This window comes from Brassica napus, chromosome C5 (assembly GCF_020379485.1).
Source record: "Brassica napus cultivar Da-Ae chromosome C5, Da-Ae, whole genome shotgun sequence".
NCBI lineage: Eukaryota > Viridiplantae > Streptophyta > Magnoliopsida > Brassicales > Brassicaceae > Brassica > Brassica napus.
In genome coordinates this window covers 50,071,288-50,209,851 of record NC_063448.1, presented here as the reverse complement: position 1 = coordinate 50,209,851, position 138,564 = coordinate 50,071,288, and the positions used below count along the sequence as shown (strand labels likewise).

The window sequence follows — 138,564 nt, the reverse complement described above, 5'->3', positions numbered from 1 at the left end:
ATGGTACAGGATGTACATCGATCGATCATAATCTTCAATCGTCAAGGCTTCTCTTCTGTATCGATCGACGGCACTGGATGTGCGTCGAACGATTGCTTCTTCTTCGTATCGACCTCTAATGGTCAGCTCATATGAAATCTCTTTTAAGCTTCTAAATGCTCCATAATCATCACTTTACTCCAAGATACTCTTGAACCTGAAAACATACCTAATAGGATAGAATATATAATATATAGATAGTAAAATACTTATATACCATGGATGAAAATGGATCAAATCCATGGTATATCACCGCTTCTTTCAAAACACCTTATCCCATATTATCTGTAATCTCTTATGATCGGCTTAACCCGGTTTTCCAGTCCTCTGTTATAGCTTATTCTATGGAAATAGAACCGAAGAACTTTAAACAGGCCATGACATCAGATAAGTGGAAGGGGGCTGTGAATGTGGAACTTGTGGCTATGGAGCAAAATGGTACATGGGAAATTGTTGTGTTACCAGAAGGGAAGAATGTTGTGGGTTGTAAATGGGTTTTCACCATTAAGTACAACGCTGATGGGACGATTGAGAGGTATAAAGGGTCTTTAGTGGCTCAGGGTTTCACACAACAAGAAGGGATTGATTATATGGACATATTTTCTCCGGTGGCCAAACTCACGAGTTTGAAACTGTTGCTTGGTTTAGCGGCTATCAAGGACTGGAGTCTCACGCAGATGGACGTTTCTAATGGATTTTTGCATGGTGAGCTTGATGAGGAGATATATATGTGTCTTTCTCAAGGCTATACTCCTCCTTCAGGTGTTGAGTTGTCTCCAAATCCTGTTTGTCGTCTGAAGAAATCGATTTATGGCTTGAAGTAGGCGTCGCGTCAGTGGTATAAGCGCTTCTCTTCAGTTCTTTTAGGCGCCAACTACATTCTCCGGCTGATAACACGCTGTTTGTGAAAAAGACTGCAACTTCTTTTGTTGCGGTACTAGTGTATGTTAATGATATCCTGATTGCTAGTGATAATGAGGCAGCAGTGACAGAGTTACAAGCTCTTCTCCATTCAGAGTTCAAGATCAAAGACCTTGGTCCAGCTCGTTTCTTTCTTGGACTGGAGATAGCTCGATCATATGTTGGCATTTCAGTTTGCCAGAGAAAGTACACACTCAACTTGATAAAAGATTCTGGTCTCCTTGGATGTAAGCCTACCTCTGTTCCAATGGACCCTTCCCTTCATCTCAGGAAAGACTTGGGTTTCTCTTCTTCCTAATCCCACTCTTTATCGTGAAGACGTGAACTGATTGGGCGACTCTTATATCTCACTATAACAAGGCCAAATATCACGTTTGCTGCACATCAACTCAGTCAGTTTCTGTCTGCTCCGACTGATGTACACTTACAAGCGGCTCATAAGGTTATGTGCTATCTCAAGAATAATCCAGGCCAAGGCTTGATGTATTCAGCTTCTGCAGAATTATGTTTGAATGCTTTTGCTGATGCTGACTAGGCAACCTGTAAAGAGACTCGGCGATCAATCACATGTTTATGTGTTTATCTTGGCTCTTCTTTGATTAGCTGGAAGTCTAAGAAACAAGGAGTTGTTAGCAGAAGCAGTCCATAAGCTGAGTACCAGAGCCTTGCTATGGTCACTTGTGAGCTGATTTGGTTACAATAGATTCTCTGTGATTTGTTTGTAACTGTTACAGGTCCTGCTAAACTGTATTGTGATAACAAGTCAGCGATCCATATTGCAACTAATCCGGTCTTCCACGAACGGACAAAGCATATAGAGATAGACTGCCACACCTCATGATCAGATCAAAGCAGAGATGACCTTTATACAGAATGAAAGAAAACAAAACAGAAAGCTAAAGAATCGCATTTGAGCAGTGGAAGTGTTATCGGCTATGATCTGGAAATTGTGGGTGAACCTTTGGAATTGGATACTTCAATGTTCAATCTCTTTTCTTTGCGTGTAGGATAAACCGTTTTATGACCTATGAAGATGTGATATGTTGCTTGAGTCTAGATGCGCACTTGGCTCATCAATCAGATAGATATCTGCTGGCTTCCCGAGGCATAAAATAATGAAAACCCTCTGCCTCTCTCCACCTGAAAGTTTATTTACCGCTTGATCCAACAACGCTTCAATCTGAAGCGATCTCATTGCATCTGACACAAACTAAGGATGTTTATATGCATCATGTAACAATTGTCTTAGTGCTGTACACTCGCGCTTCCAATCATATCCTTGCGGTTTGTACGACACATTAAACTCTGGCATACACCCTCTTCACGTGGGAATGCATCTACCTGCATGAGGATACTAGTTTTATTCCTTCAAATTCTAACCAAAACAATGGAGATATAAAACAAAGATGAGAACTCTTCCAACTCCGGAAGAATTTTGTTTCCCCAATACCGTTCTCCCCCAGCATTACAATAATCTGTGAATTCCTTCCATCACATCCAGCTTGAAATCTCTCATTTTCTTACTCATGTTAATTAGGGTATTTGTATCTTCCATAGGACTTTCACTTTCTAGTCGCTCCTTTGTGGAGTATCAGACACCTTAAAAGGAAACAACAACTAACATATCAGTCACAGATTCTCTAGTGAGAGGTGCGGCTAGTATGAAATCCCGGTTTACTTAATTGTTATGTTCGGTTAAGTCTCCTTTAGCTTAACCGGATTCATATATATATGAGAACCAAATGTACATGTTGACTAACAAGAATAACAAACTTTTCTCATCTTTTTCACTCTCTCAACGCGATCTCGAAGCTCGAATCTCCATCTTCATCATCTTTGATTTTGAGTTCAATAATACAAAATATTTCTCAAGTTATGATATAAAAGACCATAATCTTGACATGTGGTTTTCATTTTGGGTTTGATTAAGCAGAGATGACATTTATATAGAATGAAAGAAAACAAAACAGAAAGCTAAAGAATCGCATTTGAGCAGTGGAAGTGTTATCGGCTATGATCTGGAAATTGTGGGTGAACCTTTGGAATTGGATACTTCAATGTTCAATCTCTTTTCTTTGCGTGTAGGATAAACCGTTTTATGACCTATGAAGATGTGATATGTTGCTTGAGTCTAGATGCGCACTTGGCTCATCAATCAGATAGATATCTGCTGGCTTCCCGAGGCATAAAGTAATGAAAACCCTCTGCCTCTCTCCACCTGAAATTTTATTTACCGCTTGATCCAACAACGCTTCAATCTGAAGCGATCTCATTGCATCTGACACAAACTAAGGATGTTTATATGCATCATGTAACAATTGTCTTAGTGCTGTACATTCACGCTTCCAATCATATCCTTGCGGTTTGTACGACACATTAAACTCTGGCATACACCCTTCACGTGGGAATGCATCTACCTGCATGAGGATACTAGTTTTATTCCTTCAAATTCTAACCAAAACAATGGAGAGATGAAACAAAGATGAGAACTCTTCCAACTCCGGAAGAATTTTGTTTCCCCAATACCGTTCTCCCCCAGCATTACAATAATCTGTGAATTCCTTCCATCACATCCAGCTTGAAATCTCCCATTTTCTTACTCATGTTAATTAGGGTATTTGTATCTTCCATAGGACTTTCACTTTCTAGTCGCTCCTTTGTGGAGTATCAGACACCTTAAAAGGAAACAACAACTAACCTATCAGTCACAGATTCTCTAGTGGGAGGTGTGTTAGAACCCATTGTCAGGGAGGTGCGCTAAATGTCATTGCCACCATTAGAAAAGCTCTATTGGGAGGTGCGTTAAATGTCATCGATGATGATTCCCTTATGATCTCTCTTTCCCATGAAACATCTTCAACCTTTGATCATAATTCTTCTTCCGTTTCAAACTAATTTTGGGTTACATTATTCTAGGCTTTCAGTAGATGAGTACTTATCTTGGGTTCAGATTATATTTCACGTTGTATTTTTTTATTAGAGAGAGCTACATTTTATTTAGTGTAAACATAGAAAAATTCACAACTCGTGACAGCAACTAAAAGTACACCAACCACTTTGATCATGACCACCAAACCATCTATCATCACCATATAACGCGTTGATTAAAAAAAGACTTGGAAGTATGAACTAGACCCGAAGACCATAAGGACAGGAAAAGGTCGATACACCGAATTAACAAAAAAAATATACATTAGTAACCAGTCGTACACTGCCACGTTGGTCATCATTATTAGTTGGTCAACAAAGATCCAAGTAAATATGACAAATTGCTCAAAATAATAACATGTTGGGAGGGAATAATTAACAAGTCTACGATCGTTGTAAGAGTTTCAACACTAACATATTATGAGCAAGATAAAACGACAATGGATACTTTCCACCTCTTCACCAAGTATTATTGTAGAAGTGCTTAACCCTAGATGAATAACTCAAATGAAATTTAATTTTACCTAATGATCTTTGGACAATCATTAGTTCAGATTTGTTTTGTTTCTAAACCTAAGAGAAAAAACTAAAATTAATCAACTCTTAACTTAACATCCTTAAAATCAATTTTTTAGATAATTAGTTCGATAGAGACAAAATAACAATATTGGCTGCTTCATACGACTTTTCTTTCTTTTCCCCCTCCAGCGAATACGAATCATGGCGCAAATCTCTATAATATTATTTGAGAAGTCAATTTTTTATGTGTCGCGCTCACGTTAATTCTCACGATGGTTAATTACACTGATATCTTTAATGAATTAAAAAAAATACATTTAAATACTATTATTGAATTTTTAATTTAGTTTCCTTTTTAATATTTTCCAAATAACATATATAATAAAAACGAAACATTTATAAGTTAAAAACGAAAATATATGTATATATATAATATAATTTCATTAAACATTTATAAAGTTAAAAAAAACAAAAATATATGTATATATATAATATGATTTCATTAAAAAAAGAAAGTTCACAAAATAAAAATATTCCATTTAAATATTATTTTTAAATAACATAAAATATACTTTTTAAGTAATAAAATATTTTTTTATATCTATATTTTCTTAGATGAAAATATTTATTTGCATATAGTGTGATTTCATAAAACAACATTCACACACATAATCTTGATATTAAAAACACACATAATCTTGATATTAGGAAAAAAAATTATTTCTTTTAAAACATAATTTTAAACAATACAAAAATATATATTTTCAAAGTAACAGAAATAGTTTTTTATATATCTATCTATTTTCTTACATGATTACATAAAACAATTAAGTAACATACACTTCATATTTTTGGTAGCTCATGTATTAGTTACTTATGTATGTAACTTCATATTGATCATCGCTTTATTTTCTGATATATTTTTTTGAAAAAAATCAACATATAATTTGATAAATATTATGAAACTACATGCACATTTAAACGATAGATAAAATTAATTTGATTTTACTTAATGATGATAAAAAATAATTGTACTTCATTTTGAAATAGAAAGAATATATGTAACTCAATATACTAACAACATGAGTGACTCGACTAATTCAATATCTAAAATCATAGATTTAACTACAATAAGAATAAATAATTTTATAATAATAAATAATTTTATACATGTAAATTAGAGGATGACTCAAAACATATTAATAAATGAAAATAAAATATTAACCAACTGTTATAATTTAGTTCTTTTGTAAAATTTATATATATGCATGAGATTGTAGAATATTATCGTTATATTAATTTATGTAATTTGGAATCAGACACTTTGGTTTATTTTATATTTCATTCTAAGCACAATATATTTTAAGTTATACATCAACTTCCTTAAATATATTTACATATATAAGACAACAACAAATATAAATCCAAATAATAAAATTAATCTTAATTTTAATATATTTAAAATAAAAATATTATAGTTGAATTCAGAGAAATAGATGCAATCTAATATACCTAAGTGATAATTAAATCGACTGTGAAAAATAACAAAACCGACTAGATATAACATATCTAAAATCATATGTCTAATGAAAGTAATATAATGTTATTAATATAAATTTTGCATACAAATTATAAGTTAATTTAAAATTAAAAATAAATAGCAATCAATTATTATAGTATATTTATTTTATAAATATTATATCCGTGCATGAGCACGGGAAAATCACCTACTAAAAATAAAATAATGATTCCGCCCATGTTTATATTAATACAATACAAAAGCCGTCGTCTTTTTATTCTTTTGGTACTGTTTAGACTGTAATCTATTCTATATATACACAACATATATCAACGAGAAATAAATCTCATACAAAAATCCTCACATATGGCAAAGCTCATCCTCATCATCGCCTTCAAACTCCTCCTTCTCGCAGCCGTTGTCTCCGCCGGAAAAGGCGATGACTTTGCGAAAGTCATTGACCGGAAACTCCTAGGCCTCCATAAAGAGAAACTCACTTTCTTCCGTGTCTACTGGCACGACATCCAAAGCGGCTCAAACCCTACCTCGGTCGTGCTGAGACCTCCTCTCTCCAACTCATCCTTCTTTGGAGCCGTCACTGTGATCGATAACCGGTTAACCACGGGGGTCCCGGTGAACTCGACTTTGGTAGGCCAGGCCCAAGGGATATACGCTGCGGTGGGACAGCACGACTCGTCTGCGCTTATGGTTATGAACTTTGCGTTCAAGACAGGGAAGTATAACGGAAGTACGATCTCGATACTTGGTCGAAACGAGGTGTTGACGAAGGTTAGGGAGATGCCAGTGATTGGAGGAAGTGGACTGTTCCGGTTCGCTAGAGGTTATGTCGAGGCTAGGACTATGTGGTTTGATCAAAAGACAGGAGATGCTACCGTTGAGTATAGCTGTTACGTCATGCACTACTAGCTAGCTTAATATAATTGTGTTTGCATTTTTGTTTATTGTGATTGTCTTTACTTCAGGAACATTTTGCTATTAACGAGTGCTGGTTGTTGTTTGGCGTTTGTTGCATGTCACGTTGTGTGGTCTGATCGTTGAGAGGGGGTAACTTAATTAATTATATGTTTTATAGTATATTGTAATGGGTTTTATTTCATTTACAAAATAAAAAGTGGGTGTTTCTACATGAAACAGACCATATTTTGGGTCAAAACAAGTGGCATGCAGGCTCTATATTTCGTATCAAATGATTTGAGAATCATTAATTAATTAGTGATTACATTATTCAGGTTTGTTATACTAAACAAACAGAATGATTAGCCTAGGCCTGGACACGGATCGGATATCCAGGTTTTTGAAGGTATTTGTGATTTGCTTCGTATGTCACGAATATCTAATTTTTTGATTTGCTTTGCTTCAGAAAAATACGGATATTCGAAAAAACGGATATCCGGAAAATAAATAGATATTTGCGGATATTTACGAATACTTACGGATATCTCATATGTTTTGGTTAATACAAATAATCTAAAAAATTTGACACAAAATTTGTTTTGTAAAATATTTTTTGCATGATATATATGATAAAAATTAGAAGAAGTAGTGAATCTACATATTTTGTAAATTTTTTTTAACTTAGTTAACAATTATAATAACACAAAACTTAAGAAAAAAATTATAATTATCATAAATATGTTCTCTTCCTTTTATGTAATACTTTTATATAAGTAATAATGTGAATATAATTTATCAAATCATATGTTAGAATAATAATTATATAATTTTATACATTAAAAACTTTAAATATAATCAAGAGATACATGTATTTATATATTGCCGGATCGGATCGGATATTCCTTCCCAAAATTTTAATATTTGTGATTTGCTTCGATTTTAACGGATATTGATTTTTAGTAATTGCTTTGATTCGAAAGTTTACGGATATCCGAAATTTTCGGATCGAATCGAAACGAATAACGAATCGAATCAAATTTAACGGATAAAATGTCCATCCCTAGATTAGCCCAATCACTTGATAATCAAAACATTAGAACATAAATATTTTGTTGTCTTTGGAGAATTCTGACGAAGAGACGTTAATATATATATATATATATATTTTAGCTATGTACTGTATATACTTTTGTTTGAAAAAATAAAATGGCAATTTTTCTAAATAGATCATTTTCAAGTTTTGATCACAAAAATAGACCACAAAGAGGAAAATGACCAAAATGTTTCATTTAAAAGGTAAAATGACCCTAATACGCTAGATATATAAAAAATAAAAAAAAAATTAAGAAAATAATTAAAAAATAATTTTTTTGGTAGTTTTAGATTATATGTTTTCAAATTCGAATTTTTTTATAAAATTTTTTCGAATTTTTTTCGAATTCTTTTTTTTCAAATTTTCTTTTTGTAATTCGAAAATACTTTTTGAAACTATTTTTAAAATTTTTATTTTCAAATTTTTAATATTTATTTTTTATTTTATAAAATTTTAAATCTCAATTTCAAATCTCCACCCCTTACCTCTTTAATGAAACATTTTGGTCATTTTGATCCTTAGAGTCTATATTTATGACAGAAACTTTTTTAGTGCTATCCGAGAGTATTTTCTAAAATAAAATTACTCAGAACAGTAAAATATCTATTCAAAATAATCACATTTTATTTCATAACAAAAAACGTGAACGGTTGTTTGCATGAACCGCCGCATGTCACGGACTCACGGACAGCAGTATTAATTTTTGTTAATTTATTTCTCATAAAAGGAAATTTAATAGTCTTTTTGACGAAAAAGGAAAGATAATTAATTCATTTCCTGTTGACAAAAAAACATCAATTCATTTCCCTTTTTTGTTTGCTTCTTTCCGAAAGAGAGACTCGTAATATCTGACGTGGCATAAATACCGCATTTTCCACATCGCCCTCTCTCCATAACATTTTCTCTTCATCGCAAACTTCCCTAATCTCGCCCAAAATCAAAAAAAAATCTCATCGGAAAATCGATCTCCGATTATACATCAAATCGCTTTCCAAATCCGAAATGAGCAAGGCCTTCGTCTTGGGAGGACTATAATGATCGGACTCTCGGTGTCCCGTCTCGATTGCATGGGGTTTGAGCTATGCCTGAGCTTCGCCGTCGAGTCCGCCGTGGCCGTGTCCCCGACGCTTTAGCTCCGAATCAACAGCCTGCGGATAAGAATCAGAGGAAGAGTAACGGAAAAGCGGTTGCCGTCGGAGTTACAGAGAGGCCGAGGACGAGATTGGCGGCGAGGAGATTGAAAGAGGAAGATAAGGTGATACTTCAGGAGAATCTGAAGGATAGCGATAAGAAGAAGGGTAAAGAGGTTGTGGTTGAAGAAGAAGAAGAAGAAGAGAAGGAAGTTATGGCGATTGGTAACGATAGTGGTGGCTCTAACAAGGCGGCGGCTCAGGAAGAAGAAGGAAACACTGCTCCTTTCCCTGAAAGGGTAAAACTTTTTCGGAGATAGTCTGTTAATGTATAGTTTTGGTGTAATGACTAACGATTCTGTCTCTTAGGTTCAAGTTGGAGGATCACCGCTTTATAAGGTTGAGAGGAAGCTGGGGAAGGGTGGTTTTGGTCAAGTGTTCGTAGGACGTCGTATTAGTGGTGGTAATGATCGTAGTGCAGGAGCTAGCATCTTGGAGGTAATGCAATGCAACTCTGTCTGTCTTTTTACTGTGGCGGTTGTCTCACATCTCTAATTTCTCTTGTAGGTTGCTCTGAAGTTTGAGCATCGAAGCAGCAAGGGTTGCAACTATGGTCCTCCACATGAGTGGCAGGTGTACAAGTGGGTGTTCGTTTCTCTTAGTCTTTCTTACTATTTTTATAAAGAGATTGGATTTTTAAGGTAATTCCTTGATTGATATGTGAAATTAACATATTTTTTGTTGTTGTGATCAGTACGTTGGGTGGCAGCCATGGAGTACCTAGAGTGCACTTCAAAGGGAGACAAGGAGACTATTATATTATGGTACTGGATCCCCCTTCTCTTCTCTTCTCTCCTTTCTGCTTTTCTCGTGCAGTATGATTGATTGTTGATGCTTTTTTTTTAACCTTAGGTAATGGACATACTCGGGCCTAGCTTGTGGGATATATGGAATACTTCAGGGCAAGCGTGAGTCTCCATTACACAACCTTAGAGATTTCTTATCACTTGGTTCATTATTTTTTCACAATATTTTCCCGTCTTAGCAGAATGTCCTCGGAAATGGTAGCTTGCATTGCAGTTGAATCACTGTCCATCCTTGAAAAGATGCATGCTAAAGGGTTTGTACTTGAACTTCTTTTTTGTTTTTCTAGTTATATTGGTTGCCCAACGTTTCTTCTTATATCTATTTTGAGCGTCGGTATCTCTAAGTTTGTATGTTTAATCTCTGTTTCGGTATCTCTAAGTTTGTATGTTTAATCTCTGCTAACAAGCTTAACAAGTTTTGATTTGCTTTGGTTTCAGTTATGTGCATGGAGATGTTAAGCCAGAAAATTTCTTACTCGGGCAGCCTTCCACGTCTCAAGAGAAAAAGCTGTTTCTTGTTGATTTGGGACTAGGTTAGTTGATTTCAATATCTCTGTGATTTTTTCCTTGTACTTATTTACCTTTCTCATCTTTTTAACTAACTTTGCAGCAACAAAGTGGAGAGAAGGAGGTGGTAACGGACAACATGTTGAATATGACCAACGTCCCGATATGTTTAGGTAATGATTTAATCTTCCAACTGTTACCTAGTTCTGATTTTTATATTCACTCTTACTCTTTTATTGAATATTTCTCTGCTTAATTTTTTTTTTGTAGGGGGACAGTTAGATACGCAAGTGCACATGCTCACTTGGGGAGAACTGCTAGCAGAAGGGATGATCTCGAATCATTGGCATATACACTGATCTTCCTTCACCGAGGTAGATTGCCATGGCAAGGATATCAGGTAGTGCAGACGTATCTTTTTGTTTTGTAAAATGATGTTCTTAGCGTGCTTCTTTCTCTGCTAATCCTTTCTCTTGCTCAATTTTCAGGGAGATAACAAGTCATTCCTCGTTTGCAAAAAGAAGATGGCAACATCGCCGGATATGCTTTGTTGTTTCTGTCCCGCTCCTTTCAAGCAATTTCTTGAGATCGTGGTAAATATGAAATTTGACGAGGAACCTAACTATGGGAAGTTAGTATCTCTGTTTCAAGAACTCTTGGGGGAAAACCCGGCAATTAGGCCTATTAACACGGAGGGTGCTCAAAAGGTGACGTTTTCATGCTGTACATCTTTACTTTTTTCCTATTATTCATATTAGAGTTGTTGTTTGATGTCTTGTATTTTTCTTGTGCTAGATCATTTTTCAAGTTGGACAGAAGCGAGGTAGGTTGAGCATTGGGGAAGAAGAAGAAGATGCCCCTAGGAAAAAAGTCCGTCTAGGAGTCCCTGCAACACAATGGATATCGATTTACAATGCCAGGCAACCAATGAAGCAGAGGTAACCAAAAAGTTTATGGTTAATTTATACAGTCAGTTAACTTGCAAGTGTCCTTGATCTATCCGCTGCCTCCAGTGAGAAGTCAAAGTCTCCAACTGAGTCTGCGTTTGCGACTTTATTCTTAGCTTCAATGTATCTGCAGTAAAAACAATTTGAGATTAATAATCTACTTGTGCAACCAGGTACCATTATAATGTAGCTGATTCAAGGCTGGCACAGCATATCGAGAGAGGTATCGCAGATGGTTTGTTAATAAGCTGTGTATCATCATGTTCGAATCTATGGGCATTAATAATGGATGCTGGAACTGGCTTCACAAACCAAGTCTACGAACTTTCTCCTGTCTTCTTGCATAAGGTTGGTCCAGTGCTTCTCTGTTGATTATTCTTAGGTCTTTGTTCTGTTCAAGATGATATTATGTGAGAGTAAACTCTGTTCTGTCTCAGGAATGGATAATGGAACAGTGGGAGAAGAATTACTACATAAGTTCTATTGCTGGTGCAACCAATGGAAGCTCCTTAGTTGTCATGTCAAAAGGTATATACTTATTTCCTGCTTTCATTAAAACTTTTATATGTTTTCTTCGTGAATGTATTTTAATTATGGATGTTTGCTAATAACTATGGCTATGTTTTGTTTTAAATTTGGGTTTTTGAAGGTACGCAGTATTCACAGCAGTCTTACAAAGTAAGTGATTCATTCCCATTCAAGTGGATAAACAAGAAGTGGAGAGAAGGCTTCCATGTAACCTCTATGGCAACAGCTGGGAGTCGATGGGGTGTTGTTATGTCCCGCAATTCTGGTTACAGTGAGCAGGTTAGATGAGATAACTTCTTAATCTTCCTTCGCTTTTTGATTTATCGTTTTGATTTCTGGTTCATAAAGTCTCCAATTTATCTCTCTTTGCAGGTTGTGGAACTGGATTTTCTGTATCCGAGTGAAGGCGTCCACAGGCGTTGGGATGGTGGATACAGAATTACATCAACCGCAGCAACAACTGATCAAGCTGCTCTAATTTTAAGCATCCCACGGCGTAGACTGGCTGATGAGACGCAAGAGACATTGCGTACCTCTCAGTTCCCTAGCACACATGTCAAGGTGAGTAGAGATTACTCAAATCTCCTAAGACTTTTTTTGGTTCTCCTTTCCCATTAACAATACCTGAGATGTTGTGTATTGTGTTTTTATCTAATGCAGGAAAAATGGGGAAAGAATCTCTACCTGGCATCTTTAAGCTATGGCCGAACTGTCTCTTGAAATTCACTGAAAAAATGTATTCGAAATTGAACGACTCTCTATTGTGTTTTTGTTCAGTTGAATTGTGAATCGAAAGATTTGGTATTGTACTGTATTTACATTTTAGCTACACTGTTCCGAGGCTGCTCAACTAAAAATGATACGGATAAAAGCTAATAAGCTATTTACCCAAAATAATAATAAAATTCTCTTCGGTGAAAATATAGTTAAATAAAAATTGTGTATTTACATACAAAACCCTCTGTTTAAAATATAGTTAAATAAAAATTGTGTTTTTATCATACTAGGTTCTAAAAATCGGTCTAGGTCTCCTCCTAGGCAGAAAAAAATCTGATTTATACTGATTTATATGATTCAAATTGGTTTAAACTGTTCTAAATCGGTTAAAATTGGTTAAAATCAATCTTAAATTGTCTATGTATGTTAGATAAATCAATAATATTATTACAAATCTACAAATTTGTCTACTTTCTTATGTTTTGTATTTCTAATTTTGATAATTCATCACAATAATTTTATAATTAAACTTAAAAACTAAAATATGTTATACAAATGTATAACATATATAAAATAAATCAACAATTTGCTAACGCCTAGGTCTCGCTTAGGCTCCGAATAATCCGTCTAGTCGTTAGTACTCTATAAAGCGCATAGTTACCACCTAGAGATTTTTAGAACATTGCTATAAACCATTTTTTTTATTTTCCTAAATTGTTTCGAATACCAGTAGTAACTAATGTGGGGGTAAAAAGAACTCATCAACTTAGGAAAACATTAATTCCCTGTTTTCTTTCTTGATAACAAGGTGGTGTCGCAGAGCCTAGTTCACTGCTTAAGGGAAAAAAAAAACAAGTTGGTGTTGCTAGAAAACATTGATTCCCTGTTTCATTGTTTGTATACACTATGTGATGGGGGTTAGTATAGAATCTGAACCTCTCTCTCGATAAGTAGAGAGTTACAAAATACTCAAAAAGAAAGTAACTGAAACCCTTGGTTGGTTGTGGAGTAAGGTAGAATGCGTTATTGACTTTTCAAGCAAACCAATCTTCTTCTCCCTCCTTTAATAGCTCTTCCATTTTCTCCAACTCCACAATCCGTTCCAATCAGCTTTACTTCCATGATTCGTTCGTTTAGCAAAATTTTCCAAGCTAGTATAATACTTGTCGATATCTTCACACTTGAGCATAAGCAGATTCTTCCCAAGGAGTCAACAAGGATCAGGCACCGGCAATTGAGCGAAATGAATATCAGACTAGTCTTTATTCATGGGTTTTACTCACTTTTATCTAGAGGCTCTCTTCTTTGTCTGTTTGTTTTACATGCATGAATCTCTCAGAGTGTTTGTTTGTTATTCTCTGCCTGGTATAATGCTTGGTCGATTTCTTCACACTTGAGCAAATAAAAGTGAATAAACCCGATGAAAAAAAAGGCTAAACTTTTTGCTCTGTTCTCGGCTCCCGGATCCTGTCCCCGGCGTGACTCCTCATGACAGTAGAAAAGAATCTGAGACAAAACAACTTCTTCCTTGATACCCCTCAACATAAGTTCCCTAGAAACAAAAAATATTACACACTGTACTAAGCCAAAATAATTCATAAACAGGAAGGATGCAAGGACAGTAATCAGATAAACCGTAGACAGATGAAACAGACACACACACACAGACTCAAGTAACCATTTGTATATTTCTCGAACGCCTAGAATCTATTGATCTTTATTGTAAAAATCTTGAATTCTCCCATTGGTAGATTTCAAGTTCGAGCTACATATTGTTATCCTTACTGGGATATTGATTGTTGCAAAAGATTGCTTACCAATTTTATATGTAGTTCTAATAATTCTTTGGTATTTAGTTAGATTTTGTTAACTAGAAATAATCCATTTCCGCATGGTCTAAAAGGATATCCAGTAATAGGTACTATGAAACTAGCGAATCGGTTGAATCATCATGGTTTGGCCGAGTTAGCCAGGCACTACAGTGGTCTCTTACACGTTCAAATGGGTAGAATCTATATTCTAGCCGCTTCAACAGCTGAGATGGCCCGATAAATTCTTCAGGTAAGTGGTTTTCTAAAGTTTATATATTGTTTGAAAATTTACATATTCTTCTAAGCATTTAGATAGGATATCAGTGAATTTCTAAATTTTTGGAACACAACTTTCATTTCAAACGTTCAGTTACGTTAGGTTCATGGATACTTAATATCATTCTCGGAGTATCATCGGGTTGTTACTTAATACTAAACCATGGGAAGATATTAATGTAGAGCATTACAATTGTGTATACAAGATTGATATATTAAGGTATAGTAATGTATAGTATTACAACTGTATTCTGTATATATAAAATTTGATTAATGTTCATTGATGATTTTACACTATAAATTTTTATAAGGTTCAAGTCATATAAAAATGTGATTTACAAGAAATTTCAATATATAAAACTGTCATGTGTCTAGATTATTATAAGATGATTTGTGGTGTAAGTATGATTTATTGTGGTGCAAATAGAGCCATCATACGTGAATTTACGCATATGACAAATAAAATTGTTAGTTCTAGAATTGTTTTTACTATAATAAACTAGGATAAAAGAGAATTTATACGAAAATTATTTAAAAAATATTATATGGAAAAATAAAATTTATATTCTTAAACGAATTAATATTTTTGGCTCTTAAACAATCTTAAGAAAAAAAATTTGTTAATTATGTAATTTGTTTACTAATGAGCTGATCTCATTTTTAAAAATATTTTAGGTCAAAAAATCACTTATCGCATAAGAACATAACGTTTAGGCCGAAGAATCACAGGCCTACTATTTGGTTACAATGAGACTATGTCAGTTCGGTTTTATATCATGATTTAGCAATTTAAAATTTAATTATGGTTATGAGAAGTTTACGTTCATGTACCAATCCTATCTATCTTCAATATTTTTCTCATTTTGTTAGTTTTTTTCATTTTAGTTATTGTTCAATATAAATATTGATTTTTGAGTTTATTCTCATTTCGTTATTTTGTTTTGGCCTCAGATTTAGAAAATATTTAAGACTTCAAATTATTAAAGAGATACATACTTAGGTTAAGATTCGCGCCTTGTGCAGAATAAATATTTTATATTTATTACTTATTTTATGTTTTTCTGCAAATTATGAAATAATAAAATAATTATTATATATTAAATAACTAAGAAATCAGTTACTATTATGTAATAAATTGGCGTGCGCATATAAATCAAACGACGTTCTTGTTTATTTGCAATAATTTTAGGGTAAATAAGTCAAAACAATCAATCTTATATATCGTATATGATATATAATTAAATTTAAATGATATTAACATAGATATATAGTATACTTTTAATATGGATATTTATTAAATGAGGTTTCTACTCATATGATTTTATGATTATTTGCATATTTGTGTAACAAAATTTTACACCAACGATTTTTTTTAATGTGGAATGTTTAGTGGTTTCAATAATTTATAATCATTTAAAAAAAAACAATGAAGATTTCAAAATTAAAATATTAACTTTTCAATATATATTCAACGCATATATCAAAATATAAGTATGTATTTTCGTATGATGTATAGTTTAATTTAAACGATATGATATATATATATATATATATATATATATATTAACATAAACACCTATTAAAATAAAATTATTTATTCATATGATTTTATAATCATTGTATCTTATTATAGAAAAAAAAAATAAACTTTGATCACAAAAGTTTATGTGATACTTTTAATTGTTTTAGTAATTTATGCTCGTTTTGAAAATTTTAAAATACAACATATACAACAAAAAAATGGGCAATTCTCTCAAATATCCATTTTTAAGTTTTTGTCACCAAAATAGCCCTCAAGAAAGAAAATGACCAAAATAGCCCCTTTTATTTTGAAATTTTTAATATTTATTTTTTAAATTTTGAATCTCTATTCCCAAAACCCCACCCCTTAACTATAAACCCTAATTCTAGATTATTTAATCCTAGGGTAAAAATACATGTTTATCCTTTAATAAAACTTATTTTGGTCATTTTCTTCATTGAATGCTATTTTTGTGACAAAAACTTTAAAATGGCTATTCTAGGGAATTTCTCAAAAAAAATCTAAAATTCTATTATTTGATTATGTAATTGTGTAATTTATTTTAATAATAAATAATTAAACAAAAATGATAGAAAATATACAAATTGTTAGCAAATCTTTATTATTTAAAATCATTAATTGTCATATATATTTTAATCACATTAGGTAATTCCGTAAGTTTTATTTAAGAAAATAATATATAATAATTTCAATTTGATAAATGAATAATCCATAATTGACATACTATATAATATATCATTCCATAACAATTTAATTTTGGACTAACAAAATTTTCAATTGATTCTCAAACCACCACGTAAGGAAAATTAACATTTCAATTACGGGACAACTCAGCATGACACTTTTTTAATTAGTACAATTACAGATTATAATTTTTTAAATGTTTCTCTATTAATATAGTGGGAATTAGTTTTTAATAACAAATTTGAAGGATGAATGGAGGTACGTTACATGTCATTATTGGCATAACCAAACCGGCCCATCATACACAAAGTGGTGTAATGTTGAAGGTAGAGAGCATGCAAATTTAATAACGTAGGGTCATTGTCTCCTCACTTCATCACATAATGAAAAAATGACATCTCGATCGATTCGTATTATATCTCACATGGCCCTTCCATTTCTCTACTCACATGTCATCTATCTTGTGATCCCAATTCTGGGAGAAATCAGACATAAAGATCTTAAATCTTATCCATGCTACGGTCAATCTCTTCGATATGTTGGGATAAATAAAAAGTTTAAAGTAAATAACAACGGTTAAAACTCTGCGGCTTCGATTAGAACATAGGATTTCTAACCATTTGTGTCTACACGCATATACATCCTATATGATGATTGGATTGGACCAGGTGTGTTTATGTAATGACTGTTGGATAGGATACTTGTGTAAAGTGTAATATTTATTATCATGTGCGGAAGTTGGAAGCATAATTGTAATGACTGTTGGATAGGATACCTTTTTCATGCTAATTGTTGTACACTTTGGACCTGCTTGGCTAAGAACAAAGTAGAAGCGCGAAAATGGCATGTAGTGGACCACCATTTTTCATTGTTCATGCAGTAGTTTTACATCATGATCTGTTCATCAGACCACGTTAGCATGTGTGTGTGTAAGTATATCGTGACGCTACTGAACCATTTAAAGCACATCCATAAGAAACTCTTTAAGGTTATTAAACAAAAAAATATTATCTTTTTTTTGGACAACAAATATTCTCTCTATTTCAAATTTTATGATATTTTGGGTAAAATCACAAAAATTAAGAAATATACATACTGTATACAAAAAATGATGTTTTTTTCTTTGTATACAAAAATGATATTTTACCTTTAATTAATGCATTTTGATTTAAAACCAAAATATAAATATAAAATATTATTGATAAAACTTTATTGGGAAGCAAATAAAAAAAAGTATCTTTTCAAAAAAAAAAAAAGTCAAAGTATATATTTAATTTTTGTTAATATGTGAGTAAATCTTGAAACATCGATCTTTTAAATCCAGAAGTAATATGTTTTTCTAAAAAACAGCATTAACTAAAACTAATTCAGCCAAATATCTAAATAACTAACAAACACCATTAGTCATGTCAATTTTAAATAAAGCTAAAATAAATATAACTATCAAAATACTACACATTTTTAAACATCAAAAACTCTTCAAACATTATACATTTTGGAATGGAGAGAGTAATTAAATTTGAAATTGTATGTAAATGCTTTTAGTATGATAATTGTTTTTTTAATTTAAATTTTTAGTTCTAATGTTGTCTAAATACAGGTTATCTTTATTTTTGTAAATTGGTTATATACATTTTTGTTGTTTCAAAAAAAGGGTTATATATATATTTTTGAACTGAGGTTAAATAGATGTTCTTTTTTGTGCAACTGAATAGATGATATTTAAACCAAAAAAAAAAAAAAAAAAAACTGAATAGATGTTCTTGCCATTTTAGTTGACGAAGACCCGAAAATGAATTTCGGAGGTACATGGTACTGTGCACAAAACAAATTAAAAATAAAGAGGTGGTACATGGTACAATAATTAATTACACTTACATTTATTTATTGGTTTTTGCTCAAAATGATAATAAATGTATGTTACCGTTCTGAAGAACTTAAATGCATTTTTTCCTCGGAATTGAAGAATCCATTAGAAAAATTAATACGCAACCTTGAAAGAAGAACAAAAACACACAGTTTTAATGACGGAAGAGACAATTCATGAGCCAGTATCATTATGAAAAGTGAAAACACACAATTACAGAATCCTGGTTGCTAGTGTTTCAGTTTGAAAAAATTACATCTTGTCTTTGAAAATACACTAATAGACAAATCTTGCTGGTCACATATTTGTTATGGGTTATTTCTTCATACTACTCACCACCACCTCGACTCTTGTTACACTGTTTTCTATTACATAAACGCGTCATGCATTAATTGAGATAATGTTAAAAAAAACTTTTTTTTTCTGTCTCTCTTTTTCTTATTTCTTCCTTCTTTTTTTCGAGAGATATAAAGATGTTTCCTCTGACTTTTATGTAAAACTTTCTTCTATTTCTTTTTTAATTTCCCAAAAAATCACAAAGCTTAATAGATTTGAGCTGACTTTTACTTCTCTTAAACTTTTAATTTGTTTAATTATCATCTTGTTTAACAAGCATCCCCAATTGTAGTAATGGCTAGAAGAAATTCTATTAAAGATTTGCTGGTTTTGTTAAGCGATTTTTCTTTTGCTTTCTGAAACATCTTTTTTTTTCTTAATTGTGTTGGTCATGGAGAGCTTCTTGGACATATGCATTATGAGTAAAGCGTCGTAGATGGTTATGTCGAGAGGAGGAGATGGTGGTGGATATAATGGAGGTAGAAGACGTGAGAGTGAGGGATACAGAGGTTGAGGTGGTGGTGGTTATGGATACATAAGTTGTGGATACGGAGGTGGTGGTCGTGATGGCGGTGGATACTAGAGTGGAAGTTGCGGTGGTTATCATATTGTGGTCGATACAGTGGTGGTGGTGGTGGTTAGTCGAGAGGAGGAGAAAGTGGAAGTTACGAGGATAGAGGATGCGAAGTAGAAACTATGGTAGAAAAATGAAGAAAGAGAAAACTACTCTCTCCGTTTTATATTGTAAGTAGTTTTAGCAAAAAATGTTTGTTTCATAATATAAGTAGTTTTTATATTTCAATGCATATTTTTTTTTTTTGGATATTGTGTAACCAATAAAATAATGCTAGTTTTTTTATAATAGGTTGAGTTTATTAATTAAATACTAGTTTTTACAAAAGCAACAATTTCTTAATATTAGTGATTTTAATTAAAACTACTTACAATATGGAACAGAGTGAGTAATAAAAAATAACAAAGTCTTGTTTTTTTTAACAACAAATAAGGGATTTGCTTTAAGTCATGTGAAGGGTAAATATGAGAAAAGAACACTCGGTTACATGAATTATGTCTAGCAAATATGATGTGTCTAATTGTGTAATGAAAAAGACAAAAGTGTCTAATCGTGTAACTCACTCAATTGTTCTGTGCGTTGCAAAAATACACTAAACTATTAGTGTCCCAATACAACCGATGGGTCGCTAGCAACATAGGTTACGAGCTAGGCGATTAAATTTAGGGTCATTGTATCTAAACAATTATGTACGATCAATTAACTAAGTAGCCATACAATATACTAATAACGAATGCGACAAAACAATGTATTACGTCTTGTTAATACATGCATGTAAATTGTTTAAAAAAATTCCCTAGCAACTGTTGGGTCGCTCGCAACATAGGTTACGAGCTAGGCGATTAAATTCAGGGTCATTGTCTCTAAACAACTTATGTACGATCAATTAATTAAGTAGACATACAATATAATAACGAATGCGACAAAACAGTGCATTACGTCTTATTAATACGTGCATGTAAATTCCTAAAGAAAAATTTCCCGCACGATGCACTCTGTTTAATTAACCCATATTGCAAAAAGTTGCTATGTCATTACGGACAATATCCCCGCACAAACTATAGAACTTTATTATTTGATAATGTATTAAATTATTAATAATGTAAGTCGAGGACTCGAGGAACAGGAAACAATGTACTGCTTCGAAGTGTGTTAAGCAGACTTTGTTCTGTATAAAAATAATAATCAAATGTGTTTGTTTGCTACTTAGAAAGTATAAATTTTCTGTTTTTACTATGAGAGTTGAGTAATAACCGGTGGCTAATTATTAACATTAGATTAGTAAAGTTAATTGTCTTTGCGTACATCATACATACTTATTCCGGCACCTACCCCGAGCTAAATGTCGTTTCTGTAGAGGCTATTATTCTTTCACATTCTTAAGTATTATTAGTTCGTGAATTCTACAGTAATGTCTGTAGTTGGTTTAATATATTATACAATAATGTATATAGTTGTTGACCCAAAAAACATTACAATATAGTAGTAATATGTGGGTGGTAGTGTGACAGGAGGAGGCTGACTGAAGCAGTGACGGCACTGGCCGCCGTTGATGATGTGACCTAAATATAAACAAGTAACGAAACTAATAATATCAGCTAATCAATACACTAATCAGATTCAAACAATAAGCTACATTGAATTATCTTCTAAATGCATTTAAAATCCACAAAGGTATGTAACATGTTCCAACAAATCATTAGAGCAAATAAATGATAGATCAAAGTTATCATTTTTATATCCAGAGATACCGTGGGATCATGCACCGTGGAAATTTTGTTAGAGGACCACAAGATCTATAGATTTTAATATTATTATGAAAATTTTGTAATAAGGAAAAGAATAAAATTGGTGAAATTAGAAAGGTGGTAATGATTAGTGCGATGGTTGGGGTTGGACGGACCCACGATGGATTACTACGTGACACTCGAGTCTGAACTACCTGTGATTGTGCTCTGTTCTATATACTTAACACATATTTTGGACCATTTCCTTTTTTTTTTTTTGAACAAAGCTTAGAAAGGCAATTCACAAAAAATGAGAAATATTTTTGGACCATTTCCTTTTTATTTTGTCTCTTCGCACATTATTATAAATTTTAATTAACTTCCGTATTTTATAATTTCTATATAATCCGATCCAATTTAATCCATGCAAAAGCCAATCACGGTTCTTTTCAAGGAATTTGTTTTTCTTTTGTATAAAGAACAAGCATTGTCTCGATAATTCTAAAAAAAGAGTGTTGTCTCGTTTAAATTTGAACGGTTTGAAATAATAGTTATACTATTGAATCTTAAGATCAACGTAATTGAGTAGTACTAGTATTTGTTTAATCAGACCTGTCGGCTGGGACAACGTACTTGTTTAGAAAACCACGTTTAGGAGACTGCATTTGATTCAAATTTGTCATATACAACGAAGTCGATTCGTTTCCCGAGGTCTGTCATCGAGAGGGTGTTTAGGAGATCTGAAAGATGGTCACAAAGCTACAAAAATTTAAATTCAAACTAAAGAGTCGTTATAACTTATAGATATGTATACGATATACTACTAATTTCTGATAAAGGAGAAAAAAGCGATAAAGAGCACAAAATTGGTTACTTTCAGTTCAAGCAATTTTGGAACAAAAAATAAGCAATCTCAAACTCATGTTATTAATAATACTTGATAAATATCTACAAGCGAAACAAGGTTTTCGGAGACAATTTATAAATCTTATTAATCCCACACAAAAGCTATAGTTTACTTTGTATTAGTAAATATTTTTTTTGAATTTTAACTTTTTAGATTGAGCTCATTCAAAACGGGACCAATGAAGGTAGTCTAAAGGCTTCCCAAAGGGTAAACCAACTGGGACAGACGGTCTATTCATCTCTAACCAGCAGAATGAATTAGACGAACAATCATCCAACCAGTTGATATAATATATAGTCCACAATTATAAACCAACATATATTTGGAACAATAGGGAAAGTTTTTAGAGTTCAATTGCAGGAGTTTGGTCAACCAGGAACTGATAAAATCCACAAGTCCACTTTAGTATCTTAACCAGCTTTCTTAAAATCAGTTTACACGATGTTGAAGTGGTCCATTTGGTAGTAAATCGATCACAAATAAAAACAATTTTAATATACTTTTTTAAAAATCAGCCTATAAGTATTTAAAAAATTAGTGTAGACGCCTGTCTAATCATTAAATCTTTATAACCAAAATGCTCTGGGATTAACTATAACTTTTTAGCCGAAATGATTCAAAATTTCAAACATAATCATACTAGTTTTTTTTTTAAAAAAGCTAAAACATTAAATTGTATATTAAAATGAAAAAAAAACAGCATTGGGAAAGACACAATAGATAACAGTAATAAGCAGAGAGGGGGCTGCCTGCATTATTTAGTAAGACTAGAAAGATAGTTATTTTGTTGTTACTAGAGTTTAGTAGCTAGAGAAAAGGCTTTTAATAAACCCAAAAACCCTAAAAAAAAGAAGAAGAAGCTGTATTTGATTCACATCTTCTTTCTCCTTGGCGGGTTTAGTTATCACCAGTAATTGGATTTCATCTGTAGTGTCCTTCCTGTGCTTTGATAGTGAAAGGAGAGACGAAGCTTGAAGACAGACACACAGTCAATGCTTCTTCTGGTAATTTCATTTTCTCCTAATGTTCTTCCTCTCGTCTGGTCTCACTCTCTCTTTTTTTTTTTTCACTTGTTTGGTTGAATCGTTTTCATGGGCGGTGAAATTCATGAGAGAGAGCTTAGCTTGGTGATTTATTTATCTCTTAGTACTTTTCTGGCAGTTTGCGATAAATAATTAAATGTATCTAATCTCTTGTTTGTCCGTTCTCCTTGGTTTTATCAGTTGAATCGCTGGAAAAATTCCTTCTCATTCTCGTGAAATTCTTTTTTTTTTTTTTTTTAAATATTCATTCGCTTTTAGTTTAAAGTATTTTAATGAAGGATTTTGAGGTTTTAATCTCTAACCGTTTTGATTTTTTTTTTTAATTTCCTTCAGTCTTCTTCTCTCTTTGGTTCTCCAATCACAATCTTCCTGCTTCATTATCGTTTTACTCTTTTTTTTTGTGTGTATTTTACAGGTGGAATTTTGAAGTTGTGGACAGCTTTTGAAAGGGAATCTCCTCGCGTCTTGTCTGCTCGAGTGGATTCCGTTCTTTCAAGTTTAATGTGAATTCATTGGAGGAGGGAGAAAAAAAGTGCAGAGAGAGGAAGAGGTGTTGTTGTCAAGTTTGTGAGTTTTTGTATTCATCTGCAAGGGGAAGAGAGTCTTCTTGGTGGGGGCAGTAGCTAAATAATGCAAAGCTAGAAGAATCCTGTTATCTTCCTGAATCTTGTGAGAAGTACAGTACCTTTTGAATATCGTGTTATAAAGACATACCAAAAGAAACTTTCTTGTATTCTCTTACTCTTTTTCTCTCTCTGCTATTGAAGTCTTAAATGAGTCGTTTACTGAAGCGAGGGAAGCAGGAAAAGCCTCTAGTATCTGATGGGGCTGAGAAGGTTATCGTCGCTGTTAAAGCCTCTAGGGAGATTCCAAAGACAGCTTTGATTTGGGCTTTGACTCATGTCGTTCAGCCTGGGGACTGCATTACCCTCCTCGTTGTTGTCCCTTCTCAAAACTCCGGTGCTTTTTCTTGCCATGGCTTTTGTTTATCTTGCTTTCTCTTTTTTATCCTTTATCTAATTTACTTTCTGATGAATGTGTAGGAAGAAAACTTTGGGGTTTCACTAGGAGTTTCCCTATGTTTGCTGGAGATTGTGCAAGTGGTCACCGCAAACCACATTCTGAAGCTCTTCCAGCGATTAAAAGTGATCTCACTGACACTTGTTCCCAAATGATTCTCCAGCTTCATGATGTCTATGATCCCAATAAGGTTTTGCTCTTATGCCTGACATGTTGTTTAGCTATCATGATACCGTGAAAGCATCACATCTCTCTCATAACTTTTTGTTATGGTTGTTTGTGCTTACTTTAGATAAATGTCAATATTAAGATTGTTTCTGGATCACCCTATGGAGCTGTTGCTGCTGAGTCTAAGAAAGCACAAGCTAATTGGGTCGTCCTAGACAAGTAAGAATCTACTTTCCTTTAGCTTTTGGGTAAAATTAGCAGAACAATTATATTTATTTTCCTAACTTACACTGTGATTTTTTTTTTTACAGACACCTCAAGCAGGAAGAGAAACGGTGTATGGATGAATTGCAATGCAACATTGTGGTGATGAAGCGTTCTCAGGCAAAAGTTCTACGCTTAAATTTGGTTGCTGAGAAAGGCTCTCCTCCTTTACCAACCGGACAAGAAGCAGCATCTGAAAAAGACACAAAGAACACAAAAGGATCGTCAGATTCTAACAGAGAACTACCTGTAACTCCCACTAGCAGCCCTGAGCTGGGGACACCATTCACAAGCACAGAAGCTGGGACTTCATCAGTGTCAAGCTCTGACCCAGGAACTTCACCGTTCTTCACCTTGGGAACGAGTGGGTACATGAAGAAAGATGGAGCATTGGTCATCAAGGAGAACGATGATTCCGCCTCCGAAACAGATAGCGAAAGCCAATCATTAGCGTCAACGAGTATGAGATTCCAGCCGTGGATATCAGAATATGTTAGCACACATCGCCATTCATCCCTAGACGCCGATGACAGGGCTCAAATATCCACTACAAAGGCTTTGCTTGAGAAGTTCTCTAAGCTGGATGTAAAAGCTGGATTGTCCTCTAGCAGCAGGAGTGATCTGGAGTTTAGTGGAAACGTGAGAGATGCTATATCACTCTCTCGGAATGCTCCTCCTGGCCCGCCTCCTCTCTGTTCCATCTGCCAGCACAAGGCCCCGGTGTTTGGGAAACCACCTAGGCTGTTTTCATACGCCGAGCTAGAGCTTGCAACAGGTGGGTTCTCACAGGCTAACTTCTTGGCAGAGGGTGGATATGGATCTGTTCATCGAGGTGTACTACCGGAAGGCCAGGTAGTTGCAGTAAAGCAGCACAAACTGGCGAGTTCTCAAGGAGATGTAGAGTTTTGTTCCGAAGTGGAAGTTCTCAGCTGTGCTCAGCATAGGAACGTTGTTATGCTAATTGGTTTCTGCATTGAAGACAGGAGACGGCTCTTGGTTTATGAGTACATATGCAATGGCTCACTTGACTCCCATCTATACGGTAATGATTCCTAACATTTCCATTTGAGTTTGTGGTAGAGAGAATGTTTTGCTAACTATCAATCTCTTATCCAGGTCGTCAAAGGGAGACACTAGAATGGCCAGCACGGCAAAAGATTGCTGTTGGAGCTGCAAGAGGTCTTCGGTATCTTCATGAAGAGTGCAGAGTTGGTTGTATTGTCCACAGAGACATGCGTCCTAACAACATCCTCATCACTCATGATAACGAGCCACTGGTATTGGTCTTTCATTGTAACAACACATGTTTGTTTCATATGCTCGTTGGTACTAAGACAGCTGTTTAATTCTATCAGGTCGGAGATTTTGGTCTAGCGAGATGGCAGCCTGACGGAGAACTAGGTGTAGAAACACGAGTGATAGGTACCTTCGGGTGAGACAGACAACAATTTAAAGCTATAATATTCGTCCCGAAACTTTAAACTGTTGCTAAAAGGAAAGTATGTTGTGGCTGTGCAGCTATTTAGCTCCAGAGTATGCTCAAAGCGGGCAGATCACAGAGAAAGCGGATGTCTACTCGTTCGGGGTTGTTTTAGTTGAGCTAGTCACAGGCCGCAAAGCCATTGACATTACTATGCCGAAAGGACAGCAATGCCTCACTGAATGGGTAATGAATTCACATTTTAATTATTCAGCAAAAGTAAAATAGTACTGATGCTCGTTTGCTTGTGATCTCAGGCACGTCCACTACTTGAAGAATATGCTGTAGAAGAACTTATAGATCCAAAGCTTGGGGACTGTTTTGTAGAAAGCGAGGTCATTTGTATGCTTCACGCAGCTTCCTTGTGTATACGTAGAGACCCACATTTGAGGCCACGCATGTCTCAGGTAAAACCCTTGCAGTCACACTCTTTATTTTCAGGATGATTCAAAACTTTCTGATGATACTAATAAATGGTCTGGTCAATTCTAAAAGGTGTTGCGTATACTGGAAGGAGATATGATAATGGATGGGAACTACTGCTCAACTCCAGGGTCAGAGGCAGGCAACAGAAGCGGGCGGTTGTGGGCTGATCATTACAGTAGCGGTCAGCTAACAAAAGATGGGTTTGGGTCGGATAGGTTCAGTGAAAGGCTGTCTGTTGAAACGCCAAGACTAGCTTTAAGGGAAAAGGAAAGAGGTCAGAGGTTGGAACTAAACAACCACAAGAAGCAATACTAAGGATTGAGAGAGTAAATCAGATAGCAGTGTCATGAAAAGTTTTAGTTGGTAGGGTAAACAGCCCCTGTTTTCATCAATGTGGTCCAAAGCTGGGAAGAAAGCTTTTTTCTCTGACTCTTTTGTTATTTCTGTTTGTATAGCGGGTAAGATGAAAGAAAAAAACAGTTGCTATATATGTTATCAAGGAACTTGAAATTGTTTTTTGGTAAAAGGAAATGATTACAAAATGACAAAACAAGTAGAGGCTTCAATCTTCTTTTGAATTTGAATTATTGTTTTTGGAGGGTCAAGAGATTTGTTATGCAGTGTGGACAGAGAGAGGAACAAGAGAAAACAAAACACTGAAGGCTTTCTTTACTCGCACGACAGTGTAATAATGATGCATGAAAAAATGACTTGCCTGTCAATACAGTGATGCATTGGGTCCTTGGGGGTATCTTTTCTGCCTATCCGCATCACCAATCAACATTTATTTCTCAAATTGAACAAAGATAAGATACTATATATACACACACAAAGAAAAGCCCAAAACTGGAGAGGACATTGGTGGGGGCAGTTGATTAAATGACCTTCAGGGGACCATGGCAAGACCAAGAACTTGATTCACTCTATCCAAGATCATCCGCATATGCACAGAAATATCCAACACAAGATTTTAAGATCTTAACAGTAAAAATCTTGGAGCCTTGAGTAAATCTTTGGCTAGATAAATATATACACATATTTCGAATGTGTCAGCATAGAAGGACCCATCTTCATGACAACAATTAAACTAGTGGTGACTTAAAAATAAGAAACACAGGTTCCTTCGCTTATGATCTCTCAATCATGTTCTCGGAAGTGAGGCTTACTGTTTATGAGAATCTTCTACTGTTTCCTCATCTTGGATCTTGCATATCTAGAAGAAACAAAAACCAGAGGGTGAAAATCTTGCAAAATGAGAAATTTAATAGTAATCGAGAAAATGCAAGAAAAAACTACTCTATATGCATGCCGCCTCGGTCTGAAGAGGATAGGAGGTTGCCTTGAAGATCATTCATGACATAAGTCGCTTGTTCAATTTCCTGTAATTAGTGAGATTTCAAGTATATAAAGACTGCAAAGACCAAAAAAAAAAAAATCATAAGCAAGTATTAACAAATGATACCTCAAAATCAGCAAATGCAACTGGCATTCCGCCTCTTGCTCGTATTTTCAGGATGTTGAAACCAGAATATCTGTAAGCAGGGGGGATCACAGATCAATCGATTTTACAAAAGCAATGATACTTCAAGAAGTTTAAGCCATTGCATACTGTTACCTAGACAGGAGTTGTTTGAGTTCATCTTCTGTGCAATTAGGCCCTAGATTGGCTATAAACAAGGTGGAACATGGTCGAGCGCCAGAACCTCCTTCAGATGCTTTTTCCAAATACCCCTGTTAGAAATGTGTGTCTATAAGCTTTTGAACCACAAACAAGTCTAAATGGAAGTAACAAACTGAGATTTTCCTAATCTTCACCGGACTAAAGATAGCAACTGGTTGATAGATTAGATTTGGAATGTACTTACACTAGTAGGTGGTGCTTTACTATCTTGATCAGAGTCCACTTCGCTGTAAATTAGCAAAAAGATATATCAGTTTAGACATTAGTCTTCTGCTTCTGACATAGAGGACTACAAAACCAAAGCTTCTAAATGCACTTTGCGAACCTTTTGGTATTATCAATTTCCTTTGGAGAATTGCTATTTCCAGGTTCCTGCGCCTCATAAGGATCGCTTTCCCCTAAGATGTATCAAAAGATCAAGCAGGCACATGAACATAAAATTCAGAAATTAGGAACTTAGCCAAGTAACTACCAGAACAACATTATTACCTTCATCACTCTGGTCGTCCGATGTCTCCTTGTTTCTGTTATCAATTACGACATAAGGCCCACTTCCTGTCCACGCAGAGGGTTTTAATCACTCATCAGTTTCTACAACTTACTCACTCAATATAGCAAGACGAGAACAGAGTAAAGTATATAACTATATTTATATACCTGGCCTATCTTTTCTTCTAGAGTTTGATCTAGCTACTTCTATATGCAGAGTCGATCCTGTTTGAGGATCAAACTTCACACCCTGTGGAAAAAAAGGCTTCACCACAATCAAATAAACTATAATCTTTACACATAGAAACTTCATAAGGACAATGTAAAGACTAAAGACAACAACACCACTATTGAGTCACCAACTCAGATCAAAGTGAAGCTCACATTTAGCTCATTCATTGCAGCCATGGCGAATCCATGACTCGAGAATGTTGCAAATGCAACTACCTGAAACACCCATAACGAACAAAAATAAGTACAGAATCATAAAGTATCCATCTTTTCTCAAAATTAGGAACCAACAAGTCTCTAACACGAGTTCTGGGGGAAGTGAAATTGGAGGCAGTACAGAACCTGGTCGCCGCGTCCGGTGTACTTGAGCTGGCAAGACTCGAATCCGGGACGACGGCGGAAGAGGTTGTGGATCTCACGAGCCTTGACGTCGTCAGGCAAGCCGGAGACGAAGAGTGTGTTGATCGCCCCAGGTTCGTCGGCGAAATGCTGGAGCGGCTGTGGGAGAGGATTGTAGACGTAGTAAGGATCGTATGGTTGGTGATACGCAGCCATTTTCTCTCTGGCCGGCGGCGATGTTGACGGTGGTAACAAGCGCCGGCGAAGGGAGGTGACATGTAAATAGACGATGGTCTACTATCGGAGTCCAATGGGCTTATATTGGGCCTTTATTAAAGTCTTTATCCAAAATCTACTGTGCGTTTTAGGCTTCGTAATGAAATTTTAGATTATAAATTAGTTTTCTTCACTGATAGAGTGAACTTTCATGGGGTTTGACAGGGCCTAATACCATGATTAACGCTGGGGGCGTGGGTTCTTAGGTTTTTTTTTTTTTCCGATTTAAAAAAAAAATTAAAAACGGACCAATCACGGGTTGCCACATGTCAATGGGATCCGCGAATACAGCTCTTGATTATAAGATGAGATCCGCTTATTTTTAAATTTCTTTTTTTAAAAAGCAACTATAAAAGCCGCCGTTAAAGGTGCTCTAACAAAATGTACCCATGTGAGCTTTTGGTCCCCTTTCCTTGCATGATGCAAAAAGGGAATATGAGAATATCCATTTATATCGTTTTTTAGTTTATAAACAACACTATATTATGTTTTTTTGGTGGGGTTTTTGTATAGTGTTGTTGATGACTTCTTCTTTTGGTAACTAATTACTACAATTATTATTCCTAAAGAGAATCATTTAAAAATAGATTTATAATTTGAGATAAGATAAGTCTAGAAAGGTCATCTTTTTTAATTATACAGGGGTATCCTGGCTGTACAAATATAGTTGCCACGTATCGATTTCATGTTCCTGGCAATGCCAAAATGTTAATTTTTCAGTGACCGGGACTCGAACCCTCGTAACTTCACCGTATTAGACTTTGACCCTCAAGTTACCAGAAAGATCATCAAAACTAAGTAGCCTGTACAAAGTTGATTTGTTGTGGATGACGAACGTTATTACAAGTTTGAAGTATTAATGAGTTGGACTAGTCCACCGAAAATAACACAAATCAACTGATAAGACTATCATTAACCGGGTCTCTTAACCCGTCTCTTAGTGTTTTTGAAATTTAAAAAAAAAAGAAAAAAGGTAATTATCTCAAGCGACGTCTCTTGATTTAGAGACAGAAGAGACGACTCTTGTTTCCGTCGAATCTCTCGTCCTCTTCCCAGCATCACATGAATCATACTCTAGCTGATTTTGAAGCGGCTCAGCAGCAACAAGCAGCTATCAACGCGATTCTTCTAAGGTCAGTGAAACCTAGAACTTTCCAGAATCTCATGTCTCAGACACAGCATCAATCGTAAAAACAAAACCTTTCTTGTTTTTTTGATTAGAGGTGGGAGAACAATGTCCTCTTCTTCGGTAATTACACCAGAAGACGTGCTCGAATCTCTTATGAACGATGGCACCATCGATGCCCTTCGATTAGAGATCATCAATCAACTCAAAGCCAATGTATTCTCTCCAGCTAAACCTAATTTTTCTTTTCGATTCCAAATTCTTACCAAAAGACAACTCTTTTTTTTTCGTTCAGGGTCTAGTTTAGTTCGGAGATTTTGATTGTCTTAATAGTATATAAGTTACTCCATTATAAGTAATGTGTTTGAGTGCATGTTTGTTGTAACAGGAAGAGTTGAAGAGCACAACCATTAAGATGGCAGAGGAGAGCAAAGTTCTTAACACACCTGGTGCTGAGAAACAGACTAAACGAGAATTCTTTGATACTCTTCGCCAAGAACTCGAGTTAGTTTCTTTTCTGATTTCCTGCATTGCGTTTTGGTTTAGGTAGTTCTGTATAAAAACAAAACCTTTCTTGTTTTCTTGCATACTTGTGTTTTTGCAGGCGTTTGTGAATCTTGTTCTTGCACTATGCGATCCTGGTGATTCAGTTGTCATGTTCCAGCCCTACTACTTCAATGCCTACATGGCCTTCCAGATGACTGGTGTCACCAACATCATCGTTGGTCCTGGCCATCCTGATACTCTCTACCCCGACGCAGATTTCTCCTTGACTCTGTCTATCACATTTTTTCATGAAGTTCTGACTCGTGAGTCTTTTTTTTTTTGCCAGATTGGTTAGTGAAGACGCTCTCTGAGTCTAAGCCGACCCCAAAAGTTGTAACTGTTGTGAATCCTGGTAACCTAAGCGGCACCTATGTCCCTGAACCGCTTCTTAAGAGGATTTCAAAGATATGCGAAGATGCAGGGTGTTGGCTGATTGTAGATAACACATACGAGTGAGTTCCTCCTCAACTCATTTGCTATGATTTGAATGTTAGTTTAGTTGAGAGGTAAGGGATTATGAAAATGGGCAGGTATTTCATGTATGACGGTTAAAAACATTGTTGCGTTGAGGGAGACAACATAGTTAACGTCTTCTCCTTCTCCAAAACCTATGGCATGATGGGTTGGAGGCTTGGATATGTGAGTAGTGTCTTTTTCTGTTTCCAAATTCTTGATTTATGAAACTTATTTAATCTCACGAAAACGTTTTGATGGAGTCTCGCAGATAGCTTACTCACAGAGATTAGATGTGTTCGCGGCAGAGCTTTTGAAAATTCAAGACAACATCCCAATCTATGCTTCCATAATATCTTAGCGCCTGCAAGTCTTGCTTCAAGTGCTCTCACTGCAAATCCACCCTTCGAGTCAGTTTATTTCTTCCCCCTTTCATCACTTTTTGTCTATGAATATGAATGATGTTTGATAATAACTTGGATTGTCTACGCTGATGTTTTCATAAATTTGTTCTTCCTTCTCGTATTTTTTTCACATGTGTTCTTATTAATTTTTTTTTTAAGAACCCCTAAATAAGAAATTCCTACTGGAGTATAAATATGTTAGTGTCTCTTAACTAGGTTTCTTAAATAATATTTAATACTTAAAAATTATTAAGAGAGCCAAAATGAATTTTTGGGTTAACGATGCTCTAATGAGTCTATGAATTTCTCGGGCTAGTTCAATAATGTAGGTCCTTGTTTTTTCTACTTTGGCCTGCAGAAGTAATAACGTTCGTCACCCACAACAAAACTCAAAAACAATGAGAAAGAAAGAGTAACTCCCAAACCAAACTCACACCAATATAATAAATTAAAAGTTATTATCACAACATTAAATGATTAAAAAGAAATACAATATAATATACAAAACTAAAATCGCACATGAAAGTTCGAGATCAATCAATCGGTTCAAGTCGACGGCCGTGACGTCAGGCAAGAGTCTCAGCCATCGCCGCTTCTTCATCCAAGAAGAGATCATCCGTCTTCCTAACAACCGCATGGATCAAAACCAACACAGCTCCGATCAACAACGCACCAGCTATATTAAGCGTCGCGTTGGTCAAGAACAACAGAACAATAGTAATCACCGATAAACAAACCAACACCGTCTTATCATCGACCTGGTAACTAAACAACTTGATAGGCTCGTCGCGGAGGAAGTAGAGGAAGATCCAGACAAAGACCAACACGGTCAAGACGATGAGCGACGTCGGATGCTTGATAAGGCTGAAGAAGATCACGACCAAGAAGACGATCGCGTAGTTCGTCTGGAAGTAGACGAGGTTCTTCTTGATTCTTGAGAAAGCGTCGGAGACTCCCCGAGGGAGCCCCATGGAGTGGAAGTCGAACATCACTCTCCATGGGCGGCGCGTGGCGAGCCCGTCTTTGATTTGTTGCTTGACGCGTGAGATTGAGTCGAGATCCACCACCGGGGAACCATGAGACGACGTCGGAATGGCGCCGTAGTTTGTCATTATTTATTGTTAGTTATGGAATGGAGAAATAATGAAAAGACTGTTGTAGTTTATAAACTGTTAGGTGATGCACATTTGCATTTGTAGATTAGCTAAATAGTATGTTTATAGGGGAAAAAAATGTTTATAGAATAAAACAAAGATTAAAATTAGATAAGATCGTGATTATTTTTTATACTAGAAAACATGTTTTGAAAATAAAATATTATTATAGATTACCGTGAGGATCTGATTAACTATCTGGTCAAACATCTGAAAATTAAATTATCTAGATTTGGGAAACAGCAACTTATACGGAGTAGTAGATAGATTACATGTTAAGTACAGTTGTGAAGGTGAGTATATTTTAACTTAATGATGATTTTGATAAAGTAACGGTGACAGACAAGAGTCACCGAGGAGATGACATTATTGAATTGTCCTACAGGTTGCACGTGGTCCCATTCTAGAGGAGTCTCAGTCCCTCTGGCATGTAGTTACTGTTTTAACAAATGTTATGTCGGCAAGTACATGAGGAGTCCTCTCCATCTACTTAACGCCTTTCCAATTTCATTGATTTTGGGCTTTTACAAACATACGAAGTTAGTTTAATGGGTCTATCATAAATGAGGCCTCTCTTTTGACAATATTTGAGCCCAAGTTCTTATTATGACACCAGTGCGCTAGACGCCGAGGTTATTGTGATCTATCTTTTTTAAGTTATTGTGATCTATTAAAAGCATGTTTATTGGAAAGTTCTTAGAACCATATCTTAACTTTTAACTAAAAAAACTAAGAATCGGCTTTTAAATAAAAGTTTTAAGAGACGGTTCTTAGTTTTTCTTAGTTAAAGTTAAGAAACGGTTCTTATATTACGTTAAAAACCTCATCCTAAGAACCCTGCAATAAACATGGCTAAAGGATAAAATGTTCTAAAGATTAAATTATTGGTTGGTCATGGTGAGATGATATTGGCTGTTAGTGATGTTAAGTGACAACAACCTTCTTATCGTGTTACGTTTTATTTAACTTCAGTGGGTTGTTATGTTATTTACATCAACTTATCTCATTGGAAGAGAAAGAATACCGCTTTCTTACTCGTTATATGGGAACATCTAAATTATCTCATTGGAAGATAAAGAATACCGCTTTTCTTACTCATTATTTACATCTTTCCAAAGGTTGTCCCTTAACTTTCATCATTTCAAAATCATAAACAAATCAGAATTTGGTAACATTACCAATAAGTCTGTAACTACTTTAGAAATTACAAAATAATGACTAATGATTTTTAACCCAGTTAATTAAAAAATAAAAGATTGAATAACAAGGTACACAATAACACAGAGAGACTCCAATATATACACATGTTCACGATGCAGAGCCTTAGACCGTCTGTTTCAACATAATCAACAAATGCTAACGTATCTTCAATTCCTCTCCGGCCGGCTCTAACCTTTTTAAAGCAGACCTCACAGGTTTACTTCAATATTGAGTAGGCAGGCCTCACAAGTTTCGTTTGACTATTAGAATTACTAGAATCTTTGTCCGCGCGGAATGAGTTTAGTATGTATTATGGGTTTCAGATGTTTTGTTTGTTTATATATGACTTAGTTTTGTTTTATCTTATATATTGGGTTATCATGAAACAAATTATTAATCATAAGTAAAGTTCATTTGGTTGTGACAGAAATGAACCATGTATTACATGTGCCAAATCTGAGAACACATCACATCACTATTCTAACATAGCAGGTATTCACATATTTATATTTTTGTTTGAAATCAGTGTGCTTTCACTTTGTATTTACAATTGAGTTCTAGATTTTGGTTTGACATTCTTTTTACGATTATAAAATTTGAGTTTTTGGTTTGAATGAGAGCATTGTATTCTCAAAAAAAAAATAAGAAATATGGTGAATATCAATATTCTGCTATTGTTTAAAAAAATAGTCTAGGTAATCAAAAACAATATAAGAAGAAGTTCAAGTCATTTGGATAACAGGAGATGATGTGTGGACCATAAGAAAGAAATAGCCTGAAATTGTAAAAGATTGAGTTAGTTGATTTAATTATAAGTATAAACTAAGCCATGGTTATTTATATAAGAAGATATTTACATGGCATAGCTGGGTATAAACTCCTTGTAAGCTCTTCTTCATTTGATTGTACCATCGTTTGGCTGATATGCTCGGGACTGTAAATCTGTGAAAATAATAATTGTTCAAATGAGCTTTGAAAATTGATGGATATGAAGAATTATATATTAATAAAATTACCGTTGTGGGGATGAAGACCTTTGAAGATTTCTTTGTATACTATGTCTTTTGCCCTCAGCTGCTACGAATCTTCGTATTTGATGATCGTTAGTCCTGCTTTGCTTGTGACACGTGATAGAGCCACATAAAGTTGACCATGAGCGAAGACTGGTTTAGGCAGATATAAGATGACCTCTTTTAAACTCTGGCCTTGACTTTTATTGATTGTCATTGTATAGCACAGTCTAATAGGGAATTGTCGCCGTCGTAATGTGAACGGTAGCTTTGTTTCTTCATGCAAAAGAACAATTCTTGGTATTAAGACCTCTTTCCCAATATGTGAGCTAGTGACAATTTCCGCCTTCAGAACGCGGTCCCCTATGCGGGTTAAGATCATACGGGTACCATTGCATAATCCTTTTTTTTATTTATGTTTCGTAGAAGCATAACCGGGGCACCAACTTTCAGAGTGAGCTTGTGCGAGGGTAATCCTGAGAATTCCAATGAATTGAGATACTCGATAGAGTATAATGTTTCATTATGTTTGGATCGAGTGTCCGATATCTCAAAGCTTTCGGAGCTAAAATAATCTCTTGAAACCTCGTCGGTTTGCGAGATGGTATAGGCGTTGATTTCATCGATGGTTTCATTACGGGGTGTGAGTATAACCTTATCAGTGTAGGATGTCTGCGGATTAGTCATCTTGCTAATGTCTCCATATGCGGCATCCACAACTTCTTTTAGTGAATCATCACCACTCACACGAATCAACGATTTATCAACTGCTATCATCTGTTCATGGTGGTTGTCACACTCATACCCCGATTCTAGGTGTGGATGACCTTCCCCGACCTGCAGAAGCCAATCGGAGAACTCCTTTTCTTCCTGATTGACTCGCATATTTATTTTTAAAGAGAATTTGTGACAGCTACCCCATAGGTATGAGTGACTTATCGATGCCAAGACAGTATCAGCTCTGTTGCCTTGTGGAATCACAGGTAGAATATGTCTGAAATCATCCCCTAACAAAACTGTCTTACCGCTAAAAGTCTGCTCCTTTGTAGAAGGTTTTTTTTTGACATTATGTCTCTCAACGTCTTGTCCAGTGCCTCAAAAGCATGCTTATGCGTCATAGGTGCTTCGTCCCAAATTATAAGATCTGTTTTCTCGATTAGCTCAGCCAGCATTGTTCCAGGTTTGATGTTGCAGAGCTTATCTTCACTGAGCTTTAAAGGGATATTAAAGCGTGAATGCGCGGTTCTACCGTTAGGTAACAATAATGCGACTATTACTGAAGAGGCAACTGGCAAAACTATCTGTTTCCTTGAACGAATCCTTGATATAATGGGTTGGTATAAGAATGTTTTCCTTGTTCCTCCTGCGCCATATACAAAGAATAGCTTTCCATCCTTTTTATCAACAGAGTCTAAGACCGCTTCGTAAATCGCACGTTGATCAGGATTAAGTTTGTTGAATTGCATGTCATGTCTTAGAGTTTCCTCAGCAACATCGTAATCCAGTTCTTGGTTCCACTAACTGTTTCCCAGTTCTCTTAGCAAAACACGTTTGATCTTTGGCATCTCTTTAATATCACCTAGTGCGCATCAACTTTTCCACCTCAATTAACATGTATTGCTCAAGAGTATCATCATCCAACTCCAGATTTGCATGATTTAAGATTCTCTGCCTCTTGTAGAGTATGTCCTCACTCATCGATCTCCACGAGTTTTCCCATAGGTTTTTAGGGCTCGAAACGAAACAACTATTTAGAAACGTGACAAACATTTCGCGGAGCTGGTATGGGGTAGCCCATAAAGCACCCTCTGACATACTCTCGAGCCACTCGACATCGTTGTCCAAATATCCGCGCGTAGCAAACTGATTTGAAGTCAGGATATTTCACATCGTTGTATGTTTTGAGCTCGTCGTAGCTTCTAGGACCCTTTATCTTATTTATGAGGATCCTTAGATAGTAACGATCACCTGCTGATGGATGAACATCTACAGTTCTTCCTATGGCTCTGCCTCTCTTACCCTCAGACCAGACTTTAGTATTATTGTTCCATACGAAATATTCTGGTATTTGCACATACGTTAATGTTCGTGCGAACTCCGACCTTTTGCATAAAACCATCCATTCAGTGAACATTGTTTTCTCAATACCTGGCTTGCGGATTACAAGACCGAGGTTATCAGACGTCCGCCACATAGACTCACAAGCTGATAGATATCGAGCATCTATGTATTCTTGGATCTCATTTCGGTGTTTGATGACCCTCTCTTTCGATCCGCCAGAGGCTGTTGCGTCAGATGTACTGGCCGTATTTCCTTTCTCAATGACAGCTGTTGCTCTGTCAACACCCTTGGTAATGTATTTGAATAAGTACTTGACCGCACTTGTACGATTACACCATTCAACATTAATATGAGCCTCGTACTTCTTCAGGAGATCGATGTTATGAGATACGACAAAAGTGTTGTCCAAGGTTGCTTCATTCTTTACCACAGTCGCATATTCGTTCCGGCGCCGACGATACAATATATATCCCGACTTGTCAACCGAAGTGTTGTCATTATACGGCCGAGGAAACTTTCTCGTGCACACATTTTTATCCATACATGGTGACTTCGGATTCATGACACCACATGGACCATGGATCATGTGTTTTGTGACTAAAGCATAAGCCTCTGGATCCTTTTCTTTGTCTGGGAGCTCGGCTGATATGATCGCATCTACTTCATCCGCGCTTGGCGTTCTGGAAGAGTTTCCAAACCACAATAATATATGTGCATGGGGGAGACCTCTTTTTTGAAACTCTATCCGGTGAACTGCTGCTGTATATGGTTTGAAGAAAGTTCCTTTTTTGAAATCCTTGAGCAGCTGATCCAACTTCATTTTAAAGACTCGACATTCAATGTCTGGTCTATCATTAGGAAATTCTCCACCATATCTGGCAAGATGCTCTTTAATCTCACTCCAGTTAAGATTGGCAGTAATTGTGACAAACAAATCTGGATTACCATATTCTCTGCAAATAGCCATTGCGTCATGGTATTTCTCAACTAAGAACCGAGGGCCACCGGTGAAACTTGGTGGAAGTATAAACCTTTGACCAATAATTTTGGCATCGGTATCGCCTATGGATACAGCATCAAGGACATTATTGTAGAGTTCTGCCCTCAGGACATCGTGGTTGTTCCTCGCCCACCTTAACCGATCCTCCTCGATTGCCGTATAAATGTCAACTATATATTGATGGAGTAGACGACCGCTCTTTATTAAAGTCATTCCTTGGTTAAGATGTGTCTGAATTTGAGCTGCGTAGAATTCACGTATGGTTAGGAATTTCCTTGTTCTGGAAGTTCCTGTCTCAAGATGTAGTGGGATCTCGGGATGGAAACCATACTCACCAAATGGAAACAAAAGAGGGTATTGGAGGCTCATGTATAAAGGGTGATCATCACGTAGCTGCTGCAAAGTGTCAGTTTGGAATTAGACCACTATATCTCATTCTCCGATTGTTGATGACATATCCCCTACGATAAGACCTGCCACCTCACTAGTACCCGGAAGATCGTATTCTTTCCCTTTCCCTTATCTGGGACCAATTTAACAGCAAATTCTTCTCCAACAGTTTCGTAGTGGTCACGCGCTCGTCGGAAAACCTTAGCCAAACAGTTATTATCATCAATCATCTCGATAAGCCGCTCTAATGTTGTCTCATCAAGACTACCTTCTGTTGAAGTTTAACCCATCGCATTTAACCGATTTTTGACTTCGTTCTGTGTATCAAATATATACAGCTGGAGATATTCTGGGAGACGACCCTGCCGCAGTATAAGCGAGCCAATTCTATGGTGGGTTTATCCTTGGATCCGTATAGTATACGGACCAGGCACATGCACCACACTACAATCCATTTGCATACCAATGGATGTGACAGAGAGGACATAATTATAGACTCGAATAGTATCTCGAAACTTCTTGGACTGAAGAAGTTCTTCTAACAGGGCTGGAGGTTGTCTAATTGGTGAAATCTTGATTTTGCCATGATTACAGCTAATTGTGAATGTTGGTTCACCGGTTCTGGGGTTTGTACCGGTGCTTTCTGAAATCCACATAAGCACACCACATTTTGTGCATGCTACAATTGGGTTCTCTTCGGGTTTTGATGTCGAACCTTTATCTGAATAAACAATTGTATTTAATTATTAATTCTAATGGATTTAATATATGTAATAATTTTTATAGTTTTCAGATCGTTGACACTTGTTGCTACTTGTATATATATACATTTCATTCCCATAAAGTTTAAATAGAAGAAATTTTGTAGTTTGACGTTTTATATACTTTTTAACAAATGTAGCAAACATTAATTTTGTAGTGTTGATGTTTATTTTTATGAAAATACATATATGGATGAAAAAACATTAGTGGCTAATGAATATTCTATTTGTTCCACAAAAATGGAATTTTTAGTATTTTCACACATATTAAGAAAACAAATTAAACTACCATGATAAATATATTGTTTTCTGTAATTTTCAATTTTCAATAACTTTTAACCAATAATAATTAATTAAAGCCAATTAATTTTTTTTCGAAATTTACAACTTTTCATAGAAAACACAAAAATACATTCTAATGGATTTAATATATGTAATAATTTTGTCATAGTTTTCAGATCGTTGACACTTGTTGATACTTGCATATATATATTTTTCACTCCCATAAAGTTTAAATAGTATGCACCTTTCTTTGTTGCTCGAGTGCGACCAAGAGATCGTGGTTCAGCATTCAAATCTATGTATATACAATGAATATTAGAACTATCAATGTATTAATTATAATTGGATTTCTTAGATATGATGTTTACCTTGTGACAGTGCCGAAGATCGCTTTAACAACAAGATTGTCTTTCTCATATTACGTGCGTTCTTTTGCTTGACTATCAAGGTCAAACAAATATTAGTTTAAGAGGATATGATGTAAGAGATAGACATATAAGTATTGTTTCTTACTATAAGTATCGCAACCATCACAGCCGCATGTTCAATAAAAATTTAAAATCAGCTGATTTATGTATAAATATAAACAAAGCCTAGTATTATAAATCGTTCGAACTTACAGTCAAAAAGTTTTGGTTTGAATGTTGGCCGATCATTAACCAGATGAACTGGAAATATACATGATTTAATCATTATCAGGAAAACATTGAAATTTGAAAAAAGATCCGAGAATAATAACACACAAAATATATAAATTTGAAAAAATCTGAGAATAATAAAACACCTTTCGGTTTAGTAAGGGACCCACGTGGACGGCCACGTTTCCTTTTATGTGTATGATCGCCTGAAGGATTTACAAATATGTTACTATCAACAACTATATGTTTTTTTTATGTAAAATTGCTATTACATAGTTGGAGATATGTATATTAATTTTAGTAAGAAGTATAGTACTGTAGAACCATTATATATATTATACTCGCTAAATTAATAATTTATATAAAAAATAAATTTTGATAGTCCCATTTTTGCTGGTCAAATTATGATATAAATCGATAAATTTTAAAATAACAAACTTCTAGAAATTATATGTAAATATCTTATCACAATAAAATTTATGTTTTATGCAATATATAATTATCAGTTTTATTTGTATGTGAATTTTATAAAATTGCTTATTTGGGATTGGTCTGGGTCTGTTCGGGTTTGGCTTTATGGAGCTAAAGATTACAGACCCATTCGGGTAATTCTAAATCTTGGTTCGTATTCGGTTCAAATCCTTACGGTTTTGCTTCGGATTTGAATAACCCCAGTTAAATGATTTTAAAATTTTAATAATTATTATATGCTTTAAATTTTGTTAAAATATATTAAAAATAATATATTACATGTAAATTTTGAATAACATATGTCAAAATATATAAACTGGTTTGATTTGAATATTTGGATAGAAAATCAATAGATATTTCAAATATTTTGGTGTTTTGAATATATTTTATCTATTTAGACTATTAATTTTGGCTATTTATATAAAATTTTCAAGTAACAATTTAGACAGTTAATTTTGGCTATTTATATAAAATTTTAGGTATATAAACCTATTTCCGAAATGACCGGGTACCCGAAATATTTTGGTTTGTGCCAGATTCGGTTTGGGTTCTTTAGATACCAAGATCTTAACCCCGGATGGAAGCGTAATATATTTTGGTCTAGAATTGGTACTACTTTTTCAAATCGAATACGGTTTGGGTTGTCGAATCCGGATTTTTTTCCAGCCGTTATTATATACATCAAATACCAAAAAAATGCTTTTTATGTTAAGTTTAAAACTAACGACTATTATTTTTATACCAAAATTGAGTATATTATTGTAAATTTTTTATTTTTTTGTATAATAAGAAATGCACGCAGAAAATCATGTGTCCGTAAAAGAGGGTTCCAACAAAGATTTTGCGTTTGACCAACTTTTTATCTATGATATTCTTTATGTTGTTAAGGTTTTACATTATCTGAAACGTTAAGACAAAATATAAATAATTAAACTGTAAGTAACTAAACTAATAATATATACACATCAAAATTTATATAGCATTATTTTATTTATTATATGTAGCTGTTGTAATGAGGCTTGCGATTCCAATTATATCATCTTTATATGAAATGGATTATAATATATTGTAATAACTTTGATTTAGTTTAATCAAGCCGCAATTATATCTAAGAAACATTAACAAATCTTCTTCAAATATTTTAAAATCTTATTTTGAAAACAGACTTTGCAAATTTGGTTATTTTATATACCAGGAATATACTTAGCAATTAAAAATTTATATTGTTTTAATGATTTTGAAAATTGCATTGATTATATTAAGAAAATTCGAATTCTATTATTCTAAATGAAATATAAAGAGATATTAATTTCTATGTTATTATTAAACTAAACAATCTATTAGAAGTTATTATGGTAACACTATTGAATCGCAAAAACATAAAAATTTCTATAGATATATGATCGAGATGACATACTAAACATCTATATTCTTATTGAACATGGCATGAAAGTTCTAAATGATCATAGATTGGTCGTAGACTAACTTATATTATGGTTTGTTTCCGATTGGATAGGGTTTTATGTTGATCAAAATTTATCTGAGAACAACCCAAAATATATATATCCAGTCGTTTATGCATAGTCGGACGCAAAGCTAATATACTCACCCGCAGATTGAATGGGTTGGTCGGAGGGTGGAGTAGTCATCACGATTAAGCTTACACAGTGTCGGAGCTGGCCTGCGAAATGGTCGAGGACGTTCCTGCGTATATGCGTGAAGAATAAGCGGCTCCGGCGGAAGTAAGTTTTCATATTATTTTCGTTCTTTGCTAGGGTATAAAAGATTGTTAATGTTTATACAATGGTTTATACTTCTTTCCTTTTCAGATTAAGAATTTTCTGTAATTAGGAGATTTGTTAATGATTTTGCATTCAAATAATAATCATGTGAATTGATACGATTGTGTACGTTTTCATCTCCTTGCGAGATTGTTGTAACATAGTCAACGTATTTATACAATTAAATGTATATATGATTATGTATTCATTAGTCTCTTCCTTTAACGTATTTAAAGCTTGGAATATTATGGGTTAATTGTTCATGGTGCGTTTATATTTTTTTCTTCTGTTGTAATTGAAGTGATTGTGTCTGTTGTCATTGTGTGCTTGGCAAGTAATTGATTGTTGGGGGATGGCTGAGATAGATCAGCTGTGTATTGAAAATTGCTCTTGTTAGTTAATTTCCGATTATAAGCTATAAGGTAACATATGGTTCCACTCAGTATTATAATTTAGTTATAAATTGATCATATTTATGTATTGTTCAGGAAATGCTTTAATGGATATGAATTTTATATATGAATTTTTTTATATGTGTATTTTATTGAATAATAAAACATTTGTTGGTTGGATTACTGCGTCAACATTAGTGAATCAAAACATACCAAGCAAATATAACAGACAAAGGAAATACAACATACCAAGCAAAGAAAATGTTGTGCTGAAGCAAATCAAACATAGAGAATCAAATTATCCATACCAAGCAAAATAGCATACTGAAGCAAATAAAACATTACGAAGCAGTGGTGATACAAATATCACAACATTAGGAATATTAGGTAGATGTGTTAGCGTCGACCCTCACGACCACGACCATTTCCTCGTTTTGGCTGTTGCTGAATTGAGTCGTACGCACCAATTGCTCTCAAATAATGCAAGTAGTCTGGGTCGATGTGTTCACGACCCTGGCCCTTTCCTCGTTCTGACTGCGGTTGAGATGAGTCGTACGCACCTATTGCTTTCAAATAACGGAAGTAGTCTGGGTCGATGTGTTCTTATGGTTCCTCAATGCGTGTCAATTGGTAGCGTTTGAGCTCGGCTTTGCTTAGCTTGTATACATTAGTTACTCCCGAGGTTGAGCTTCCTTGAGTGATTATTGATGTGGCTGGCTGAGCTGTGCTAACCGCTAATTGATCTGGCGGTTGTTGTGGCTGGTTGAGCTGTGTTGACTGCTTCTTTGATTCCATCAGAGTTGGTAGCTGTGAAAGTTAACCAAATATATATCTTTAGAATAAAGATAAAAACATATTAAGAACATGCAATCCTAGCTAATTGACAAACCTATCTGATGAGGTAATTAGGGAAGACTAAACTGATAAATCTATGAGAGCTAGATCTTTATTTATATCTACAAATTGAAACTACTGGTTATCTTTGAAAAATGTAATGCTTCAAATCTTAGTGGATATATGAGTCTTGAGGTGTATTAGAAAGATCAGAGAGATGGAAGAAAAAGATCAATTGTCTAGATGTTGATTACATGCTTAAGATAATGCTCTAATCTAACTCGTGTTGATTGGAACAGAATTGGGATAGGATTGTGGTGGCTTGATATGGATTACGACTTATGAGAGAGACTTGTGGTGGGTTGAGGTAAGAGATGAATGGATTAGCGTAGTGGAATCTATAGGATGACTCCATATATCAAGACGATGCGGCGTTACTTCCAATGGGTTCGACCAATGGGAGCCAATGGTGGGGATAACCTAGACTACTAATCTAAACCGTTGAATCATTCCAATCCAATGGTATAATTTTTTTTTTTTGAAGTTTCCTTCAATCAAATATGAAATATGGTTCTAATTATGTTATTCAAAAATAATTGTAGGGACCGTACATGAAGGATCCAAAATTGCAATATATGGAATCACATATTAAAATAAATTGATACCATAGAAATACTAATTTTGTTTAGATGATATAAATTATAAAAATCTAAAACCAAATTTTTAAATAAAGCAAAAACAAAGTCTTCATAGCATTATAAAAAAATAGCTATACTTGATGTAGTTTTAACTATCCAAAAAATGAAAAGTGCAGATAATTAAGAATGCTATTGTTTGGAATGAAAGAGTCATATTTTTCAAAACTCTAAAAAATCAAGTATATTGGGTTGTTTAAAAACAAAAAGAATAGCTTAAGTAATCAAAAATAATTTAGGAATATATCAAGTCTCAGCCATGACTTCTTCTTATTCCTCGCATCGAGGGTTTTTATGTTGCTCCTTTTTTTGTATGTTGCTCCAAGTACAACTGCTTTGACTGTGTAGAGTTTTGACTCGGGATTTGGTAGCAAACACATACTGTATAGAATCAACCAAAGCCAAGATTCTGCACCTCTTTATACTGCTTCTTTATAACAAAGCCAAGAATCTAGCAACAATATGTTCTCTTTCTAACAACAATAAATTCATCTCAACAATGGTGGAACAAAAAGAGTAGTAATAGAAACAACTGAAAAGATAATCTCATACCAAACAACATTTTAATTTATACAATGACATCATAACAAAAACGTAACTGTCACTGTGATTACAACCTTCGGAAGAGGATTCAGACACATGTTACTTACCAAAAAGATCATACGTTAGCTACATTCATGAGAGAACGATGGACTTTGTAAAGAAAAAAAACACTTGGCTATTACACTAACATAGGTTCTTCATCTCCCGGTAAAAGAGGGACTTCTTTTTGAAGCACCAAGAGCTGATAAATCAGATTTGGAAATATCAATCCTGTCTCCAAATCTGTTACACGGGCCATGTCGATAACTTGTTCGTACACAAACTGGCCAAAGTCGATTTCTTTGCGTTTGGACACAGCATACAGGAGGCGGAGACGCTTTTCATCATCAAATCAGAATCCGGACCTGGAAGCCAGTTACGCTCACACACACGGTACAAAACTTGGAAGGGATTGAGCAGAGCATTTAGATTGAATCCCGTCCATCCAGAGCATTGAACCCTGGTGAGGTGTGTGATTGCCTGCCTCAGCACAACGTCTTTCCACTGAAAGGAGTGTTCAACAGACGGTGTCATCATCAATTGGTTGATCACCGTGGGGGAGAAACGGTACACAAATCCCCGAATAAGAGCTCCATCCTCGTTGAATGGTTTGTTAGAGATGAACTCTCTCACAACTCTAGGACAGAACGGGTTCACATGCAACACCGTGTAACACCACCCTATGTTATCAATAACCCTAAATACATCCTCTAAAAGACGATTCCTAGGATCTAGAGAACCTTGAACCACAAAACCTTGGAGACAAAGAGAGCGATACCCGATGGTGGCTTCGTGGCTGTGATGACGCCGAGAGTAACCCCCGATTGGTGGGACGGTCCCGGAGAATATGAATCGACTTTCATGTAGACGTTCATCAAACGAGTTGAACGGGGCTCGCGATCGGAATTGGAAGTGTTCTCCATATGCGTTATCAATCTCGATAAACCTCTGAATCCTAGTTCAAACAGAGGAAGAAGGATTTTTATCAGCCATGGCGAGGAGATTGGATTGAAAGGCAGTTGAAATATATAAGAGGAAGGGTCGAGTTTTCCCTCGTTAAAAAGGAAGAAGAAACAATTAAATCTTACCGAGCGGTTCATATATATATTTAGTGTTTGTCATATATTAGCAATGTGTGTCTTTAGTCTATCGGTAGAGTAGCCTTTGCATAAACTCTTGGCCAGGGTTCGAATCCTGATATCAACATGTGTTATTATTTTCGGCAAAATTTCTATTTTTGGCTTATATAAAGAGTTAATGTATTTAATCATTCATGGATGTCTACCTATAATTATAATTATTATGTTTTTGATCGAATGAGTTAAAGAACTTAGTCCTAAGCAATGCTAACTAATCATCTAATACATATTCTCAAATCACACGGCAAACTTGAGAAATTCTAAACTAATTCTACTATAACTAAATAAAAACCAGATGATCAATCCGGTATAGTAGTTGTAAATTGAATTCGGAATTTGAAATATTTCTGAATTGGTTTGTTATTTACCAATTGCTGTGGTAAATATATAGATATTATCATTTTTTGGTTTCTATAAAGATTACAAAGATCACATTACATAGTTAGCTGTCATTATATTTTGATCTACACATATTCCAATAAGAAAAAATATTCAAATTCTTAAATTAAATTGATCAACGAAAGCGATTGCAAAATGTAAAATAGACCAAGAAATGAAAACCGGTTACACTTGTCTCATTTTTATTTATTTTTTAAATGTGTTTGCCTAGATTAAAATAACAACATAAACAATTATATTTTCATAACTAAATTTAAACTACATAGATCACAAATACAAATATAAAATTATAAATCACTTATAGAAACCAAGGGTATTGAAATTTCGTTTGGCATAGACTACTCACTCATTCGTACATCAAGAAAATATAATGATCTATCAATCATTATTTTTCAAACCCATAAATATATAGATACTAAAGATAGATTTTATTAGCAAAAGAGTTTATAACCAAGGTTGTTATAACACTGCAAAGCAAAATTCAGAAAAAGAAGAAACAAAGCATAGTCTTAAATTAAACAGAAGAAAGAAATAAGACTTCATCAGCCACATTTGGCACGCTTGACACCTTTAAACTCAACCCCATCAGCACTCCTCCTCGCCGATTCATCTGCATGATCACCCCCCCCCCTCCCCCCCACTATCAGATTCCCCATCAACGTTCTCTCCTGTCTCGACCACGGGTTCTGGGGCTTTGAGAGGAAGCACCTTTGTCACAGTTAAAGTCTGGGATTTGCCATTCAAATTGTGATTTGATACCTTTACAATGAACTTCCTTGTTTGCCCGATGGTATCAATCATGGCTTGAGGCACTGGAACTATGTGATCCTCTCCCACATCCTCATTGGCCTAACATATATGTAGACATTATCATAATACATTTCCAAAGTTTTAGTAATAATCTCTTTCTAAATCTTATAAATATACAGGTTTCCAATTACCTGATAGTATCTTTCAACTAACTCAGCAGCTTTCTTTCCAGTCAACTCCTCACCAGCATCCCCAAGAACAACAAATACGGCTTGATCCTTCTGGTCATAAACAGAGAGTTTAGACAGATACCTGTAATAGAGAGACATTAATAAACATTGCAGTCAAAGAATGTATATAACTATATATAAACCACTTACTGCGCCACACCATCAATCTCACTCTTCCCACATTTCTTACACATGAGGGTTGTAGGTCCCTTGGTCGCCTTGGTATGGCACACACCGCAGCCTATATAATACCACCCAGAACCGTGCACAACATCATCAATAGTTGCTGTGCACTCAAACCAAGCAACCTGGAAACACGTTTGAAATTAAATGCGAGCATTAGATAATCTTATCAATGCATCAGAAATTGAGACTATAATACCTTAGCGGCTGCCTGTATCATATAGGAAAAGAGGTCTCCCAAAGTCGCTAACTCAGGCTTGGTGACCACCTCTGCATTAACCCTGTTGGCAACATCTAAGTTCGAGTCCAGCCTAGTGGAAAAAGTCAAATCAAAAATTATGATATCGTAATAACAGCACTGATATTCCAAATCATGAAACATAAACATTACCAGCTGAGATAAGACCTGGTTTCTTGGACATTACTATCCAGAAATACCCGTGAAGACGCCATAGAAGATAGAGAGAGGACTCCTACAACAGAAAGATGACATGATATATAAGCAAAATTATGACATACCTAAAGTAAGAGAATATGTATATCAATACAGAATGTATATTAAATGCTTCATACCTAACAAACTCTAGAGTCAATTAAAAAACAGCTCTATCAGCCTATATCAATAATTATGCACCACATAAAATAATGCCTATTATAAACCACCATGACATATATGATCCGAACCATAACTAACAGCTTAAACAGCAATAAAAAGTTAGTATTACAAACCTCCAAACCGTTTCGGGTTTAAGGTGGTCACTAAGATAACACGGGCAGTGCCTACAGACGCCTTGAACTTCTCATAGAACTGGAAGGCAGCCTTGTCCCAGAGGTACAACTTCAGAACGGGGTCGCTGTAACAACACAAACCATTCGGTAAGATAAACCATATGTGTATGCTGAAGAAGTTAGATAACAACTCACTCATGAGTTTGAACATGAAGTTCCACTCGGCGGGATGCAGCTATCTCTGTTTCATCAAGAAGAGGACCGTCACTGAGAACCTGCCCATTCACAAGTTTGATATGGCCTACATAATCTGCAAAGAAGACAATAAAAATTAATGTTTTATATCTTATAAACCCAAGCAATAAAACCTAAATTTCTGAGTCTGTATGAAAACACTATCCTAGGCAACACTCTAGAATCAATTAAAACATCTATGTGGATTAAAGCTGGTGAGAACTTACCATAAAGATCACCTCTTTGATCAGAGGCAGCCTCGAATTCTCTGTAACCATGGATCCGGAACCGATCCTCAGGGAAGTTAATGGAACTGTCCTCGAGATTATAGAGGACAGAGTTCCATGAGAAGCTAACGGTGACATCTGGTTCAGCTACCCGATAAATAGGCTTGCTCTTTGATCCAAAAAAATTGTTGAGTCGGTAAGTACCAACGGCCTTCATGTGACGCAAGTAAGTCTCAATCCTTCCATTAGGGATGAAACCTTGGATAACATTTTCCTGTTACAAAAGAGAAGTAGTTAGAGAAGCTAGCCAAGATAACTTGAGTCGAAACAAAATTTACTTATACATCTAACCCACAAAAATATACTCATGATGATGCTAACAACAACTTAGTTATTAGGGTGATGGATGTTGTTCAGATATAATAAGACATTATAGCAAATATTTGGTTTAAACCACTGATAAACAAACAATTGCATAAACTATAATTGCAAAAAGATATCGGTTTCTACCTCTTCATCGATGAGGATCATCTCGAGGCCAATAAGCACCTTCGTCTGAACATTCCAAGCCTCCCAAAAGTGGATCAGACGAAACCGTATCTCGCCGTCATATGGCCCGAACGTCACGTCTCTGAAAGTAATCGCCTTCCCAACGATAGCCTTGCCTTTATCGCGGGAAGAGACAGAGGCTTTGTACTTAGCGCCGATGTTGAGGCCGACAGAAACACCGGCTTTACCAATTGACTTGCTCGGACCGGAGGAGGCCGCAGAGAGAACTTCTGATTTCACGGAACTGACATCGCCGGCTTTTTCATCGCCAGAAGAGACACTGGTTTGATTGACGGGTTTGACCGGAACGGAGGGAACCGTAGCTTCACCGCTCGCTTTCACTGACTCGGAAACATCGGATAACATCATCGCGGAGGGTATAATCGTGAGGAGGGAATAAGATTTGGTGAAGATTAGAGGTGGAGTGTGAGATCTATATAGAACCTTAGATTGGGAAAGTCAAAAGGTTCCATTAATGAGATCAAATAGTGTATAGAAATGGAGAGGAGATTGATTGCTGGGGACATGATTGATTGCTAGTAAGCCAGAACGGTGAACGCATGAAACGAAGACGACGGAGAAGACGAAGAGAAAGGGGCCGATACTCGATTTTGGACATCGCGTGTCTGATGTGGCAGAGAGCCGCTCCTATTGGCCGATTTTTTAATCTGACGTGGACACCCTCTCTACTTCTCATATAACCCTTTTAGTATTAGTTAGATTATCTAAAGCATATACATCTCACAGTCACAGGTTTAGTTCGACTTTGATACTGAGAACTATTAACTAAGGGGAAATAACGAAAATACTGATGTATAATATATCTTTGCTAGACTCTGCAAACTTAAATTTATTTCATAAACTGAAAACGAAGATTTCAAAATGAATGATGGGTCAGAGACTCAGAGTTCATAAAATTCTCTGTAATGATGTCCTAGTACACATACGAAGAGGAATAGTCGTCAAAATTAATTAGGATTCTATATCATGAACATACATAGTAATATCATACACCTTTGTTTGTACTAGTAAAAACGAGAAGTTCTAATGTCGACAAAATAACTAAGCAGCTGGGATCCACGTGGAGCCCTTTCAGCAAACATAAAGGTTTTGAGATTTTGTCGTTATATGTCTTTTGACGGAAACCGACAAATAGTTGACACGGGTTTGTCACCTGCCACACGTGTGATTGCCTTTTTTGTCTCTCTCTACACTCTATCATGTATGTCGTCTTTACTGTCACTATCACTTTCATCTCACTCCCACTTTCAAACACTCGTGTGACTTGTAACTTCTTTAACCTTCTACACTTAACTAATGCAAAATCGATTCTCCATTTTCTACTTATTGAAAGACAATCATCTTCTTTTGATCCAAATGGGTAGTTTGTTCTTCATATGCACTGTAGGAAAATTTATAATTGTATCTTCTTCTGCAACCCATCTGCATAGCATAACCAATGTTATAAAATCTTTAGACTTAGATCATTTAGATTTAGATTTGAATGTTAATTACTAGCTACAAGTTTTCTCAAGAAATACATTTCCACTTTTGTCTTTTAGTAACTGAGTCCAATTTGTCAAAAGGAGATGAGACTTATATGGTCCTAACGTACCGGTTTGTCTAAAGTCTTGAGCACTTGCCACACCTTTTATCTCTTCTTTTTGTCATCAAATTTAAGTATTTACCATATATATATATGAATAGTTCTGTAATAATATCATGTAATTATTTTTATTACCTGAAGCGAGTGACAAGATGGTGAAGGAAAATTGAAGCTTCAAGACGGGCCAAATCAAGACCAGGACACAACCTCTGGCCACCTCCAAAAGGACTGAAACTACTCGTGTTCATGTCCCTTTCCTAGTTAAAAAAAACGTATATCTACTTAGATATATAATTCGTCTTAAATATTTGGTTGTGTAACAACTGTATTTGAGTGATTCTTACTTGCCATCTCCACGGATTGAATTTGTAGGGGGAGTCATAGTGAAGTTTATCAAGATGGACTGATCTGAGATAAGCCAAGAAGCACCATCCTTTTGGTATCACGTACCCTTTTATTTCAACATCTTTCATCGCTTTTCGCATCACTCCAATTATAACATTTCCCATTCTCAGTGTCTCTGTAATGACCTGGTGATAATGATTGGTGATAAAATTTTATTAAACGACCCAATAAACTTTTTCACATATAATTAACTTATATCAAGGAAAAGGAGAATATATATACCTTTTGTGTAAAAGGTAAAGACAAATAGTCATTCCAATATAGTTGCTCTCCTGTCAACTCCTTCAAACTTTTCAGCTCCATGTTTTCTTCCTGATAAATCATAAATATTTTAAGTAGAGCATATAAAATTTTCGTGGCAATCATATATCCACGAGTTAATATGAGTTTCCAATCCATTATTAATTTCTTTTACCTTACTGAGTGATTTGTTTCTCTCTATTGTGAAAGATAGAAATAAAGGTTTATCACTATAGTCTAATCTTTTGTTTTTCATGTCTAGAAGATTTTATACTGGAGTTCATACTACAATTTAAAACTTATAGCCATTACATGATATATATATGGGCAAATCTCCAAAATATCACATTTCTAAGTTTATATCACAAAAATAGCACTCAAAAACTAAAATGACCAAAATAGCACCTTTCTAAATTTATCCTTTGAAAATTTTAATTTTTTTATTTTTCAAAATTTGAAATCTTATCCCCAAAACCTCATTTCTCAACTCTAAACCCTAAACCCTAAACCCTAAACCTTAAACTCTAAACTCTAAACTCTAAACTCTAAACTCTAAACTCTAAACCCTAAACCCTAAACCCTAAACTCTAAACTCTAAACCCTAAACCCTAAACCCTAAACCCTAAACCCTAAACCCTAAACCCTAAACCCTAAACCCTAAACCCTAAACCCCAAACCCCACCCTTTAACTCTAAACCCTAAGTTTGTGACTTTTGATAAAACATTAAGTGCTATTTTTGTGACTTTTGACTTTGAGTGCTAGTTTGGGAACAAAAACTTGATTTAGTGATATTTTTATCTTTTTCTCTATATATATTCTTGGAACAAATTCGCCTATACATTAAAAATCTAGATTCAACTTGGATTAGAAGAAGGGATTACAAACTAAACTATCATCACTTGAATATGGTTTAAGTTAGTTACCGTTAGAAAATGAAGAGCTGTAGGAGAATCGGATAGAAATTTGACAGCCAGAGTGATGAGGACAGGTACCGAATCGTGGCCAGGAATCATCATGTCAATCATATTGTTAGCAATCAAATTGTGAGTTAAATTTTCACTTGAGTCCTTAAGCAGCACATCCACAACATCTTTTGCAACCGCACCATCTTCTTCTTTGTTTTTTTCTCTCCTGACTTTGTCTCCTATGATCTTTTCAACTTGCTTCACCATCTTCTTCTTAGCTTGGAGAGATCTATGAAGTTGGGTTCCAGGCAAGTTAATTGGCAGTGACATGAGTCCTCTGATGAATTGTTCAAATTCTTCCTTCAACTCTTCTAACTCTTCTCCTTTCTCTACACTTATCAGTGCCTTTGCAAGTACTTTGAATGCAACCTACCAATTAAAATAAATATTAATCACATATCAAAACATAACTAAAAGGGTGTAATAGTTAGTTCTCTTTAAACAAAAAAAAAGCAGAAACTTGTAATCATTATATCAAATGTAATGATTGTAGCCATGTTCTTTAAAATAAATTAATGTTCCGTGGTGGTATCATTATGATTTCCCTATTTATTTTTCAATTAATGCATGAAAATAATAATTAAGGGGAAAGTATACTAACATTCTTGGAGACATCCTGGAGGAGAACAGGTTGGTCCTCGGACCATAGATCCATGGACTCGGACAAAAACTTGTGCATGTCTCTAACGATTTGAGCTTTGAGAGGTGGTGACTTTAAGAACGAACCGACTAATCCATGGAACCTCCGGTGTAAACTCCCGTTTATCAGAAGTATCGACGATTTTCCCATGAGATCCCTCACCGTTTTAGGGTAGAATGGCACAAATGCCGTGGAGTCGCTCTGTAAAACTGCTTTATTAACTTCTGCGTCCGTAGACACGATCGTGGCCGTTCCAAATATATGCGACTTAAATACTCTACCATACCTTTGCATACATAAAAAAATATATTTATTTATAGATTTTAGAAAAGTATACTGTGAACATTAAAGGGTAAAGAGAGGGAGAAGAGTTCATACATAACTCGACGCTTGTCCATGAAACTCTCGGGATGGTCAGAGTAAGCAGAAGAGACGAACTCGATGGTTTCTCCGAGGATAGGCCATCCCAAGCTTCCTTGTGGGAACCTTGGTCCGTAGCTGTGAGTACTAACATGCTCAGTAGGTTTCTTCTTTGAGACTGAGGATGTTCTGAGACCATTGATTTTGTTAAAGATGAAGATAATGATGACAAAGAGGAAGAAGGACAAGAGTAAAAGTGATGAAGAAATGTCCATTAATGTTTTAACTTAGTCGCACGCACACGAATGGGTTTGTGTTTTAATTTTTTGGTTGTTTGTTTTTGGGACTTTCTTTCACTTTGAATCTGTCCTGGTATCTCTCTTTATATAACTTTAATCATGGTGCGGTGTGGCAACAAATCATGTGGCTGATTATAATTCTTTTATTTTATTTCAGAATTTATTTATTTAATTTTATAGACGTGATAATGTGAAGTATATAACTGGTAAGATAGTACGTCGTCATTACACTCAATAATCCCAATTTCGTTAGAATATAACCGGCAACGCAACGCAACTTACAAAAACACACAAATAGAGTATAGTAGGAAAAGAATAAGAGATGAATCATGAATGGCGCAAGGATAAAAAAACAAATTAAGCATATTATAAATCATACATCTGTTAACACCGCTAATTAATTATTTAAAGATTATATCCAGTTCTCAAGCTATTTTTACATGATATTATGGACTTGAAAAAAATATCTTTCTACTTAGCACATGAAAATTGAAAAGAAAAAGAAAGAAACAAGTTTTTTTTTATCAAGCTGGTACTTGTATATCCATAATTTGAGCCAAGCAAATATCAATTATTTTCCAAAATTTTATTTATTATTTTTTGGTAAAATTATATTTGAAGAAGTAAGGTTCTATAAGGAAATGAAGAGAATAGATAAAGAATATATCGAAAGAAAAGTGTGCTAATTGTCTTTTGGCTTGTGGGGTATTTTGGGTGCGCATTCGTGCGAAATTCCACTAGGCCACATATCTTATTTCACCACATATATTAACACATCTTGTTGCCATGATCGTAGTGGATACATGCATGCTCGTATGTATCATGTATGCGCGAATATATTCAGGAGAATACAATTATAGTATTTGGGTCTGGGTGTGTACACATATGTCAATACGTACGGGGTTAAAACTTTGCGATTGCATGTATGATATCTGGTATAATATATCAGAACGCGTTTCCTTTTGAGACTTTGAAAAATGTGGTTTGCTTTTGAATTTGTGATTGGTTCGTATGAGATCAGAAACCGGTTAAAATGTTAACGACTAGAGATGTATTAAAGCTTAGTTTAGTCTAATATAATTATGATGCCAGACTGGTCAGCATCCAAAAAACCATACTCGAATTTTGGACTTCAGATATGTTAACCATGGAACACATTACGTAATCAATGCATTCGGTAAAAAAAAAACACATTACGTAATCAAACGAAGCTCTACAGATAAAAGCATGATACTTTTATTTAAGGACACTATATTTAATTTCCTCATGAATGGACCACATGCACACCACCTCACTTTCATACAGCTTGTGCATGTATGATCTCTGGTATAATATATTAGAATCTAAAGAAGTGAGATTGTTTAGCCGCTTGACTACTTTGATTATACAAACTTTGAGCCTAAAAGCCACTGTTTTAATTGTAATTTAACATCTAACCTTTTGACTAATGCCAAACAATAAAATTAGCGATTCTCTTTTTATATACTTTATAATAGTTTTCCCAATAATATTAATTATTTGGGAAACTTATGATTCTTTTATAATATCTATAAACGCCATTTATAAGCTTTTCAATCAAGCAATACCTAACACGGGAACTATCTTTATATGATCATGCATCACATTAATTGTATATACATTTTGATCAAGAGAAGATGAAAGACACTATACAAATTAGTGCTTTAATCATATCTAATTATTGCATGAGTTCCTTTGATTTAAGGTCGTGCACCTTTGGAAATCCGAGAGGGTTTTGAATAAAGCATATGAAAGTTCTTAATCTATTACTTACTATTTTACTTATTCTTTTTCTTTTGTAAGAACTGAAAATTATAGATCTGTATATTTTCTTGCCCAAAAAGTATCAAAGATTGAGAGTTGACAGAATAGAATAAGAAAAAAGCCAATTCAAAATTAATGAGAGTCAAATAATATGCAGTATTTATAATTTTGGGGAGTTGTGGGGTTGTTTTCATTTGGACCATATCTCCATGTGAAGAACCAGTTGAAGTTAACAACTGGAGTATATTTTTGCCCCATTTGATTTCACAATCTCTAGAGTTTTGGATAGCCAAGAACACGATCCTTTGTCCTCTTTATGACATTGATGCAAAACCCAATACCTACCATTTTGACCATTCGATGAAATTTATGCTATACTTTTTGTAATCTTATGCAAGTATATATCTTGATAATTTCGATAAAACAACGCATATATATATGATGTTAATGTTAACTAGAAAATGTTAAATCTGAACAAACACTATAGAAATCGAAACTTTTTAAGTACTTAGTCTTTGATGCCTACATGACCGTACCTAGTCTGACTGAACCCAACCCCAAACATCAAGAAGAATTGTGTCTCAAATTCAAACGATATACATTCTATTTCTATCGGTACGCATGCACCTGAATATATTATATCAATCAATATTGATTTCTTGACCACCAGGCACCGGTTCACCTTCTTCCTCTAACATGCATTTGAAAATCAATCATAATCACAAAGTGGTGATCTAGTGGTAGGCAGACTTTAAGATTGCCAACCGATCCAGATTCGGAATATGATGGATCAAAGAAAGTTATGTTTTATTGAGGATCAAGCTTGGTATTTATACCAAACAAAGTACAAACCGAATAGAAAAACCTAAAGCCAATGATAAACATGAAAAATGAATAATAGAACTTATCTAAAATCTATTTAAAACTTATCTGTATGATTCCTAGATCGTATAGGAATTATACCCCAATAAAATTACCCCACTATATTTCACCTTGTGGCCATGCGGATATAGACTTATGTTTCGGTTCATTTGAATACTCGAGGTAAGAGTCCATCCCACCATTCCTTTGGAGTTTAGTCAAGACCCAAAATACCCCTAAAATTAGAAGGAAAAAAAAGATCAATCATTGCTTCAATGCTAGCTCATGTGTCTTAAGTCTTAACCCGCATTTGTAGCTAATACGGACAAGAAAACATAAGCAAAAAAGTACAGTCTCTGGTTTAAACAAACATCGTCGTTTGAGAATAGATAAATGTTTTTAAACTTTAACCTTATGCAAAAGAACATGCAAAAACCTGGAGGGTCCTCGGTTAGGTGTCGAGGAGTTAGTTATTATAACACACTACGCTTAAAAGGAGTGTAAAGAAAAAGGCCCAGCAGAGCAAAAGAAAAAGGCCCAAGGAAGGCCCAATTATCTTATACGACGTCGTAAAAGTGCTAGCGGACCGTCGTCGCCTTATCGTTGGAACTGACTCAAAAAGGAAGAAGACAAGAAGAATCACAGAGTCAAGCTTCAATGGTGATTTTATCGGCGAGCTCGACCGTGAGAGCTGCCTTGGATACACAGCCTAGACTCCCATACAACCCTAACGCGCCTCGGAAAGTGAAGAAAACCCCTAACGGCAACTCTTTCTTACCGCCGCCTTTACCTCCTCCTCCGTCTCCGCGAATCAGCATCTCCGTCGACGATTTGCTCAAGCGACCCGAAAGCAAAGGTAGACACTTTCTGAATGGAATTGCGTAGATAAGACGAACCCTAATCAAAAGTTTCAATTTTTATGGTTCTGTTGGAGATATGGTTTTCTAAGATTGTGTTGTGCGTGTAGAGTTGACTTTGAGTGAGGAAGTTGTTGATAGTTACATGGGGTATGAGACGTGGTCTCCGAGTCCACCGAAGCTGGAGAAGCCAAGATCAGTATTCAATGCTGCTTCTTTAGCTTTTATAGGTGATTCCATCTATGAGGTTCGTTTTCCACATTGCTCTCATGCCCTTAATCTTTGTTGATTAGTTTTATGTGAAATGCAGATTGTACTAGTCTCTCACGGGATAGGTTCTTCTTGTTTTTTTTTTTTTTTTGCAGCTATATGCTCGTAGGCATTTCCTTTTCCCTCCACTTAGTATTGAAGATTATAACGATCGTGTTAGAGCTGTGGTGCGCTGTGAAGCTCAGGTTTTTTTTTCAACTCTTGACCTCCCTTTGTTTTCTCAAATCAGTATTTGAATATGGTATTATGTTATCGAAGAAGCAGGGTATAGTGTTTGCTTTGTTACATGGTTTTGCTTAGTAGTCTTACATATTTTTTTTAATCTAATTACACCATTAATACGAGAAATTCAATTGGTTCAGCTTAAAGATATTAGTAGTTTTATTTTCCTTTTATCTTAATACAAATTTTAGACTTTTGAGTAATTTTTGTTACAATATGTTAATTGCTAACTTTGTCTCATTATCTTGTTCAGTATGCTTTGCTGAAGAAACTTGTTGATGATGATTTCCTAACAAAGGAAGAGAGGTCACTACACTAAACCCATTTATTTCAGCATCCAGCTTTTCTCTGTAATTGAGTTGAGAAAAGTGATTTCACTTGTCATTGATTGTATGTATATGATGAATGTGTATTTGCTGCAGGGATGTTCTCAGGTGGGGGAAGAATCTAGGCTCGGCTAGAACTCGTACAAGAAGGCGTGCAGGTGTTGCGGTTTATAACAAAGCATCATCACTGGAGACACTGGTAAGTATCCATCAATAACTAAACTTACACTGTGTTCTTCTACCTCTGCTTATCAAGCCTGCTTTCCTCTATTTCAATCTCCAGATTGGTTATCTGTATCTGACGAACGGGAAAAGATTAGAGAAAATAATGGAGAAGTTAGGATTCTCAAGGGACTCTTCGACTGAGATCATGATTGAAATGGCAAAGCCAAAGCCAAAGCCAAAGCCATCATCAGAATCAAACCTGCCTTCCTTTATACTCAGTAAGTTAAATCTATCTCCTTCATCAATATCGTTCATAAAATCCATTTAGTTGATAATCTCAGTAAAGCGACACATATCATAACTATCATCTCTATTTTTTGGGGTGAATTTGTAGATGAGCAAGTAAGCACCACAGTAGTATAGTAAAGGTTGCCTACTCTCTGGGATCATGGAGAAGCTAAAAGATCATCAAATTTTCGTTAGTAGGCCGGTTTAGCATTTCACTGTTCAGTTAAATGGAGAGACATCCATTATATACAAATGTGTAACTCTATTCCTACTTGTTCTCAAATCAAAATGCCCATTTTTGTTTCTTCTGTCCCAACTATGATGCCTGTACTACTAACAAAGATATTATATATAAACAAAAAAAATCAATGACATAAAATGTCAAGTTGAATCATGATTTTATATACTACTCTGCAAGTTGAGCCGATGCTAATCGTTTATTAACTTTTTTCACTTCCAAGATATTATTCATAAACACAATAATAAATCCTAAATGTGGCCCTCGTCATTTCATCTAATCCACAACATCAGCATCCTTATCCAAAGATGAAAAGCGAAACAATTATCTAGTAGTCTGGTATATATAAATTAAAAAGCAATTTTAATGCGACAGTAGACTAGATTCGGTAGGTGGAAGCCCTTTCGGTCCAGTGATTTGACCAAATATTCATTAATGTTTCTATATTAGGAGGTTTGAGTTTCGTTCTTTGGAAAAGACGAAATTATGCGAATTAAAAGAGAAAAAACTTACAACATGGCACAAGGAGTGCCGTTAAGCGTGGATCCGATAGGGCGGTTCAGCTGATGCAGTCAGCCGTGAATCTACATACGGCAGATAGAATTGTCGGCTTTAGAATCGTCTATAATATTTTTCATAATTGTAATAGCATAATTATCGGCTTTAAAAAAATAAAGACTAGATTCGGTTGTCACTAATGACTTTATTTATGAGTAGGCCTAAGTTGAACTATAGCGCCCATAGCCGGCCTAAGAAAACCTGTTACTATTGCAATGGATTATAATGGACCGACCAAATCAATCAATGTGAGGGATTCCTTATATTAAAATATCACAAATTTCTTTTCTTTACACAATAAATCTTTCTTTAATATTACCAAAATTAGATGACACGAACAAAGATAACATACAAGGGAAAATAGTATATCAGAATAATAATACAATTTCATATTTTTTTCTGAATGAAATAAATTTTCATATTTTCTTCATCAAATATCAATTGTAGTGTTGTTTATTTGCATGGTCGTAACGATCAATTGTAGAATCCTACGACATATAAACGAATGATATTTGATTGTAGGTCGAGATTGCATGTTGCACGCAGCTACATGCAAACGAACATGCTCATGATTTGTGTTTTTAGTTAAGATATATCTTAACCTTTTTTTCTCTCTTTGAACCCACCAAGAACAGTACATTCTCGTTTTGCTAGAATCATATTTGTTCAATTTGTATCGGTTGTATTACGAGGGCCGAGGGGCTCCTAGAAGATCGAGATTGATGGGAATGTTTTTAAATTTGAATATGTGGCAGTCTCATCCATATTATTTTTCTCGTGTGCATAAGATAAATCATATGAGGATTAAACAAACAAACAAAAAAGAAGATAAAACACATCGTATTTTTGTAGCTCCCATCTTTTACACATAAATAGCCACTCATTTTCTTTGTTACGTCGATGCCTTATTGTCCTATAACATTGCACATTATCCAGTAGATGTCCATGGCTCCCACCGACAAGGTTGACGTGTCACGCTTATCGTGGACCCGACGTTTTCTCCCACTTGTTTGTCATCCTAATCCCTCGTTCGTTTACCACTATTTTGATAGAAGAGTAAAATACCATTCAAATGAGACTTGTTTCCGCCACGTCCCACATTAATATAGAAGATGAAAATGACTATTCGTTCCTTTGTTTAGTGATAGTTCTAGTTTCATTTTATTTTTATCTGAAATTATGGAATGTCCAGTGTCAGCAAAGCGTAAAAGAATCATCATTCTTTGTATTTTTATGTAATGGTTATATATTTTAGGGAAATTTATCATAGTATTAAATTTTGATATGTCGAGAAAGTGTAGAAGAAAGGAGACCTTTCGTATAAGATAGGATAAATGCAATCAATGAAAAGGAATCAAAGCCAAAACAATATACATAACGAAGCCGTCTAAAATAAATGCACCCTCTCAAAATAATTATTTAGGAACCTCTCCTTGCTATATATGGATAAGCTTAATGTGTGCGTTTCTATCGATACTATTTACGATTGTGAAAGCCTGAAAGGTATTTCAACTATATACATATCCATAAGTGTGAAGCTTAACTTTCTACGAAATAATTAACCCCAAAAGGGATCTAATTATACAATATACTTAAAACTTGAGTGTAGTATGCAACCAGTCAGTCACAGAAAGGATGATTTACCTTTTTGTATGTATAAAAACATTGGGTTTTTCATATGCAAGAATTATAGTAGATGAGAAAACAGAAGTTTCAGTTTTTTCTAAGAAGGAAACTGAGATTCTCGTTTAGTATAATTATCAATAAGCTGCAACATTGCATGCATGCTTGTCAATGTATATGATTAATTATTAAATTTGTCATCATCATAAAATAGAAATATCTTTGCAAGTGGTGGCGAACTATGAGCCATAATCAAGTCAGAACACTGCGTAATTCAACTGGTTAATATATAACCTATATGTATATTATACGTAACTGGATTTTAGAGAGAAAAAAAACTTGAATTTCTTGTGATTGACTTGTTTAGTGGCAAAATAATATCATTCATTTTCTAATTATGAAGAGCACACGTTGTTTTTCTGTGATCCATCGACCTACGGAATGTAAAAATTAATAATAAATGGGATACTCCCAAGTTATGGATTTGTAGTGACGACTCTCACCAGTCGTGATATTTACATAATGCATGTATATGAATGTTCAATTATTTAATGTACCTTGAGTTGGATCAGATATTGGTCAGCATTTGCGCCTAATATGTCTGCTCGAGTCTAAATATCAAACATGCACATGTTGAAAATTGACGAACTGGCAAATGAAAGTTTGCATGTGCAATCAAGTCTTAAAGATTGTCAAATAAGTATCTCATCACTCATCAGTATTCTCGACAATAGACTATAGCTAGTTCTCAAAAAAAAAAAACAATAAACTGTAGTAATAAAATAAGGAGAACAGCTCGGATCGAAATCTACGCTATATTGCAAGTACAGAAACATGGCCTTCGCGTTAGCTTCTCTACTTATGGATCAGTAAAAGCATTACGAATTTTACTAGGGATTGCTTATAAATTTAGAACCCATTAAGTACAGCCACCCAGTACACGTTTTGAAGATCCGTCTTAAGATCCGAATTGATTATAAATTAAGAACCCATTAAGAACAGCCACTCAATACGTGTTGAAGATCCGCCTTAAGTTCTCAAAAGTCAAAACATGGCATGCTCTTGTTCTACAAAAATTTACGGAATTTCAAACCCAAACCTTATTGTCATTCAAAAATATATAATATATAACACATAATCGTGACTAATATGGATCCATGGTTGTATATTTAGTACTCTTCATAATAGTACTATTAATTAGTGATTCAGGCTGTGGCTAGCTCTTTGCCATATATATGATACGTGCTGCTGCTCGACTACCACTTCGTAACTCGAATAATTGGTTCTTATGCATCTGACGAGAGGACAAAGAAATGGTTTATATTCAATGTAATCGATTGCGTTTTTAACTTTAGTGATGCTTTACAAACACGATATCTCCCTTTGTTCGACACCTTATCTCTTCGTTTAGAACAATTATTGTGTATGTTTGCGTGTTTTGATGAGTATAATACTATAGACTTTAGAGTATCTGTTCTAAATTAATAGATAGTTAATTTATAGCTAGCTTTCCCATCCATTTACATGATGATCGATGAATGCGACATATCAACGAAATTAATGACACAGCCAGCCATATATAGGTTGCACCGTCGAATCTCGATTTCTTCGATGGCCTCACCAATTATAAACAAAATCAACTTAATAATAAATTTAAATGGCCATCTAAATTAAGAATAAGAATAACTTAAAATAATTTGCGAGTTTGTTTAATAGCAAACCAAGAAGAACATTTTAGTCTTAAATAAATATACGTATAGTTTTAGGTAGAGAAATCGGAAGACAATTCAAGATTTCAAGTGTGCATATGTCCAGTGGTTGAGATAATTATTGGTTTGATGTGTAAGGAACTCTCTTTCATGTCTTACTATTTGAATGATAATTCTAATTTCAGATTATACATAAAGTTGGCAAAAAAAAGAATTTTATATAAATTCAGAAAATAACATGGATCGCGAGACATGAACACACGAGCCAAACGAGGCTTATCGGTATTCGGCCGTGGGAAGTGGACAATGGTTTTTTTTACTTTGATGCTTGTTTTATTTTTGCCAACTTTATGTATGGCGCTGGAAATTATGAAGTTAAATTATAGTAACTGTTAGGATCTTCAAGCTCGCAACTATGAACACATATACTCAGATCTCTCTCTCAAGAAGAATAAGCAAGAACGCAAAAGAAAAAACACACGCAATTAACGAGTTCAGATTCAGATGTTCATTGATTCAGATTCAGATGTTCATTCAGATATGAATATAGGAAAAACGGGGAAAACAGAGAAAGGTGAGCGTCCACCTCGACCAACTATCTCACGTTTATCAAAAACCTACATCAAATCATCAAAAAAGCTAGCTGCCTTAAGCGCGAAGGAAGGATTTCCTAGCGTTGCAGGTAAAAAACGCACCTACAAGAAGAAATAATATGTCGAGTTTCTTCTGGAATGTTAGAGGGTTCAATAAATCAGTCAAACATTCTGTAATGAAGAAGTGGGTTCAGGACCAAGATTTTATGTTTGGAGCGTTGTTGGAAACACGAGTAAAAGAAGGAAAAAGTCAGAGGATCTCGAATTCAGTCTTCAAATATAGGAATCTGATATCCAACTATGAATTTAATCCACTTGGCCGAATATGGCTAGTGTGGAGACCGGAAGTTCGAGTCACATCGTTCTATAAAACTGATCAAATGATCACAGTCTCAGTTGCTATCGGCGAGGACGTAGAAGAATTTTTCTTCACATGTGTTTATGCTCATAACACTGAGACAGAGAGGAGAGAATTATGGAATGATCTTAAAGCCCATCAGGACTCACCGATTATTCGTCGTAAGGCTTGGATAATCACTGGGGACTTTAATGAGATTCTAGATGCTGAAGAACATTCGATGTATGGGATGAGGAACACATTATCTCAAGGAATGAGAGATTTTCAGGATACAATGCATCACTGCAATCTGCTGGATCTAGCTGCTCATGGCCCTCAGTATACATGGACGAATAAAAGAGAAGAAGGTCTTTATATCTAAGAAGCTTGACCGAGTTTTGATAAATGATCATTGGCTTGGATCTTACCCTCAGTCCTATAGTGTTTTCGAGGCTGGAGGTTGCTCGGATCACCTACGCTGCAGGGTTCATCTCCGCTCAGCTTTGAATCGGCCAAAAAGACCTTTCAAGTTTGTCAACGCAATTGCAGAACTAGAAGGTTTTAAGCCGCTAATGGAGAATTACTGGCAAACAACTGACCCTATTTTCTTGTCAACGTCCTCGCTCTATCATTTCTCAAAGAAGCTAAAAGCTCTCAAACCAAAAATAAGGGTATTGAGGAAAAAATGGGAAACCTCTCGGTGAAGACCAAGGAGGCCTATGAGAACCTGTGTGTGTATCAAGAGGAGACTATCAGGAACCCATCACAACAAAACTTGGAAAGAGAAAACAATGCATATGCACGTTGGGAACATGTTGCTCGGTTGGAGGAGGGATTTCTCAAGCAAAAATCTAAGTTGCATTGGCTGAAGGTAGGGGACAAAAATAACAGAGTTTTTCATCGGGCAGGAACAGCAAGAGACATCAATAACTCGATCAAAGAAGTAAAGTGCAGAGATGGCCGCATTGTTAAGAAACCAGATGAAATAAAAGAAGAGGCTGAGGGTTTCTTCAAAGAATTTCTTCAGCATAGCCAACTGACTTTGAGGGAATTGATGTGTGTAAGTTGCAGGAGCTTTTACCATACTGATGCTCAGAGGTTGATCAGCAATAGCTTATAAAAGAGGTAACAGCGAAGGAGATCACTAAAGTACTTTTCAATATGCCTTGTGATAAATCGCCTGGGCCAGACAGATTCACAGTGGAGTTTTTCAAAGCTGCATGGTCTATTATAGGACCAGAATTCATTATTTCAGTGCAGTCTTTTTTCGCGAAAGGTTTCTTACCAAAAGGAGTGAATACAACAATTCTGGTCTTAATACCCAAGAAAACTGTGGCTCATGAGATGAATGACTACCGACCCATATCATTGTGCAATGTCATATATAAAGTCATCTCAAAAATAATAGCCAACAGGTTAAAGCTCACGCTGTCGGACTTTATTGCTTTGAACCATACTGCATTCGTAAAAGGCCGTCTTCTTATTGAGCATCTCTTGCTTGCCACGGAGCTGGTGAAAGACTATCATAAAGACACGGTATCTTCTAGATGCGCCTTAAAGATAGACATCTCTAAAGCATTTGATTCGGTTCAGTGGAGTTTTCTCTTCAACACACTGGAAGCTATGGATTTTCCTCCAACGTTCATTCATTGGATCTCCCTCTGTATATCAACGACATCGTTTTCTGTCCAAGTTAATGGTGAGCTTGCTGGGTATTTTCAAAGTACAAGAGGCCTACGGCAAGGATGTGCTCTGTCGCCTTACCTCTTTGTAATCTGCATGAATGTTCTGTCGAAGTTGCTAGACAAATAGGCCAAGGATAGTAACATGGGGTATCATCCCAAATGCAAGAATCTGGGGCTAACCCACTTGAGTTTTGCTGATGATATAATAGTTTTCACAGATGGTAGAGTCAGATCCATAGAAAGCATTGTGGAAGTGTTTAATTATTTTGGAAAGGTCTCGGGCCTAAAATCAGCAAGGAGAAAACTACTATCTACTATGTGGGGTTGTCTGAAGCAGAAACATGCTTATTGGAACAATAGTTTGAATTTGCGTCTGAGAAATTACCAGTTCGTTACTTGGGGCTGCCGCTGCTAACAAAAAAGATGGGAAAAGAGGATTATGGTCTACTCATTGATAAGATAAGAACTCGTATTACACATTGGACGAACCGGTTCTTATCGATGGCTGGTAGATTACAGTTGATCCGCTCTGTTCTTTTGAGCATCGTGAACTTCTGGATGGCTGATTTTGTATTGCCTGGCGCTTGTATAAAGGAGATAAATAGCATATGTGCAGCTTTTCTCTGGTCGGGGCATGTTCTGAACTCGAGGAATGCTAAGGTATCTTGGGAAATAGTTTGTAGGATGAAGTGTGATGGGGGCCTAGGTCTTCGGCCACTGAAAGAAACTAACCAAGTCAGCTTTTAAAACTTATATGGCGGACAGTATCTTCACAGGCATCCCTGTGGGCTCAGTGGACTAAAATGAATCTTTTCAAGAATGGCTCGTTCTGGTCGTTAAAAAAAAAATACTACAAAAGGTTCCTGGATGTGGCGCAAGCTGGTGAAGCTACGAGACAAGACTAAAGATTTTCACAAGATGCAAGTAGGTGATGGAAATAACACTTCTTTTTGGTTTGACTGTTGGTCGAGTATGAGAAGGTTGTATGACTTGTTTGGCGCGCACGATATTATTGATATGGGAGTTTCAATGACTACAACTGTTGATGCGGCTCTGAGCAATCGGAGGAGGAGAAGGCATATGGTTGATGTATTTAATGAAGTTGAAAAAATCTGTGAGGATCAAAGGCTGAAACTCACTGGAGTAACTGATGTAGCACTGTGGAAACAGAGCGAAGGAAAGTATCAAGCAGTGTTCAAGACAAAACAAACATGAGAACTTATTCGAAAAGAAGACCCTCCCGTTCAATGGTGGAAGAGCATCTGGTATAGACATCACATCCGAAATACGCTTCCCTTCATTGGTTAGCAATTCAAAATAGATTGTCAACGGGTGATCGCATGTTGACATGGAACGTTGGAGTTAATCCATCATGCGTTCTCTGTCAGAATGTGATGGAATCAAGGGACCATCTCTTTTTTGAGTGTAGTTACTCGGCAGAAGTCTGGTCGAAACTGGTGTGAGGTTTGTTGTTGAACTCGTACACCACTTTGTGGTCGGAGCTGATGGTACTGATTCTGGACACCAATGGAGGTTTGCTGGAAAGGTTCCTCATTCGATATACACTGCAAGTCACTGTCTTTTTCCTATGGCGGGAGCGAAATGAGAGAAGGCATGGCAGTACACCAATATTGGCAGGCTCTTTGGTGAAGCTAATTGATAGGCAAGTCAGAAACAGATGTCTCTCATTGCGACAAATAGGAGACTTGAAGTATACAAGAGCTTTAACATTGTGGTTTGCCACAAGATAGGAGATTGGGGTTGTAACAGAGTTCTAGTTTCAAAAAACAGATGCACTTGTTGTAAACAAAGTAGTTTTCTTTAAATAAATTTAACATATATTCAAAAAAAAAAAACGAGTTCAGGCCCTCCGACGAGTAACAACCCTACGTCTCGAGCTGATCGAATCAGCTAATCCACTAACTCTTTTGCTCTGTACAATCACTCAACGAAGAATCCCTCTCTTGCTCACAATGAATGTAACTCACAAGAGAGGGGATTAACCACATAAGCCCTTTATATATCAGAGACTAATTACACATATTAAGTTGACTAAACACGTCATAAAACATGAGCTTTAACCGCCTTAACTGAACCGGACTTCCTCCTCTTTAATCCAGCAGCTCAATTGACTAAACTAGTCTCGGTTTAAGCCCAACCAAATTGATTCTCATCACCAAAGCTCTACAGTAACATACAGAGAAAAAGTTTAATACGAAAAGTTCAAATGTTTAAACCTTTGGACCTTTAATATATTCCAAGTTTCCATCCATAAATGACCTTTTTTACATAAATAAAACATCCATGAATTATTGAAATGTAGTAATGTAATTATTTAAACCTTAGTAAAGGTGGTTTAATTAATTTAAATCAACAAATGGGATTCTGGGAAAGGCCAAAACATGGTGGGTCCCAAAAAGTCTCTCAAAGGTGGGTCCCACGAGATACCCTCTCACATTGCTTGAGTGCTTAAAAGCAGCTGCAACGCAACTCTAATTGAGCATCCGAACAAAAAAAAGAAAAACGCAAGTTTTCATCTTTTCACACTCCAAGAATCTAACTACCCCTCACAAAACTCTCTCTTTCCCCATTCTTGCAAAAGTTTAAGCTAAAGAAAAGCTTCAAGCTTTTGCTTCCACACCACAACATTCTTATCTCCTCTGCCTCAACTAAAGATATAAGCTTTTTTTTGCTTCTGCCATGAAGAATGTGGCTATAGCGGCAGCTTCTGCTCTGTTTCTTCTAGGGTTTCTCGTCTCTTCAGTTGATAGCTCTGTCTCTTACGATAGCAGAGCCATTACCATCAATGGGGAAAGAAGAATCCTTATCTCTGGATCTATTCATTACCCAAGAAGCACTCCTGAGGTCTCTTTCTTTGATTTTAGTACTTAGAGCTGTTCCAAAGTGTTGAGCTTTGGTTCTTGTTTTGTAATCTCTCAAACCCCACATTGTGTATGTCTATGTGTAGATGTGGCCAGATCTAATAAGGAAAGCTAAAGAAGGAGGCTTAGATGTGATTCAGACTTATGTTTTCTGGAATGGGCATGAGCCTTCTCCTGGCAAAGTAATTAAAAATCTCACCTTTTTTGTTTAATTGGATCTGTTTTTGTGTGTGTGAATGAAGTACTGATTCGTTGGATTCCACTTTAATGTTTTTTTGGCTTCATCTGCAGTATTATTTCGAAGGCAACTATGATTTGGTTAAGTTTGTCAAGTTGGTCCAACAATCTGGACTTTATCTTCATCTAAGGATTGGCCCTTATGTCTGTGCTGAATGGAACTTCGGGTAACTATTTATAGAGCTATATGTCTCTTAGTTTTAAAATAGAAAGTTAATAAGGATAAAAATTTCCAAGAATAATCTTTAATATGATTGTTTGTTTGTGTTTAATTTTCTCAGAGGATTTCCTGTTTGGCTTAAGTATGTTCCAGGGATTAGCTTCAGAACAGATAACGGTCCTTTCAAGGTTGGACATGTTTTTCTTTTTTCTAAGATAATCTAATCTTCATTTTGAAGTTATTAAAACTCACACTTGTTCATTGACTCTTGTTTGACTACTGAGGTTATCAGTTCATTCAGAAACATTGACACTTCTTTTTTTTTGTTTTCTGAAGGCTCAAATGCAAAGGTTTACTACAAAGATTGTTAACATGATGAAAGCTGAGAGGCTGTTTGAATCCCAAGGCGGTCCTATAATCCTCTCTCAGGTTAAAAAAAAAAAAACACTTCAAGTGAATTTTTTGTGTTTTAGCAATCCTAGTATAGAGTGAGAGTTAGACTAAGTAGAGTTTTTGTCTGTGTGGCAGATTGAAAATGAATATGGACCAATGGAATATGAGCTAGGTGCACCGGGACGGTCTTACACCAACTGGGCAGCTAAGATGGCTGTGGGGCTAGGCACTGGTGTCCCTTGGGTCATGTGCAAACAAGACGATGCTCCCGACCCCATTGTAAGACTTCTTTTGTCTTTAACTCTGTGACATTTTTCTTCATTAGCTGTATCCTGTTTGCTATTGTCTCCCTTCATTCTTTCTAATAAAATCAAATTATTAAATATTAGTATTCATTTAAGCTGCACATGCTTTGATGTTACTTCTTTTCATACTCGGTTGACTATTATTACGTTCTTCCGTCTCCAATAATGATATTCAATCATTTCAACACATGTAGATCATTACAATGATAAGTCTCTTTTCTCCTTGCGTATTTCTTAACTTGTTGAATCTATGTTTGCTCTCTCTGCCTAGATCAATGCTTGCAATGGCTTCTATTGCGATTACTTCTCTCCAAACAAGGCTTACAAACCCAAAATGTGGACTGAAGCCTGGACTGGATGGTAAAAGCAGAAACTCAAAACTGAATCTGTTCTTCTATTATTGCTTCACCGTGATCTCAGTCTGTTTTCTCTGATGTTTCTACAGGTTTACAAAGTTTGGAGGCCCAGTTCCTTATCGTCCAGCTGAAGATATGGCCTTTTCCGTTGCAAGGTTTATCCAAAAGGGTGGCTCTTTCATCAATTACTATATGGTAAGGCTAAAGTTGCAGCTTTTGTTTATTTACCATCTTCACAAAGTAAATCATATCCCTCTTTAATTCTCATACACTGGTTTCTTGCTCAGTATCACGGTGGAACAAATTTTGGTCGTACAGCTGGTGGTCCGTTTATTGCAACCAGCTATGACTATGACGCTCCTCTTGACGAATATGGTAAGCTTTGCTAAATCTCATTTTATTCTATTTACTAAAGATAGTAATTGATGTCCTCTTTATAATACAAACAGGACTTGAAAGGCAGCCTAAGTGGGGGCACTTGAAAGATTTGCATAGAGCTATCAAGCTGTGTGAGCCAGCATTAGTATCAGGAGAGCCCACGAGGATGCCCCTTGGAAACTATCAAGAGGTCCCAACTCAACGCCTTTTTAAATTTATTTCTTCGTTAATATTTTTTTTTGCTTTGATCAACTTGTTAAAAACTTTTGTACATTTGCAAATGTGCAGGCTCATGTGTACAAATCGAAATCTGGGGCTTGTTCTGCATTCTTATCAAACTACAATCCAAGATCTTACGCCAAAGTTTCTTTTGGGAGCAACCACTACAATCTACCTCCGTGGTCTATTAGTATTCTCCCTGACTGCAAAAACACAGTTTACAACACAGCCAGGGTAAGAAGAATCATTATATTTTTCATCTGTATGAGTAACGGATCAAGGCTTTAAAATGCTTTGTCTTGGTTTTATGTGAGTATTGACAAAGAGTATGCTGGTTTTGGCTTTAGGTTGGTGCTCAAACTTCAAGGATGAAGATGGTTGAGGTTCCTGTTCATGGTGGATTATCTTGGCAAGCATACAATGAAGACCCATCGACTTACATTGATGAGTCCTTCACAATGGTTGGATTAGTGGAGCAGATCAACACCACACGAGACACTTCTGACTACCTGTGGTACATGACTGAGTAAGTATCCATAGACCTTTCATAATCCTCTGAATGCATTTTTGACTTCTTTACAAATTTTTTTTTTTTTTTTTGTTTACAGTGTTAAGATTGATTCCAACGAAGGGTTCTTAAGGACTGGGGACTTGCCTACTCTTACTGTTCTATCAGCTGGACATGCTATGCATGTGTTCATCAATGGCCAGTTGTCTGGTAATTGCTTTGTTTTTACTAGTTTCAAGAATCACAAAGAGTAATCGGCTGGTCACATTTTGACATGTTTTGGACCGTCTCTTATCCAGGATCTGCTTATGGTAGCTTAGACTCTCCCAAGCTAACGTTCCGAAAAGGTGTGAATCTAAGAGCTGGTTTCAACAAAATTGCGATACTAAGCATCGCTGTTGGTCTCCCGGTTAGTCCCTTGATCCCCCTAGCACCAAAACCTTTTCCTAATTGATCCATTGGCCAAACACTAAGTTAGACAAAGAGATGTTCGTAATCTTTGTGTTCTGATGCAATGCAGAATGTGGGTCCACATTTTGAGACATGGAATGCTGGAGTTCTGGGTCCAGTTAATCTAAATGGTCTTAATGGGGGACGGAGAGATCTGTCCTGGCAGAAATGGACTTACAAGGTACATAAATAAAGATATAATCCTCTGTTGCCTAGTATGTGTTTCTGTCACTCTACTGACTAGTGATTTACCTTTTTTTTCAGGTTGGTCTCAGAGGAGAGAGTCTAAGTCTTCATTCACTCGGCGGTAGCTCATCGGTTGAGTGGGCAGAAGGTGCATATGTTGCAGAAAAGCAGCCGCTTACTTGGTACAAGGTAACACATCTCGAGTTCATCTTCCGAGTAAACAAAACTGTTATGGACATCAATATTAGTTTCTGCTGGTTTAACATGTCTCCATTGGTTTGTTTCAGACGACATTCTCTGCACCAGCTGGCGACTCGCCGTTGGCTGTAGACATGGGAAGCATGGGAAAAGGTCAGATATGGATTAATGGGCAGAGCGTGGGACGTCACTGGCCTGCATATAAAGCAGTTGGTTCTTGCGGCGAGTGTTCTTACACCGGAACATTCAACGAGAACAAGTGCTTAAGAAACTGTGGAGAGGCTTCTCAGAGATGGTACCATGTCCCAAGGTCGTGGCTGAAACCAACTGGGAATCTACTGGTTGTCTTTGAGGAATGGGGAGGAGATCCGAACGGAATCTCGTTGGTGAGAAGGGAGGTGGACAGTGTTTGTGCAGATATCTATGAATGGCAATCAACGCTTGTGAATTACCAATTGCATTCTTCTGGAAAAGTCAACAAACCGCTGCATCCCAAAGTGCATTTGCAATGTGGGCCTGGACAGAAGATGACCACGGTGAAGTTTGCTAGCTTCGGTACACCTGAAGGAACTTGTGGTAGTTACCGTCAAGGAAGCTGTCACGCTCATCACTCTTATGATGCTTTCAACAGAGTAAGTTTCGTGGATCTTTCTTTCTTTGTTCTGTTTTGAGCTCTGGAACGTGCTCTGAAAGCTGTTTTGTCTCTTGCAGCTTTGTGTTGGGCAGAATTGGTGTTCTGTAACCGTAGCACCTGAGATGTTTGGTGGAGATCCATGTCCAAATGTGATGAAGAAACTAGCCGTGGAAGCGGTTTGCGCTTAAAATCAAAAATGTTAAAAGTGGTTGGTTACTTATGAGTATGTTGTGGCTATTTATTCCGGTGGAAGTTGTACAAAAGGGGACACAACACACACCGTTCAACTATTTGCAGAGTTGTGATTTATATGTAAATAAGCTTGGGATGGGTTTGGTAACACTGTAATCCAAGAAAGAAGAAGAGGCGCATTGAGACTGGGAGAATCTTAGTCCATGTGTGTAGATTCTTTTCTAGAAACTTGAAGGCAAAACTGAGATTAGACTATTCTCTGAATTTTTACTTGGAACGTCTTTGTTATTGTTGTACTTAGCTGAGACATTCTCCGCAATTATCTCATTGCTAAACTTATGTAACGTTATTTTAATCATTTCAAGTCAGATATAATATGCGAATTTGCCTTGTGGCTCCATCCCATGTGAACTACAGATTCGACAAGCATCCACTCACCCGGTCCTACGGACAACGCGCGGATGACAGCATAAAAGAGAATTGGTTCTACTCATATTACGAATGCTGCATCACTGTCCACCTTGGATGCTTATTTGGATCCTCTTACTACATGAAACCTGGTTCCTTGTTCCAGCATGTAGGTGGAAATGTGAAAGTTAAAACGCAACAGTAGTACCACTAGATTGTGTCAGGGATCTCTAGTTCAAATGATCGCTGAGACGAAATTAATATTACATACTGTGGTTTCAGGTCTCGAAAGATTACTGGTTTCGCTCGGTCCCCAACCTCCTGCTACTCAGAAAAAAAAACAGTAGTACCACTCTACTACTGTTACTGCCATGAATGTTGTTACTACAGCTGCGCCGGTTTCATCCTACTATGAATGCTACTTGTGGATTTTCAGAACCTCTTTTACAACAGCAGAGTTTGTGAACTTGGCAGTTTGATTATCTGAGTTTCACCTTAATGATTTGCTAAAAAAATTAGAAAAAAAACAAAAAACAAAAAAAGCCTTACCTATATATGTTTCGAAAAGAAAAACAGAGAAGAGACATACGTTCATTGTCTTCATTCCGACCGTATTTGTCGAGTGTTTAATGAAACTACTCCATCGCTCCTTCTCGTCGTTTCCCAGCTCTCCTCTCCAAACCTTCTTAACAATCCCTCAACTATGTTCCAACGGTCGTCTCCAAGAAGCTTTACTGGACATGGCCGTCTTAGGCCCCAACATGTTGGGGTTCCATGATTACGATGCATTGCTGAATACATGTGTGAACAAAAGGGCTCTTAGAGAAGGTCAAAGAGTCCACACCCACATGATCAAAACCAGTTATTTCCCCCCCACATACCTCCGAAATCGTTTGCTCATCTTCTACGGCAAATGCGATCGTTTGGCAGATGCACACAAAGTACTCGACGAAATGCCTGACAAGAATGTCGTTTCCTGGACCGCTATGATCTCGCGTTATTCTCAAACTGGACACTCTTCAGAGGCTCTGACTCTGTTTGCTGAGATGATGAGAGCAGATGGGAAGCCTAATCACTTCACTTTCGCCTCTGTTCTCACCTCTTGTTCTGGATTATCCGTGGGTAAGCAAGTCCATGGACTGATAATTAAATGGAGTTACGATTCTCATATTTATGTGGGAAGCTCTCTTCTTGACATGTACGCCAAAGCTGGTAGAATCGAAGAAGCTCGCGAGGTTTTTGAGTGTTTACCTGAGAGAGATGTTGTCTCATGTACAGCTATTATTACTGCCTATGCGCAGTTAGGTCTTGATGAAGAGGCTTTGCAGGTGTTCCAGAAGCTGCTGAGTCAAGGAATGAGTCCGAACTACGTGACTTACGCTAGTGTTCTTACAGCTTTATCTGGACTTGCTTTGTTAGACCACGGGAAGCAAGTTCATTGCCATGTTCTGAGACGTGAGCTTCCTTTCTACGCTGTTCTGCAGAACTCGTTGATCGATATGTACTCAAAGTGTGGGAACCTCTCTTACGCTCGGAGGCTTTTCGATAACATGCCTGAGACTGAGAGGACATCTGTTTCGTGGAACGCGATGCTTGTGGGGTATAGTAAACACGGGTTAGGAAAAGAGGTTCTTGAGCTGTTTGGATTGATGAGGGAGGGGAAGAGAGTAAAGCCTGATTCGGTTACTCTCTTAGCTGTCTTGTCTGGATGCAGCCATGGGAAAATGGAAGACACAGGGCTAAGTATATTCGATGGGATGATAGCGGGAGATTACGGGGTCAAGCCTGACACTGAGCATTACGGTTGCATCGTTGATATGCTTGGCCGTGCTGGTAGGATCGAGGAGGCATTTGAGTTCGTCAAAAGAATGCCATCGGAACCAACCGCTGGTGTCTTGGGATCTCTTTTAGGAGCTTGCAGGCTCCATGTATCAGTAGACATTGGAGAAGCTGTAGGTCGTAGGCTCATTGAGATTGAACCAGAGAACGCGGGTAACTACGTGATTCTCTCTAACTTGTACGCCTCTGCAGGAAGATGGGAAGATGTAAACAGTTTAAGAGCAATGATGCTGCGGAGCGCTGTTACAAAAGAGCCAGGTAGAAGCTGGATTCAACACGAGCAAACTTTGCATTACTTCCACGCGAATGATCGTACTCATCCGAGAAGGGAAGAGGTGTTGGCTAAACTGAAAGAGATACTGATGAAAATGAAGCAAGCTGGTTACGTTCCTGATCATAGCTGTGTGTTGTATGACGTGGATGAAGAGCAGAAGGAGAGGATGTTGCTTGGCCACAGTGAGAAACTAGCTCTGACTTTTGGTTTGATTGCTACTGGCGATGGGATTCCGATTAGAGTTTTCAAGAACCTGCGTATATGCGTTGATTGTCATAACTTTGCCAAGATCTTCTCTAAGGTTTTTGAAAGAGAAGTGTCCTTGAGAGATAAAAACAGGTTCCATCAAATTGTCGGAGGAGTATGTTCCTGTGGAGATTACTGGTGACAAAAGGCATGTAATATTAGATTCAGACAAACATCTGTAGGAATAAAAAGTTGATTTGATTCTTTTACTTTGTTACAGCTACGAACAGTACAATCATCCAAACATACAAAGACTCAAAAGTTGGCATCATTTTGCAAGATTTATCAGTTGGTATCTAGTCAATCTTCACTGAAGAGTAGATCTTTCTCACGAACCAGAAGCAAGCGTAGAAACCGATTGTGCCAGTCAGGACGAAGAAAGCGTAAGAGATGATGATCATGTACCCGAAGTAGAGCATTCCCGAGACCAGCTTTGTGATCTCCAGCTTCGTGAAGAAGTAGAAGATCGAGTAGAGGAAGAGGTAGAAAGCAGATGAACCCGCGGTTAAGTAAGCTCTCCACCACCAGTTGTAGTCCTCGCTGCAAAGCTGGAAGTAGCAGAGCACCACTGTGATCTCTGCGCAGGTGACGATCAAGATCAAGAACACTATGAAGAGGAACCCGAAGATGTAGTAGAACTGGTTCAGCCATATCGACGTCAGGATGAAGAAGAGCTCGATGAAGACTGCTCCAAACGGGAGGACGCCTCCGATAAGTATGGAGAACACCGGTTTCATGTACCATGGCTGCTCTGGCACTTGCCTTGGGATCTTGTTTGTTTTAACTGGGGCTTCGATCGCTGGCTTCTTGTAACCCAGGTAGCTACCGACAAAGACTAGTGGGACTGAGATGCCGAACCAGAGGCAGAAGAGAGCAAACATTGTACCAAAAGGTATGGCTCCAGACGACTGCTCTCCCCAAATGAGGCCATTCAGAACAAAGAAGATCGCAAAAAGGATACCGGGAAACATGAATGCAGTCTTCAATGTCATTCTCTTCCACTTGTTTCCTTTGAACATTTTGTGAAGGCGAGATGATGAGTAGCCAGCGAATATGCCCATGAAAACCCACAAGAGAACCATGGCGGTCATAAGCCCTCCTCTGTTGGATGGAGATAAGAAACCCAGCAACGCAAACATCATTGTAACAAGCGACATTCCAAAGATCTGAACACCTGTGCCAACGTAAACACACAACAACCCAGAGTTCACCGGTGGCCTGAAGACATCTCCGTGGACAAGCTTCCATCCAGTCTCTTCCTGAGCCTCATCTTGGGTTTCGAGCTGATTGTAGTTTGAGATATCCTTGTATAGAGTTCTCATCATAATCATGGCTACCATTCCAGAGAGGAACAGGACGATCATAAGTGAGTTTATGATGGAAAACCAGTGGATTTGATCATCATTCATGAGAAGGTATGTGTCCCACCGAGAAGCCCATTTGATTTCACTTTCCTGAAAATTCAAGTTCCAGAAAAGAAGTTTAGCAAAGCCAAACAGTAAAGCAAAAGCAAAAAATATTTACCTTGAATGAGACATCATATGTAAACACAATCTCTTTTCCTTGCTCAACTTCTTGAGGGGCAGTATTGCTTTGGATTAAGTTCTTTGTGTCCTTGTTGCATGTTGTTAGCTGAGGATTGCTTTCATCCCACTCCTTGTACTCATGCAAGATACTATCCAAAAGACAAAGACCCGTTAGCTTATACAAACTACCTAGACAGACATCAGGAAAATAAGTAAAAGAAGTAATAACTAGTAGGCAAGACCTCTTAGGAGTAACTTCAAATCCAACAATTCTAGCGGAATCAGACTCTAGATCTCTGTGGTACATAACTCGGAAGCTCAAGTGATTATGGATAAAATATTTCTCCTCTTTGCTCTACAAAAAGGCAAGCAACTATTAGTTTGTATGAAAGAAAGTAAGATATGAAAAGCAAGACTGCAGAAACAGAGTTTAAAGACAGACCCCTTCATAACTCCCTTTGAAGCCGACTCGGAAACCATGTTCATAAGTAGTTGACTGACTTCCATCTCTCCTTTGTCTAAGCACAGCTACCGGAAGATTATCAAGAATCCTGTAAACATCGGTTAAGGTTTACATATCTAGGAGACACAAATACAAGGACCCAAAATGCTATATTAACTACTTACATATTAGCACGGTATTCATCATCAATCTTTTCCTTGAAATTTTTGGTGGACTCAGCGTCAAGTTTAACACGGCAACCAACTTTGCAAGGCTGATCCTCCAGCATTTGAAACTGAAAATTTTCAGTTGGAGAAAAAGTAAAAATCTCATCATGAAGAGGTTAATGTATTGAAAAAAAAAACAATTAGAGACAGAAGGATGGGGTATTTTACTTACGGTATAAACTGAATTCTCAATGCGGTCTCCTCTGAGAACCTCCCCAAGATTCTCAGCATTGTTCACGATCTTACGAGGCTTACAGTAGTTCAGGTAGTAGTAATCATAAGGAAGCTGGGTCTTGGTAGAAGACAATTTGTTCACTTTCACATAAAGAGGATCACCCTGTTCCAAACCAAGAAAAATACAAATCAAGAGCTGACAAGCCAAGTTGTTGCTAATAAATTTAGAAACGGAATCTGTAAGGGCAAATCTGAAGATAATCAACATATTCATATCAAATGAAGTTAATAAACTCCTCAAATGCAGATTACCAGCATGATGAAACAAAAACCTAAACTTATGACTCTAGCAAAGAAATCTAGATGGTTCAAGGAATGGTAGATCTCATAGATAGATTCCCAAAAAGAGAAGTAAAAAAAGAGATTGAGACCATCAGTAGCACAAATGAAGGATCTTTAATGAGAAACACATAGATCTCTCTCTACATCCCATATTATCTATAAGCTTACACTCAACACGTTCAAGGACTCTTTCTCTATAACAGACAAGACGGTGTCACCTTCGACCCACTCAATAGTACCTCCTAGCTATAGCTACCAACAGAAACGGTGGCAAAAAAAAAAGACAAAAACTTTCCAGCAGATGAAGCTGAAATCACACGCTATATTAGAATATCACTCAGACCCATAAACCCTAGATCGATCTTCTCATCGAAAACGCGAGATCGGAAGAAAAAAAACAAAAAGAAAAGGTTTTACCTTCTGGAAATCACGAGGAGCGACTCCAGGGAGGTAGAAGGCGCGAGATAAGGAGAAGGAGAGGAAAGAGAGGAAGAGAGTGGCGTAGAATCGAAAGCTGCTTCCTTTCGTCTTCTTCATCTTCTTCTGTCTCTAATCTCCTCAGAGCTTGTTCAGATGGAAGTTACCGGAGCGATTAGAAAGAAGAGGAATTTTTATTTAACAAAGATGGACGAATACGATGTCGTTTTCAGCGTTTGTGATTGCTTACAAATAAGAAAAAATAAAAATTATACTTTTTTTTTTGGTTAATCAAAGCTCTAGATTTTAATTTATTTCCTCTACTTTTATGGCATGTTTAATTATTATTTTTTTGTCAACGGCATGTTTAATTAGTTATGTTGGGAAACAGAAGAAATTATTTGGGAATTTAAGAATGTAATCTTTTATGCATAAATGTAAGGGAAAAAAATCGAATATACACATTTTAAGACAAATTTGTACCAAAATTTAATGTTATTTAAAAATGTTATTGCCTTCATGTCAAAGCAAAGAGAGATGATTGGGCTGCCAACCTATGTTTGTGTAAACAATGACTTCGATCTCAAGAAATAGCTTAAGCTTTTGAATTTTTGCCATGAATCATTTGTTAAGTAAAGTTAGCTGATGATTAGGATAAGATGATCGATACGGTGAAACCACTGGAGTTCGACCGGCTATTAGAAAATTAAAATTTTGGCGGACGAAAAATGGAAACTAATAACACATTGCTTAGATGATTGTTTCCGTTAGTTTTTGGTTTTAGTTTCTGATTTTTAGATTTTGGTTTTTGGTTTTTTAATTTTTAGATTTTGGTTTTTAATTTTCAGCTTTTAGTTTTAGTTTTTGGTTTTTAGTTTTTAATTTTCGGTTTTGTTGTATTCTTAATTTTTTTTATAAAATAAATTAAAACATGGTGATGTATTTATCTTAAATAACAACCACTAAATTTTGATAAATTTTAAAATAATAAAAAATAGTAATAAAATATTTTTAAATTACCATTAAAATTTATCAAAATATAGTGGTTGTTATTTAAGATAAAAACATCACCATGTTTTAATTTATTTTATTTTTAAGTATTATACTTAAATATATTTAATAAAATATGGAAAATTGCCACAAATACCACATTCATAGTACCACTTTTCATGTCTACAATAATCATTTTTACCCTCATTAAAATTTTAATGAAGGGTAAAAAACACTTATACCCCTAGGTTAACTAATCTAGACATAGGGTTTAGAGTTAAGGGGCTCGGGTAGAGTTTTTAGAATATGAAATTTAGCTTTCTAATAAATATATAAATAAATACTTAAAAAATATAAATTTTTTTTAAAAAAAATAGTTTCAAACATAATTTTCGATTTTCAAAATAAAATTTGAAAGGAATAAAAAAAAAATTCGAAAAAACAAATTTATAAAAAAAGTTCAAATTTGAAGGGTATAACTTGAAAACATAAAAAAAAAATTATTTATTTAAATAATGATTTATTATATATATATATATATATAGTGAACAAGGATATAAGAGTTTTTTGTCGCTTAATGAAAAATGTATTTTTGAAAATGTTCTTTTACTGGTGGTAAAGATGAAAAGTGGTAACCTGAAAGTGATAAACATGAATTTCCCCCATAAAATGTATATAAATTATAAGAAATTAAAATATTTTAAAATTTTGAAACTATTTACAAATTTTATTACATAAATTTTTTTTTAGTTTTTAGAACTAGAATGGCTATTTTTTCAAATTAATAAAATATATTGTATTAATAAAATATATTAAATTTTATAATTTTTAGTTGTTGCATAGTGTGTATAATAATTATTAAAATTATTCAATAATTTTATTTATAGATATTAATAACTAATTGGTTACAACTAATACTAAAATTATCTATATTTATTTACATATATGAAGCACATAAATTATTTTACATTAATGTTAAATGATAAAAAAATGTATGGGAGTTTTATTTTTATGAAAATATTATTTATTTGATTATTGATTAATTAAAATATAGTATTTTACACAAAATAAACAAAATTCATTTTTTATTGAAAACCCACAAAATTTAGTTTTTGGCTTTTCTTCACAAATTGGTTGAAATTTTGAAAAACTAGTTTCCCTAAATTTTAGGGAATCTATTTGTTAAAAAGCTTGATTGGCAAGTGAAATAGTTTTTACAAAAAAAAAAAAAAATTAAAAACTAAAACTTGATTGCGTAAAAAATGGTTTTTTAAAAATTGGTTTTTACAAAGGGAAAATTTGGATAAATACACTTCAATAAGAATATAATTTGAAAAATACACCTTTGTTTAAGATTTTTTGAAAAATACACTTATCTATATATAAATTTACCAAATTGTCCAATCTTAATATTTATCAATTCCTATTAAACAATTTAAAAAAAATATTTTAAAAGAAAATCGTTAGAGATAGAGAATTATTTGTGAATCCACTATTCAGAATTTCTTCCAACTCTTTAATATACACATGAAGGTAATCTTTCGATAAGACTTCAATGCAAGCAACACCATTTGTTTTTTGTGACTTTAAACTGTTGGTATGTGTTTGTTCTTCCAATGCCTTTCTTTTTCCATCACTTCCTTTTTGAATCTTATACTCCATCTCTATATAAACAACATAAATTAAAAAATTTGTAAGATACACGAATCAAATCATTGGCTCAAACAGATTTATTGGATTTTCATGACACGTGAAAAAAGAAGAAAAAACCGATGAATAATAATCAGTGCAATTCTTTTTCATATTCAAAATCAAAAAAAAAAACACATATACGAATACATCATATTAGCTAGAACTTACTTGGCTCCGGTAGAGAAGATGAAAATTTTGTAGAAACAAACGTGACTTGCTCTTCTTTTTTAACAACGTGACTTGTTTATATAAGTTGAAGAAAATAAAATAAAGGGAAATCTGTATAAACTTCATGATAAAGTCAATACAAGTCATAATTCACATGTTTATCTTTGTTATTGTAAAATTTAAATGGTAAAATAACATATTTATCTCAACACACATATTTACCTAATTTTAATGATATTATTTTTATTAATTTCGAATTTATATATTAATTTCGAATTATATCTTGGGTAAAAAGGTCAATTCATAATTAAGGAAGTGTATTTTTCAAAAGTTAAAATAGAAAATGCAATTATCAAATTTCAAATCATAAATAGGGTATTTTGCAAATTATCCCTTTTACAAAAGCAAAAACCAAAAACTAAAACAAAAACTACAAACATTCAACCTCTTAGTCTAGATCCATTTCAGTGATAAACATGATATCCGTGTATAATTTAAAAAAAAAGTTACGATAAAAAAGATTAGAAGGTTGATTGTTTGTGGTTTTCGATTTAGTTTTTGGTTTTTGTTTTTGTAAAAAATATTTTTTATCCAATCAATTTTTAGCTTTTAGTTTTTGTTTTTATAAAAATCATTTCACTTGTCAATGAAGTTTTTAAAAAAATAGATTCCCTAGAATTTTATTATTCATTGTAACTAGGTTTTATTATTAGTAAATTTTATACTAATTTTTTTCACAAACCATGTCAAAATATTTCATTTAAAAAATCTTCTATTAAATATTGACATACTCTTTCAAAAAATAGAAATCCCAGTAATAATTTAAAAAAATCTCCAGCACCGATAAAATATTAAAAATTTAAAACCGCCGGGAAATGAAAAAGCGGCTATTTATTAAGAAAAACAAATGAAAAACTGGAAGTAAAAAAAAAAAAGTCCGTCTGAAAGTGGAGAAACTGACGATGGAAATCGAAGGCGAAGACGGCACGAAGCTCATCCTGAAGCCCGGAGAAAAAGCTGTCTTCGGAAGAGGAGCGGGATTCACCACCGACGACTTAACAGTGTCACGCCGCCACGTCTCTCTCGAGCTAAAACCCTTCGCCGGCGAGACCGATTCCGATAGGGTTTCGCTCGAGGTTCTCGGTAGAAACCCGGTTTGGGTACGGAAACGCGAACCGGGCGAAAAGATTCAAACTTTTCGTAAATCTGAGACTGGAGAGGTCAAGGCCGGCGATAGGTTCTGCGTTTCGGGTCAACTCCCTATCTGGTTCACTTTGAAGAGGCGCGATGAAAGAGTTTCGGATGGTGAAAGTGGATTGGATTGTATCGATAGTGATCCTGTTAAAGGTACTCACTTTCGCACTCTGCATCATCCCAATTCGTCTAATTTTGAATCTATATTGATTTTGGATTCTGGGGTCTCATTGTCCTTATTATTCTCTGTTCTGCATAGTGAAGTTGGTTTATGTTTGTCAGCACAGTGGAAGTAGTTTCCTTAAAACGGCATCGTATTGTCTGCATTGCTTATCTTTTCAATGCATAGTAGAGTTTTGTTGGTGTTTGGTGTTTGGTGTGTTTTTCTGTGAGAATGAGTCCCAATGTTCTCTGTTTTGATTTTTTTTTTTTTGTCTGAATAGTGAATTGGTATATGTTGTCTGCACAGTGGAAGTAGTTTCTTTAGATCATCTTGCTATAAGAATGAGTCTCAGTGTGTAGTGTTGTTCTGTGGTGTTGCAGAGTTTGGTTTTCTTGTGATTGGGAAAGAGTTTGATCAGTATCCAAAGAGTCGGATTCGCGATGTAAAGCAGTGGGAATGGTTCCTTGAGGATTCCACGAAAGGAAATAGCGATGATGATGATGAGGATGATGGAGATAAGAAGGGAAGGAAGGGATTGAGTAAAAAGAGAAGAAGAGGAAAGAAAAGGAATGAGGAGGACGATGATTGGAGTGCGGAAAGCGAGGAAGATAAAGAGTTGATTGTCAAATCGAAAAGAGTTGTGAGTCCAACTAGGGATGTTAACTACAGGGTTTACTCAACTAGATCCAAGAAGACTAAGAAAGACGTAAACGCAAGTAGCAGCAGCAGTAGTAGCCGTGCTCAGACTAAACAGCGTGGAAGTGTAGATATCGACGAAGAAGATGAGGATGAAACATTGGGAGGTTTCATTGTTAGTGATGAAGAAGCTGAGTTAGAAGAAGAGGACGAACCAAATACAGATGATGATGAAGAAGTAGTAGAAGAAGAAGATGAAGATGAAGATGAGGATTAAAAGATGGAATGTCCTAAAAACTTTTTTGACTACACGTGAAATGTAACCAAAGCTGATCTTCTTCTTTTTTTACTAGAATTACAATTTTTGTTCAATTGTATGAATATGTGTCATGTGTGTATGTGTTGGATATTTGATCGTATAATATAATGTTTAATTTGTATGTCCACTTATTCTTTACATTGCTGCTTCATGGGACGCCACTAAGGATCCACGTTCTTCTCCTCATACGTACGAGTTCTTCACATCGCACATGTGAATGAATTACAAATTGAAAAAAAAAAAGAACATAGCCGCTAAGTCTTCTCCTCCTTCCTTTCTCCCTCATTTTCTGGCTTTCTCTGATTCTTTTCCCTGGAAAATTTCTGTTTTCTCACGAAACATGAGCAACGAAGAGAACATCACGTCCATCGAAGCTGTTCATAACAGTGGAGGCGATTCATCTAATGCCTTGGGTAATTTCGTAACGTAAAAAAACTCTCGTTTTTATATCCAACTCATGCTCGAGAAATGTTGAGTCTTTTGATTATCCCACAAAACTCTGCCTTCTCTTTTATACGTCTGACTCAAGTAACTCCCCTGTTTTTTACTTTCTTTCTCTGGAAGCAACAATGAATAGGGTTAAAATGCTAACCATTGTGATTTGTAGATCTTGTTCCAGAGGATCCTGATCTGATTGAAGATCTTAAGGCAAGTCACTTCTACCGTTAATCAAATCAGACAATATTCTTTTTCTGTTTCATATGTTAATGATCCTTAGGTTTTGGTGCTAATACTTGCAGAACCTAACAATAAAGCGAACCTTTGATACGAAGAAACTCTCTCCTAAAGTTACCAAACGTGTTCTGTTTCTCAAGGATATTCAGGTAATAATGTCATATCCTCTGTCTCTGGAAACTATAATCTTCATTTTTTTTTTTTTTTTGAAAAGAGAGGCTCAATGTTCAGTTTGTTAGGTTAAACACGATGAACTCGAGGAGAAGTTTCTTGAAGAAAAGGCTGCATTGGAGGCAAAATACGATAGTCTCTACAAGCCTCTTTTTGACAAGGTATAGAGTAAAATATCATCTTCTCTATTGAATGTCTTGTGCTATGTTGATTAGGACTATAGTTTTGGTTGTTATTTTCCTGACGCTTACTGAGGACTTGCAGAGATATGAGATTGTGAATGGTGTGGCTGAAGCTGAGACAGAGAAAGGAGTACCTAACTTCTGGTTAATTGCAATGAAAACCAACGAAATGCTAGCAAACGAGGTTCAGTTTTTCATTTTCGAATATGTATGTTCATTAGCATGAAACATATTTTTTTTTAAAAAGACGGTATGGTTTTGGTTTTATGTAGATAACCGAAAGAGATGAGGGAGCATTGAAGTATCTCAAAGACATCAGATGTTGCAGAGTAGAAAACAATTCAAGAAACTTCAAGCTTGAGTTTCTCTTTGATCCTAATCCTTATTTCAAGAACTCGGTTCTGTCTAAAACTTATCATGTGACCGATGACGATGATGATGGTCCTGTTCTTGATAAAGTGATTGGGTAAATATTAAATCATCCTCATTTTTAAATTGTTTGATATATTGGACCTGACCTTTAAACTAGATCTCGTGTTTTTTTTTAATGTGTAGAACGGACATAGAATGGTGTCCAGGTAAGTGTTTGACTCATAAGGTTGTTGTCAAGAAGAGGCCAAAGAAGGGTTCAAAGAAAGTGAACAACATCCCCATGACTAAAACCGAAAACTGCGAGAGTTTCTTTAACTTCTTCAAGCCTCCTGAGATTGATGAAGTTGATGAATGTTATACAACCATGGTTAGACTATTTGTAATGCCTTCTCTCTTTTGATTTTGGTAATGTTTTTCATCAGCCAAGTGTAAAAAATATATATATTCTTGCAGGATGAAGAACTCCAAAACCTGACGGATCAAGACTATGACATAGCGTAAGCTTTTACTGTTTTACATTCTCTGACAACATTGACACATATGTTCAAGTATGTGTATTCTTAAGTTTTGGTGTTTTTTGGCTTTACAGTGTGACAATCCGAGACAAACTGATCCCTCACGCAGTTTCATGGTTTACTGGAGAGGCTCTTGTTGATGAAGATGAATATAATGATGATGAGAATGATGACTAACGAGAAGAGAAGGTTTGTTTCTATTAGAGTTTGCAAATTAAAAGAGGAGCTTCACATTCTCTAACTTAAATATGGTTTTTATTTATTTCAGATACACCAAGAGTTCCAAGAATCTCTCACACATATGAAGAAGTAACTTTAGAGAGAAGACTTCATGCTCCATGCACTTAGGCTTAAAACATCAACATTCTGAGATCCATTGTTAAATGCAAAGAGATGTGTATTTTCTCCTATTGCCATTTTTGGGTAAACTCTTGAGGTAATACATGTTTTCCCTTTCCCACCAAAACTCTCCACTATTGAATTATCAATCTACAACACAAAAAAAAAAACACACACACACATTAGTAAAAGAAGGAAAAAAACTCAAACTAATCTTGTGAGAGGTGGAGAAAGACTCACCAAAGTTCTGAGAGAGATTGATTGGTTAGGAGATATATCAAGAAACGCACCATATGTTGTTTTATCATTCCCTTTGTCCAAACTCGATCTGCTTTGGTCACTACACATCACCACCACATGGTCCATACTCTTCTGACTAGCTTTGAAGATTCTTAGATAGACCGATGTGTACTCTTCCAAGTTCTTGGAGGCCAGAACCATCAAACCGAATGGACCTAAACCGGAATTAACCGACGATGCATTCTTCTGACTGCAAATCAATTGTGGGTCGGTCCAACCCGGTTCAATCACATCTGCTTTCTCTAAACCACTCACTTTGAACAAAACATCCACGTCTGCTTGTGCAGCTGTGACCCCATGCACGTCAAGTAAAGATCCTCCTCCCTCCAAAACCTTGTTTTCCCACTTGACTTGCGTGGTACGTAACCTCTCTATTTCCTTAACTGGCCATTGCATCAGTCTCTTTCCTGATTTATCAAGCCATACTTTCCTTGGAATCGCCTAATTAACCACAGATCAATTAGTTGATTAACCATTGAATTAAACGGTAGGTTAAATAATAATCTCATCTTGGTTTACCTGCAAACCGGCCCAACCCTTTTTGATGTTATCCTTCTCCGGCGACGACTCGTTGACCCAACCCCACAAGATCCTCCGTCGATTAACCGAGTCGTAAAAAGTCTTCGACGCGTAAAATTTACCATAATCATATCTCGGAGCCGTAACGTCCTGAACAAAACCATCGTCCGGCACATACTGATCTCTCACTTGATCGTACGTACCAATCGTGTAGTAATCGTGACTTGTGTCTGATAAGCTCACTTTAAGCACGTGTTTTACTGACACACCAAACGACGACGTATCTACTCCGTCTGAAGTGGTTTTCGCAACCGGGAAAAAGTCAGGACACTCCCACATTCCGGAGCCGTCGTTGTAGTGAAGAGGCTTCGCCGACTGCTTCCAGCTGACGAAGTCGCGGCTCGTGTAGAGAAGAGCTAGTCCACGGCGACCTTCCTGGCTTCCGGTGATCATGCGCCACCGTCCGTTACGGCCGAGCCACGCGGTGGTCGGGTCGCGAAACGCGGTGGAGTTGATGTGGTTGACGGCGTTTGGTGTCACGAGAGGGTTCACCGGAGACTTGGTCCAGTGACGGAGATATGGGTCGGAGAGGTTTTTGGGTTTGGCTAGGTTTTGGACCTGGCGGTTGTTAACGTCGTTGCCGGTGTAGAGAATAACGGGTTTGCCACTGGGGAGAATCGTGACGGAACCAGACCAGCAGCCGTTGATATCGGACGGTCGAGATGGTTTGATAGCTGGAGAATGTGGGGTCCAGTTAATGAGGTCCTTTGATGTTGCGTGGCCCCACACGATCTCGTTGACTTTCATGACGGCGCCGTTTGGGTACCACTGGTAGAAGAGATGGTAGACTCCGTTGTATATCATAGGCCCTGTCCAAATACATAATCACATAAACATAGATATCAATCTTTTTCTATACGAATTGATTCATAAAATAATATTGTGTGAGAAAAGTAACTAACCGTTAGGATCTTGTAACATCAAAGCCCCAAACATATAAAAAAATGAGTGAAGAGATGTAAAATGTACACAAATTATTAGAGAAATGGAAATATATAAAGATAACCCAATGAAACTGAATAAATTTGTTCGGTAGATAAGAATACCGTTCATCCAATTTTTGGGAGGCTGGAAATGATAACTGGTCCGGTAAGGCTGATTCTTGATTCTGTTGGGGGAGTGTTTCAAGGCCTCAATAACAATAGCATTGTCAGCAAGAAACAAGGAGGCCAACAAGAAAATGGCAGTGTTACACCAAAGTAGATTAGCCATTAATTATAACTCTTTTTATTTATTTCTCTGAGGTTCTATGTTTGAGTTTTACTTCAAAATCGTGAAAAATGTCCAATTTATAGGCAGTGAGGAAGGTTTTTTTGGGCGTGCTAGAGGTGGTGGTCCATTTTGGTAGTAAGGTTCTGTTATCTCGAGCCAAATGGCATTTTCATGTTTGTTGAAATCAATACTAATTTTCTCCATTATATTTTGTTATAACAAAGTAGGAATAACTCGTTTAAGTAGCCTGGTTTTCAATATAAACCTCAATACAATATATAGTTTTAATGATACTTTTCACCAGTTTTGTTTGATGGACCTAAAAATAACTGAAATTTTAAATGTTTTTAACAATACGTATGCTAAATAACTTATGCTCAACGGTGAAGAATGTTCCAAAATATCATAGTCTTTTGTTGTCTCGCAACTGAAAGTATTTCCCACTCAAACAACATGACTTAATGAATGTCACTGTCCCATCATTGATGTGGGTATATTTCATGCTCCAAACACATAGGCTTTAGACATCAACAACACTTTTGAATTACTTAGGCGGACCATCTCCAACAATAACATCAAATTTGGTGTTGAAATTACAACAAATTTGGTGTTTTGGTGTTATAATTCTTTAATCAACTCCAATAATAATATTATATATTATTTAATGTTTTCAGTTTTAAAGTTTTTATATTTTTATTATTTGTAATTGATAAATAATTATCTTATCACATTTAGATTATTATTTTTATTTTTATTATTTGTAAGTAATAAATGATAATAGTCATTTAGTTATTTATTTTGAAAATAAAAATTTAATTTGTATTTCTGTGAAAATAAATTAAAAATAAAAATAATACATATATTTATGTTTAACTACAAATTTGATAGTAATTGAATTATATTATAAAATGAAATATAATAAAATATGTATTTTAAAGATTTGGTGTGATGAATAGTGTTACACCAAATTTGATGTAAACACTATTCACATTACACCAAATTTGGTAGGATGATGTCAATTTTAGTATCTTGTTGGAGATGAAACTATACCAAATTTGGTGTTTTGGTGTCTTGTTGGAGATGACTTCAGAAGCAAAGATAATGTACATTTTCCTCTGTTGCCAGCTTAAGATATAGTTTTGATCTTTATGCATACTTTGCCTCCTCCACCATTTATAGCTCCACACTATTCTATAAAAGGAAAACAGATTGAGAAGTCAATTTGAAATTGAATAGGATTATACCTACAAAGTACAGTGACATGTGATTCTTCTTGAACTATCTTTTGGAACATCAAAAAGACAAAATCAAAGATCCTCAAAGTGCGATCTTCCCACTAAGTTCTCTCCCATAACACTCATCACATTCTCCTAATCATTTTGAAGGTACGTTTCCAGAGTGGGTCTTTGTAAAATCAAACTTTAATACATTAACGGGTTCAGGGCTATCCATATACTATAACAACTAAAAATTTAACCATTTAGTCAATGTCTATGTACACGCGGGTATGATCGTGAACCTAGGAGCTTATCAGACTCATGACTGGCAATTTCGTAATTAAGAAGGATTGCTGTAGCTTAAACAACAATGCTTAGGATCGGAATGAAAATTTTGGTCACTCATTAATAGCTAATAAATGATGACTTGGTTGGTAAGAAGTTATTTCCCGAAGTGAAAATCGAATTATGCTGAGAACTAGGCACACATACGTACTTATTGACAAATTTTGGGGCCAAACCGTTACGTTCAATTGTATTCGAGTTATATATGTATATATACGTCCGCGTCTATTCATATAAAGTCCGCTATTATATTCGTTGGAACTTGGAAGATTTAGACTACCGACAATAGACTTGTAAATTTAAAATAGTAAACCAACTCTATGAGAAGTCAAATAAAATGTCATATAACTTGAAAATTATCTCAAACAAACAGATCTGACTCTATTTTGACAACCAAACAAACTGGACCTTATAAGATCTTCAAAATCATATCATATAATTAAATGCTCAACAAATGGAGATATGCATATACGCGTGTGTGTGTGTCTTTTTTTTTTTTTTTGGTCAAACAAGTGTGTGTGTGTGTCTATCTCCGCCATATGTGATCAACTGATTTGGGCAGACTTCATGCTCCAAGCGCTTAGGCTTAAGACATCCACACTTTGAGACCCATAATTAAAGGCATATAGATGTGAACCTTTTCCTATTGCCAGTTTTGGATACACTCTGGAGGTAATGCATGCTCTTCCCCTTCCACCGAAACTCTCCACTACTGAATTATCAATCTACGACAACAAAAATAATAAAAAACTTCTCTAAGAAATCTATAAGAAAGATTACCAAAAAAAAAAAAAAAATCTATAAGAAAAATATTATATACTCTTGACCAGAAATTAAGCTTTTTTAACGGCGGTTAATTAAGCTATTTAACAAGTATTTCTTTGGGGGGGGGGGGGGGGTCCAAATTTCAAAAGATATTCCCAAACGGGATGGCGTGTCTTTTCTAGACCTGCATGCGTTTTTTGACATTTCCTGAAATAGTAACAGATATACAAAAGTATGTGTGAAGTGGAGACTTAATTACCAAGGCTCTGAGGGAGAGTCGTTGGCGAGGATTAATATCCACAAAAGCTCCATAAGTTGTTTTGTCATTACCTTCCTTCAGTGAGGATCTGTCCCAAATTCAACATCACCAAAAGGCCACACAATTAGAAAGTCAAATTTTGGATATAAATATTATCAAGAAAATTCAGTTTTTATGTGTATGGCTGTTGAAAAAATTTAAATATAAATATTTGCTATAAGAGATTATCTAGATTAATGTATTTAATACTAATTAAGTACTTAATAAGGATCTTAGAACATGATTGTTGGGAGGTTTTTAGGGTGAGGTTCTTAACGGAAAATAAGATTCCGTTTCTTAACTTTTAACTAAAAAGATAAAAACCATCATTTAAATAAGAGTTTTAAGAGACGGTTCTTATCTTTTTTAGTTAAAAGTTAAAAGATGTGTTCTTATATTCCACCCTAAGAAATTCCCAATAATCCTGCTCCGAAGCAAGAAAACGTACCTGCTTTGGTCACTGCACATGACCACAACGTAATTATTGCTATTTCGACGGGCTTTGAAGATTCTAAAGTAAACCGATGTGAACTCTTCCAAGTTCTTAGATGCGAGAACCATTAAACCGAATGGACCTAAACCGGACTTAACCGATACATTCATCTGACTACATATCAACTGTGGATCAGTCCAACTCGGTTGTATCACATCCGCTTTCTCCAAATCTCTCACTTTGAACAAAACCTCCACATCCGCCTGTAACAAATCACAAGATTTTTTAAAAAAATCGAATTTTCTAATACTAATTATTAATATAGATATATAAAATAATCACACCTGTGCAGCTGTCACACCATAGACTTCTAGTCTAGATCTTGAATCTAGAACTTTGTTCCGTAAGTTGACTTGATTCGTACGTAATCTCTCTACTTCTCTAACCGGCCATTGAATCAATTGTTTCCCGGACCGGTCAAGCCAAATTTTCCTCGGAATAGTCTAATAAAAAAAGAAAACGAAATTTTATCCAATACCTACCAAACTATGCTTTACTTTACTTTAGTCTAAACTCAATCTAAAAAAGTTACCTGAATACCGGACCAGCCTTTCTCGACATCATCCTCAACCGATGATGACTCGTTAGTCCAACCCCACAATATTCTCCGGTTCTTGGCTGAGTCATAAAACGTTTTCGACGCATAGTACTTTCCGTAATCGTATCTAGGAGCCGAACTGTCCATCTTAAAACCCTTGTCGGGTACGAACTTATCTCCAACCCTATCGTACGTACCGAGCGTGTAATAATCATGTTTCGTGTCGTCCAAGCTAACTTTCAACACGTGTTTTAAAACCTCATTAGGTTCACCAAAAGACGACGTTTCCACGCCTTTGGAGCCAAACCTAGTCACGGGGAAAAAATCTGGACACTCCCACATTCCACTTCCGTCGTCGTAATGCAACGGCTCGGTAGATTTTTCCCATTTTAGTAAGTCTTTGCTCGTGTAGGTAATCGCTAGTCCACGACGGTGGATCTTGCTTCCGATGATCACTCTCCATTTATTGTCGTGGCCAAGCCACGCGGTGGTTGGGTCACGGAACGAGCTGGCGTTGATGCCGTTGACGGCGTCAGGAGCCATCAGAGGATTTAAAGGAGACTTTGTCCATTCAACGAGATATGGGTCGGAGAGATTCTTAGGCTCGGCTATGTTTTGGACCTGTTGGTTCTTGGGGTCGATTCCGGTATAGAGGATAACCGGTTTGCCGTCCGGGAGAATTGTAGCCGAACCGGACCAGCATCCCTTGATATCGAACGGCTCAGATGGGAAGATGGCTGCAGGATGTGGGTCCCAGTTGATTAAATCTGTTGACGTGGAATGGGCCCACACTATGTTACCCCACACGGCGCCATTCGGGTTCCATTGGTAGAAAAGATGATATATTCCTTTGTATATCATAGGGCCTGTATACATTGAAATGTTTTTGCATGAATACATGTAAGCCTCGTGGTGCAGCGTAATAAAAGGTCGACCAATACATTAGAAAAATCAAATATACGGTTGGTATGTTAACTTATTGGTATATTTAATGTTTCTAAGAAATAATAAAATCCTAGATTTTAGGGAAAATGATATATCTATTGGATAGGAAGAGTTGACTAAAGCAAGAGGAGAAAAAAAACTAACCATTTGGATCTGCTCACGGCCAAAGATCAATCCAATTTGTCCAAGCAAGAACCATAAAGAATGAACAAAAGGTTAGAGAAATGAACACAATATGACAGTGAGGTTGAGATTGATATGGTAGTATTAAACGTACCGTTCATCCAGTTTTTGGGTGGTTGAAAATGGAAGCTGGTCCGGTAGGGCTGGTTTACAGAAGGAGATTTGATGTTAGTGCTTTGGGTAAGTCTCTTGTAGACATGGTGTGAGGCTTCGAGATCGACGACATAGTTACTAATAATTAAGGTGAATAACAACCAAACTCCAATCTTGGAGTTAACTTCTTTGGTCATTGTGTTTTTACGTTTTTTTTTGTTTATGGTTGTTGTTTGAAGGACTGTAGATCATGTGAAATTTATAAGCAAATGAGAAGGGCAAGCCTGTCAATATTAAGAATTGAATATTATATTTGCAAATCGAGTTTTCTTTGTTTGTTGGCTTTATGTTAATAATGAAGGTTCATACTGCCATAAGTCAGACATCTAAACAAGTTGTTTCCAACAATTTTCGTTGTTTAAAAAAGACTCTTAATTAAATGGTTTAGGACTTCGTACCAAACTCTTAGAAACCATATCGACACATACAATTTGTATGGTGTAAAAGAAAGATGATGTTTTGTAGAATTAAACTAAAAAATGGTAAACATTTGTATAGAGTAATTCGAGGAAATAAAAGTTAGCAAAATTTGAAAATGATTTTTTTTTGTACGTCAGAGATAATTTTTGTTAATCTAATATAATCTTAGCTATCAGCGTTTTTGGTTACATAGTAAAACCAAATTTGGATAGGTGAAATAAAAATTTGGATTGGTGAAACTATAAGTTTTATATAATAATTGTTTTATCCCATTCCGTTAGTCAACTAATATTATCTGGTTTGCGAAGGCAAGCGCAACGTGACAAGTTTAATGCTCGAGCAAGGCATGGAGAAGAGAATGGGGTCAGAGAATAGCTGACAAAAAGTCAACTATTTTGGGCTATCAGAATATGCTTAGTCTAACATCTCGAGAATAATATCATATTTGACCGTATTTCGGTACAATATATTGGTATTAAAAAACCTATATATTCAGTACAAAACGATAATAATCATAATAATCCAACAAATAACAAATTTGGTGATTCACACGGAAGTCTAGAAGTCAAAACAGTTCATAAGAACGTGTCTCCGCTCCCACCATCCGATCATACATGAGGCAAAAAGATTAGAAAATGAACATATGAAAAAGTGATTAAATGTTTGAATACAAAATAGTGGAAAAGTCAAATTTTGGACTCTACCTTTGTCCCTTTGTAGTATCCTCCTTCACATTTCAATACAACTTTATAGTCTTTTGCATACCAAAAACAGACAGTACCATGTCCCCTAACGTATCCATATAATACACCAATCCGAATCCTTTTTAACCACTAATACATCGATCTATTGTCAAACAAATCCACTAATACCTTTGGGTGACAGCTTTAACCACGCATAAGAGGAATTCCATCCAGTGTATATTCCGATTACAAATATCTTAACGAGTTTAACTAGTTTGTTTAGAACAAGACCAGTTCAAAATAAATAATGATTATTGTAAGTTTTGGATTAGTTGACGGTTAACCAATATAGAAAACAAAAGTAACCAATGTGACAACTGACAAGTCCAAAACCATGCTGTTGGCCGCGGCACGCAATAGAAACTGCTGCTCCCAAAAACATGTGTTGCTCTAAGTCTATTTGGTGAAAGTCATGCGAAAAATAGAATTAGCCTAAAATAGCTGATAAGACTGATAACTTATCTTGCTAAAAAAAAAAAAAAGACTGATAACTTATCTTGCTAAACAAGTTAAATATGCAAGAGATATTGTAGGTGGCTGTATTGTCTTTTGATTCTACTATAGCCGATTTTATTCAAAATTTATCCTTAAGACAAATGGTTTTACTATCATATAAGTATATAACTGAATCTACACTATGATGGTCAAACGATATTCAATTTACTCTGTTTAGTCAAAGTAAATTTATGTAAAAAGCCATTTTATTTTCTCTGTGTTGTTTAACTAACTCAACCAAATTGCAACGTAAAGAAAATACACGCATTAATGGTTGGGTACAAGGCGTCCCGCAATGCCTAAGGGTCGCGGGTTCGAATCCATCGTCCTCAGATTACCTGTGGCCAGGTGATAATGGTATCTAACTCCACTTGCAAACAACTGGGTTTGGCTGGCGCCGGTGATTAGGCCCCCGGGAATTAATCGGTTGGATCATGGCCCGCCGGATAATCGTTTGGTAAGTCGACCGAACCATGTACCTTATTCGTCTTACTAGAAATTTTATCCCAACAACAACAAAGCATCATCTAATCATTTTTAAATTGACGTGCTATATTATATGTTACATGCTTCTGTTTCCACCCCATACGAAACATGTGACGTATAAATTAAGCTCATTATTAGCAGAAAAGATAGGAAGATATTTGCCCTTTTAAAGTATTATTAATAAGCTCAGACGTGGGGGTTGGTGAGAAGAGGGTAGCGATTGGCGAGGGAGTGTTGGATGGAGAGAGACGGTGGCGCGTGAGAGGCGGGGTCGGAGTGGTGGAGGGCGTAGGAGAGTAAGGGGAAGATCTCGAGATCGTGATCCATCTTTTTATTCTCTGTTTTGTTGGTCAAGGGAGGTCGAGGATCTGGGTTCTTGTCTGGTTCGATGTTGGTTGGTGTGGCTGTGACTGATTCGAATCCTTGATCTGGTTCGCGGTGGTGGTTTGAGCCGGTTCAGATATGGGGATTAGATGTTCTTTCGGATCTGGTTTGTAGCTTGTCAATCGATGCTCATGGAGCCCAATGGATTCAGTTCGTCTCTCTCCTCCCTCTTTATCTAGTTAATAGTCAAGTTGTGTTCGTTTGTGGGTTGGTGTTGTCTTGTCTTCTTCGGAGTTCAGCTGTGTGTGAAGCTATATCAACGGGTCATTATATGGCGGGGCTATGTATTCCGGGTATGGCTTTGTTGATGTTGTGCTTTCCGCTAGTCGTAGCTGCGGAACTGGGGGCCTCCTGCTTCTTCTCGTTCTCTCGATCTTCCGGTGGTGTGTGTTTGTCAAAGTCTCTTTTGTGGGGTTCGTCTTTTGGATGGTAAGTTGCTGTGGAGGTATCTACTTGCTTTCTCCTTGCCGTCATGGTGTGGAGTGAGGTTTCAAGACGAAGCAGTGGTTTCGATCTCTGGCTCTTCTCTTGCGAGGAGGTGACCATTCTCTTGCTTGTAGATGGTTGAGTTTGGGTACACGAGTGTCCGCGTGTTTGAGCCGTTGGTCCTTTTTGACGTTATCCCTTCTTGGAGTTTCAAGTCTCGATCTTGTGCTTTGCTCTCGCGAGGATCTGGTTTGTCGTTGTAGATGAGTGGTTAGTAGTTATTGGCTTTATGGTGGCTTTTGTCTTTCGTTCGTTTATGCCGTGACTGTAATCGTGAGTTTGTGGTTTCGACCTGTGGTGGTTTATGGTCCTCTCAAGTTCTGGGTTCTGGGTTCAACACGTGCTTTTCCATTGTCTTCAGAATGATCGTTTGTCAGTCCTCGCTATGGAGTTTGATTCTGGCTCCTTAAGTTCCTAAGTGTTTCAACTACACCTTCTCTTAGTTTGCTTTAGTTAATTTGGTCTTTTGTTTAATCTCGTGTTTCTTGTTGTCTCCGGGATGTTCGATCTGTGAACTCGCCGGCTTAGTCTCCGAAAGGATTGCGATCCTTGTCGGCTTTGCGTTGTACGATCGGTTTCGAAGGTTATAATAAATTCATAGATGACCAAAAAAAAAAGTATTATTAATATATAGAAAACGGCAGATGGCTAATTTTGACTATAAGAACATTATTTTTCGGACAAATAAAATGATATTTTATTAACAAGGTCCCATAATTTTGTTTCACATTGATTTAACAATCACCTACAACCATTTTATAGATTTCTCAGGGAATCAAAGTTGACTACATGTCGATCGATTCCGTTTCGAGGAAAAACATACACAAGCAAAGCTGTAAAGGTGTTTAAATAGCATAAAATATATATCTCCGTATGAGATATGCGGAAAATTATAAATATGTAAATTGATGATAACAAGTGATATATTTCTGTTTCAAGCGACAACAGTCAGCATACGTTATTTAGAAAACTTGCGTCTTTGAGTAAAAAACATTGACGAAATTACACATATTTAGAAAACCTACATCATTCATATGTTTCTTTATGTTACTTATCTGTCTTTAGTTTGATATTTTCAAAAGTTTCCCTAATTTCAGAATATTTTGTTCTTTATACATATCGAATACAGTGAATATAAAAAGATTAAGTCGACCATTTTCAAATCCAATAATGGATTATTAATCTTGACATGCTATAGAAAATAAAACCGTGGTCATGCATGATCTAATTAATAAATGACGTCTCATACATGATACAAGTATTATTTTCTCTAAAACTGGTGTCTCTAAAACTGGAGTATCTATTCCGGATCAGACAACCAATACAGGAGATTAAACGGATGGAGTCTCAGGTACGAAAAGGATTTAGATAACATATCTGATGACCGAATCCAAATCGGCTCTAAGATAGACCAGCTGAAAGGGCAGTACGTAGAACAGTATGTGGTGGTCTCTTCTTTCCAATGATTGATTGCAGAGAAGAACATTAGGGATTGTGTTAAGACCCCAATCGATGATAAACGCTTTGGCGGGGCAAACGGATCAAAGAGTCAAGCTAAGAAGCTGTGTCTGTGTCCTCCGGCTCAACATTTTTTTAATTACCTTTTAGCAGTCCGTCTAATAACTATTTGTCATCATGTGTCTTATTCATCAATTCATTATTCTCTTAGAGGAGGCTAGCTGCTCCAATATATATTTTTTAATTAACGTGTTGCTTGCATGCTAAATTGCCTTCAAATCCAAATAACGAAATAAATATAAGAGCATCTTTATCCTACGTACCCATTAAAGGTCTCTTAATTGTTTTTAATCGTATTAAAAAAATAAAGTTGATTAAGAAACTTAGTTAAAATACTTGAGATTTTTATGTCTCCATTGCAAGTCTCTTATTTTAGGTTCTTCAAAATAAAATAATATTAAACATTTTTTATTTTAAATTTCTTAAACATAAAAACATGATTTGAACAAGTTAAATTTGTCTGAGAATGAGCTGAAACAAAAATGATTGTTATTGGATTCACACCACACAAAATCAGCCTAGTACTGCTTGAGTTTTTGGTCAATACAAGCAAGACAATAACATAATAATTTACTCCTTTGTTCTGGTAGTAACCGTTGCCCTCGTTTGTATTCTGTTGGTTCCAGGTCGATGCTTCTTCTTTAGTGAACTCTTCAACCTTTTGTGAAGCAATTGCCATTACTCCTTTCATGATCCCCCGTGTCCTCTGTCCACTACAAGAAAACAGCAGGATACTGAGGAAAAAAATCGTCGGAATTTCGTCGGAATATCGATATTCCGACGACATACCGACGAAACAACTCCTCGGAATTTCTTCTTTTCTCGGAAATCCCTCAGAATTTTCCGACGGAATTCCGAGGAAACAAATTTCAGAGGAAATTCCGAAGATCACTAGTTTGTCAGAAATCTCCTCGGAATATACCGAGGGAGAACTTCGTCGGGATATTTCCTCGGAAGTTCATCGATCGATGCGTTTTTGGACATATATCCATCGATCGATCGGAATATACCAAGGGACATGTTCCTCGGAATATTCCAAGGAACATGTCCCTCGGTATATTCCGAGGAACATGTCCCTCGGTATATTCCGAGGAACATGTCCCTCGGTATATTCCGAGGAAAGGTGTCCCTCGGTATATTCCGAGGAAGATGTCCCTCGGTATATTCCGAACGTTTTTTTATAAACAGATCGATCGATGGATTTATGTCCAAAAACGCATCGATCGATCGAGTAAAAAATATAATTAATTTCCTCGGAATGTGAAAAATATTAATTTTTTTTTAAAAATAAAATTTTTGAAATTTAAATTCGAAAATATAAAATTAAAATTAAAATCATATTAATTAATATTCAAAGTTTCACAAATAAAAATAAAACATTCCGAGTTTTTGGAAAAAAAAAAAAAAACTACGGGTCTGGCACGTCCGGGAACACCTCGTTCGGGTACATCATTTGCATCATCTCCATCATTTGCTGGTTCAGCCTCCTGTGCCTCATAGCCCGCCTGTTGAGCCGCCATCTGGGTCTCCAACAAAGATATGCGATCATCCTTGTCCTTCAACTGAGCCGTAAGTACTTCTGGATCAACAAAGGGCGGTGGTGCAGAAGAAGGAGGAACCGACCGAGTGCGACGACCCAAACTGACCAAACGTCCCTTCTTCTTTGGAACCGACTGAATAGAAAATATCCAAATTTACAAATTTAAACCAAGAAATAAATGAATTGAACTTTTTTAAAAAAAAGAACTTACGGATTCAACGATTTCGTTGATTCGAAACCGGGACAAGTTGGTCGAAGCCGTCAAAGCGTCATCTTCGGTTTGAAGCTGAGACACTTCGTCTACCACCTGAGTTTGGACCAGGTCGACCACGTACCTTACAAGACCGTCATCAATCTGGCCGGTCTTCTTGTTGGTATACGCCCTCCTCATTAGGGCGAGATCATCAACCGGCTCGCCATCATTTTCTTCCGCCTTGAAAAAAACATAAATTAAAGAAACATTAGAAATTAGAAGAAATGCACAATAAATTATAATTCTGAAACTCAAATAATTGAAGAAAAAGCGGTTGAACTTACCATGCGATCTCCCAGAGTGGCAATAGATTGAGCACCCAAGTTATGCTTGTAGATGCCCTTCCCTTTACGGTCGCTCCTGCGGTTGGTGGAGTTGGTGGAAGAAGTTTCTTTCGTCTCTTCCTTATCCCAATGCGCACACAACTCCTTCCAGACCGTGTCGTTCATCGACTTTGGGACCTTTTAATAAAAAAAAAAGAAAATAGTTTAATAAATTAAAAAATAGTTTAATAAATTAAAAAATTGTTTAATAAATTAAATCGAACCTTATTGATTTCCCACTTCTTCTTCCACTCGTGGATCTGCTTCCCATAGTTGTCCATAACTTTATGGACGAAGTGGTGATAGATAAAGAGCGTCTCATCGGAATTCCAGTTGAACTCTTGCTGGAAAAAAAACACAATTAGTAGAAAATTTATATTAAAGATTAAAAATATAAGTAAAAAATTAGAATACTTACCGCAAACTGACGAAACCACAGAACCTGCTTGTCGGTAGGGAAGTGAGTGAAAGTCGGATGTCCCCTGTCGAGGGCCGAGTACATCATACGGTTGATCCATGCGCTGATCCCGTTCCCGGATCGGTTGAACCTAATAAAAAGAACAAACGGATAATAATGAATCCAAATTTAAAGAAAAAAAAATGTTTAATTACCATGTTTGACCCCGTCCATGTGGATACGGAGTGAGATACGGAAGATGGTCACGACCGGGCTGTTGAACCAACTCCGCAACACTCATCACTCCCGGAGGACCCGGAGGAACAAGAGCGGATGCAGCAGCGGGAGCGAGAGGAGCAGGAGCGGGTGCAGCATAGGAAGATGTATGGTTGGAGCTGTGGGGCGAAGGGGAATCCTGAAAATGGCTGGAATCCCGAGACTGGCTCCCCGTACCACCACGACCACGACGCTGTCGAGGCTGGGTCTGATCATCATGAGACGTGTAAATTAAAAAAATATATTTAATAAATACAGAAATATATAAATTAATTTTTTTTTAAAAAAAAAATCCCAAATAATTTAATCACAAAAAAGATTTATATATATTAAAAATATTTAATAAATATATAAAAATAGTTCTAATAAACAAAAAATAGTTTTAATAAATAAAAAATAGTTTAATAATTACAAAAAATAGATTTAATAATATATATATATATATATTAAAAATATTTTTAAATCCCAAATAATAGTTTTTAATCGCAAAAAAAAGTTTTATAGATATTAAAAATGTTTTGTAAAATCCAAAAAATCGAATTTATATACAAAAAAGATTTTGTAAAATCCAAAAAATCAAATTTATATAGAAAAATCGTTTTGTAAAATACCAAAATCTATTTTATATACAAAAATCGATTTTATAAATACAAAAAAATAAAAAAAATTATAAAAAAATTCTAAATCAATTCAACAAAACAAATTATTCAACCAAATCACAATTCTAAACCTATTATACAACCAAATCACAATCCTATCAATCACCCTAACAAAAATCTATCAAAACTACACAAAAACCTAACAAATAGAACCTAAGAGAGTGGGATATGGTCCTTACATGATTTGTGTAAGAGAAGGGGGAGATGGCCTGAGATATCGTCGAATTTCAGGGGGAAATCGCCGGAGAGAAGAGAGGAGTCGCGCAGAGGAAGAAGAGAGAAATGGGGAAGAAGAAGGGGCTCGTGGTTATAAAACCTAGGGTCTGACGGACATTATCCGTCAGAATTCCGTCGGAATTCTAATTTCAATTTTCGCGAAATATTTGCCCGGTAAAATGAAAATATTCCGAGGAAATACCGAGGAACTAGTGTTTGGGGTTTCAAAACATCAATTTTTTTGGCCGTATTTCATTTCTTATACAATTGTAATGCATACCATTGAGGATTCTTTGTATAGATGAGCATAAACCATGAAATAACAAATTTCAAAACTAATTGAAAGTATTCCCTTTACCGTTCATTAAAAGGTATAAGTGTTTCTCTTATGTTGTGGGATTTCGTTCATACAATCGGAAAAGTGTTAATTATACGGAAAGGAACAAATTTTTGACTTCATAATGAACGTAAGACACTTAATAAGGGTTATATAGGTGTTATTCAAACCGCAAAACGTTGTTTTCGGTTTAAAAACCCTATTTCCTCGGAATTTCCTCGGATTATTCCGAGGAAACCCTCTTCTTCCTCGGAATTCCGTCGCAATATTCCGAGGAAATTCCGAGGAACTAATGTTTGGGGTTTCAATACGTCAATTTTTTTTATAAACGGATCGATCGATGTATATATATCCAAAAACGCATCGATCGATCACTAAGATGGACCAAAGCGTAACAATGTGATCGATCGATTAGACTATCCCATCGATCGATCGAGAATCTCAAGCGTTCCTCGGAATGTCCTCGGAAAATCGTGTAAGTTTTTTTATAAACGGATCGATCGATGTATATATATCCAAAAACGCATCGATCGATCACTAAGATGGACCAAAGCGTAACAATGTGATTGATCGATTAGACTATCCCATCGATCGATCGTGAATCTCAAGCGTTCCTCGGAATGTCCTCGGAAAATCTCGTACGTTTTTTTATAAACGGGTCGATCGATGTATATATATCCAAAAACGCATCGATCGATCACTAAGATGGACCAAAGCGTAACAATGTGATCGATCGATTGGATTATCCCATCGATCGATCGAGAATCTCAAACGTTCCACCTGCCTCAGATCGGCCTGACTGCTCTACTTTCAGAGGGTGCAGTTGAGTTCCTACCCCCTGCTACCGCACTAGTAGACAAGCCATCCTTCTTCACGCCAAAATATCAGACCAAAGGCAAGGTCGTGGTTGATGAAGAAGGAGAAGATGAGGCTGCACAAGCCATTCCAGATGATTCACAACCCCATCAGCTACTCCCATCAGACTCCAGCCAGTACAAGCTGCAAGAGCTTCCACCGAACGCCACTTCACGCCAGCAACAACATTGGAGAGATCAGAGCATAAAGACAAACAACGACATGCTACACAAGATCTGGGCTGCCATTTCACGTATCAGGCCGTGTCGTTGCCAAAAGGATGATGTAGTTCATCGGGACAACTCTCCATCCAGCTCTGGTTCGGGTTCGAGTGGTACACACAGGGTAAGAAAGAGGTCCAAGAGACCCAAAGATGCAGGAACATCTGGAGCAGGGGACGAGGAGTAGGAGCTATCACCGGCCAGTATTGCCATTTGATTTCCGACCGCGCTATTTTATTTTCTTTTCGATTCTAACGTTTTATGGTCTTATTTCTTGTTAATTTTGAACTTAGTTTTTTTTATTTTTTTTTTCTTAATTATGAGTTCGTATTTCTTTTACATGGTTTCTTCGTTTTATTTGGTTGTGTTTTGAGTAGTTTTTAATTCGTATTCAGCTTTGCCTTGCTAGATAAACCAAATAATTAATATCCGAGGAAAGAGGTTATATCAAGTGTTCCTCGGAATTTCCTCGGTATTTCTTAAAAAAAAAAAAAAAATCAATGGTAGTCTCTTTCCGAGTCATCATCACCAGATGAATCTGAATCTGGATCTTGGTGAAACTCTCCAATCACTGGTTCATCCTCTACGTGAACGACGGCTTCCTCTCCAAAGTATGTTAAATCGACTACAAGGCCAACTCCAGCAAAATCTTCTGCTGCACTTAAGTTGCCGGATGTGCTTGGTTGTAGTGGGTCTTCCAGCTCAGAACTTCCCTGAACTCGGCCTCTCGGGTTGAGTCTTGTAACAGTAACCCATGGATCATCTCTGTTCCTTACCCGGGTGTACTTGATATAACAAACCTGTAACATTTAGAAAAATTATAAATTAATACACATGATGATGAATCATTCTGAATAATTAACATTTAATTACCTGATCGGCATGAGAAGCAAGAATGAAAAGATCATAATATTACAGCTTTCGCCTCGAATTTACTGATGTAACACCAAATGCATCTGTTATCACACCTCGATCTGGAGTGTTGTCGTGCCAATCACAATAGAAAACAGTACAGCGCAATCCAACCATGCCCAAATACTTGATTTCCAAAATCTCATGTATGTGTCCGTAGTATACATCATCTCCTGATGCAGAACAAACGCCAGCATCATAAGTCGTACTCGAACGTCTCCTCTTCTGAGTTGTGAATGCATATCCTCGAGTACAAAATCTCGGATATGACTTCACAACAAAGTTTGGTCCAACGACCATCTCACGTATCCAATCGTCAAATGTTTCACCTCTGGCCAAACCAGCAGACACCTATTAATAGCACATATATATATATGTTATATCAATAAATGTGAATTAGTATAAATATGTGATAAAATATATTTTAATTTGTTTAAAGCACTCACATAAGTAAACATCCATCCAGTAAATTCTCTCTGCTTCATTTCTTCTAGTTCGTCCTCTGTGGTGTATCTATACTCGAACCGCTTTTCTGCCATGAAAATCCTGTATATGATGACAATAATGTAATTAATTAAGATTTAAATTTCAACTTGTTAAAATAAAAATTTGTAAGCTCATTTATTTACCTCTCATATTGAAGAACGTCTTCGCAGTTGGTGAGCAAATATGTTTACAAATGACTGCGCTCCTGCTCAGTAAGTCGACGGTCCTTTGGTTTTCCGCTAAGTCGTCAAACGTCTGTGAAAATGTCTGGAACCGTAACATGATATGTTGCCCGTTCGCCTCTATCATCATGCCGAGCAGGTCTTCTGTTTTTGGTCTGAACTTCTGCTGGAAAGTAGTACTCGGCAAAGTTTGAAGTTTCTTCATTGATCATCTATGCGACTATAGAACCTTCCACCCTACTTAAATTTTTCACTATCTTCTTCAAATGGAACATATACCGCTCATACAGATACATCCATCTATACTGCACAGGACCACCAAGTTCCAATTCTCTTGCCAGGTGAATAACAAGATGCTCTATAACATCAAAAAATGAGGGAGGAAATATCTTCTCAAGGTTGCACTGAATCACGGCTATGTTAGTCATCAAATTTTCAATACCTTCAAGAGTCACTGATCTCGTGCATAAATCGCGGAAGAAACCACTTATCCCTGCAAATGCTTCATGAACATTTCGTGCTAATAGTTCCTTGAAGGCGAACGGAAGGAGGCGCTGCATCATTACATGGCAATCGTGGCTTTTCAAGCCAGTAAACTTTCATTCCTTTCTGTCGATACAGTTACGCAAATTTGATGCGTAACCGTCTGGAAATTCCACATCATTTGAAATCCAATCAAAGAACGCATCTTTTCCCTCTGCATCAAGTCGGTATATGGGAAAAGGAGCCCTACCATTCTCATCATCATGAAGTTCTGAACGAGCACATATATCGACTAAATCCAGTCTTGACTTCAAATTATCCTTTGTTTTACCTTGAACATTAAGGATCGTGTTCATGAGATTGTCAAAAAAGTTCTTCTCAATATGCATGACATCTAAATTATGCCTTAGCAGATGATCCTCCCAGTATGGCAGATCCCAGAAAATACTTTTTTGTGCCAGTTATGTAGTTCTCCAACAGCATCTACCGGAAAACGCTCATGTCCACCGACGTCTGGCGTCCTTTCTGCACCAAAATCTCTTAGTTGTATCTTCAAATCTTTCCCACAAATTTCCGGAGGTGGACTGTCAAACACCCTCTTGTTCTTCGTAAACAAATTCCTACTCCTACGATATGGATGATCAGGTGGTAGGAATCTCCTGTGACAGTCAAACCAACATGTTTTCCTTCCGTGTTTTAGTTGGAAAGCATCAGTGTTATCTTGACAATATGGACATGATAGCCTTCCATGCGTTGTCCATCCAGACAACATACCATATGTTGGAAAACCACTTATTGTCCACATTAGTACTGCCCGCATTTGAAAGTTTTCTTTACACGAAACATCGTATGTTTTAGCACCTTGAGCCCATAGTTGTTGCAACTCATATATTAGTGGCTTAAGAAACACATCAAGTGATCTCTTAGGATGCTCTGGTCCGGGAACGAGAATCGAGAGAAACAAAAACTCTCGTCGCAAGCACAAGTTTGAGGGTAGGTTGTATGGTGTAAGAATGACGGGCCATAGAGAATACTGTCTTCCACTCTTGCCAAACGGACTGAAACCATCAGTACATAATCCAAGGTAGACATTTCTTCTTTCATACGCAAAGTCGGGATACTTTGATTGGAAATGCTTCCACGCTTTTGCATCTGAATGATGTCTGATCTCACCATCTGTTGAGTGCTCCGCATGCCATCTCATTTATTGCGATGTGCGTTCAGATAGATACAACCTCTGCAACCTTTGCGTCAAAGGTAAATACCACATCCTTTTATATGGCACTGGAACTCTTCCACTCGTATCTTTATAACGAGGCTTTCCACAAAATTTGCATGTAACCCGCTGTTCATCCGCCCTCCAATAAATCATGCAGTTGTCGCTGCATACATCTATTACCTGATACGATAAACCAAGACCAGCTACGAGTTTCTGAACCTCGTAGTATGAACCATGAGCTACATTATCCTCGGGTAGAATACCTTTTACAAAATCAGCAATCGCATCCACACAGTCTTCAGCCAAATTATAATTTGTTTTAATGCCCATCAATCTTGTAGCAGATGATAAAGCTAAATGACCATCTCTGCAACCTTCGTACAATGGTTGCTTTCCAGCATCCAACATATCATAAAATCTCCTAGCTTCTGCATTGGGTAAATCTTCCCCTCTAAAATGATCATTTACCATCTGCTCAGTACCTACACTATAATCTACATCCGTTCTAATTGGTTCTTCTAATCTAACCGCTGGCTGAGGTTCGCTAGTACTACCATGTTCATAATCAGTTTCCCCATGATGATACCAAATTTTGTAACTTCGTGTAAACCCACTCAAATATAGATGAGTCCAAACATCCCACTCTTTAATAACCTTTCTATTTTTACAATTAGAGCAAGGACATCTTAACATACCTATTTTTGCTTCCGGTTGTCGGTGAACTAACCCCATGAATTCGGTTATACCTCGTTGGTATTCTTCCGTAAGCAATCTCGTGTTCGGATCCAAATGAGGTCGATCGATCCAAGAACGAAAATAATTTGAAGAAGACATGTTTTTTATGAATCAAATTCGTGTGTAAAGAGAGTAAGAGGGAGGATGAAGATATGGAGTGAATGAAGAGGAAGAGAAGTGCTTGTATTTATAGTTTAAATCCTGCCGACAGACCGAGGAAATTCCGACGGAATTCCGACGGAAAAGGCTAGTTCGTCGGAATTTCCTCGGAATTTTGTAAAATCCCCCAACGGCTCTCCAACGGCTATAATATTTCCTCGGAATTCATCGTTTTTTTCCGAGGAACACATTTTTCCTCGGAATTTCCTCGGAATATTCCGACGGATTGATATTTCCTCGGAATTCCGTCGGTATATTCCGAGGAAATTCCGAAGAAACCCAATTTTGTGTTTCCTCGGAATTTCCTCGGAAATTCCTCTAGATATTCCAAGGATTTCATTTTCCGTCGGAATATCCGTCAAAATACCGCTGTTTTCTTGTAGTGGTCATAACTCTGTTGTCTTACTCGCAACAACGTTAACAGTCTCACTCACCGTGTGATCTAAACCACCTTCTTTGACCTGCGATGAACAAATTTTTCTCATTTTAAATTTAACCTCACTCAACAAGACTAATGCATAGACCTAGAGAGCATCCATCATTACGCTCTAATCAAAGTTTTAATTGATTTAACTAGACGACCGTGCAGCTAAATAAGACTTAGAGAGCAACCAGTATAGCCGCAATCAGATACTAAACATGGAAATGAGAAGGAAAGTACAGATTCGAGACCAAGAAGTGTGTCTTGACTTCGAATTAAATGTGGGTTTTCAGGGGTAATTGAATACAACAACCTAGGACAATCAAGCACAGGACACAACAGAATGATAAGAAAAGTACCTTGGAAGTGAACTCCATGGTTCCTGTCTGAACAACATTCGCAGCTGATGCGGCAACAATAGACAATCTTCCAAATCCCTATTTTCATATAGAGTAAAATGAACACGATCAAATAGACAGAGATCTAATCACTTACCTCAGACATAACATAGATAACATAATTCAACTCAACATCTAATCTAAACTAATCTGATCACTATCAAAAGCATCAACCTTTAAATTAGCTCCACATCTTATCTGATCACTATCAAAAGCATCAAACTTAACTTTACCTCAGACATGACAGAGAAAACATCGATCTCCACCACCACCACCACCCTGATAATTACTCCTGGGAGCAGGACCAGGGCTTGATCCAAACCCCAATACTTTTACCTCCCTGCGAAGGAGGAAGCCCCTCCGGCTTAGACTTATTTTCAGCCATCCTCTTCGAAAAGAAACTCTCTTTATTCGCAGCAGAAGCCTCAAGCTGCGACCTCGAATAAATATCCTCCGAAGACTTCGACTTCGCCGGAGCACCGCGACCTCCCGACGCTCTAAAATCACTCGCCGACTGGCTCCTCCTCATGTCGCTCGAAGATCTAAAAGATTCATCAGCCTCCCAATCCAAAGTCTGGGAGACGAAGGAGACAAAGAAATCGAGAGAGATAGAGATGAGAGAGAGAGTACAAGACTTCCATGTGTGACGCGTGTCCCATAAGGGACGTCTCTTCCTTCTCCAAATTAAGCGACGTTTGTTCGGTAAATAAGTAATTTTTATTTTTTTTTAATTATAATTAATTTAAGAAATTCATTTAAGGGACCCCGATAATGATGCTTTAAGAGAAGAAAAAATGTGTCAATAAATATTAAAATAAATGTTAGACTCTAATTCCCTTCAAATAAAGGAAATAAAATAAGAGAAGGATATATAAATAGTGTCACCACCAAATTGCCCTAGGTTTTATAAGTCATCCCTAAATTTTCTAGGCTCTGGCCGGTAACCATCACATGAACATTGATAACGGATAGAAAAAATAGACAGAAATAAAATTATAAGAATGAGGAGGAATTATTATTCGTTATCATATTTAAGGGGGAACTAATTATATTTCTCTACAATAAAAGGAATGAGGAAAATGGAAATGAAAAACTATTCCTTATGAATATACATGAGTTGATTTCTGGTTGCATTATTGCACTCATGTCATAAATACATCTGATGATATAGCATTCATCAGAGAACTCTTAGAACGAGTTTTGGAGTACGTTGGAACTGATTATCTGTCATCTCCACTATGGGATAAATACCTTGAATATGAGTCTACACTGCCCAAGGACTTTAGCCATCTTGCAATGATTTACACCAGAATATTGGAGAATCCTATTCATAGTCTTGATAGATATTTCGACAGTTTTAAAGAATGAGCTCAAGCATTGCCTTTGTCGGAACTAAGGAGTGTTGTGGCAGTTGCTGGTACTACCAACGCTGAAGGAAAATCTCAAACTGATCCAGAGGAGTTGATAAAATACATAGAAGCAAAGTATACAAAAGCCAAAGAGTTTGAATCTAAGATCATTGGTTTTGAAACAACTATAGGAAGAAGGCCCAGTTTTAATGTGCAGCCACTCAGTGTTGAAGAGCGGGAAAATTGGCATAACTATCTGGATTTCATAGAGAGTGATGGAGACTGGTCTAAGGTCTTCCATCTCTATGAAAGATGCATAGTTGCTTGTGCAAGTTACCCTGAATATTGGATTCAATATGTATTATCCATGAAAGCAAGGGGAAGAATGGATATTGCAAACCAAGCCCTTGTTCGAGCAACTAAAATATATCTGAAGAGACAACCAGAAATTCATCTCTTCACAACTGAATTTAGAGAAGAATGAGGATATAGCTGGTGCTAGAGCTAGGCCTGGGACTTTTATCCAAGATCCGGATTCGATCCAAAAATCTGGATATCCAGAGGGGCCGAATCCGGATCTGGATAGTAAAATGTTGGATCCGTCAAAGCCGGATCCGGTTATCTTAATTTTTAAGTCCGGATATCTGGATCCGTAATTTTTATTAATAAATATTTCAAAAATAGTAATATCTATATATAAAAATTAATTTTATTTAATATATTTTCATTTTTATAATGGTATATATAAATTTTATGTAAATTTTGTAATATTATACATAGAAATAATTAAAGACATTATATATAATTTTATTTTTAAATTATTGTTAATATTTTATATATATAATAATATTATTTTTTATTTATTTTAAGGATCCAAATCCGGATCCGGATATCCGCCGGATATTACAATTTTAGAAGGATATCCGACACCCGGATATCCGATAACACCGGATCCGGATAAGAATAGTAAAATTATGGATCCGCCGAATAATGATTCGGATCCGGATACCTAAAAATTACCCGGATACCCGATCCGTCCCATAGTTAGCTAGAGCCTCTTTCAAACTACTGTATTCTGAAATATCTCCAGGACATGTTGAAGCAGTAATGAGACATGCGAACATGCAACATCGCATGATAGGAGATTCGGATGGTGCTTGCTCTGTGTATGATGATGTGATTGCTGTTGAAAAGAGCAAAAAGGACTCTATATTACTGCCGCAGCTGTATGCTTAGTATTCGAAGTTTTCATACTTAGTGTTGAATGATGCTGAGAAAGCTATGAGTATTGTAGTGGAAGCACTTGACCACGTGAAACCGTCAAAAGAGTTGATCGATGAACTGTTGTATTTGGAGTCTATTCTGCCACTTCCAAGAAACATTGATCAGTTTAAACCACTTATCGAAAATTGTATAAATCCAAGTGCAGCAGAGATGCATAACTCTTCTGCAAGTTCAGATGAGAGAGAATATCTATCATTGATATACATAGGGTTCCTGCACCGTTTTGGATATTTTGCTTCCATTATAAATGCTGAAATTCAGCATACGAAACTCTTTCTTGATCCCCGGATCAGTTCAGAGCTAAAAAGTATGGGGCAGATGAACTTCTCGCTTCAGATAGGATGAAAAGGGCAAAAACTAACAATGACGTCGCACAGCTTCAGGCTTCGTCATAAGCACAAGCATCATCAGCGGAAGCATTAACACCTGGTTACGGGCCTCAAACTTTGCAAGCCGTTCATGCACAAGCACATCAGTGGAACACTGCTTATGGCCATCATTAGGCATACCTACCACATACTTTTTATGCACCTCTAGCTGCAGCGGCTTATCCAACACACACGCTGGCTATAATCCTTCCCAAACACCTACAATTCCTTCATATACTCAGGCTCCTTCTGGTTATATTCCTCTTGCTCAGCCATGTCGTCCACCACAGGCTCGCTATGGGTATATTCATCCACAACCACAAGCATGTTGGATGTGATCAAGTCTTCATCTTATATTATTAGTTAGAAGAGTCATATATTATATAGTTAAGTAATTAATTTATGTATAAACTAAACTACTCGTATCACACACCGAAGAGATACAAATATAATTGGTAACTGCAAAACAGTTACACATGTGTATGTACGTGTCTTTACATTGGGGTGTCTCCAAGAGACATGTCCCTTAGTTAGTGTCTCATGTAAAACTATAACACTACAAGAAAACATCGATATTCTGACGGACATTCCGACGGAAAATGAAATGCTCGGAATATACCGACGGAATTCCGAGGAAACTACAGTCCGTCGGAATATTCCGAGGAAATTCCGAGGAAAACTGTGTTCCTTGGAAAAAACCGATGAATTCCGAGGAAATATTATAGCCGTTGGAGAGCCGTTGGGGGATTTTACAAAATTCCGAGGAAATTCCGACGAACTAGTTTTTTCCGTCGGAATTCCGTCGGAATTTCCTCGGTATGTCGGCAGGATTTAAACTACAAATACAAGCACTCCTCTTCCTCTTCATTCACTCCATATCTTCATCCTCCTTCTTACTCTATTTACACACGAATTTGATTCATAAAAAATATGTCTTCTTCAAATTATTTTCGTTCTTGGATCGATCGACCTCATTTGGATCCGAACACGAGATTGCTTACGGAAGAATACCAACGAGGTATAACCGAATTCATGGGGTTAGTTCACCGACAACCGGAAGCAAAAACAGGTATGTTAAGATGTCCTTGCTCTAATTGTAAAAATAGAAAGGTTATTAAAGAGTGGGATGTTTGGACTCATCTATATTTGAGTGGGTTTACACGAAGTTACAAAATTTGGTATCATCATGGGGAAACTGATTATGAACATGGTAGTACTAGCGAACCTCAGCCAGCGGTTAGATTAGAAGAACCAATTAGAACGGATGTAGATTATGGTGTAGGTACTGAGCAGATGGTAAATGATTATTTTAGAGGGGAAGATTTTCCCAATGCAGAAGCTAGGAGATTTTATGATATGTTGGATGCTGGAAAGCAACCATTGTACGAAGGTTGCAGAGATGGTCATTCAGCTTTATCATCTGCTACAAGATTGATGGGCATTAAAACAGATTATAATTTGGCTGAAGACTGTGTGGATGCGATTGCTGATTTTGTAAAAGGTATTCTACCCGAGGATAATGTAGCTCCTGGTTCATACTACGAGGTTCAGAAACTCGTAGCTGGTCTTGGTTTATCGTATCAGGTAATAGATGTATGCAGCGACAACTGCATGATTTATTGGAGGGCGGATGAACAGCGGGTTACATGCAAATTTTGTGGAAAGCCTCGTTATAAAGATACGAGTGGAAGAGTTCCAGTGTCATATAAAAAGATGTGGTATTTACCTTTGACGGAAAGGTTGCAGAGGTTGTATCTGTCTGAACGCACAGCGCAACCAATGAGATGACATGCGGAGCACTCAACAGATGGTGAGATCAGACATCCTTCAGATGCAAAAGCGTGGAAGCATTTCCAATCAAAGTATCCCGACTTTGCGTATGAGAGAAGAAATGTCTACCTTGGATTATGTACTGATGGTTTCAGTCCGTTTGGCAAGAGTGGAAGACAATATTCTCTATGGCCCGTCATTCTTACACCATACAACCTCCCCCCAAACTTGTGCTTGCGACGAGAGTTTTTGTTTCTCTCGATTCTCGTTCCCGGACCAGAGCATCCTAAGAGATCACTTGATGTGTTTCTTCAGCCACTAATATATGAGTTGCAACAACTATGGGCTCAAGGTGCTGAACATACGATGTTTCGTATAAAGAAAACTTTCAAATGCGGACAGTACTACTGTGGACAATAAGTGATTTTCCAGCATATGGTATGTTGTCTGGATGGACAACGCATGGAAGGCTATCATGTCCATATTGTCAAGATAACACTGATGCTTTCCAACTAAAGCACGGAAGGAAAACGTGTTGGTTTGACTGTCACAGGAGATTCCTAGCACCTGATCATCCATATCGTAGGAGTAGGAATTTGTTTACGAAGAACAAGAGGGTGTTTGACAGTCCACCTCCGGAAATTTGTGGGAAAGATTTGAAGATACAACTAAGAGATTTTGGTGCAGAAAGGACGCCAGAAGTCGGTGGACATGAGCGTTTTCCGTAGATGCTGTTGGAGAACTACATAACTGGCACAAAAAAAGTATTTTCTGGGATCTGCCATACTGGGAGGATCATCTGCTAAGGCATAATTTAGATGTCATGCATATTGAGAAGAACTTTTTTGACAATCTCATGAACACAATCCTTAATGTTCAAGGTAAAACAAAGGATAATTTGAAGTCAAGACTGGATTTAGTCGATATATGTGCTCGTTCAGAACTTCATGTTGATGAGAATGGTAGGGCTCCTTTTCCCATATACCGACTTGATGCAGCGGGAAAAGATGCGTTCTTTGATTGGATTTCAAACGATGTGGAATTTCCAGACGGTTACGCATCAAATTTGCGTAACTGTATCGACAGAAAGGAAGGAAAGTTTACTGGCTTGAAAAGCCACGATTGCCATGTAATGATGCAGCGCCTCCTTCCGTTCGCCTTCAAGGAACTATTACCACGAAATGTTCATGAAGCAATTGCAGGGATAAGTGGTTTCTTCCGCGATTTATGCACGAGATCAGTGACTCTTGAAGGTATTGAAAATTTGAAGACTAACATAGCCGTGATTCAGTGCAACCTTGAGAAGATATTTCCTCCCTCATTTTTTGATGTTATGGAGCATCTTGTTATTCACCTGGCAAGAGAATTGGAACTTGATGGTCCTGTGCAGTATAGATGGATATATCTGTATGAGCGGTATATGTTCCATTTGAAGAAGATGGTGAAAAATTTAAGTAGGGCGGAAGGTTCTATAGTCGCACAGATGATCAATGAAGAAACTTCAAACTTTGCCGAGTACTACTTTCCAGCAGAAGTTCAGACCAAAAACAGGAGACCTGCTCAGCATGATGATAGAGGCGAACGGGCAACATATCATGTTACGGTTCCAGACATTTTCACAGACGTTTGACGACTTAGCGGAAAACCAAAGGACCGTCGACTTACTGATCTCTCCAATGTTGTTGCTGGCGCGAAGTGGCGTTCGGTGGAAGCTCTTGCAGCTTGTACTGGCTGGAGTCTGATGGGAGTAGCTGATGGGGTTGTGAATCATCTGGAATGGCTTGTGCAGCCTCATCTTGTCCTTCTTCATCAACCACGCCCTTGCCTTTGGTCTGATATTTTGGCGTGAAGAAGGATGGCTTGTCTACTAGTGCGGTAGCAGGGGGTAGGAACTCAACTGCAGCCTCTGAAAGTAGAGCAGTCAGGCCGATCTGAGGCAGGTGGCAGTAGAGTGTTTTCTTCGCTCGGTCCTGGAATACGTAGACGTAAGTACCATCCCGATGGATCCTCGAGTGGGGACCAGCTATGAACTCCTTACTTACTAGAGAAATGACATCCATGTAGTTCCAAGCAATGTTGTTCGATCTGTCCAGTGCTACCTGCTGGTTCTCGCAGTCTACACCCACATGTCTAAGGATCCGAGTAATCACTGCACCAAATCCACATGCATTGCTCTTGGATTTGGTTACTTTCCCCTTGTATTCTGCTAAGTTTGTGGCCAGCACCGCTCCCATGTTGAAGGCAGTAGCAGGTGGGAATGTAGAGTTTCCAAATGCCGGTAGCAAATGCCTCACACCTTGGTACAGGAGGCACAACTCCCATTGCGTGACTGATGCGGCTGTGGTTGTCCCGTATAGCAATGAGCCAATGAGGCGTGTGGCATATCTCAGTACTGGGCTCCGGATAAGTGACTCCTTTGCCTGAGAAGATCTATAAACCCATGTGCCAATCGTTTCCCAGAAGTTCAACAGCTCTAAAGTCCAATAAAGACCCGATCGATCACATTCTTACGGCCCGGGCCATCTTAGTAATCGATCGATGCTTTTTTGTTCTATAACGAATCGATCGATGCGTTTTTAAAAAAACATACAAGATTTTCCGAGGACATTCCGAGGAACAATTCAGATTCTCGATCGATCGATGGGATACTCTCATCGATCGATCACATTCTTACGGCCCGGGCCATCTTAGTAATCGATCGATGCTTTTTTGTTCTATAACGAATCGATCGATGCGTTTTTAAAAAAACATACAAGATTTTCCGAGGACATTCCGAGGAACAATTCAGATTCTCGATCGATCGATGGGATACTCTCATCGATCGATCACAATCTTACGGCCCGGTCCATCTTAGTAATCGATCGATTTGTTTTTGTTCAAAAACGCATCGATCGATGCGTTTTTTTAAAAAAAAATTACGTTTTGAAATTCCGACGAAGAAGAGGGTTTCCTCGGAGTTCCCTCGGAATAATCCGAGGAAATTCCGAGGAAATAGGGTTTTTAAACCGAAAACAACGTTTTGCCGTTTGAATAACACCTATATAACCCTTATTAAGTGTCTTACGTTCAGTATGAAGTCAAAAAATTATTCCTTACCGTATAATTAACACTTTTCCGATTGTAAGAACGAAATCTCGCAACATAAGAGAAACACTTATACCTTTTAATGAACGGTAAAGGGAATACTTTCAATTAGTTTTGAAATTTGTTATTTCATGGTTTATGCTCATCAATACAAAGAATCTTCAATGGTATGCATTACAATTGTATAAGAAATGAAATACGGCAAAAAAAATTGATGTTTTGAAACCCCAAACACTAGTTCCTCGGTATTTGCTCGGAATATTCCGAGGAAATTCCGACGGATATTTTACTATCTGTCGGAATTTCCTCGGAATATTTTCATTTTACCAGGCAAAAATTTCGCGAAAATTGAAATTAGAATTCCGACGGATAGTGTCCGTCGGACCCTAGGTTTTATAACCACAAGCCCCTTCTTCTTCCCCATTTCTCTTTTCTTCCTCTGCGCGACTCCTCTCTTTCTCTTCAGCGATTTCCCCCTGAAATCCGACGATATCTCCGGCGATCTCCCTCTTCTCTTACACAAATCATGTAAGGACCCTATCCCTGTCTCTTAGGTTCTATTTGTTAGGTTTTTGTGTAGTTTTGATAGATTTTTGTTAGGGTGATTGGTTAGGATTGTGATTTGGTTGTATAATAGGTTTAAAATTGTGATTTGGTTGAATAATTTGTTTTGTTGAATTGATTTAGAATTTTTTTATAATTTTTTTATTTTTTGTATTTATAAAATCGATTTTTGTATTTTACAAAACGATTTTTCTATATAAATTCGATTTTTTGGATTTTACAAAAAACAATTTCTATATAAATTCATTTTTTTGGATTTTACAAAACATTTTAAATATCTATAAAACTTTTTTTGTGATTAAATACTATTATTTGGGATTTAAAAATATTTTTAATATATATATATTATTAAAACTATTTTTTTGTAATTATTAAACAATTTTTATTTATTAAATCTATTTTTTGTTTATTAGAACTATTTTTATATATTTATTAAAAAAATTTAATATATATAAATTTTTTTCTGTGATTAAATTATTTGGGTTAATTTATATATTTGTGTATTTATTAAATATATTTTTTTAATTTACACGTCTCATGATGATCAGACCCGGCCTCGACAGCGTCGTGGTCGTGGTGGTACGGGGAGCCAGTCTCGGGATTCCAGCCTTTTTCAGGATTCCCCTTCGCCTCACAGCTCCAACCATACATCTCCCTCTGCTGCACCCGCTGCTGCATCCGCTCATGTTCCTCCGGGTCCTCCGGGAGTAATGAGGGTTGCGGAGTTGGTTCAACAGCCCGGTCGTGACCATCTTCCGTATCTCACTCCGTATCCACATGGACGGGGTCAAACATGGTAATTAAACATTTTTTTTCTTTAAATTTGGATTCATTATTAACCGTTTGTTCTTTTAATAAGGTTCAATCGATCCGGGAACGGGATCAGCGCATGGATCAACCGTATGATGTACTCGGCCCTCAACAGTGGACATCCGACTTTCACTCACTTCCCAACCGACAAGCAGGTTCTGTGGTTTCGTCAGTTTGCGGTAAGTATTCTAATTTTTTACTTATATTTTTAATCTTTAATATAAATTTTCTACTAATTGTGTTTTTTTTCCAGCAAGAGTTCAACTGGAATTCCGATGAGACGCTCTTTATCTATCACCACTTCGTCCACAAAGTAATGGACAACTATGGGAAGCAGATCCACGAGTGGAAGAAGAAGTGGGAAATCAATAAGGTTCGATTTAATTTATTAAACAATTTTTTAATTTATTAAACTATTTTTTAATTTATTAAACTTTTTTTTTTTTTTTAATTAAAAGGTCCCAAAGTCGATGAACGACACGGTCTGGAAGGAGTTGTGTGCGCATTGAGATAAGGAGGAGACGAAAGAAACTTCTTCCACCAACTCCACCAACCGCAGGAGCGACCGTAAAGGGAAGGGCATCTACAAGCATAACTTGGGTGCTCAATCTATTGCCACTCTCGGAGATCGCATGGTAAGTTCAACCGCTTTTTCTTCAATTATTTGAGTTTCAGAATTTAAATTTATTGTGCATTTCTTCTAATTTCTAATGTTTCTTTAATTTTATGTTTTTTTTCAAGGCGGAAGAAAATGATGGCGAGCCGGTTGATGATCTCGCCCTAATGAGGAGGGCGTATACCAACAAGAAGACCGGCCAGATTGATGACGGTCTTGTGAGGGACGTGGTCGACCTGGTCCAAACTCAGGTGGTAGACGAAGTGTCTCAGCTTCAAACCGAGGATGACGCTTCGACGGCTTCGACCAACTTGTCCCGGTTTCGAATCAACGAAATCGTTGAATCCGTAAGTTCTTTTTTTTTAAAGTTCAATTCATTTATTTCTTGGTTTAAATTTCTAAATTTGGTTTTTTTCTATTCAGTCGGTTCCAAAGAAGAAGGGACGTTTGGTCGGTTTGGGTCGTCGCACCCGGTCGGTTCCTCCTTCTTCTGCACCACCGCCCTTTGTTGATCCAGAAGTACTTACGGCTCAGTTGAAGGACAAAGATGATCGTATATCTTTGTTGGAGACCCAGATGGCAGCTCAACAGGCGGGCTATGAGGCACAGAGGAGGCTGAACCAGCAAATGATGGAGATGATGCAGAGGATGTACCCGAACGAGGTGTTCCCGGACGTGCCAGACCCGTAGTTTTTTTTTTTCCCCAAACTCGGAATGTTTTATTTTTATTTGTGAAACTTTGAATATTAATTAATATGATTTCAATTTTACTTTTAATTTCATATTTTCGAATTTAAATTTCAGAAATTTTATTTTTTCAAAAAAATTAATATTTTTTACATTCCGAGGAAATTAATTATATTTTTCACTAGATCGATCGATGCGTTTTTGAACAAAAACGCATCGATCGATCCGTTTTTTTAAAAAACGTTCGGAATATACCGAGGGACATTTCCCTCGGAATTTTCCGAGGGACAGCTCCCTCGGAATATACCGAGGGAACAGTTCCTCGGAATAAACCGAGGAAAAAGTCCGTCGGTATACTCCTATCGATCGATGTATATATGTCCAAACACGCATCGATCGATGAACTTCCGAGGAATTATCCCGACGAAGTTCTCCCTCGGTATATTCCGAGGACTTTTCCGACAAACTAGGGATCCTCGGAAATTTATTTCCTCGGAATTCCGTCGGAAAATTCCGAGGGATTTCCGAGGAAAAAAAAAATTCCGAGGAATTATTTCTGACGACGTGTTTCGTCGGAATAACGATATTCCGACGAAATTCCGACGATTTTTTCCCTCAGAATCCTTGATGTTTTCTTGTAGTGTAAATACATTCTCAGGAGCTGGTATTGAATACAAAATTTGAATGGAATTAGAATTAAGGCAGTTAATAAAAGTTTGAGTGTATTTCTATGGAATTGGATGATTCCACTAAAATGCACGTGGATTTAGTTGTACTTATTTGGCAGTTAAGAAGTGGAATTTTTTTACGAATACAACAAAAACTGTTTTGAATCATCTTCAACCTATTGATGTTGTCTCTTATTTTCAGATTTTTCAAAATTTGAATTGTTTTTGCATATCTCAAATAAATCAAATCTATTGTTACCATAACACAAAACACGACAATTTTGGACTTCTCATCATGGTGATAATTATTATTTGGACATGGATTCTAATGCCTAGAATTTTTTGCAGACACTTTTATTTAGTGTGTTCTTTCTGTCTTCAATTATATTTCAATTTCTCTATCAATGTTTGAGAATGTGAGATAGATCTCTCGTATTCTAATTATTCTACAGTTGAATTCCTTCTAAATATTAAGCAAAAGCGGTGTATTTGTTTTACTCTTATTTCAGATACAAAAGTCTATGAAAGTCTCAGAAAAATGAATTCTAACAAAATTAAATATAAATTGAATAACAGGTGATTTTAGTGCATTTCAATTCCATATATCAAATACCCAATCCAATAACAATGGATTTCACTTTGAATTTGAATTCCATTAAATTTCTACTGATTTCATTAATTCAATAACACCACCTTAAATGTATCCAATAAAAACGTGTGGTTTTCGTTTTATAAGAGTACGAGTAATACATTGAGTGTCAAGCAAGAAACAAAGAGAAAGATATAAACAGTGTAAAATCTGTGTTGTCTGATCCTTAACAACTTTGAGAGTTAAAAAATCTACATGGTATAAGAGCTATGGAGACAACAATACAGCAAGTTATTCCAATTTTCAATTTTTAATCATATGGGTTTTGGAAAATCAAGATGATAACCATCTTGAAAATACGTAATTTGTGGGATGTTATAGAAAATAGAGTTTACGTTAGTTTCGTCTTCTGAAAACACATCAGCGTTAAGTAGAGAGAGAGATGATCAAGTGATGAAGGATATGATGGCTCTTCAGATTCTTCAAAGTGCAGTTTCAGAATCAATATTTCCGAGAATCGCTCCCGCATCAAACACAAAAGAAGCTTGGAACGCTTTGGAAATGGAGTTCTAAGGAAGTTCACAAGTAAGGATGATAAATCTTCAGACCTTGAGAAGAGAATATGAGAATCTGAAGATGGAGGAAAGTGAAACCATAAATGATTTCACAACCAAGTTGATTAACATGAGTAATCAACTAAGAGTTCATGGTGAAGAAAAGACCGATTATCAATTGGTTCAAAAGGTTCTTGTCTCCTTGCCACAAAAGTTTGATAGCATTGTTGCTGTCCTTGAACAAACAAAGGATCTATCAAATCTCTCTATGACAGAAATGATAGGTGCCTTGAAAGCGCATGAGAAGCACCTAAGTCTCCGAGAAGAACGATCGACAGAAGGAGCGTTCTATGGAGAAAATTTTGTTTCGAAAAGAAGAAACAAAAGTGAAGATAAACATCACAAGAAGATAAATGGTGTGGTGTTTGCAAAAGAAATAATCACAATGGAATTGAATGCTGGTCGAAGAAAATGAAAAGCCAAGGAACCTATTTGTAAGTGGTTGTAAACAATGAGAGAAAGTGTTCCGTGTGTAACAAATCGGGACATCTAGCAAAGAACTGCAAACTTAGAAAGACCGAGAGTGCAGATCTAAGTATTGAAGAAACAAAAGATGACTCAGAAGATGAAAGTCACATGTTATTTAGTGCACTGGAAGAAGAAGCATCATCAACAGTAGATGATGAAACATGGTTAGTTGACAGCGGATATACTAACCACATGACCAAAGAAGTCTCATACTTCATCACTCTTGATAAGAGTATAAAAATACCAATCAAAGTGGCGAATGGTCAACAAGTAATCACGGCAGGAAAAGGGAATATCCAAGTGATGACAAGCTAAGGAGAGAAGATCATCAAAGAGGTGTTTCTAGTGCCGAACTTAGCAAGGAATCTGTTAAGTGTTTCACAAATGGTTTCAAATGGATATGGAGTTTTGTTTAAAACCAATAGATGTTTCATAGATGATCCTCAAGGAAGAAGGATACTGAATATCAAAATGAAGCACAAGAGTTTTCCATTTGGATAGGATAAATTGGAGGCTAATATGCATTACTAGCACATGAAGAAAATGCAAACGGGCATTTTGTACGAGAGGCTGAACAGAATGGGAAAATCAGACTTGACTACTGTCCAGGAGAGCTAAAAATAGCAGACATATTGACGAAGCTCTTAAACACAACAATGTTCGAGGTTCTACGAGAAGAACTAGGCGTAACGATGAAGCAATGATCAATGAGGAGTGTTGGATGTGATCAAGTCTTCATCTTATATTATTAGTTAGAAGAATTATATATTATATAGTTAAGTAATTAATTTATGTATAAACTAAACTACTCGTCTCACACACCAAAGAGATACAAATATAATTGGTAACTGCAAAACAGTTACACATGTGTATGTACGTGTCTTTACATTGGGGTGTCTGTGTCTCCAAAAGACATGTCCCTTAGTTAGTGTCTCATGTAAAACTATAAATACATTCTAAATATATCCAATAAAGACGTGTCGTTTTCGTTTTATAAGAGTACGAGTAATACGTGTCAAGCAAGAAACAAAGAGAAATATATAAACATAGTAAAATCTGTGTTGTCTGATCCTTAACAACTTTGAGAGTTAAAAGATCTACAAAGCACACACAATTCCTTATACTCAGGCTCCCTCTAGCTATATTCCTCTCGGCGCACATGCTTCTCAGGCATCCCCACCAACACATACTTATGCACCAGTGGCTGCGCCGGTCCAGGAACCCGCTACTGCTTACAACAGGTTTTCCTGATCCTGTCGGTATTGCTAGTCCATTTGCTACTCAAGTTTATTAGAGATATATCTCTAATAAAATTTTAGCGTTTGGCTCGTGTCTGAATAATGTTTACATGTTTATGTTTTGGGTCTGTGAGTCAGTGACATTAGATTTACTTCTTCAGTTGCCTTAAAAAGTTCTTGGATCTTAGATAATTAAATGATATATATAACCATTTTCTTTGTGTTGTGGTCTTTCTAAAATTTAATGGCTTTTGTTTTTTGTATGTAGTGTACATATAGCAAATTCTTACTTTGTATGTTTCACGTAGACTATTTTTTGAGAAACTCCCTACTTCTGAGATGGTGGACTGGCCCATGATTTATTAATGTTGTTATAACGTCCCGACCGTCCATGGCTAATGGGCCACCCACGCCCCCTCTCTCGGCCCGTGGGCTCTATCCCATCCGACGGTCGGTCCGTTAATTTCTGAAGGCTCGAAATCATTGTTTAGTGACCCTGCAATCACCACCCGACATTTCCCCGTGCTTTAGCCTCACTCGCACGGTATCGCGAATCACTTTCCGATAGGTCACCCATCCTTTCACTACTCCAGCCCAAGCACACTTAACTCTAGAGTTCTAAACGGATGTGTGACGGAAAAGGTAAGTCAATTTTGGTGACATAGATAGCCATGACATAAATAGCCAAATCAATTCTCTTAAGCCTTTTCATATATCAACTCGGGAAGTTACAGTTGTACTATCAACTAAGTGGATAGCCAAGGTCTGTGTTATTTGCTATCACTTGTCTAGTCTCTCATACATAATATGCTTTTACATAATTGTTTATAAAATCTATCTACAGAGCATAACATGCTTATCAATGGGATTGAGACATGGGCGCCTCTTTTGTTAAAGGGAGCGGTCGTTGATTTGATTTTTCATCTCTGAACATTGCCAAAAAAATGCATGTTGGTCATATGAGATCAACAATCATGGGTGACGCCATAGCTCGGATGCTAGAGTGCTCAAATGTTGAAGTTCTACTTATAAACCATGTTGGTGACTGGGGACACATGTACTCTTCTAATGGTTTCGTTAACTTTGAAAACAGAGTGTTGTTGTATCCCAAATCTAGATTCAAAGAGACTAAAGTTTGTGCTTATTCAGTAGTTTGAAATGTGAGTTGAGTACCTCTTTGAGAAGTTCTGTGATTCAGATCGTGCTGGTGAGATATCCACTGGTGACCTACAGGTCAGACGCTGACACCAGAGGAGATAGTCCAAACAGCTGAGGTAGTTGGATATGGTCCGGTGACGTAACTAGTCATCCCTATTCTACTGCATGCTGTGACTTTTTGTAACCAAGCCTGCAACCAAATTTGATATGTCCAAACAGCTGAGGCAGTTTTCATGCGTTACACCTAACTTGCGGTTCCGTTTAATCTCATTTCAAGGTATGCTGACTTAAAGAAGTAAAGAATACAACATATCGACTCCTTATAGCTTGAGGACAAGGTGCTAGAACTTACCAGCTAGTTTACGTATTTGCATTATTCAGTCACCTACTCATGCATATTGAGTGTTTTGATCATATTGTCATGAGCAAGGAGAGACAGCCGTTTACCTTCTTTACGCCCATGATCGGATCTTGTAACACCCGAATTTTTCCAAAATAACTTAAATAAATAAAAAAGTCTGAAATTTCCATTTATTACTTCTCAAAAGTCAACTCCAAAGTCGTAAATCCAATAAATAGCCATAAATTCAAATAACAAAATAAATCTCAAAAATATCGGTAAAAGCATAAAACCGCAAATCTGAAAAAAAATGAAATAAAACTCCCAAAGCACCAGCAATCATTCCTACTCGTCAGTCTCACCTGAAAGGGGAAGGAATAGGAAGTGTGAGTAACAGGAGAGTTACTCCGTGAGGTATATGATGCTAAACACGCAAACCACTGACTTGAGTAAATAGAACTCCCACTATGGAAGTTTAGCTCTAACATGAACACACACGACGCCTAGCGCATCACACAAACACAAACAATGCGATGATAGCACATAGCTAGTCTATACACTCCGCATCTCCTCATATGGATATATCACTACAAGAAAACAGCGATATTCTGACGGACATTCCGACGGAAAATGAAATCCTCGGAATATACCGAGGAATTTCCGAGGAAATTCCGAGGAAACACAAAATTGGGTTTCCTCGGAATTTCCTCGGAATATACCGACGGAATTCCGAGGAAACTACAGTCCGTCGGAATATTCCGAGGAAATTCCGAGGAAAACTCTGTTCCTCGGAAAAAACCGATGAATTCCGAGGAAATATTATAGCCGTTGGAGAGCCGTTGGGGGATTTTACAAAATTCCGAGGAAATTCCGACGAACTAGTTTTGTCCGTCGGAATTCCATCGGAATTTCCTCGGTATGTCGGCAGGATTTAAACTATAAATACAAGCACTCCTCTTCCTCTTCATTCACTTCATATCTTCATCCTCCCTCTTACTCTATTTACACACGAATTTGATTCATAAAAAATATGTCTTCTTCAAATTATTTTCGTTCTTGGATCGATCGACCTCATTTGGATCCGAACACGAGATTGCTTACGGAAGAATACCAACGAGGTATAACTGAATTCATGGGGTTAGTTCACCGACAACCGGAAGCAAAAACAGGTATGTTAAGATGTCCTTGCTCTAATTGTAAAAATAGAAAGGTTATTAAAGAGTGGGATGTTTGGACTCATCTATATTTGAGTGGGTTTACACGAAGTTACAAAATTTGGTATCATCATGGGGAAACTGATTATGAACATGGTAGTACTAGTGAACCTCAGCCAGCGGTTAGATTAGAAGAACCAATTAGAACGGATGTAGATTATGGTGTAGGTACTGAGCAGATGGTAAATGATCATTTTAGAGGGGAAGATTTACCCAATGCAGAAGCTAGGAGATTTTATGATATGTTGGATGCTGGAAAGCAACCATTGTACGAAGGTTGCAGAGATGGTCATTCAGCTTTATCATCTGCTACAAGATTGATGGGCATTAAAACAGATTATAATTTGGCTGAAGACTGTGTGGATGCGATTGCTGATTTTGTAAAAGGTATTCTACCCGAGGATAATGTAGCTCCTGGTTCATACTACGAGGTTCAGAAACTCGTAGCTGGTCTTGGTTTATCGTATCAGGTAATAGATGTATGCAGCGACAACTGCATGATTTATTGGAGGGTGGATGAACAGCGGGTTACATGCAAATTTTGTGGAAAGCCTCGTTATAAAGATACAATTGGAAGAGTTCCAGTGCCATATAAAAGGATGTGGTATTTACCTTTGACGGAAAGGTTGCAGAGGTTGTATCTGTCTGAACGCACAGCGCAACCAATGAGATGGCATGCGGAGCACTCAACAGATGGTGAGATCAGACATCCTTCAGATGCAAAAGCGTGGAAGCATTTCCAATCAAAGTATCCCGACTTTGCGTATGAGAGAAGAAATGTCTACCTTGGATTATGTACTGATGGTTTCAGTCCGTTTGGCAAGAGTGGAAGACAGTATTCTCTATGGCCCGTCATTCTTACACCATACAACCTCCCCCCAAACTTGTGCTTGCGACGAGAGTTTTTGTTTCTCTCGATTCTCGTTCCCGGACCAGAGCATCCTAAGAGATCACTTGATGTGTTTCTTCAGCCACTAATATATGAGTTGCAACAACTATGGGCTCAAGGTGCTGAAACATACGATGTTTCGTGTAAAGAAAACTTTCAAATGCGGGCAGTACTAATGTGGACAATAAGTGATTTTCCAGCATATGGTATGTTGTCTGGATGGACAACGCATGGAAGGCTATCATGTCCATATTGTCAAGATAACACTGATGCTTTCCAACTAAAGCACGGAAGGAAAACGTGTTGGTTTGACTGTCACAGGAGATTCCTACCACCTGATCATCCATATCGTAGGAGTAGGAATTTGTTTACGAAGAACAAGAGGGTGTTTGACAGTCCACCTCCGGAAATTTGTGGGAAAGATTTGAAGATACAACTAAGAGATTTTGGTGCAGAAAGGACGCCAGAAGTCGGTGGACATGAGCGTTTTCCGGTAGATGCTGTTGGAGAACTACATAACTGGCACAAAAAAAGTATTTTCTGGGATCTGCCATACTGGGAGGATCATCTGCTAAGGCATAATTTAGATGTCATGCATATTGAGAAGAACTTTTTTGACAATCTCATGAACACGATCCTTAATGTTCAAGGTAAAACAAAGGATAATTTGAAGTCAAGACTGGATTTAGTCGATATATGTGCTCGTTCAGAACTTCATGTTGATGAGAATGGTAGGGCTCCTTTTCCCATATACCGACTTGATGCAGCGGGAAAAGATGCGTTCTTTGATTGGATTTCAAACGATGTGGAATTTCCAGACGGTTACGCATCAAATTTGCGTAACTGTATCGACAGAAAGGAAGGAAAGTTTACTGGCTTGAAAAGCCACGATTGCCATGTAATGATGCAGCGCCTCCTTCCGTTCGCCTTCAAGGAAATATTACCACGAAATGTTCATGAAGCAATTGCAGGGATAAGTGGTTTCTTCCGCGATTTATGCACGAGATCAGTGACTCTTGAAGGTATTGAAAATTTGAAGACTAACATAGCCGTGATTCAGTGCAACCTTGAGAAGATATTTCCTCCCTCATTTTTTGATGTTATGGAGCATCTTGTTATTCACCTGGCAAGAGAATTGGAACTTGGTGGTCCTGTGCAGTATAGATGGATGTATCTGTATGAGCGGTATATGTTCCATTTGAAGAAGATGGTGAAAAATTTAAGTAGGGTGGAAGGTTCTATAGTCGCACAGATGATCAATGAAGAAACTTCAAACTTTGCCGAGTACTACTTTCCAGCAGAAGTTCAGACCAAAAACAGAAGACCTGCTCGGCATGATGATAGAGGCGAACGGGCAACATATCATGTTACGGTTCCAGACATTTTCACAGACGTTGGACGACTTAGCGGAAAACCAAAGGACCGTCGACTTACTGAGCAGGAGCGCAGTCATTTGCAAACATATTTGCTCACCAACTGCGAAGACGTTCTTCAATATGAGAGGTAAATAAATGAGCTTACAAATTTTTATTTTAACAAGTTGAAATTTAAATCTTAATTAATTACATTATTGTCATCATATACAGGATTTTCATGGCAGAAAAGCGGTTCGAGTATAGATACGCCACAGAGGACGAACTAGAAGAAATGAAGCAGAGAGAATTTACTGGATGGATGTTTACTTATGTGAGTGCTTTAAACAAATTAAAATATATTTTATCACATATTTATACTAATTCACATTTATTGATATAATATATATATATGTGCTATTAATAGGTGTCTGCTGGTTTGGCCAGAGGTGAAACATTTGACGATTGGATACGTGAGATGGTCGTTGGACCAAACTTTGTTGTGAAGTCATATCCGAGATTTTGTACTCGAGGATATGCATTCACAACTCAGAAGAGGAGACGTTCGAGTACGACTTATGATGCTGGCGTTTGTTCTGCATCAGGAGATGATGTATACTACGGACACATACATGAGATTTTGGAAATCAAGTATTTGGGCATGGTTGGATTGCGCTGTACTGTTTTCTATTGTGATTGGCACGACAACACCCCAGATCGAGGTGTGAGAACAGATGCATTTGGTGTTATATCAGTAAATTCGAGGCGAAAGCTGCAATATTATGATCCTTTCATTCTTGCTTCCCAGGCCGATCAGGTAATTAAATGTTAATTATTCAGAATGATTCATCATCATGTGTATTAATTTATAATTTTTCTAAATGTTACAGGTTTGTTATATCAAGTACCCCCGGGTAAGGAACAGAGATGATCCATGGGTTACTGTTACAAGACTCAACCCGAGAGGCCGAGTTCAGGGAAGTTCTGAGCTGGAAGACCCACTACAACCAAGCACATCCGGCAACTGTAGTGCAGCAGAAGATTTAGCTGGAGTTGGCCTTGTAGTCGATTTAACCGACTTTGGAGAGGAAGCCGTCGTTCACGTAGAGGATGAACCAGTAATTGGAGAGTTTCACCAAGATCCAGATTCAGATTCATCTGGTGATGATGACTCGGAAACAGACTACCATTGAACTTTTTTTTTTTTTTTTTAAGAAATACCGAGGAAATTCCGAGGAACACTTGATATAACCTCTTTCCTTGGATAATAGTTATTTGGTTTATCTAGCAAGGCAAAGCTGAATACGAATTAAAAGCTACACAAAACACAACCAAATAAAACAAAGAAACCATGTAAAAGAAATACGAACTCATAATTAAGAAACCTAAAAAAAAACTCAGTTCAAAATTAACAGAAAATAAGACCATAAAACGTTAGAATAGAAAAGAAAATAAAATAGCCGGTGATAGCTCCTACTCCTCGTCTCCTGCTCCAGATGTTCCTGCATCGTTGGGTCTCTTGGACCTCTTTCTTACCATGTGTGTACCACTCGAACCCGAACCAGAGCTGGATGGAGAGTTGTCCCGATGAACTACATCATCCTTTTGGCAACGACACGGCCTGATACGTGAAATGGCAGCCCAGATCTTGTGTAGCATGTCGTTGTTTGTCTTTATGCTCTGATCTCTCCAATGTTGTTGCTGGCGCGAAGTGGCGTTCGGTGGAAGCTCTTGCAGCTTGTACTGGCTGGAGTCTGATGGGAGTAGCTGATGGGGTTGTGAATCATCTGGAATGGCTTGTGCAGCCTCATCTTGTCCTTCTTCATCAACCACGCCCTTGCCTTTGGTCTGATATTTTGGCGTGAAGAAGGATGGCTTGTCTACTAGTGCGGTAGCAGGGGGTAGAAACTCAACTGCAGCCTCTGAAAGTAGAGCAGTCAGGCCGATCTGAGGCAGGTGGCAGTAGAGTGTTTTCTTCGCTCGGTCCTGGAATACGTAGACGTAAGGACCATCCCGATCGATCCTCGAGTGGGGACCAGCTATGAACTCCTTACTTACTAGAGAAATGACATCCAGGTAGTTCCAAGCAATGTTGTTCGATCTGTCCAGTGCTACCTGGTGGTTCTCACAGTCTACACCCACATGTCTAAGGATCCGAGTAATCACTGCACCAAATCCACATGCATTGCTCTTGGATTTGGTTACTTTCCCCTTGTATCCTGCTAAGTTTGCGGCCAGCACCGCTCCCATGTTGAAGGCAGTAGCAGGTGGGAATGTAGAGTTTCCAAATGCCGGTAGCAAATGCCTCACACCTTGGTACAGGAGGCACAACTCCCATTGCGTGACTGATGCGGCTGTGGTTGTCCCGTATAGCAATGAGCCAATGAGGCGTGTCGCATATCTCAGTACTGGGCTCCGGATAAGTGACTCCTTTGCCTGAGAAGATCTATAAACCCCTGTGCCAATCGTTTCCCAGAAGTTCAACAGCTCTGAAGTCCAATAAAGACCATATGTCCTCTCCCCCGCACTCAATCCAAATAGTCCGCAGAGGTCTGTGAAAGATACCTCATAGTATACTTTCTGCACTACGAATGCCAGAAAACCTTCCTGATGGCTATCATCGGGACGGGTGACGTATGCGGATGCTATGAACTGGCGTACCAACTCCGGATAAGTGGGTTCCTTGAGGTTGCATAGTTGGCCTAGACCCATGTTCTGGAACAGTCCTTCAATGTCTGCTTTGATTCCCAATATTGTCATCGTCTCAGGACATGCTAGTTGTGTAGCCGGAACGGCTACCTTCTTCATGTTGTTGTAGTGGGTGGTATCAGACTTATCCCACTTCTTTGGCCTTTGCTTCTCCAGCTGTGACGAACCCGCTTCTTGTGTGTTTTTCTTTGCTGATGTTTTCGTGCGCTTCATTCTCTACAAAATAGAATCATTGCTCTCAACATGGTTATAATCAATTAAGAAGGCAAAGCTGAACATGAAAATGAAAAGCAAAATCGAGTTGTGATAAAAAAAAACGAAATTGAAAAAAATTCTCTATCCCTAAATCATCTCAAATCATGTTCCAAACTCGTTGATCACAGACAATTGTGTTCTATTCCATGTTTAAACATCTGTTTCATGCATATTTGATCAAGGAATCAACACGGAAATAAGAAATTCACAAAACCCAAAAAATTGCTCAAGAACACGATTTCAGAATGTGGAGATTCGCGGAGTATACCTGTCTTAGGGTGAAGACGAGTGTAGGAATCAGGTAGAGCTCGAAAAATCAAGTGGAATAGAGCCCAAAATTGTTCAAATCGGATGATTATAGAGAGAGAAAGGGGGGGGGGCGAATTATAGGGGAAATCGGAGGGGATGAGAGTTCTAAGGTTTAGATCCAAAAAAGGTCGGGTTTTGCCTTATAATTCTGTTTTCCGAACACGCATCGATCGATGCGTTTTGTTTCTATAACGCATCGATCGATCACATTCTTACGGCCCGGGCCATCTTGGTAATCGATCGATGCGTTTTTGTTCTATAACGCATCGATCGATGCGTTTTTAAAAAAACATACAAGATTTTCCGAGGAAATTCCGAGGAACAATTCAGATTGTCGATCGATCGATGGGATACTCTCATCGATCGATCACAATCTTACGGCCCGGTCCATCCTAGTAATCGATCGATGCGTTTGTGTTCTATAACGCATCGATCGATGCATTTTTAAAAAAACATACAAGATTTTCCGACGAAATTCCGAGGAACAATTCAGATTGTCGATAGATCGATGGGTTACTCTCATCGATCGATCACAATCTTACGGCCCCGTAAATCCTAGTAATCGATCGATGCGTTTTTGTTCTATAACGCATCGATCGATGCATTTTTAAAAAAACATACAAGATTTTCCGATGAAATTCCGAGGAACAATTCAGATTGTCGATAGATCGATGGGTTAATCTCATCGATCGATCACAATCTTACGGCCCGGTCCATCCTAGTAATCGATCGATGCGTTTTTGTTCTATAACGCATCGATCGATGCATTTTTAAAAAAACATACAAGATTTTCCGAGGAAATTCCGAGGAACAATTCAGATTGTCGATAGATCGATGGGATACTCTCATCGATCGATCACAATCTTACGGCCCGGGCCATCTTAGTAATCGATCGATTTGTTTTTGTTCAAAAACGCATCGATCGATGCGTTTTTTAAAAAAAAATTACGTTTTGAAACCCCAAACACTAGTTCGTCGGAATTTCCTCGGAATATTCCGAGGAAATTTCGAGGAAGAAGAGGGTTTCGTCGGAGTTCCCTCGGAATAATCCGAGGAAATTCCGAGGAAATAGGGTTTTTAAACCGAAAACAACGTTTTGCCGTTTGAATAACACCTATATAACCCTTATTAAGTGTCTTACGTTCATTATGAAGTCAAAAATTTGTTCCTTACCGTATAATTAACACTTTTCCGATTGTATGAACGAAATCTCGCAACATAAGAGAAACACTTATACCTTTTAACGAACGGTAAAGGGAATACTTTCAATTAGTTTTGAAATTTGTTATTTCATGGTTTATGCTCATGTATACAAAGAATCCTCAATGGTATGCATTACAATTGTATAAGAAATGAAATACGGCAAAAAAAATTGATGTTTTGAAACCCCAAACACTAGTTCCTCGGTATTTCCTCGGAATATTCCGAGGAAATTCCGACGGATATTTTACTATCTGTCGGAATTTCCTCGGAATATTTTCATTTTACCGGGCAAATATTTCGCGAAAATTGAAATTAGAATTCCGACGGAATTCCGACGGATAATGTCCGTCGGACCCTAGGTTTTATAACCACGAGCCCCTTCTTCTTCCCCATTTCTCTCTTCTTCCTCTGCGCGACTCCTCTCTTTCTCTCCGGCGATTTCCCCCTGAAATCCGACGATATCTCCGGCGATCTCCCTCTTCTCTTACACAAATCATGTAAGGACCCTATCCCACTCTCTTAGGTTCTATTTGTTAGGTTTTTGTGTAGTTTTGATAGATTTTTGTTAGGGTGATTGGTTAGGATTGTGATTTGGTTGTATAATAGGTTTAGAATTGTGATTTGGTTGAATAATTTGTTTTGTTGAATTGATTTAGAATTTTTTTATAATTTTTTTATTTTTTGTATTTATAAAATCGATTTTTGTATATAAAATCGATTTTTGTATTTTACAAAACGATTTTTCTATATAAATTCGATTTTTTGGATTTTACAAAAAAAAATTTCTATATAAATTCGATTTTTTGGATTTTACAAAACATTTTAATTATTAAACAATTTTTATTTATTAAAACTATTTTTGTTTATTAGAACTATTTTTATATATTTATTAAAAAAATTTAATATATATAAATCTTTTTCTGTGATTAAATTATTTGGGATTTTTTTTTAATAAAAAAATTAATTTATATATTTCTGTATTTATTAAATATATATTTTTTAATTTACAGGTCTCATGATGATCAGACCCGGCCTCGACAGCGTCGTGGTCGTGGTGGTACGGGGAGCCAGTCTCGGGATTCCAGCCATTTTCAGGATTCCCCTTCGCCCCACAGCTCCAACCATACATCTCCCTCTGCTGCACCCGCTCATGCTCCTCTCGCTCCCGCTGCTGCATCCGCTCCTGTTCCTCCGGGTCCTCCGGGAGTGATGAGGGTTGCGGAGTTGGTTCAACAGCCCGGTCGTGACCATCTTCCGTATCTCACTCCGTATCCACATGGACGGGGTCAAACATGGTAATTAAACATTTTTTTTTCTTTAAATTTGGATTCATTATTAACCGTTTGTTCTTTTAATAAGGTTCAACCGATCCGGGAACGGGATCAGCGCATGGATCAACCGTATGATGTACTCGGCCCTCGACAGTGGACATCCGACTTTCACTCACTTCCCAACCGACAAGCAGGTTCTGTGGTTTCGTCAGTTTGCGGTAAGTATTCTAATTTTTTACTTATATTTTTAATCTTTAATATAAATTTTCTACTAATTGTGTTTTTTTTTCAGCAAGAGTTCAACTGGAATTCCGATGAGACGCTCTTTATCTATCACCACTTCGTCCATAAAGTAATGGACAACTATGGGAAGCAGATCCACGAGTGGAAGAAGAAGTGGGAAATCAATAAGGTTCGATTTAATTTATTAAACAATTTTTTAATTTATTAAACTATTTTTTAATTTATTAAACTTTTTCTTTTTTTTTTAATTAAAAGGTCCCAAAGTCGATGAACGATACGGTCTGGAAGGAGTTGTGTGCGCATTGGGATAAGGAGGAGACGAAAGAAACTTCTTCCACCAACTCCACCAACCGCAGGAGCGACCGTAAAGGGAAGGGCATCTACAAGCATAACTTGGGTGCTCAATCTATTGCCACTCTCGGAGATCGCATGGTAAGTTCAACCGCTTTTTCTTCAATTATTTGAGTTTCAGAATTTAAATTTATTGTGCATTTCTTCTAATTTCTAATGTTTCTTTAATTTTATGTTTTTTTTCAAGGCGGAAGAAAATGATGGCGAGCCGGTCGATGATCTCGCCCTAATGAGGAGGGCGTATACCAACAAGAAGACCGGCCAGATTGATGACGGTCTTGTGAGGGACGTGGTCGACCTGGTCCAAACTCAGGTGGTAGACGAAGTGTCTCAGCTTCAAACCGAGGATGACGCTTCGACGGCTTCGACCAACTTGTCCCGGTTTCGAATCAACGAAATCGTTGAATCCGTAAGTTCTTTTTTTTTAAAGTTCAATTCATTTATTTCTTGGTTTAAATTTCTAAATTTGGCTTTTTTCTATTCAGTCGGTTCCAAAGAAGAAGGGACGTTTGTTCGGTTTGGGTCGTCGCACCCGGTCGGTTCCTCCTTCTTCTGCACCACCGCCCTTTGTTGATCCAGAAGTACTTACGGCTCAGTTGAAGGACAAAGATGATCGAATATCTTTGTTGGAGACCCAGATGGCGGCTCAACAGGCGGGCTATGAGGCACAGAGGAGGCTGAACCAGCAAATGATGGAGATGATGCAGAGGATGTACCCGAACGAGGTGTTCCCGGACGTGCCAGACCCGTAGTTTTTTTTTCCCCAATCTCGGAATGTTTTATTTTTATTTGTGAAACTTTGAATATTAATTAGTATGATTTCAATTTTACTTTTAATTTCATATTTTCGAATTTAAATTTCAGAAATTTTATTTTTTCAAAAAAATTAATATTTTTTACATTTCGAGGAAATTAATTATATTTTTCACTACATCGATCGATGCGTTTTTGAACAAAAACGCATCGATCGATCCGTTTTTTTTTTAAAATATAGCGAGGGACATTTCCCTCGGAATTTTCCGAGGGACAACTCCCTCGGAAAATTCCGAGGAACGGATCCCTCGGAATATACCGAGGGAACAGTTCCTCGGAATAAACCGAGGAAAAAGTCCGTCGGTATACTCCTATCGATCGATGTATATATGTCCAAACACGCATCGATCGATGAACTTCCGAGGAATTATCCCGACGAAGTTCTACCTCGGTATATTCCGAGGACTTTTCCGACAAACAAGGGATCCTCGGAATTTCCTCGGAAATTTATTTCCTCGGAATTCCGTCGAAAAATTCCGAGGGATTTCAGAGGAAAAAAGAAATTCCGAGGAATTATTTCTGACGACGTATTTCGTCGGAATTGCGTCGGAATAACGATATTCCGACGAAATTCCGACGATTTTTTCCCTCAGAATCCTTGATGTTTTCTTGTAGTGTATAATACGTAGCATCGCTAGTACAGTTTGTCTCTGTACCCCCGCCCTCTCAAGTAGCGTCCATGGTACAAACATCTCTGCACCACACGCCCGCATAAGTAGCATTGCAAGTCCAGACGTCTCTGAACCCCTGCCCGCACAATCAAAGTAGCGTCGCTAGCCCATACATCTCTGAGCCCCCGCCCGCGCACATAGTCCCTACTCATACATATATATATCGCATCTCTTAACATCACACAATCAATCAACAGTTAATCCTCTAGACCCCTAGTTCCAGTTTACAGTGAATGAACTATCTAACAACCAAGACTCAATTCAAACAGACGGATCATGATTCGAAATCTAAACTACGATAGAGAGAATTCTACACTGGTACGAGATTTACGGAATAGACCCTCATCTTTGCCATATCGTAGAGCCGGAAACAGATAGAAGATAACGACATAACTTGAACAACAAGAAAACTAGGGTTTTGCCTTAGCTCTCGACGTCTCGCCCACATCACACCAGATCGGAGAAAGAAACAAACACAAGGCAAGAGGCATAACTAAAATAAAATATAAATAGGGTTTATGACAATTATACTTGTTAATCAAGTAACGAGGAAAAATGAGACAACTTAATCATACGCATGAGGCTTACGGTTGATGAAGGTGGTTCAGCCTACCAGAGTGCGGCTTTACGGTGAAATGAGAGGAGTCACCCCAGTGGTTCGCGGCAGGAGGTGGTGTAGATCGGTGTCCGTGGTGGTTGGTGGTGGCGAACGTTGTGGTTCCAATGCGGGTTCGTGTCACCTCATCTCGGTTCACCGTCACATCACTGACAAAGCGTGGAGATAGCTCCGGTGCTCTCCAACGGTGATTCTCCAGCGACAGTGGCTCTCCTCCAATGACAGTGGCCGGTGGTGGTTGAAGAAGGTGGATACATCAGGTCTTCTTCGATGGCCAAGCACAAGAGCTCAATTAAAAGGATTAGAGATAAAGAAAGAGATATTATGGGAGATCAAAGAAGCTTGGATGGAGGAGGCGGCTGCCTTGAGAGGAAGAAGATGATACATATGTATTATTAGGTAATATATAATAGCCCATACACACGGGAGGAAGTCAGAAGGTAAAAGATCGAATGGTTTATACTTTTCTTAAATCATTAAACCAAACTTGGTTTAATGAATGGTTTGGGAAATTAATATAAAATAATAAAAGAAGACTATGGTTCAAGAAATCCGGGTCGTTACAGATCTGTACAACCATCCGATAGTCTGGCTAAGACATAGTTGAGTTGAAAAAGGTATGTAAGCCTCGTGAACTCAAATTTGCTTAACGTTTTCGTCTTATGTTTCAACATCTACTTTATTTTGGACACAAATTACAAGATATGATGCATCATATCAAAATAATGCAACCCAAAAAGGCAAAAGGGTTCCTTTTTAATTCACGACTTCACGTATGGCAATTTTTTTGTACCAATCTCGATTTAACTCGGTTTTCTAATTTTTCCGTGGTAAAACCCGTTCATACCGCCAATATTCATTTGTTGTATTGTCTAGTGGACTAATAGCCTGTTCGCAAAATTACCCGATATATTTATACTATTATTTGCGAAGTAAATTTTTGGAATCGAGCTCTCACGTTAAAAATTAGAGTAGTTAATATCGTTTATACCCTTAATGAATAAAATGTATAACTAAATTTAAAAATAAAAACGAAATTAACATGAATTATATAACTAAATATTAATCAAATAAAATTCTTAATTATATAATTAAAAATAGAATATTGAATTATCCAAAATCAAAAGATATAATTAAAAAAATAATTTCTATATATATATATATTGTATTGTTATCTGAAAAAGTATTTTAGTAAAAAGTTAAAAAACATAAATTATATATTTAAATATTAATCAAATAATTTTTTTAATTATATAATTAAAAAGTAAATTTTTGGAATCGAGCTCTCACGTTAAAAGTTAGAATGAATAATATTGTTTATACCCTTAATGAATAAAATGTATAACTAAATTAAAAAATAAAATAAAAAAAATTAATTTATTTGATTAGATAATTGATTAAAATTAATAATAGTAAGAATTATCCAAAATCTGAAAATATAATTTAAAAAAGAGATAATTTATGTATATATTGTATTGTTATCTGAAAAAGTCTTTTAGTAAAAAGTTTAAAACATGAATTATATAACTAAATATTAAACAAATAAAATTATTAATTATATAATTAAAAATAGAATATTGAATTATCCAAAATCTAAAAATATAATTAAAAAAAGAAGATAATTTCTATATATATTGTATTGTTATCTGAAAAAGTATATTAGTAAAAAGTTAAAAACATAAATTATATAATTAAATATTAATAAAATAATTTTTTTTAATTATATAATTAAAAATATAATATTAAGTTATTTTAAGATTTATTTTAGTATAATGAATATAGTGTACAAAAAAATTTTAAACTTTTTTGAAAATGTTTAAGCCCGCATCGTAAGCGAATTTAATTGTTCAAAAAGAAAAAAAAATCATTGTAAGCGATTTAATGTGGCAGTGGTATTAATATGTTTTGGTTTACTCGAACCGGTTTGGGTAAATGGCTAGTATCTGTCTGGTTCATGTGGGGGACCAGCGGTGACGTTTTATAGTAACACGGGAACGGGTGTGTTCTTAGAGCAAGCACATCAGTGAACCTCTTCTGAACCTCTCATTTTTTATTATTTTAATGTTTTTATTTTTCTGTAAAAAAAATTTAATATCTGGACTAATCGTAGACCACCATGTGTCGTGGGACCCGCGCTACAGTGTTTGAACCGATTCACTACGGTGAAACTGGAAGAGGCAGGTTCATAAGTCACAATTATAATAATATTTTTTTTATATAGGAATGTGTGTGAACCCATTGAATGATCCCTCAATGGGGATGTTGTTAAGGGCGTATGCGAAGTCGACGACCAGACTACATGGCCCTGTTCTGATTAGGATCCAATTATATCTTCCCACATGTCCCTGTCGGTCCAGTACGGTCCACTCGACGTGTAGTTTTCAGGCGTGTCTATTACCCAAGGTGACATGATAGAGGGTTCCATGAATATTAAATAATATACCTTCTTTTAACTAAATTATGTATTTTGAAAACAAACTGTAAACGGATAAGTTATCCCTGCATAAATAGCTAACATAAAATAGTTGAGGTTGTGCATGTGTTACTAAGGTAAGTGGTGGAAAGCAACGTAGGCGAAAAATAAAGACTATATGAAAGTTAGATGCGATTGTTTCTGAAAAAAACAATCACACAAGTTAGGTGCGACTGTTAAAAGAAATTTAATCACTCTTATGGGTTAATCATTATTGTATTTAGTTGATTGTTAAATAGGGGTCCATGTGTTAGCTCAATCATTTTCATAATCAAAGGCCCTACCATTTCCTGATATATGCTCCGCTCGTGAACTCGCTGTGACTGATTGACTCTATACACTGTAAACCTTTCGATCTTATTTTATTTGAATGGTATGATTAACAAATTTTTGTTTTGCTGAAGGTTTTTTTTCGCTAAATGATAATTAACAATATTACATATTTATGTCAGTCTCATGTTTGTGAAAATTCAGACCACTTCGTAGGCAAGTAAGAAAACGAAATCAATCAGACCTTGGTTTTTAG

At 36.7% G+C, this 138,564-nt stretch overlaps 17 protein-coding genes, 3 long non-coding RNA genes and 1 pseudogene across 26 annotated transcripts; 12 read left to right on the top strand and 9 right to left on the bottom strand.

The window, feature by feature from the left end:
- The first annotated feature begins 6,160 nt into the window (after positions 1 to 6,160).
- On the top strand, positions 6,161 to 7,071 carry LOC106444550 (dirigent protein 7). Its single transcript, XM_013886005.3, has one exon. It carries the CDS (start codon positions 6,293 to 6,295, stop codon positions 6,851 to 6,853), a length of 561 nt encoding a protein of 186 aa, XP_013741459.1. The 5' UTR covers positions 6,161 to 6,292; the 3' UTR covers positions 6,854 to 7,071.
- Positions 7,072 to 8,753: 1,682 nt separating this feature from the next.
- On the top strand, positions 8,754 to 12,743 carry LOC106440609 (casein kinase 1-like protein HD16). Its single transcript, XM_013882322.3, has 16 exons — positions 8,754 to 9,363; positions 9,434 to 9,562; positions 9,632 to 9,705; positions 9,819 to 9,888; positions 9,977 to 10,032; positions 10,113 to 10,184; positions 10,369 to 10,463; positions 10,541 to 10,610; positions 10,708 to 10,837; positions 10,926 to 11,144; positions 11,233 to 11,375; positions 11,558 to 11,732; positions 11,822 to 11,912; positions 12,034 to 12,191; positions 12,285 to 12,473; positions 12,573 to 12,743. Exons 1-16 carry the CDS (start codon positions 9,016 to 9,018, stop codon positions 12,630 to 12,632), a joined length of 2,079 nt encoding a protein of 692 aa, XP_013737776.1. The 5' UTR covers positions 8,754 to 9,015; the 3' UTR covers positions 12,633 to 12,743.
- Positions 12,744 to 23,112: 10,369 nt separating this feature from the next.
- Positions 23,113 to 27,308, top strand: LOC106440610 (inactive protein kinase SELMODRAFT_444075-like). Of its 5 annotated transcripts, none has more exons than XM_013882324.3 (11): positions 23,113 to 23,358; positions 23,813 to 24,066; positions 24,165 to 24,357; positions 24,441 to 24,607; positions 24,710 to 24,804; positions 24,897 to 25,891; positions 25,966 to 26,126; positions 26,205 to 26,281; positions 26,368 to 26,515; positions 26,587 to 26,736; positions 26,825 to 27,308. In XM_013882324.3, exons 3-11 carry the CDS (start codon positions 24,171 to 24,173, stop codon positions 27,068 to 27,070), a joined length of 2,226 nt encoding a protein of 741 aa, XP_013737778.2. In that variant the 5' UTR covers positions 23,113 to 23,358; positions 23,813 to 24,066; positions 24,165 to 24,170; the 3' UTR covers positions 27,071 to 27,308. The 5 variants fall into 5 exon arrangements, with proteins under 5 accessions (XP_013737778.2, XP_013737780.2, XP_048613093.1 ...); XM_013882326.3 differs by having other exon boundaries at positions 23,813 to 24,073; XM_048757137.1 differs by lacking the exon at positions 23,113 to 23,358 and adding an exon at positions 23,392 to 23,481.
- Positions 27,309 to 27,447: 139 nt separating this feature from the next.
- LOC106440612 lies at positions 27,448 to 29,899 on the bottom strand. 2 transcript variants are annotated; one of them, XM_013882328.3, is made up of 11 exons: positions 29,499 to 29,851; positions 29,310 to 29,372; positions 29,094 to 29,175; positions 28,926 to 28,991; positions 28,762 to 28,834; positions 28,621 to 28,663; positions 28,371 to 28,486; positions 28,218 to 28,287; positions 28,052 to 28,134; positions 27,922 to 27,968; positions 27,448 to 27,692 (listed from the first exon to the last, which is right to left on the bottom strand). In XM_013882328.3, the coding sequence occupies exons 1-10, from the start codon at positions 29,709 to 29,711 to the stop codon at positions 27,938 to 27,940; spliced, it is 840 nt and encodes a 279-aa protein (XP_013737782.1). In that variant the 5' UTR covers positions 29,712 to 29,851; the 3' UTR covers positions 27,448 to 27,692; positions 27,922 to 27,937. The 2 variants fall into 2 exon arrangements, with proteins under 2 accessions (XP_013737782.1, XP_048613095.1); XM_048757138.1 differs by lacking the exon at positions 27,448 to 27,692 and having other exon boundaries at positions 27,710 to 27,968; positions 29,499 to 29,899.
- An 809-nt stretch (positions 29,900 to 30,708) lies between these two features.
- LOC106444551 lies at positions 30,709 to 32,421 on the top strand. Its single transcript, XM_022703680.2, has 6 exons — positions 30,709 to 30,904; positions 30,993 to 31,113; positions 31,286 to 31,401; positions 31,502 to 31,895; positions 31,974 to 32,082; positions 32,168 to 32,421. Exons 1-4 carry the CDS (start codon positions 30,834 to 30,836, stop codon positions 31,509 to 31,511), a joined length of 318 nt encoding a protein of 105 aa, XP_022559401.1. The 5' UTR covers positions 30,709 to 30,833; the 3' UTR covers positions 31,512 to 31,895; positions 31,974 to 32,082; positions 32,168 to 32,421.
- Positions 32,422 to 32,713: 292 nt separating this feature from the next.
- Positions 32,714 to 33,766, bottom strand: LOC106440614 (PRA1 family protein F3). Its single transcript, XM_013882332.3, has one exon. It carries the CDS (start codon positions 33,410 to 33,412, stop codon positions 32,867 to 32,869), a length of 546 nt encoding a protein of 181 aa, XP_013737786.1. The 5' UTR covers positions 33,413 to 33,766; the 3' UTR covers positions 32,714 to 32,866.
- A 2,347-nt stretch (positions 33,767 to 36,113) lies between these two features.
- On the bottom strand, positions 36,114 to 39,345 carry LOC106442684. Its single transcript, XM_048757594.1, has 5 exons — positions 39,217 to 39,345; positions 37,433 to 39,121; positions 36,690 to 37,181; positions 36,250 to 36,534; positions 36,114 to 36,140 (listed from the first exon to the last, which is right to left on the bottom strand). The coding sequence occupies exons 1-5, from the start codon at positions 39,343 to 39,345 to the stop codon at positions 36,114 to 36,116; spliced, it is 2,622 nt and encodes an 873-aa protein (XP_048613551.1).
- Positions 39,346 to 43,634: 4,289 nt separating this feature from the next.
- LOC111206316 lies at positions 43,635 to 46,266 on the bottom strand. The gene is made up of 2 exons (XR_002658520.2): positions 44,529 to 46,266; positions 43,635 to 44,247 (listed from the first exon to the last, which is right to left on the bottom strand). It is a non-coding gene; the product is annotated as an uncharacterized LOC111206316 (long non-coding RNA).
- Positions 46,267 to 50,942: 4,676 nt separating this feature from the next.
- LOC106440615 (3-epi-6-deoxocathasterone 23-monooxygenase CYP90D1-like) lies at positions 50,943 to 54,576 on the bottom strand. Of its 2 annotated transcripts, XM_048757135.1 has the most exons (8): positions 54,227 to 54,576; positions 53,810 to 54,134; positions 53,167 to 53,577; positions 52,225 to 52,314; positions 51,942 to 52,127; positions 51,733 to 51,854; positions 51,607 to 51,648; positions 50,943 to 51,434 (listed from the first exon to the last, which is right to left on the bottom strand). In XM_048757135.1, exons 1-7 carry the CDS (start codon positions 54,481 to 54,483, stop codon positions 51,615 to 51,617), a joined length of 1,425 nt encoding a protein of 474 aa, XP_048613092.1. In that variant the 5' UTR covers positions 54,484 to 54,576; the 3' UTR covers positions 50,943 to 51,434; positions 51,607 to 51,614. The 2 variants fall into 2 exon arrangements, with proteins under 2 accessions (XP_048613092.1, XP_013737787.1); XM_013882333.3 differs by lacking the exon at positions 51,607 to 51,648 and having other exon boundaries at positions 54,227 to 54,575.
- A 3,098-nt stretch (positions 54,577 to 57,674) lies between these two features.
- BNAC05G39580D lies at positions 57,675 to 59,675 on the top strand. The gene is made up of 7 exons (XM_013882334.3): positions 57,675 to 58,006; positions 58,118 to 58,254; positions 58,373 to 58,462; positions 58,753 to 58,805; positions 58,922 to 59,024; positions 59,109 to 59,268; positions 59,385 to 59,675. Exons 1-7 carry the CDS (start codon positions 57,808 to 57,810, stop codon positions 59,411 to 59,413), a joined length of 771 nt encoding a protein of 256 aa, XP_013737788.1. The 5' UTR covers positions 57,675 to 57,807; the 3' UTR covers positions 59,414 to 59,675.
- Positions 59,676 to 68,506: 8,831 nt separating this feature from the next.
- LOC106440617 (beta-galactosidase 1) lies at positions 68,507 to 73,519 on the top strand. The gene is made up of 18 exons (XM_013882335.3): positions 68,507 to 68,886; positions 68,990 to 69,085; positions 69,195 to 69,307; positions 69,422 to 69,488; positions 69,637 to 69,729; positions 69,829 to 69,972; positions 70,270 to 70,358; positions 70,444 to 70,549; positions 70,642 to 70,729; positions 70,804 to 70,922; positions 71,021 to 71,185; positions 71,299 to 71,477; positions 71,560 to 71,669; positions 71,759 to 71,868; positions 71,980 to 72,090; positions 72,174 to 72,284; positions 72,383 to 72,925; positions 73,005 to 73,519. The coding sequence occupies exons 1-18, from the start codon at positions 68,722 to 68,724 to the stop codon at positions 73,113 to 73,115; spliced, it is 2,520 nt and encodes an 839-aa protein (XP_013737789.1). The 5' UTR covers positions 68,507 to 68,721; the 3' UTR covers positions 73,116 to 73,519.
- Positions 73,520 to 73,774: 255 nt separating this feature from the next.
- LOC106440620 (putative pentatricopeptide repeat-containing protein At3g13770, mitochondrial) lies at positions 73,775 to 76,278 on the top strand. The gene has a single exon (XM_013882337.3). It carries the CDS (start codon positions 74,157 to 74,159, stop codon positions 76,026 to 76,028), a length of 1,872 nt encoding a protein of 623 aa, XP_013737791.3. The 5' UTR covers positions 73,775 to 74,156; the 3' UTR covers positions 76,029 to 76,278.
- On the bottom strand, positions 76,023 to 79,240 carry LOC106440618 (transmembrane 9 superfamily member 7-like). Its single transcript, XM_013882336.3, has 7 exons — positions 79,015 to 79,240; positions 78,254 to 78,418; positions 78,040 to 78,149; positions 77,855 to 77,963; positions 77,655 to 77,767; positions 77,411 to 77,561; positions 76,023 to 77,340 (listed from the first exon to the last, which is right to left on the bottom strand). The coding sequence occupies exons 1-7, from the start codon at positions 79,132 to 79,134 to the stop codon at positions 76,183 to 76,185; spliced, it is 1,926 nt and encodes a 641-aa protein (XP_013737790.1). The 5' UTR covers positions 79,135 to 79,240; the 3' UTR covers positions 76,023 to 76,182.
- A 3,529-nt stretch (positions 79,241 to 82,769) lies between these two features.
- On the top strand, positions 82,770 to 84,297 carry LOC106440621 (mitotic apparatus protein p62). Its single transcript, XM_048757134.1, has 2 exons — positions 82,770 to 83,211; positions 83,602 to 84,297. The coding sequence occupies exons 1-2, from the start codon at positions 82,827 to 82,829 to the stop codon at positions 84,132 to 84,134; spliced, it is 918 nt and encodes a 305-aa protein (XP_048613091.1). The 5' UTR covers positions 82,770 to 82,826; the 3' UTR covers positions 84,135 to 84,297.
- A 219-nt stretch (positions 84,298 to 84,516) lies between these two features.
- Positions 84,517 to 86,549, top strand: LOC106440624 (nucleosome assembly protein 1;4-like). Its single transcript, XM_013882342.3, has 10 exons — positions 84,517 to 84,589; positions 84,784 to 84,824; positions 84,917 to 85,000; positions 85,091 to 85,183; positions 85,287 to 85,388; positions 85,477 to 85,670; positions 85,760 to 85,943; positions 86,030 to 86,073; positions 86,166 to 86,280; positions 86,360 to 86,549. The coding sequence occupies exons 1-9, from the start codon at positions 84,517 to 84,519 to the stop codon at positions 86,266 to 86,268; spliced, it is 918 nt and encodes a 305-aa protein (XP_013737796.3). The 3' UTR covers positions 86,269 to 86,280; positions 86,360 to 86,549.
- Positions 86,273 to 88,803, bottom strand: LOC106440623 (beta-fructofuranosidase, insoluble isoenzyme CWINV5). Its single transcript, XM_013882341.3, has 5 exons — positions 88,356 to 88,803; positions 88,212 to 88,220; positions 87,250 to 88,118; positions 86,671 to 87,171; positions 86,273 to 86,580 (listed from the first exon to the last, which is right to left on the bottom strand). Exons 1-5 carry the CDS (start codon positions 88,519 to 88,521, stop codon positions 86,407 to 86,409), a joined length of 1,719 nt encoding a protein of 572 aa, XP_013737795.1. The 5' UTR covers positions 88,522 to 88,803; the 3' UTR covers positions 86,273 to 86,406.
- A 1,601-nt stretch (positions 88,804 to 90,404) lies between these two features.
- Positions 90,405 to 93,672, bottom strand: LOC106440622 (beta-fructofuranosidase, insoluble isoenzyme CWINV1-like). Its single transcript, XM_013882339.3, has 7 exons — positions 93,400 to 93,672; positions 93,267 to 93,275; positions 92,172 to 93,043; positions 91,924 to 92,082; positions 91,595 to 91,842; positions 91,108 to 91,195; positions 90,405 to 90,808 (listed from the first exon to the last, which is right to left on the bottom strand). Exons 1-7 carry the CDS (start codon positions 93,593 to 93,595, stop codon positions 90,629 to 90,631), a joined length of 1,752 nt encoding a protein of 583 aa, XP_013737793.2. The 5' UTR covers positions 93,596 to 93,672; the 3' UTR covers positions 90,405 to 90,628.
- A 15,184-nt stretch (positions 93,673 to 108,856) lies between these two features.
- Positions 108,857 to 111,335, top strand: LOC106442685 (annotated as a pseudogene).
- Positions 111,336 to 121,842: 10,507 nt separating this feature from the next.
- On the top strand, positions 121,843 to 123,478 carry LOC106444553. The gene is made up of 2 exons (XR_007323611.1): positions 121,843 to 122,934; positions 123,016 to 123,478. It is a non-coding gene; the product is annotated as an uncharacterized LOC106444553 (long non-coding RNA).
- Positions 123,479 to 123,838: 360 nt separating this feature from the next.
- Positions 123,839 to 136,020, bottom strand: LOC125587037. The gene is made up of 2 exons (XR_007323612.1): positions 135,538 to 136,020; positions 123,839 to 124,031 (listed from the first exon to the last, which is right to left on the bottom strand). It is a non-coding gene; the product is annotated as an uncharacterized LOC125587037 (long non-coding RNA).
- LOC125587036 lies at positions 132,810 to 135,109 on the top strand. The gene is made up of 7 exons (XM_048757133.1): positions 132,810 to 132,895; positions 132,960 to 133,089; positions 133,164 to 133,283; positions 133,370 to 133,546; positions 133,653 to 133,874; positions 133,951 to 134,213; positions 134,490 to 135,109. Exons 1-7 carry the CDS (start codon positions 132,810 to 132,812, stop codon positions 134,878 to 134,880), a joined length of 1,389 nt encoding a protein of 462 aa, XP_048613090.1. The 3' UTR covers positions 134,881 to 135,109.
- Positions 136,021 to 138,564: the final 2,544 nt, after the last annotated feature.

Excerpts from the sequence above, each read along its gene's own strand:
- LOC106444550 (XM_013886005.3), top strand. The coding sequence starts at position 6,293 with ATGGCAAAGCTCATCCTCATCATCGCCTTCAAACTCCTCCTTCTCGCA.
- LOC106440609 (XM_013882322.3), top strand. The coding sequence starts at position 9,016 with ATGCCTGAGCTTCGCCGTCGAGTCCGCCGTGGCCGTGTCCCCGACGCT. Across the intron at positions 9,889-9,976 it reads AAGGAGACTATTATATTATG|GTAATGGACATACTCGGGCC; the intron begins GTACTGGATCCC and ends TTTTAACCTTAG. Across the intron at positions 12,192-12,284 it reads ATTCTGGTTACAGTGAGCAG|GTTGTGGAACTGGATTTTCT; the intron begins GTTAGATGAGAT and ends CTCTCTTTGCAG.
- LOC106440610 (XM_013882324.3), top strand. The coding sequence starts at position 24,171 with ATGAGTCGTTTACTGAAGCGAGGGAAGCAGGAAAAGCCTCTAGTATCT. Across the intron at positions 25,892-25,965 it reads ACTTGACTCCCATCTATACG|GTCGTCAAAGGGAGACACTA; the intron begins GTAATGATTCCT and ends TCTCTTATCCAG. Across the intron at positions 26,127-26,204 it reads CTCATGATAACGAGCCACTG|GTCGGAGATTTTGGTCTAGC; the intron begins GTATTGGTCTTT and ends TAATTCTATCAG.
- LOC106440612 (XM_048757138.1), bottom strand. The coding sequence starts at position 29,711 with ATGGCTGCGTATCACCAACCATACGATCCTTACTACGTCTACAATCCT. Across the intron at positions 29,373-29,498 it reads ACACCGGACGCGGCGACCAG|GTAGTTGCATTTGCAACATT; the intron begins GTTCTGTACTGC and ends TGGGTGTTTCAG. Across the intron at positions 28,288-28,370 it reads CTCAAACAACTCCTGTCTAG|ATATTCTGGTTTCAACATCC; the intron begins GTAACAGTATGC and ends CCCTGCTTACAG.
- LOC106444551 (XM_022703680.2), top strand. The coding sequence starts at position 30,834 with ATGAATCATACTCTAGCTGATTTTGAAGCGGCTCAGCAGCAACAAGCA. Across the intron at positions 30,905-30,992 it reads ATCAACGCGATTCTTCTAAG|AGGTGGGAGAACAATGTCCT; the intron begins GTCAGTGAAACC and ends TTTTTTGATTAG. Across the intron at positions 31,114-31,285 it reads TCAATCAACTCAAAGCCAAT|GAAGAGTTGAAGAGCACAAC; the intron begins GTATTCTCTCCA and ends TTGTTGTAACAG.
- LOC106440614 (XM_013882332.3), bottom strand. The coding sequence starts at position 33,412 with ATGACAAACTACGGCGCCATTCCGACGTCGTCTCATGGTTCCCCGGTG.
- LOC106442684 (XM_048757594.1), bottom strand. The coding sequence starts at position 39,345 with ATGATTGATGATAATAACTGTTTGGCTAAGGTTTTCCGACGAGCGCGT. Across the intron at positions 37,182-37,432 it reads CCATACCAGCTCCGCGAAAT|TGGAACCAAGAACTGGATTA; the intron begins GTTTGTCACGTT and ends GGAAACAGTTAG. Across the intron at positions 36,535-36,689 it reads AAAGGAGCAGACTTTTAGCG|GAAGAAAAGGAGTTCTCCGA; the intron begins GTAAGACAGTTT and ends CGAGTCAATCAG.
- LOC106440615 (XM_013882333.3), bottom strand. The coding sequence starts at position 54,483 with ATGGACATTTCTTCATCACTTTTACTCTTGTCCTTCTTCCTCTTTGTC. Across the intron at positions 52,315-53,166 it reads CAGCTCTTCATTTTCTAACG|GAAGAAAACATGGAGCTGAA; the intron begins GTAACTAACTTA and ends ATGATTTATCAG. Across the intron at positions 51,435-51,732 it reads CATCTTGTCACTCGCTTCAG|ATGGGTTGCAGAAGAAGATA; the intron begins GTAATAAAAATA and ends TATGCTATGCAG.
- BNAC05G39580D (XM_013882334.3), top strand. The coding sequence starts at position 57,808 with ATGGTGATTTTATCGGCGAGCTCGACCGTGAGAGCTGCCTTGGATACA. Across the intron at positions 58,007-58,117 it reads CAAGCGACCCGAAAGCAAAG|AGTTGACTTTGAGTGAGGAA; the intron begins GTAGACACTTTC and ends TTGTGCGTGTAG. Across the intron at positions 59,025-59,108 it reads CATCATCACTGGAGACACTG|ATTGGTTATCTGTATCTGAC; the intron begins GTAAGTATCCAT and ends TTCAATCTCCAG.
- LOC106440617 (XM_013882335.3), top strand. The coding sequence starts at position 68,722 with ATGAAGAATGTGGCTATAGCGGCAGCTTCTGCTCTGTTTCTTCTAGGG. Across the intron at positions 69,489-69,636 it reads CAGATAACGGTCCTTTCAAG|GCTCAAATGCAAAGGTTTAC; the intron begins GTTGGACATGTT and ends TGTTTTCTGAAG. Across the intron at positions 69,973-70,269 it reads ACGATGCTCCCGACCCCATT|ATCAATGCTTGCAATGGCTT; the intron begins GTAAGACTTCTT and ends CTCTCTGCCTAG.
- LOC106440620 (XM_013882337.3), top strand. The coding sequence starts at position 74,157 with ATGAAACTACTCCATCGCTCCTTCTCGTCGTTTCCCAGCTCTCCTCTC.
- LOC106440618 (XM_013882336.3), bottom strand. The coding sequence starts at position 79,134 with ATGAAGAAGACGAAAGGAAGCAGCTTTCGATTCTACGCCACTCTCTTC. Across the intron at positions 78,150-78,253 it reads TTGAGAATTCAGTTTATACC|TTTCAAATGCTGGAGGATCA; the intron begins GTAAGTAAAATA and ends GAAAATTTTCAG. Across the intron at positions 77,562-77,654 it reads TTTGAAGTTACTCCTAAGAG|TATCTTGCATGAGTACAAGG; the intron begins GTCTTGCCTACT and ends TCTTTTGGATAG.
- LOC106440621 (XM_048757134.1), top strand. The coding sequence starts at position 82,827 with ATGGAAATCGAAGGCGAAGACGGCACGAAGCTCATCCTGAAGCCCGGA. Across the intron at positions 83,212-83,601 it reads CGATAGTGATCCTGTTAAAG|AGTTTGGTTTTCTTGTGATT; the intron begins GTACTCACTTTC and ends GTGGTGTTGCAG.
- LOC106440624 (XM_013882342.3), top strand. The coding sequence starts at position 84,517 with ATGAGCAACGAAGAGAACATCACGTCCATCGAAGCTGTTCATAACAGT. Across the intron at positions 85,944-86,029 it reads ATGAATGTTATACAACCATG|GATGAAGAACTCCAAAACCT; the intron begins GTTAGACTATTT and ends ATATTCTTGCAG. Across the intron at positions 86,074-86,165 it reads GATCAAGACTATGACATAGC|TGTGACAATCCGAGACAAAC; the intron begins GTAAGCTTTTAC and ends TTGGCTTTACAG.
- LOC106440623 (XM_013882341.3), bottom strand. The coding sequence starts at position 88,521 with ATGGCTAATCTACTTTGGTGTAACACTGCCATTTTCTTGTTGGCCTCC. Across the intron at positions 87,172-87,249 it reads AGGGTTGGGCCGGTTTGCAG|GCGATTCCAAGGAAAGTATG; the intron begins GTAAACCAAGAT and ends GTGGTTAATTAG. Across the intron at positions 86,581-86,670 it reads CAATCTCTCTCAGAACTTTG|ATTGATAATTCAATAGTGGA; the intron begins GTGAGTCTTTCT and ends TTTGTGTTGTAG.
- LOC106440622 (XM_013882339.3), bottom strand. The coding sequence starts at position 93,595 with ATGACCAAAGAAGTTAACTCCAAGATTGGAGTTTGGTTGTTATTCACC. Across the intron at positions 92,083-92,171 it reads AAGGCTGGTCCGGTATTCAG|ACTATTCCGAGGAAAATTTG; the intron begins GTAACTTTTTTA and ends TTTTTTTATTAG. Across the intron at positions 90,809-91,107 it reads GACTCTCCCTCAGAGCCTTG|ATTGATAATTCAGTAGTGGA; the intron begins GTAATTAAGTCT and ends TTGTTGTCGTAG.
- LOC125587036 (XM_048757133.1), top strand. The coding sequence starts at position 132,810 with ATGAGGGTTGCGGAGTTGGTTCAACAGCCCGGTCGTGACCATCTTCCG. Across the intron at positions 133,284-133,369 it reads AGAAGTGGGAAATCAATAAG|GTCCCAAAGTCGATGAACGA; the intron begins GTTCGATTTAAT and ends TTTAATTAAAAG. Across the intron at positions 133,547-133,652 it reads CCACTCTCGGAGATCGCATG|GCGGAAGAAAATGATGGCGA; the intron begins GTAAGTTCAACC and ends TTTTTTTTCAAG.